This window comes from Dipodomys spectabilis, unplaced genomic scaffold, assembly GCF_019054845.1.
Source record: "Dipodomys spectabilis isolate Male_0828 unplaced genomic scaffold, ASM1905484v1 ptg000118l, whole genome shotgun sequence".
In the NCBI taxonomy this organism is placed as follows: domain Eukaryota; kingdom Metazoa; phylum Chordata; class Mammalia; order Rodentia; family Heteromyidae; genus Dipodomys; species Dipodomys spectabilis.
In genome coordinates, this window is record NW_024870795.1 from 1849285 (window position 1) to 1990984 (window position 141700).

At 50.7% G+C, this 141700-nt stretch overlaps 1 protein-coding gene, 1 long non-coding RNA gene and 1 other non-coding gene across 4 annotated transcripts; 2 read left to right on the forward strand and 1 right to left on the reverse strand.

The window, feature by feature from the left end:
- Window positions 1–404: 404 nt before the first annotated feature.
- LOC122115359 lies at window positions 405–512 on the forward strand. The gene has a single exon (XR_006148759.1). It is a non-coding gene; the product is annotated as a U6 spliceosomal RNA (small nuclear RNA).
- A 16174-nt stretch (window positions 513–16686) lies between these two features.
- Window positions 16687–20674, forward strand: LOC122115177. The gene is made up of 3 exons (XR_006148730.1): window positions 16687–16698; window positions 16916–16918; window positions 19770–20674. It is a non-coding gene; the product is annotated as an uncharacterized LOC122115177 (long non-coding RNA).
- On the reverse strand, window positions 20666–114340 carry Ece1 (endothelin converting enzyme 1). 2 transcript variants are annotated; one of them, XM_042688463.1, is made up of 19 exons: window positions 114198–114340; window positions 70615–70701; window positions 63200–63341; window positions 56766–56978; window positions 45194–45315; window positions 43359–43505; window positions 42813–42878; window positions 41715–41906; window positions 35996–36138; window positions 34017–34131; window positions 30781–30891; window positions 29309–29407; window positions 28704–28781; window positions 27005–27108; window positions 24747–24857; window positions 24120–24187; window positions 23478–23668; window positions 22880–22975; window positions 20666–21293 (listed from the first exon to the last, which is right to left on the reverse strand). In XM_042688463.1, exons 1-19 carry the CDS (start codon window positions 114198–114200, stop codon window positions 21117–21119), a joined length of 2265 nt encoding a protein of 754 aa, XP_042544397.1. In that variant the 5' UTR covers window positions 114201–114340; the 3' UTR covers window positions 20666–21116. The 2 variants fall into 2 exon arrangements, with proteins under 2 accessions (XP_042544397.1, XP_042544395.1); XM_042688461.1 differs by lacking the exon at window positions 114198–114340 and having other exon boundaries at window positions 70615–70743.
- Between the last annotated feature and the right edge of the window lie 27360 nt (window positions 114341–141700).

Sequence of the window (141700 nt, forward strand, 5' to 3'; positions counted from 1 at the left end):
GCTCAGTGGTAGAGTGCTTGCCTTGAATGCATGAGGCCCTGGGTTCGACTCCAGCACCACATAAGCAAAAAGAAAAAAGCCGGAAGTGGCGCTGTGGCTCAAGTGGTAGAGTGCTAGCCTTGAGCTGAAGAGCTGAGGGACAGCGCCCAGGCCCAGAGTTCAGGCCCCACAACCAGACCCAAAAAAAAAAAAAAAAAAAAAAAAGAAGGTTGAGATCCCAGGGATTAAGGTTCAGAGCCAACCTGGGCAGGAAAGTTCTCAAGACTCCATGTCCAAAATAACTATCAAAAAGCTGGGTTGGGTGACATTGTCCAAAAAGAAATGTACTCATTACCTGATTTATGTAACTGTAACCCTTCCGTACCTCACCTTTATAATAACAATTGTTTAAAAAGGTGGGCTTAGTCCTTACTTCAGCAGCACAAATACTAAAATTGGAACAATTAGCATGGAGATTAGCATGGTCCCTGGGCAAGGATGACATGTAAATTTGTGAAGTGTTCCACATTTTCAAATGCTGAAACCAGGACACAGGGTGACCCATTGCAACAATGATACCCACAAGACAGTATATTGGAAATTAACTTTATAACTTCGAGTGGGGTGGGGGCGGGGGGAGGAGTGAGGGAGATGGTGGAGGGAAGGGATAGTGGGAGAACAACAAGGGAAGGGGTAATAATGCCGGACAAGAAATGTACTCATAGCCTTACTCTGTCCAGCATCTTTACAATAAAACAAAATCTAAAAACAAAAAAAAAAGTGGGCTTGGGCGGACACTGGCGGTTCACCCCTGTAATCCTAGCTACTCAGGAGGCTGAGATCTGAGGATCGTGGTTCAAAGTCAACCCAGGCAAAAAATATCCATGAGACTCTTATCTCCAATTAATCACTCAAAAACCAGAAGTAGTGCTGTGGCTCAAGTGGTAGAGTTTTAGTCTCAAGCACAAGGAGGCTCAGGGACAGTGCCCAAGCCCTGAATTCAAGCCCCAAAACTGACCAAAAAAAAAAAAAAAAAGGTGGGCTTGAAGTATGGCTCAAGTGTAGAAGGCCAGCTAAGCAAGCAAAGCAAGTGACCTCAAGATCCCTGAATTAAAGCCTTGGTAAAATATATAAAATAAAATAATAAAAACAGCACTGAGTGTGCTGGTGACTCATGCCTGTAATCCTAACTACTCAGGATGTTGAGATCTGTAGATCACCGTTCAATGTTAATGTGGGCAGAAGAGTCTGTGAGACTATTATCTACAATTTAAAAAAGAAAAGAAAAGAAAAGAAAACAGGAAGTGGTACTGTGGCTCAAAGTGGTAGAGCGCTAACCTTCAGTGAAAATGCTCAGGGACAGTAGTACCCAGGCCCTGAGTTCAAGTCCCACAATAAAAAAAAATTCAGGCATCGGTGGCTTATACCTGTAATCCCAGCTACTCAGGAAGCTGAGATCTGTAGATCACCGTTCAATGTTAATGTGGGCAGAAGAGTCTGTGAGACTATTATCTACAATTTAAAAAAGAAAAGAAAAGAAAACAGGAAGTGGTACTGTGGCTCAAAGTGGTAGAGCGCTAACCTTCAGTGAAAATGCTCAGGGACAGTAGTACCCAGGCCCTGAGTTCAAGTCCCACAATAAAAAAAAATTCAGGCATCGGTGGCTTATACCTGTAATCCCAGCTACTCAGGAAGCTGAGATCTGAGGATTACAGTTCAAAGCCAGCGTGGGCAAGAAAGTCTGTGAGACTCTTATCTTCAATCAACCACCAGAAAACCAGAGTGGAAGTGTGGCTTAAGTGGTAGAGTGCACACCTTAAGCTGAAGAGCTGAGGGACAGCATCCAGGCCTAGAGTTCAAGCCCCATGACCAACCAAAATAATAATAAAATAATAATAATAATAATGAAGAATGGCTGCTGGATCTATAGTGTTTCTGTGTTTAACTTTTTTTTTTGTCAGTTGTGGGGCTTAAACTCTGGGCTTGGGCGCTGTCCCTCAGCTCTTCAGCTCAAGGCTAGTGCTCTACCACTTGAGCCACAACACCACTTCCAGTTTTCTAGTGGTTTATTGGAGATAAGAGTCTCACGGACTTTCCTGTCTGGGCTGGCTTTGAACTGAGAACCTTAGATCTCGGCCTCTTTTTTTTTTATATTGTGAAAATATACAGAGGAGTTACAATTACATGGGCAAGATAATGAGTACATTTCTTATCAAGCATTGTTGCCTCCTCCTTTGTTTCCTCTTCCTATCCCTTCTCATCTCCCAAATCTCAGCCTCATGAGTAGCTAGGATTACAGGCGTGAGCCACCAGTGCCCGGCTGGCTTCTTTTTTTTTTGTTTGTTTTGTTTTTTGTTTTTGGGTCCAGTCATGGGTCCTGAACTCTGGGCCTGGGCGCTGTCCCTCAGCTCTTCAGCTCAAGGCTAGCGCTCTACCACTTGAGCCACAGCACCACTTCTGGCTTTTTTCTTTTTGCTTATGTGGTGCTAAGGAATCGAACCCAGTGCCCATGCATGCAAGGCAAGCGCTCTACCACTGAGCCACCTTCCCAGCCCTGCCCGGCTTCTTGAACTCTTTTGTTCAAGTCTAGTACTCTACCCATTTGAGCCACAGTGCCATTTCTGGTTTTCTGGTGTTTAATTGGAGATAAGAGTCTCACATTCTTTCTTGCCCAGACTGACTTTGAACTGCAATCCTCAGCTCTCAGCCTTCTGATTAGCTAGGATTAGAGGCATGAGCCACTGGCATCTGGCATTTTGCCTTTTTTTTTTTTTTGGGGGGGTCCGGTCGTGGGGCCTGAACTCTGGGCCTGGCACTGTCCCTCAGCTCTTCAGCTCAAGGCTAGCACTCTACCACCGAGCCACCTTCCTAGCCCATTGCCTATTTTTTAATTGTGTTGTTGACTGTTTTGTTGGCCTGTAGAAGTTCTTTTCAGCTCTGTCACTTTCAACTGTCCTTGTGCCACTGTGACTTAACTTCCCCAACTGTTAAAAAAAAGTTATTAATTTCTACTTCCTAGATTAAATAAACTAATATGTGGGTACTAGATACACTAATATGCAGAAAGCAGACATTAGGCTGTCTGGCTGATAAAGGCAGCTAGCATTGAATGTTTTTGTTTGTTTGGGTTTTATTTATTTATTTATTTATTTATTTATTTTTTGGGTCCGGTCATGGGGCCTGAACTCTGGGCCTGGGCGCTGTCCCTCAGCTCTTCAGCTCTAGGCTAGCGCTCTACCACTTGAGCCACAGCGCCACTTCCGGCTTTTTTCTTTTTGCTTATGTGGTGCTGAGGAATTGAACCCAGGGTCTCAGGCATGCAAGGCAAGCGCTCTACCACTGAGCCACCTTCCCAGCCCCTGTTTGGGTTTTAATTTTAGTTTTCTGAGATTGGGTCTCAGATTGGCCTGGACTTGCTTAGCACTAATAATAATCCTACCTCAGCCACCAGCTCAGCAGGTTCTGACTCTAAATTGTGTCCTGTAGGAGACAAACTGTAGCACAGAGAGCTCCTTCCCTGTCTAGCAGGCACACTCAACATGTTTGGGAAGTCCCCTGGCCCTGGGGAGGAGGCAACCTTTGACCTCACTATATTAGCAGAAGCCTCAGTTGCTCCAGTCAGCCTGTACTTCCATGGGGCCAAACACAGCAAAAGTTTCTCATACCCACTATCAGGCCTCTAGCCCCCTCTAAGCTGAGGAACTTCACACTATCACCTACCCATCCCATCCAGAATCTAAAACCCACATCCCTCTACCCCAGGTGGCCCTTGTGGAGCCTGAGGCCATTTAAATATCCTGCCAAGCATTGCTGTCCTGGAAAAATCCTGGACTCTAATTCACCCCACACAGAGTGACTGGAGGAGGAGGAGACTGGGTTTCCAGGTACCAGGAGCTGGCGCCAAGAGCCAGGCTGGTTCCAGTGATGTCTGTAGGAGCTGGCCTGCCAGCCTGGCTTGGCCTAAGAGGCCCTTCCGGACACCTGGAGAGACACTGGAGCATTGCTGTGTTCTGGTTTTTCCCACCAGCATGAGAATGAAAATAGCAGCAAGTTAGAAATAATTCAGCAGATGAATGCTTTTTTTCTGGTTCCCAATTTGGCCATCATCTTTTTGTTTTTGTGGAGGTTTTTGTTTGTTTGTTTGTTCTGCCTTCATCGCATGTCTTTCCCACCCTCCCCCCCCCCCACTGGAATAGAGAAGTTGAAGAAGATGCTTGGTTCTCATTTATGTGGGCTAAGTGGGTACTGGAGAGAGTCCAGGTTCTTCAGTTGGGCACCTGCACCCCCTGCCTCATCTGACTCTTGTCCACCTCAGCCTTTTGTTCTGGCCACTTCCCCACCAACACAGGCCCTGGACAGCCTCCACTGTCTCCAAGGCTTTTCCATGCACTGCATGGCCTCCTCCCTACCCCTGTTCCTGACTGAGGCTCCTATTTGCCCTACAAAGCCCAGCTCATGTCATTTTCTGGACAGACTTCTCTTGGTTCCCTTAACCCCTCCTCTTGGCAGATTTCATTATTCCCTCCTATTTGGGATGTTATTTATTTTTGTCGGTCATGGGGCCTGAACTCTGGGTCTGGGTGCTGTCCCTCAGCTCTTTAGTTCAAGGCTAGTGTCCTACCACTTGAGCCACAGTGCCACTTCTGTTTTCTAGTGTTTTATTGGAGATAAGAGTTTCACGGACTTTCCTGCCTGGGCTGGCTTTGAACTGTGATCCTCAGATCTCAGCCTCCTGAGTAGCTAGGATTACAGGTGTAAGCCACTGGCACCCAGCTCTTATTTATCTATTCTACACAGCCGAAAGGACCAGAGCATAAGCTAGCAACTTGCATTTGAACCTGAAAAATCTTTCTTTCATCTTCTGTGGTGACATGGCTGGTTTTTGTATCTTTCTCCTGAGGTCGGGACTGTGGCTTCGATATTCATTGTCAAACACTCAGTATGGAACCTGACCAACAGGAGGCGCTCTGTGAACAGTTGAGAGATGGAGGTTGATGGAGTCAGAGTTGGGGGACACCCTCTATTTGGGGAAGTTGGAATTTCTGGGTGGGCCTCTCGGGGCTCCTTGCCTTCACCACTGGGAGCTGGAGAGAAGCTGGGCCCATTGCTAACCTGTTTTCTGCAGCCTTGGGCCTCTGCTCAGATCCCAGTCCTAACTGGTCTGTGGCATCTAATTGTTGCAACAAAGACAGACTAGGATACTGGGCGAAGCTTGGGCCAGTGTGCAAAGCTTGGGCCAGGCACCGGTGGCTCACGTCTGTAATCCAAGCTACTCGGATGGCTAAGATCTGAGGATGGCAGTTCAAAGCTAGCCTGGGCAGGAAAGTCTGTGAGACTCTTCTTCCAATTAACCACCAGAAAACCAGAAGTGGCGCTGTGGCTCAAAGTGGTAGAGCGCTGGCCTTGAGCTAAAATTCTCAGGGACAGTGCTCAGGCCCAGATTTTAAGCCCCATCACCAAAAATAAAAGCTTGGGCTGTGTGTCAGACTCAACCCAGGTGTGAGGCCTAGCTTTGCCACGTCCTAGTTGGCTCCTTTCTGTCTTCAGAACCCAGTTTCACACTAAGAGCAGTCATATCATCTCAGAGTCAGTCTGAGGGATTACAGGACACAGAGCACGCCTCCATGGAGCCAGCCCCAGGGCCAATGCTCAGGGAACAGTGATTTCCTTCCTCTTCCTCTAGCTGGCATTCTGCCCCTTCCTCGTGCTGGCACTACCCACTGGGTTCAAAAGTGACTGCTGCATCTGTCGTTTCTGAAAATACATTCCCTGGCTGCTTTGTGTCTCTTCATGCAAGTCTTCCCCCCCCGAAGCTGACTTATCCGTGCCACTAGGTTGGCAAATGGCCCAGAGGATCTGACTGCCTGTCACCGAGCTTGACATTCAGTTCTCTCCATCAGATTCACTCAGAGCTGACAAGATCAATGAGAAAACCGGGCAGCAGCCATCAAAAGGGCTGACAAAGGCTCTTGGGGCAGCTCTCCCGGCAGGACTTCATGCCACACAAAAGTGCATGCAGGGGGCGTTCCATAAAAGCTCCTCTACTCATAGGCATCCCTCATGCCCAGAGACACCAAAAAAATGGTTTCCATGACAACGCCACTGCAAATGTTATATATAAATGTGTGTGCGTGTGTGTGTGCGGGTGTGCTCTCCTGTGTGTGTACATAGCCACACAGAGATGCACGGAAATAAACTCTTGGCACATTTTGTCCCCTATTCCAAATGCATAATAACCTGCAAGGATTGATTGCTGGAGGGTAGGACAAAGAAGGTTTTTTTTTTTTTTGAACAAACACATCCCAATGGGCTGTCTCCCAGTGATTATGGACAGTTTTTTCATATCCAGTGGGGTTACCTTTACATATGTCAGGTAACAAGTACATTTCCCTTCCCATAGTATCATCTGCTCCCTCATTCTCTCCCATTCCTTCCCTTCCACCACACTTGCATAGTTCACTTTCATCAATGTCCAGTGCGCTCCTTGCCGACTTTTTCACTCTTTTTCTTCAGATTCTGTGTCCTCCCCCCACCATCCCACAGACGTGCATGTCAATATACTATATATAAGATGAAGAATACAGAGTCAGGCTGGGATGTAGCTCAGTGGCAAAGCGCTTGCCTAGCAAGTGCAACGTCCTGGGTTCGAGCCCCAGTACCAAAAAAAAAAAAAAAAAAAAGAATACAGAGTCATCAGAAAAAGAAAAAAAACAAACTAAGAACAAAGTCCTTTGTTTTCATATCTTTGGACTTCATTTCAGTATATTATTTTATATACATATGAAGAGGTGCTTGGGTATTGCACCTTTGTGTTTCTCTCCTAAGACTATTCGCTTTTGGTGTCACTGTATGTGACTATTTAGAATCCTGTGTAATTTATCATATCCCAGTGCATTTTATTTTTTTTATTTTTTGTTGGTCCTGGGGCTTAAACTCTGGGCCTGGGCACTGTCCCTCAGTGATTCAGCTCAAGACAAGCTCTTTACCACGTGAGCCAGAGTGCCACATCTGGTTTTCTGGTGGTTAATTAGAAATAAGATTCTTATGGACTTTTCTGCCCAGGTTGGCTTTGAACTGCAATCCTCAGATCTCAGCCTCCTGAGTAGCCAGGATTACAGGCGTGAGCCACTGGTGCCTGGCTCCCAGTGCATTTTAGATCTAACTTCCTCATGTAAGGTGAACATGCAGTGTTTTTCTCTCTGGTCTTGGCTTATCTCACTTAATATTATTTGTTTTAGTTCCATCCATTTCACTACAAATGACACTATTTCATTCTAATGGCTGTGTAAAATTCCATTGTATATTGGAACCACAGTTTTTTGGATCCATTTATCTATTGTAAGGCATCTGGGCTGTTTCCATATCTTGGCTATTGTAAATTATGCAGCAATGAGCATGGATGTGCAGGTGTCCTTATCATATCCTGGCTCCTGATGCTCAGGGTGGATGCCCAGGAGTGGTATGGCTGGGTGGTAGGGAAGGTCTATGCTTAGTTTATTGAGGAACCTTCAGATTGCTGTCCAGAGTAGTTGTACCAGTCTACATTCCCACCAGCAGTGCAGTAGGGTTCCTTTTTTCCAACATCCCCACCAGCATTTGTTGTTGTTAGAACTCAAAATATTGGCCAATCTAACTGGGGTGAGATGGAATCTCAGGGTTGTTTTGATTTGCATTTCCTTTATGGCCAGAGATGATGAGTATTTCTGTGTGTGTGTGTGTGTGTGTGTGTATGTGTGTGTGTGTTGCCATTTTTACCTCTTCTTGCCCATTCAGTAATCAGTATATTAAGTTTGGTAGGGATGCCGGGTGCTGGTGGCTTACACCTGTAATCCTAGTTACTCAGGAGGCTGAGATCTGAGGATCGTGGTTCAAAGCCATCCCTGGCAGGAAAATCTATGAGACTTTTATCTCCAATAAACCACCAGAAAACTGGAAGTGGCGCTGTAGCTTTGGGGAACTTAGAAACGGCTCTGCTGTAGGACTTTTCAAGCCTTTAATATGGAAAAGTGCCTTGAGACTTTGAGAGGATGCTAGAGCCTTTCCCAGACTGACTGGACCCCAGAGATGCTGTGTTCATGGAGGAGATGAGTAGCAGCTATCTGTTGTGCCCCTGAGACTCTGTTCAGGAAATTCCTTACTGTACCTGTAAGTTCTTTTTTTTTTTTTTTTGTCAGTCATGGGGCTTAAACTCTGGGCCTCGGCACTGTCCCTCAGCTCTTCAGCTCAAGGCAAGCGCTGTATCACTTGAGCCACAGCGCTACTTCCAGTTTTCTAGTGGTTTATTGGATATGAGTCTCACAGACTTTCCTGCCTGGGCTGGCTTTGAACTGTGATCCTCAGATCTCAGCTTCCTGAGTAGCTGGGATTACGGGCATGAGCCAACAGCGCCAGGCATCTATAAATTCTAATCTCTCCTACTCTCTCACAGTAGTCTCAGAGTTTGGGGTCTGATGTTGAGGTCTTTGATCCATTTTGAATTGATATTAGTGCATAGTGACAAACATCTAGTTTTAGTTTTCTGCATATGGCTGCTCAGTTTACCCAACAGCAATTGTTAACAGGTTATGTTTTTTCCATTGTATGTCTTTGGCTTCTTCATTGAATATCAGATGATTGTAAGCATGTGGTTTTATTTCTGGGTCTTCTAATCTGTTCCATTGATCTTTTTTTTTTTTTTTTTTTTTTATTTTTTTATTGTAAAGCTACTATACAGAGGGTCACAGTTACATGAGTGAGGTTATGAGTACACTTCCTCTTGAACATTGTTACCCCCTCCATTGTTTTCCCCCTACCATCCCCTCCCTCCCTCCCTTTGTTCCATTGATCTTTGGGATTGTTTTTGTGCCAATACCAAGCTGTTTATGTTATTATGGCACCTTAGTAGAATTTGAAATCTGGTATTGTGATACCACCTGCATTGCCCTTTTGGCCTAGAATTGCTTCGGCTATTCTAGGTCTTTTGTTGTTCTATGTCAATTTTTGGATTTTTTTCTTTCTCAGTAAAAATATCATTGGCATTTTGATGGGGATTACATTGAATTTGTATATAATTTTTGGCAGTATGTCCATTTTCATAATATTGGTTCTACCTATCCATGAACTTGAAAGGTTTTTCCATTTCCTGGTATATTCTTTGATTTCTTTCTTTAGATTTTTAGAGTTTTTGCTATAAAGCTCTTTTACATCTTTGGTTAGGTTAATTCCAATTTTTTTTTGGGGGGGTCGGTTGTGGGGCTTGAACTCTGGGCCTGGGCACTGTCCCTCAGCTCTTAAGCTCAAGGCTAGCACTCTGCCACTTGAGCCACAGTACCACTTCTGGTTTTCTGGTGGTTTATTGGAGATAAAAATTTCATGGACTCCATCAGAAAGAATGACATTGCCCCATTTGTTAGGAAATGGAAAAACTTGGAAAAAATTATATTAAGTGAAGTAAGCCAGGCCCAAAGAAACATAGGTCCCATGGTTTCCCTTATTTGCAATATCTAGTATATGTATGAGTCAAGCGGAAAAGGTCAGATAATGTGATGTCAGGAAAATGAACCCTTAGATATGTATTTTAATGTTTTTTTCTTTCATGCATGTGTTTCTAACGCATTTATAAGATTATCTCTTTGTTGCTTTGTATGTCCCTCCCCCACAGTATAACCCCTGCTTTCACTATATTTGATGTCAGTATAACTTGTGGAGGAGATGGGGAAAAACCAGTTGTTTAAGGATACAGGTGGACCTGTTGCAACAATGAGAAGTACAAGTTGTCATGTCCAAAACGAGCTTTACAACGTCGGTGCGGGGGGGGGGGGGGAGGGAAGGGGGGGGAAGGAGAAGGATTGGGATTGGGGGGGAGGGGGGAGGCTGGGAAGGGATGTGAAGGGTAAACCAAAGGAGGAGGCTGCAATGCTTCGTAAGAAATGTACGCATTATCCTGCCCATGTAATTGTAACCCCTCTGTACAGTATGTTCACAAATAAAATAAAATTAAATTAAAAAAAATTTCATGGACTTTCTGCTGGGGCTGGCTTTGATCCTCAGATCTCAGCCTCCTGAGTAGCTAGGATTACAGGCGTGAGCCACTGGTGCCTGACAATCCCAAGTATTTTATTTTATTTTATTTGAGGCTATTGCAAATAGGGTTGTTTTCATGATTTCTGTTCCTGCTTGTATGTGTTGACATACAAAAAAGCTACTGTTTTTTTGTGGGTTATTTTTGTATCCGGCTACTTTGCCACCGAGTTTGGTGATAGAGTTTTTGGGGTCCTTTAGGTATAAGATCATGTTATCTGCCAATAGGGCTGGTTTAATTCCTTCTTTCCCTATGTGAATCCCTTTAATTTCCTTTTCTTGCTCTGGCTAAGAATTCCAGAACTATATTGAAAAGGAGTGGAGAGAGTAGGCATCCTTGCCTTGTTCCTGAGTTTAATTAGGGGCAATGATTTTAGTTTTTCCCCATTTAGTATAATGTTGGCTGTTGGTCTGTTATATATGTAGCCTTTATTGTTTTAAAGAATGTTCCTTCTATTCCTAGTTTATTATGGACAGGTTTTTTTTTGTTGTTGTTGTTGTTGGTGGTGGTGGTGGTGGTGGTGGTGCTCGTGGGGCCTGAACTCTGAGCCTGGACGATATTCCTGAGCTCTTCAGCTCAAGGCTAGTGCTGTACCACTTGAGCCATAGTACCACTTCTGGTGCTGAGGAGTCGAACCCAGGCCCTCATGCATGCATGCAAGGCGAGCACTCTACCACTGAGCCACCTTACCAGCTCAGTATGGACAGTTCTGATATGAGCCTGTATTGTTTTCTGCACTTGGGATGGTCAATGAATAATTGTTGAAGGAATGAATAAATGATGAGTAAGTGGAAAAAAGGAGATGGAGAGCAGCAGAGCAGCAGCCTGGAATATAGGTGCTGGAAGGGCTCCAACAGAGAATTCTGTCTGACCTCCTATTTTTCTATTAGAGTAACTGAGTCTCAGAACAGGGAAGAAAAGCTGGTTGTGGTAGTGCATGTCAGCTAATTGGGAAGTAGAGGTAGGAGGATCTTGACTTAGAAGTCTACCAAGACCTATCTCAAAACCAAAATACAGGGTTGGGAGAACAGTTCAGTGGTAGAGCTTCTGTTTGGCAGCATGAGATTCTGTATTCAATTCCCAGTACCAACACAAAACCAAACCCAACATCAAAATCAACACACCAAAACCACCAAAAGATTTCGAGTTAATTCCAATAATAGTGGTGCTTTGCTTAATATGTTTTAGTTCTGGGTTCAATCCCTGGTACTACAAAAAAAAAAAAGGTGCAGGGATTGGGGCGGTGGTGGAGGGCTCAAAGGTATAGCTTAGCAGTAGTGTGTTCATCCAGTACCACCAATAATAATAATAATAAAGAAAATTTCCTGAAAACTCCAAAAGGAACTCCAGTCCTCAAACTCCAGTGAGGAGTTAATTCAATTAAATGTATATAATAACCTATTATTATAGGTTGGTGCAGTGTGCAGCCTATCAATCTCCTGAATATGTAACCAATATCATGTCAGTATCCTTCAACAATTATTTATTGATGATCTATTATAGACCAAGTACAGAAAAAAACTGGCTCACATTATTTAAAATTTGCAGCCACACAAATGGTCAGTGGTGGGGCTTGGACTCTGGGCTTGGGTGTTGTCCCTGTGCTCTTCAGCTCAAGGCGAGAGCTCTACCACTTGAGCCACAGCGCCACTTCTGGTTTTCAAGTGATTTGTGGGAGATAAGAGTCTCAAGAACTCTCCTGCCTGGGCTGGCTTTGAACTGCGATCCTCAGATCTCAGCCTCCTGAGTAGCTAGGATTACAGGCGTGAGCCACCGGCGCCAGGCTAGAATTCTCATTTTTTTATTTAATGAGTTTTTTTTTTAAATTGAAACAGTAGTGTACAGAGGAGTTACAATTACATGGTAGAATTCTTATTTCTTAGCATAGATGGAAAGTGTAGCTGGGTTGGAATGAGAATTAAACTGAAGCCCCTCTAACATCCAGCTCTGAGTCTCTGAGGGCAAAGAGAGGGGCCTGGGCCAGGAATGCTAGTACCCTCTTACTGATATTGGTGATCTAGAGAAGAGACTTTGCCCAGCCTAGAACTCACATTTTCAGGGTTCCTTCCAGTTTCCTCCCTGCCTTCCAATGAGCACCGAGGGAGTTGAGAGCTGGTTCCCTTCAGCTTCTGTCAGCCTTCTCAGTGAACAAGAGGGGACCCCTTCTGGCCTGGCAGTCTCCACAAGGTGAAACCAGAGCATATTCCAACTTCTTTGTGTCTTGCGCCCCCTTGTGGTGATATTTAAAAACTGTAGCAAGAAACAGCAGGTCGGAGCCAGCACATGCCCCTTAGAACCAGGGATTTTCTCTGGAAGGTCTGGAAATAGTGCACAGGGTCCAAGCCCATGCTGCTTGTCATGTTGGGTGTGTCATGCTTCCTTGTTTTTCCCTATGAGCCTAACTTGGCTCCCTACTTCCATCCAGCCCTCTTCCAATCCATTCTCTGCACAGCCTGCCCAATAGCCTTTAAAAACCCAAGTCTAAACCAGCCATGCCTACAATCTCAGCACTCAGGAAGCTGAGGCAGGGCTGGGAAGGTGGCTCAGTGGTAGAGTGCTTGCCTTGCATGCATGAGGCCCTGGGTTCGATTCCTCAGCACCACATAAGCAAAAAGAAAAAAGCCAGAAGTGGTGCTATGGCTCAAGTGGTAAAGCGTTAGCCTTGAGCTGAAGAGCTGAGGGACAGCGCCCAGCCCAGAGTTCAGGCCCCATGACCAGACCCCCTCCCCCCAAAAAAAGAAGCTGAGGCAGGAGGATCTTGAATTCAAGGCCATCCTGGGCTAGCTAGTAAGCCACTGTCTCAAAAAATCAAGGGAAAAATAAACACCAAAGCTGAGCACATTACTCACCAGCTTAGAGACTCTCCAGTAGCTTCGGTTAATCTGTGAAAAAAGCCCAGTCCTCACTGGGGCCCACTGCTAGCAATGATCACTATCTCTCTCTGAGTCTCCAGCCTCACAGATCTTATAGTTGTTTGCACCTGTCTGAGTTTCTTCTTAAGTCAGCCTTGGCCTGACACACTTAGCAAATTCCCAGCACATGGTAAATTCCTGCTGTCCTCCACATCTAGCTGAAAGGTGCTGTGAGTACTAGAGATGGGCTCTGTTTTGTTTTTCCTGGTGTTAGAGATTGAACTTGGGTCTGGATCAGCCTATGCGAGTACTCTCCCTCTAAGTTGCAGCCTAAAGTGCTTTTTGTTGTTATTCTGGTACTGGGGTTTGGGCTCAGACTCAAGGCCAGACCACTCTTCCTTGGGTTTTTGCTCAAAGCTAGTGCTCTATCATTTGAGCCACACTTCCATTTCCAGCTTTTCCCACGGTTAATTGGAGATACAAGTTTTTCAGATTTATCTTATCGCCTGACTTTAAACTAGGATCTTCAGATCTCAGCCTCCTGAGTAGCTAGGATTACAGGCTTGAGCCACCAGCTCTGGCTGAAGGTGCACTTCTCTATCCCCTGCATTTCCAGTTTTAGAATGCTCTTTGGAGTTGCAATTCCTTGTCCAGAGTCTTCCTTTCTTGGACCAGGGCACTCTCCCTTAATTTTTGTGCTCAATGCTGGTATCTTCCATGTGAGCCAGAGCTCTACTTCTGGCTGTTTGCTGGTTAACGGGAGATAAGAGTCTCATGGATTTCTCTGCTGGGGCTGACTTCAAGCCTCAATCCTCAGATTTCAGCCTCCTGAGCAGGATTACGGGCATGAGCTACCAGTGCCCAGTAGGACTGCTTTTCTTTACTTTTGCCAGTCCTGCCTGGGCATTGTCCCTGAGCTTCATTTACTCAAGGCTAGCACTCTACCACTTGAGCCACTGTGCCACTGTTTGTGTGGTACTGAGGAATTGAACCTAGGGCTTCATGCATGCTAGGCAAGCACTCTACCATTAAGCCACATTCCCAACCAGGACTGCTTTTCTTGATAGTTTATGGGAATCTTATCTCCTTCAGTGCTAGTTTCCTAGCACCTAGTACAGTTCCTAGCACAAAGTATGTCCTCATTATTTGTTGAAAGAAGGAAGAAAAGGGGGCTGGGAAGGTGGCTCAGTGGTAGAGTGCTTGCCTTGCATGCATGAAGCCCTGGGTTCGATTCCTCAGCACCACATAAGCAAAAAGAAAAAAGCCGGAAGTGGCGCTGTGTCTCAAGTGGTAGAGTGCTAGCCTTGAGCTGAAGAGCTGAGGGACAGAGCCCAGGCCCAGAGTTCAGGCCCCACGACTGGACCTAAAAAAAAAATAAAAAAAAAAAAGGAAGAAAATAATTAACGAAAAATAAAATGAAAATCCCCTCTATACTAATCACTGGGTGCCAGGAAGTATTCTTTTTTGGGGGGAGGGGTCCAGTTGTGGGGCCTGAACTCTGGGCCTGGGCGCTGTCCCTCAGCTCTTCAGCTCAAGGCTAGCACTCTACCACTTGAGCCACAGCGCCACTTCCGGCTTTTTTCTTTTTTCTTATGTGGGGCCGAGGAATCGAACCCAGGTCCTCGAGCATGCAAGGCAAGCACTCTACCACTGAGCCACCTTCCCAGCCCTGCCAGGAAGTATTCTATACCTTTATGTGCATTAATCAGTTGAATTTTCACAAATCACAAAACCCCATTCTGTGATGAGGAAACCAAGGCTTCAAGAGTCTGCTCCATGTACCCATGGCAGCAGAGTGAAACAGAGGGACCCAGGACTTAAAGGCAGACTGCCTGAGCTGGGCCCTACCTTCTTGATTTGCAGCCTCTCTTCCCAGGATTATCCCTGCCCAGCCTAGCCTGACAGCATTCCCTGCCTCTGAACTTTTGCACAGCCAAGAAACAGAAATCCAGCGATCAGTCATGCCTTGCTGCTTTCTATAGAGAAACATTTGATCTCATTACCTCATATAAGCTTTCTGGGAGGTGAGCATTACCAGCACCCTTCCACAGGTGCAGAAACAGACTCCAAGCCCAGTGTCAGTGGCTTACGCCTGTAATCCTAGCTACTCAGGAGGCTGAGAGAACTGAGGATCGTGATTCAAAGTCAGCCTGGGCAGGAAAGTCTGTCAGACTTTATTTTATTTTTTTGCCAGTCCTGGGGCTTGAACTCAGGGCCTGGGCACTGTCCCTGAGCTACTTTTTCTCAAGGCTAGCACTCAATCACTTGAGCTACAGCACCACTTTTGGCTTTTTCTATTTATGTGGTACTAAGGAATTGTACCCAGGGCTTCATGCATGCTAGGCAAGCACTCTACCACTGAGCCACATTCCCAGCCCCTGTTAGGTTCTTCTCCAATTAATCATCAGTAAAAAAATAGAAGTGGAGGTATGGCTCAAAGTGGTAGAGTGCTAGCTTTGAGCAAAAGAGCTCAGGGACAGTACCCAGACTCTAAGTTCAAGCACTATGACCAACCTCCCTCATTCCCCCAAAAAAGTTATAAAACAGGTCTGGAGGTTGGGCTCAAGTAGTATCTATTAAGTGGGGGCCCTCAGTTCAAAATCCAGTAGTGCTCACTCTAAAGAATACATAAAACACAAAAAAGTGAGGGAAAACATTTCAACAATCCACTGTCAAGATATAAAGCCATTAACCACTCAAAAACCAGAAGTGGGGGCTGAGAAGGTGGCTCAGTGGTAGAGCGCTTGCCTTGCATGCATGAGGCCCTAGGTTCGATTCCTCAGCACCATATAAGCAGAAAAAGCTGGAAGTGGCACTATGGCTCAAGTGGTAGAGCACTAGCCTTGAGCTGAAGAGCTGAAGGACAGCGCCTAGGCCTAGAGTTCAAGCCCACGACCGACAACACAAAACAAAACAAATGAGAAGTGGTGCAGTGGCTCAAGTGGCAGAGCACTAGCCTTGAGCACAAAGAAGCTCGGGAACAGTGCCCAGACCTTGAGTTCAAGCCATTCTTCTGGAAAAAAAAAAGCAAAGCCATCTTCTACCAAGCCAGTTTCAGAAATGAAGCAATTATTCAAACTATTAGCAGTAGGTTTTTGTGTTTGTTTTAAAACAGACAGAGAAAGCTTATTTGAAAGGGTACAGTGGCTGGGCGCCGGTGGCTCACACCTGTAATCCTGGCTACTCAGGAGGCTGAGATCTGACGATTGCAATTCAAAGCCAGCCTGGGCATAAATGTCTGTGAGACTTATCTCCAACAAACCACCAGAAAACCAAAATGGCGCTGTGGCTCAGGTGGTAGAATGCTTGCCTTGAGCTGAAGAGCTGAGGGACAGCGCCTAGGCCCAGAATTCAAGCCCCAGGACTGATGACAAAACAAGAAAGTGAGCATTAAAAGGAAAGTAGCCAGCCTCTCCATTCAGATAGGGGTCCCAAAGAGGGCCCTGAGCTTTACACTGATTTCTTCATGGTTTAGTTATTGCCCTAGCTCTTTTTATTGGTTGACTGGACACCCAGGGTATAATAGGAAGAAATAGCATCTGAGCAGGAGCCTGAGGCATTATGGGAAGTGCCACAATAGGTCACGTTATCCATCATGTGTTTTCTCTGCCACTTTTTTTGTTGTTGGTTGTGGGGCTTGAACTCTGGGCCTAGGCTGTCTCTCAGCTCTTCAGCTCAAGGCTAGCACTTGAGCCACAGCAGCACTTCAAGTTTTCTGAGTGGCTTATTGGAGATAAGACTCTCATGGACTTTCCTTTGAACCGCAATCCTCAGATCTCAGCCTCCTGAGTAGCCAGGATTACAGGCGTGTGCCACCAGCACCTGGCCTCTCTGCTGCTTTTTAATCCATATCTCCTTAACAGCTCCCTTTTCTTTCCCTCATCTTCCCTCTCAGATGGAAACCCTAAGTGGCAATAGAAAAGAGGCCAAAAAAGAAAAGAGGCCATAGCAGGGGTTTAGATAGTCATTATCATATGTGGAAGGGGCTAATGGAAAAGGTGAGCCAAGAGCGTAAACAGATGAGTAAGTCGGTCGGGGATGGGAACTCTAATTGTCAAATGGAAATTAGAAATTGGAAAACCCAGCATGGGAATGAAAAGAAATGCTTTGTGTAGCTCAAGAGCAGACATCAAAGCAGAGGCATAAGTAAACTTGAAAACAGACTGATAGGACTAGGGCTATAATTCATGATAGAGCATGTACTTAGCATGTGCAAAACCCTAGGTTCCATCCCAGTGCATATACACAAAGGAAAAAAAGAGAGAAAACTAGGTGCCAGTGGCTCAAGCCTACAATCCTAGCTACTAGAATTCCAGACCAGCCTGAACAGAAAAGTTTGGGAAACTCTCATCTTCAAAAGAACCAGCCAAAAAACTGGGCAAGAGGTGTGGTTCAAGTGGTAGAGCACCAGCTGAACAAACAAGTGTGTGCAAGACCCTGAATTCAAACCCCAGTGCCACCGAAATAAATACTAAATAATCATACTTCATGACACATAAAAGCTCTAATAAATTCAAGTTTCAGTATTCATAAGGAATATTTTATTGGCACATACTCTTTCATTTGCCTATGTCTGTGACTGCTTTGATACTCCAAGAGCAAACCTGAGGGATGTGCAAAGATGAAAACCATTTACTTACTGGTCCCTACAGAAAATGTGCACTGGGCTCAGTGGTAGAGCACTTGCCTGGCATATTTACCTGGGTTTAATTCCCGGCACCACAAAAAGAGGAAAACAAATGTTTGCCATTCTCGGCCGAGTAGATGTGAAAGCCTGAACTCAGTTTTAGCTCAAGGGACTGAAAGGTGCATAACTGTTTGATTGATTGCAGGTCCAAAGGTGACACACACTGAATGAAGCTGAAACCCCACAATGCCTTGCTGTACCGCAAAGAAGAGATCCAAAGGCTTAGGGTTGGACTCTCAGAGTGGATCTGCCATGAAAGACCGCCTTACCCACCTGGAAGGGTCAGAGGACACACCTCTCAGGGCCGAGATGAATGCACTTGTGAGCCACCTTAAAGAGCTCTGTGCTCTTTTCCCTTTAGTTCAGTGATGGCTGTGGGAACTGCTGAATTTCCCATTGATCTGGATTCCCTCAGCGTATCAAGGGACAAAAGGATCAAGTAGCAGTACTTAGCCGAGCCCAGGAGAAGGTACCTACTCTGGGGAGTGAACAGCAGACAACAGTACTCAGTGGAAGGGTTTCAGTGAGAGACCCAGCATCGGTTTATAGACCAGGGCATCCTCAGAGATAAGGATGAACAAGCCACTAAATTCTGGCAAGTAGGCTCTAGACATAGTGAATAGATGCTAACTTAACTCACTACAACAGAGAGCTATAGCCTCAGAAACTCCTAGACATTGTCCAGAATTTTCCCCAAGGGAACTGGGGTTATTTGTCAGAGGGACTGTGTTGGGGAACAGGAAGTAATGGGATCAGAGGCTGCAGGACACTGGCTCTGAACTGACACTACTGCTGGAAACTCAAAGGGTCTGGTGGTCCATCAGAGTGAGGGCTTATAGAGGCCAAGTTCCTATGCCTAGTCCAGTGGGGGTTCAAAATCACCCTGCAGCTACTTCCCTACTTCTGGGATGCAGAACTGGATGGATCAGCTGGCATTGGCTGGCACTGATCTCTGCTTTGTGGGCTTTGACAGAGTTAGAAATCAGGCAGAGAAGCCAAGGGGCAAACAGTCCAGGTAGAGGGGGAAATCTAGTCAAAACCCAAGGAGAGGCTCTTCCTTTGAACTTCCCAACTGCGGCCTGCCCTGTCCAAATATTTGAGATCTGTCAAGTCCTTTGCAGAAGGGGGAGACATTTTTACTAGGTGGCCTGTCAGGCCGTGCTATGCTATGTTTTCACCAGCAGGGGCAGCTCACACAAATGTCACACAAGAACAGACATGGGGCCCTTGGTACAAGTACTTTATTTTAATTTCAACAGTGCCACACCAAAGCTACAGTAGCACGAAACATAGTAATACAAAAAAATACATTCCCAGCTCTAAACCCCAAGTCCATGTGCCCTCAGAGAAGCCGGCCTTTTGGCTCCTAGACCCAGAGGGGAGGCACAGCGGAGAGTAGTGCTGCCTCTGCAAACACCCATCCCTGCTGGGCCTAGGCCCTCTCCTCCCCTTCCCCTGCCTTCCCATCGGCCCTGAGCAGCAGGGGGCGGGTCCTCCTGTTTCCTTACAGGACACCTGAGTCTGGACAGTGGCCTGTCCTTTTCCAGGACTGCTTGTCCAAAGGGAGGAGGCAGAGGGCCCACTGTAGTGTGGCAGTGCGTGGCTCCAGCTCCTTTCTGGGTCCTGTCTTAGCTTCTCCTGGAGCAACCTGGCTTGAACTTGCATGCGGGGAACCAGAGCCTCATCCAGAGCCAGCACATCGGGCTGTGCTCTTTGGGGGATGGAGGACTTCGACTTCTTGGGTGAGGGGCATGCGCTGTGGGCACTGGGTGGGCTGTTTTGCTGCAGGGGTGAAGGACTACAGCAAGCACCCCCTGCTGGAGAAGCTCTGGCCTCAGGGAGTGGAAGACATTCCCCACATGCTGAAGCCCAGACTGGGTTGGGGAGCTGTGTGTCCACAGCTTCCTCAGGATAAGAAGACCTCTGGAGAGAGTCTATCTAGCTACCAGTGCTGTCTTTATTATTTTTGGTCAGTCCTGGGGGTTGAACTCGGGGCCTGTGTGCTGTCCCTGAACTCTTTTTGCTCAAGGCTAGCACTCTACTACTTTGAGCCACAGCACCACTTCTGGTTTTCTGGCAGCTAATTGGAGCCAAGAGTCTCATGGATTTTCCTGTCTGGGCTGGCTTTGAACCATGATCCTCTTAGATCTCAGCCTCCTGAGAAGCTAGGATTACAGGTGTGAGTCACCAGTGCCTGGCACAAGTGCTGTCTTGATCCAACCCCAGGAACCAGTGACTGGAGCCCAGGGTGAGGGCAGTGGTTCTTGATTTTTGATATCTGGAGCTATTGCCCTGAAAGCTAGAGCTTTGGGGGTGGTGTAGGGTGGTCCTGGGGGCACCAGGATTGGGAGTATGGCCTTGGGTTCCCATCAGGACATTTAGGGACTCCACTGAGGAGGCCAAGGGCCACCCCACTGGTGGAGCCCAGGGGCCGGAGCCTCAAATAAGGCACTAAAAGAAAACCGGTCCTGGGAGTCAGGCCGGTGATGGGGCCCGGAGCTCGGGGGAGGACACGGGCCTTGGAGGAAATGCGAGCTGTTCGCTCTTCTCTTTACCTTGGGGGAGAGGCCATCCAGGCAGACCACTTCAGGATGGGGGAGTGAGTGCTACTGTGAGGGAAAGTCCCTGGAATGGTCATGGGGTGGCCAAAAGAGGAGGGGCTGGAAGAGGGCATCAGTGGACAGCAGGACAGTGTCTCATGGCAGAGTCTGCTCTGAGAGCTTCTGTGGTCTAGATCGGAGGGACCCAGGGATCCCCAGTTTATGTGGAGGGCCCTGATTTGGCCTCATTCTGCCACCACTGTCAGTGCTGCTGGGCGCTGGACGCTGGGGGCACAGGTAGGTGAGCCCAGATGGGTCACGGCTGTGACTAGGCTCTCTGCCTGCCCTGTCCCCCTCTGTCTGCACGGGTGACTGCTGAGCAATGCCCTGGCTGCAGTACCATGCCACAAGGGCTGGAACAGCTCTCAATATGGGGTCCTGCTCAGTGGCCTAGGGTTCCAGCCTCAGAGCTGGGTCAGTGGGGCTTCCTTTGTCCACAGGTTACTTAGAAAAAAAAAACACAATAAATATACCAATCCTTTCCTTAAAAAAAAAAGTGTTTTAAATGCATTTTTTTCCCTGAAGATTTCCAGTGTATTCCACAATGTTTAAAAAATAGTTTCCCCAAAAATATATCTTTAAAGCATTTGACACAGTGGCATTCTGGTATATGTGGCATTGAATGTAGGCAGGGGGCTATGTCCCATTACCCTTGTTGGTGCGAAGCTCAGGCCTGGTGAGCCTGACACCCGAATGCTGGCCAGAGTTGGTACCAGCCCACTGGGGACCATGGTGTTCTCAGGGGGCCAAATCTTGGGTTAAGAACCTCCATCACAAGCTAGGTGCCGGCTGTAAACCCTCCAGTGCAGGGAAGAGGGCTCTGGTGGCCAAGGGGTGGACGATGCCCTGGGACTAGAAGGGGAGCTGAACTCAACAGCCCTGCCCAGGGGTCCTCAGTTCCTCCTTCTCCTCCATCATGGCTCTCAAAGCTTCGTCCCTTACCAGACTTCACATTTGTGATGAGGGTTCATGGGAGAGCCGGGTGGGCAGCGGAAGTGTTCAGAGAACTCCTTGGAGTTGGAGAGGGAGCCGATGACCCTGAAGCGGGAGGGGCTGTGGGGGTCGGTGATGAGGCCTTCGTGGGAGCTTTCGGGCGTTCGGACAGAGCACCAGACCTTTAAGGGAACAATGGGGAGGGGCTGAGGTCACCAGCAGCCCTGAGGCTGTCGACTGTGTCCATGACAACAGAAGCAGGATGAGCCACCACCTATGGGACCCCAGGGGGTCAGAAAGGAGGAGCTCTGAGCGGGACACCTCTGCACAGGATTCCATCTAGGCAAGGGATTCTACCTAAACACCACTTTGAAATCTGCAGGTTTCATCCAGACTTCTCATTTGCTAGACAGGACACTTATCTAATGACCTGCTGGCTCTGGGCACCCACAGAAAGCTATTGGCTAGATGCCAACTCAGGGGACAACCTGGCATACTTTATATTTATTTATTTATTTATTTGTCAGTTGTGGGTCTTGAACTCTGGGCCTGGGTGCTGACCCTAAGCTCTTCAGCTCAGGCTAGCATTCTACCTCTTGAGCCATGGAGCCACTCCCGGCGTTTGCTGTTTATGCTCAGGAATCGAACCCAGGGCTTCATGCATTCAAGGCAAGCACTCTACCACTGAGCCACCTTCCCAGCCCTATATTTATAAAATTTCTAAACCCTGCTGGGTGCTGGTGGTTGACATCTGAAATCCTAGTTGCTCAGGAGTCTGAGTTCTAGAAGATCTAGGTTTGAGGCCAGCCTGGGCAGAAAAGTGTCAGAAACTCCATCTCTGATTAAGTAGCAGAAAAGCATGACTCAAATAGTTCTAGTATCAAGCCAGAAAACTGAGCAATCATGATGTCATGAATTCAAACTCTAGTACTGCCACACACAAAAACGCAATAACTTAGGAGGCCGAGAATGGAGTACTGTGGTTCAAGACCAGCTTGAGCGATAGTCTGTAAGACTTTGTCTCCATGGAAGGAAGCTAGATATGGTAGCATGTGCGAGTGATCCTAGTCATTATGGAAAGCCTAAAGTAGGCAGATCGTAGCTTAGGTGTGCTCTGTGGTAGGAAGCAACTCATAAAAATAATCCTTGAATAGCTGGGCAATGGTACTCAAGCCTGTAATCCTAGCTACTCAGGAGACTGGGGTTTGAGGATCATGGTTCAAAATCAGCCTGGGCAGGTAAGTCCATGAGACTCTTACCTCCATCTTACCACCAAAAAGCTGGAACCAGGGCTAGGCTCAAGTATTAGAGTGCTAGACTTAAGCAAAAAAGCTAAGGAACAGCACTCAGGCCCTGAGTTCCAGCCCTAGTACCAACTTAAAAGAAAATAAAAACAACAAACCTTGAAAAACAGGGCTGGGGGTGTGTGGCTAAGTGGATCAGGTATAGCAAACGGAAGGCTTTGAGTTCAAACCTCAGTACTCACCCCAAAAGGAAAAAAAAAGTCTAGAACCCTGGAATCAAAGGGGGCCTTAGTGGTCACCTGCTTCTCCAGCTACCAGATGCAGAATCTCTCTATTAGTGTTCCTGGCCTTTCCTTGCATCCCCCCATGACAGGAAGCCTGGTTCCTCACAGGCTGGTGTCCTGTGGACAGTCTGAGCTCAGGAAGCATCCGTGTAAGGCATGCTGCCTTCTGGCTCCAGAGCTCTTGGGCTAGTCTGCTGGCAGAAGGCACCCGTGTTTGGCACTTTCTCCTAGCACACTTACCTGTGCAAACCCCAGAAAGAAGAGCTGGTTGTTGGTGAGCCCCAGGGTGGGTAACGTCTGCTCAGCCCCATTCTTCTTCACCCAGTTCTGGTAGGCCTGAAGCGAGAGAAAGGCAGAGCTTGGTGAAGTTGTCGAGAACGCCAACCCTGCTTACAGGCAGGCCTGCACAATCCTGCCAGATAGCATTTCTGCTCCGATGGCCGGGACACAGCCCTCTCTTCTCTGCTCCCGTCTTCCCTCTTGCCCAGCTCAGCTGACAACTCTAAGGGCTGCTGAGCCATCGGGTCTCATTTTCCTAGCAGTCTAATGGCACAGTCTGAGCCAAACGTGGAGACCCAGGAAGCTGGAACTGACCCTGTATCTGCTGCCTCCTCTCTCCCTCACCCTCTGCTGCCTGACATGGTGGTGGCATTCCCTGCACAGGTAAGAGCAGGCAGGCTCTGCAGGAGACAGCTTGGCCCTTCCCTAGGCCTCAAGCAGGCAGGCTTGGGGCAGGAAGCCCACTTCTTTCTCAGTCAGCTTTCCATCTGTCTTGCCAGCCCATTTCCGGGATGAGGAGGCTGAGGTGTGTGCAGGGCTGACCGTGGGGAGCACGCACCCGGTAGGCGGCCTTGAGGCCCCCGTTGTCGGCGATGTTCTCCCCGAGGGTGTGGCGGCCGTTCACAGGCTCCCCATTCACGCTGTAGTTGCTGTACTGGCCTACCATGCACTCTGTCTGCCGCTTGAAGGCCTCCACCGAGGAGTTCTTCCACCAGGGCCGGAGGTTCCCATCCTTGTCATACTCCCGGCCTGCTGGGCAGGGACCCATGCTCGCATCCCCAGCTCTCCTCCCCCCACCCCTGTCCCAGGCCACATGGGCAGAGACCCCTCATCCCCGTGCTCTCTGCCTCCTCCTCTTGCCTGAGGGATCCCCAAGGCAGGCAGCAAGAAGTGTGGACATTCGCTAGTAAGGAGGGCCTGATTTTGACTCTAACTGTGGACAGACCAGAGAGGTCTCTGGAATGGGGGGAGAAAGGCATACTGGCACCTGGGGGCTCTCATGCAGTCCCCGAATACCCTGTGGCACAGCCACACCCCTTTTACAGACAAGGCTTGGAGAAGGACTTGCTGATGGCAGACCCAGGACTTGAACTCTGATCCTTCTGTCTCCAAAGCTAAGACCCTTAGAAGCAAAGGGACCAGGGAATAGGGGCAGGGGCCAGGAGCTGGTGGGCTTTAAGGGGACCCTATGCACCTGTACCTTGATCATCGAACGCATGAGTCAGTTCATGGCCCACGACGACACCGATGCCACCGAAGTTTAAGGCCCTGGAGGTTGGGGGGGGGGGGTTAGTGCACAAAGGTGAGGATGATACCCCCCCAACCCCCCCCCCCCCCCCCCCGCGGGCTGGGTCTCTTATCCAGTGGTATGAGCCTCGCCTCCAGGGCCTGAAGCTGCACCAGGATCTGCAGGGCTGTGGCCCCTAAGTCAGCTAACGTGAGCTGTGCCCACTGGGCACCAAGCAGGGGACTGGCAGCTCTGCAGACCCCACACACCCCAGTGGCAGTCACCCCACATCCAGCCGGGGACCCAACCCAGGGCTGTGTGGCTTTCACTGGTAGGACAGCATCCCTTCCGCTCCCCAACTCCCCCAATGTCTTTAAATAAGGTCAGGAGCAGCATTTTCCCCAATGGGATTCTCAACTCCACCCAGTGCCCTGCAGTGAGGGGCTGCTAGAGCCAAGAGGCCCCTGTGGGAAGGGCAAGGGACGAGGAAGCTTTCTTCTGCGCCTTTTCACACAATCCCAGGTTGCCTGGTCACCAGATGGCTCAGGGAATGGCGAGCTGTGGGCCTAGGGCTGGGCTGGGGCAGGGGTGGCAGCGTACTTGGGTGAGGAGCGGGTGTAGAAGGGCGCCTGCAGGATCCCAGCTGGAAACACAATCTCGTTCTTGGTGGGTGAATAGTAGGCATTCACCATGGGCGGGGTCATGCTCCACCTGCAGCCAGGCACATGACGGGGGAAGGGGGAGACACATGAGGGCGGCAGGCTCAGCACGCTGGGCGGCAAAGATGGCCATACCCCAGGGACCTGAATCAAGAAGCTGAAAAATGTAGATTTCGCTTGGTGCCAGTGGCTCATGCCTGTTAATGCTAGCTACTCAGGAGGCTGAGATCTGAGGATTGCAGTTCAAAGCCAGCCCAGACAGGAAAGTTCCTGAGACTCTTATCTCCAATTAACTACCAAGAAAACTGGAAGTGAAGTGGTGGCTCAAAGTGGTAGAGTGCTAGCCTTGAGGAAAAAAACAGTTCAGGGACAGGGCCCAGGCCCTGAGTTCAAGCCTCAGGACCAACAAAAAATAAAACAAAATCTCACTGGGTGCCAGTGGCTCATGCCTGTTAATTCTAGCTACTCAGGAGGCTGAGATCTGAGGATTGCAGTTCAAAGCCAGCCTGAACAGGAAAGACCGTGAGATTCCTCTCTACTAAACTACCAAACAAATTGGAATTGGACCTGTGGCTCAGTAGTAAGGTCCTAGCCTTAAGCAAAATGAAAGTCAGGGACAGTGCCCAGGCTCTGAGTTCAAGCACCAGGACCAGCAGAAAAAAAAAAAAAAAGAATAAAATCTCAAGCTTTGTGTGGTGGCTCACACTTGTGATCATAGCTCCCGAGGACGCTGAGGTGAGGAGGGGGAGAGGAATATCTGTAAGACCCTACCTCAACAGAAAAAGCTAGACTATGGCATGCCTATCATCCCAGCACATACATAGGAAGACTGTAGTCTAGTCTGGCTTGTAACAAATAAACAAACAAAAGGCCTAAAACAAGCAGAGCAAAAAGGCCTGGAGCCATGGCTCAAGTGCTACATTGCCTTTTTAGCAAGCACAAGACCTGAGTTCAAAACTTAGTACTGCAAACATTTTTCTTTTTTGTCGGTTGTGGGGCAACTCTGGGCTTGGGCACTGTCCCTGTGCTCTTCAGCTCAAGGCAAGCGCTCTACCACTTGAGCCACAGTGCCACTTCTGGTTTTCTGAGTGGTTTACTCTCACGGACTTTCCTTTGAACTGCGATCCTCAGATCTCAGCCTCCTGAGTAGCTTGGATTACCTGTGTGAGTCTCCGGCACCCGGCTGCAAACATTAAAAAACAAACAAATGAAAAAAACCTGGCAGCACGCCTGTACCATGTTGTGAAGATAAAACACCACCTGTCTGTACACTGGGTGAAAATGGCAAACTTGGACCTGTTGTCCACCAGGGGGCGCCAAAGACAGTGAAAAGTTTCTTTTACCTCCAATTCTGTAGGAAGTTTTAGGAATTGAGTTTAGTCTGAGCTGTATTCATTTCTGGGCTCACTACAGCTGGGTTTTTTGTTTTGTTTTTTGTTTATTTTTCTCCCTGAGGGAACTGGTTTTCCTTCCTGTCCTTAAGACAAGGTCTCATACAATCTATATAGTCCAGGTGGTCTACAACGTACTATGCAGTCCAGGCTAGCCACAATTTCTCTCCTCCTGTTTCAGTTTCCAGAGTGCTAGGATTAAAGGCATATGCTACCAATCCTGGCCATTTTTTGTTTGTTTGTTTGTTTTAGAGTCTGCGCCCAGGACCTTGCAGATACTAAGTAAGCACTTTACCACTGATACATGACACTGGGGAGGCTAAGCAGTACGGTCATTTTAGCCCAGGAGCTGGAGGGAAAGTCTGGGTAAAAGAGTGAGACCACATCTTAAAAAATAACAAAGAGAGAGACTAGAGCTGGTGGGGCCCCTGCCTAGGGCCTCCTCTCAGGGGGCCTGGCCTGCCTCAGTTCTCAGGTCTGATCTGCATGGTGGCCCTGGAGCCAGCTCCTTCCATTCTATTTTTCAGTAATGAAGGTGCTGACTGCTGACTCAGTGGAGATGGGACCACTGCCAGGCTTCCTGTGCCAACGGGCTTGGGCATGGAGGGGCACAGACTTGGGTTCAGCCCAGCCCCTGGCTGGGCCCTACTTTGACCTTTCACCTCTGAGGGCACTCAGGACAGTTCCTGTCAGCCCAGGGCATGGCAGCGTGTGGCTGTGGGGAGCCTTGTGGCAGGAGGGGGGGAGGGGGGAGAGACAGGGGGTGGAGAGAGGGGGGGAGGGCACTTCTGGCAGGGCTGGTACTCACTGGTCTCTGTTGGGCGCTTTCCTCAGCTGGTCAGCAGTCACCCTCCAGGAGAAGTTGAAAAAGCGCATGGCGTTCTCAAAGTAGAGGTCTGGAATGGCAGTGTACTGGAATGGGAAAAGTGGAGTCAGCCAGGCCGTGAACAGATCTGGACTGAGAGCACCTTCTAGAACCAAGGACACTGAGATCCCACAAGGTTAATAAGAGCAGAGAACGAACTGCGGCAGGGGCTCTGGGAGGCGAGGGCTGTGGGCTCCAGTTCCATCCTGTCCTCACTGGGCTGGGGCCTGGTGCCCCCTCTCTCCCTGCCAGGCCCCCACTGAGAGCTTCACCCAGGGCTTCCACCTGCTGCAGGGTGCCCTGGACCTGAGCCTTAGACAAGGAGAAAGGGCTCCACACTGGTTGGGCAGAACTTTCTGGAATGATGGACATATTCTCTGCCTGCCCTAGCTTTTATGGTAGATGTCAGCAACATCTGGCATCTGGAACGTGCACGCGTGGCTTTTCACACTTAATTTAGATTCATTAAATAATGCTAGTAGCTACCAACTGGACAGCGCAGAGCTACTAAATGGAGTGGAAGTTGGCTCTGCAGGCCAGACATTCACACCACATGCCTTCACCACGCAGCCGGCCCTCCATGCTTCTCCCCCCATGGCTCCCCCGAGCCCCTGAATCTTGCATCATGATTTCCTAGAACACCCTAAATGGTTCTCAAGAAATTGGATGAGCCTCAGATTATGGAACACTAACTTTTTTGCTGGCACTGCAGTCTGAACTTAGGGCCTTGTGCTTTCTCAGCTTGCTTACTTGGCTGGTGCTTTTACCATTTAAGCCATGCCTCCAGTCCAGCTTTTTTTTCTGGTTATTTTGAAAACAGAGCATTGTGGACTTTTCTGCTCAGACTAGTCTGAAACCAGGATCCTTTGGATCTCAACCTCCTAAGGAACTACAATTATGGGCGTAAGCTACTGATGCTCAGCTCAAAAGTAATTTTGATAGTCTCAGGTTGTAAATATAACCATAAGAAGTTGTTATAATTTCAAACATTTCAAATCATGGGAATGTACAAAACTTTGTCATTTGGGTCAAAACCACAATCCACTTAAAAGAGTGGTTTGCTACAAGCTGTAACTAGTAGGTATCCTGCAGTTACCCTGGCTGCCTAAATTAAACTTAAAAAATGTACTGGGGATTTATGCTGCTTCTCATGAGCATTTCAAGGTCAAAATCAGAGGCCCCTGTTTTCTTGGAGGGGGGGTAACTCAGGCAGTGGCTCTGGGGGCAGGAGCAACTGGCTTGAGGGGCTCCACCTTCCACTCTACCCAGGATGCTTTAGGACACTGGTTCTCTCTGTACCTTTGAAAGGTGTTCACTCACTCTTTGTGCTGGGGATGGAACCAAGGGTCGCAGGCCAGCTAAGCACAAGACTCTCCCATGGAGCCACACCCCAGCCAGTCCCCCATTATTTCCAACTCACTGACTGGAGTCCATGCTTCCAGAGGGGCGCCCAAGCAGGTGTTCAGGGAATGACTGCGGGGCACGGACGTGAAGTGGCAGGGTCCATCCCCAGACGCCATCCCACCTCATCCTGCGATGCCTCAAGAGCCTGCAGCCACCACCAGCATCCCAAACCGGACCCAGCTCCTCCTTCCCCTGTCCCACAGGGGCGGGAGGGAGGGGACGGGAGGAGGCCACTCACGTCATTGAACACTTTGTCCAGCTCCTTGGGGTCCATGATGAAGTTGGGGTAGCCTATCATGTTGTAGATGGCGTCCGCCTGGACAGGAGGGACATAGAGGAAGTGAGCGCCCGGTGCGACCCGCATCAGGGGCTGCGCTGAGGGAGACAGCGCCCACTTCTTCCCTCCTGAGGCCTTTCACTTCTTTTTCTGGAAGGATCCCCACTTGCTTGTCTAACTTCTGCTTATCTTTGAGGTCTTCGCTTCAATGTCACTCCCCCAAGGGAAGGTTATGATTTGAAGGTGTTCCCCAAAGTTATGTGTGGGAAACTTTCGTGTGTGTGTGTGTGTGTGTGTGTGTGCACGCGTGCACACGCATGCGCGTATGCTAGTATCAGGCCTTGAACTCAGGGCCCTCCCTCCTCACGCCCTCCCCTGTGCGTGTGCACTGGGGGTCTTCTGCCATGGATCACGAGACAATGGCTTCAGGATCTCCCCATCCTGCCCTTGTCTCTCAAGCCAGGATGGCATCTGCGCATGCCCACAGGCAGAGCTAGTGCCTCCTCCTACCTCTTGCCTCACTGTGCCCTCTGCCTCAGTGACCTCCAACTCCTACACAGCCGCACCTTCTCCTTGGCTGATTTCCGGGTCTCTTCGTCCATCCACTTGAGGGTACTCAGGCTCTCTTCAAACGCCTTCTTGATCTCCAGGATTATCTCACTGGCCTGAGGAGACAGATGCTGTGCTTACTGGGAAGGCCCGGGCCCTGCCCCTCCTAAATGGAACAGGTGCCTACCAGCCAGAGGCTAAGCTCAGGCTCCATGCCAGGCTCAGAAGGGGACCACACTCGTGTTTGCAGGCCACATTGCTACCACCAGCACCTTACAGGACAGGACTTCCAGGATCAAGTAAACCAAGACAAGCTTTGGGGAACTTAGAAATGGCTCTGCTGCAGGACTTTTCAAGCCTTTAATAGGGAAAAGTACCTTGAGACTTTGAGAGGATGCTAGAACCCACAGAACCCAGAGCCTTTCCCAGACTGACTGGACCCCAGAGATGCTGTGTTCATGGAGGAGATGACCCAGAGACCAAAGACAGAGGTGGAAGGTTCTAGAAAAGGGGAAGGCAAAGTCATGCAGCAGGGAGATTGGTGGGATTGAGAGACCTCAACTCAGATTTGAGTCCCCATTTGCTAACCTCAGATGGCAGATGAGAGCTACACAATCAGTACTTTTAGTGACAAAAACTGTAGCCAGGCATGGAGATGTCTGCCTGTAATCCTAGCACTCAGGAGGCTAAGAATCCAGAGTTCAAGGCCAGCCTGGACTACACAGGTAAGGCCCCATCTTAAAAAAATTAAAAATTCAGCTGGGTGCCCGTAGCTCACACCTGTAATACTAGCTACTCAGAAGGTTGAGATCTGAGGATCACAGTTCAAAGCCAGCCTGGGCAGGAAAGTCCATGAGACTCTTATCTCTAATTAATCACCAAAAAAGCCAGAAATGGAGCTGTGGCTCAAGTAGTAGAGGACCAGCCTTGAGAATAAAAGCTCAGGGACAGCAACCAGGTCCTGAGTTCAAGCCCTAATACCACCACCAGCAGCAGCAAGGTCATCAGAAGGTGATAAAAACTATAACAATAATATAATTGCCACCACTAGTTGGGCCTTATTTTGTGGCAGTGCTACCCCCTGATCACATGGTGAATTGTTTGCGCTACCTGTCTAGGCAGCGACAGAGCCAGGGTATGAACTGGGGCCTGGTAGTCTCCATGACAGTCTTCAATAATTCCTAGAACAATGCTGTCACCACAGAGTAAGAAATGTCACCCTCTGGGCTACAACAGCTCTGCTCACCTTATTTTGCTGGACCTTTCAGAGCCCTGGGAGCTAAAGATGGCTGCTGTAACCTCAGGGGGTCACTGGGAGGGTCAAGGTGGAGAAGACAGACAGGCAGACATGATAGCAGCTCCTGGCCTGGAAGCCTTGAGAATGGGGACCTCTCGTTGAAGGCTGGACTCTGGGCTACCTCCCTGGAGCTGGAAAGTTCCAGAGTGTGAGAGGGGCGGGCAGACAGGCAGGCATGCCTGAAGCACTTACCACGTTCTTGCTGTCCTCCGCAAAGGTGGCTTTGACAAACATGGGGCCGAGGGCAAAGCCCAGGTTGTTCTCTGTGTCACTCACACAGAACTTCCAGCGAGGAAGGCATGTCTGCAAAGCACAAGGCGGGGCGGGGGAGGGGCTCGGGCCCAGTCCTGGAAGGGGCCCTGCTTCCTTCCAGAACATCCACCTTCCCTGGCCCAGTGGACCAAGAGGCCACAGGTGCCGGCCTCTGTGCTTGGCTTTCCGGAACAGAGTGCCTGGGCCACGGCCACGCCCAGGGCCACTGCACAGATGGGAAAAAGAAAACCAGTGAGGGGCAGCCACTGGCCCGGGGAGCTCAGCAGAGAAGGCAGATGAGGGTTGATCTTGAGGTGGGAAGTCGGACACACCTTCCCCGTGTTCCCCCTTCCACCTCCCTGACCTTCTTCTAGGACACAGGAATCCTGGGGGCAAAGGAACTCAGGAAGCTTCTGGTCCCCTGCCCCCCCCCTTCACAGCACCCTCCACCCTCTGTATGGCACCTCTGGGGGTCCAGGTTCACCTGCTGTGACCTCCCCTAATGTGCAGGTGTCTCTGTATGAACCCAAAATAGGGCTCACAGGCTGCAGCCGCCCAGACATCCGTCCCCCACGTGATCCCTAAGAGTCAGCCTTGCTCACCCCGACCTGCGGGATGGCCCACTCCTGCTGGCCCCAAACCACCCACAGCCCATCAGCAGACAGGTGCTAAACAAAGCATGGTGCGTTCATACCTGGCACCGGAAAGGAAGCAGTGACAATACAATATGGCCAATTCCCCACACTCATGCTGAACACAAGCAGCCGGTGTAGGAGCCCCTGGACACCCAGCTACACTTCCCAAGGGGGGCTGGAACTTTCTACTCCCAGGATGGCAGGAGAAATGGGCTGTGGGAAGATCCTCCACTGTCCCTGGGACAGTGGTTCCATGGTGACTTTCATTTGTCAAAATTAATTGAATTGTATGTTTGATGGATACTGAGTATTTCTTTGTTTGTAAATGATAGCTTAGGGTTTTTTTGTTTTGTTTTGTTTTTTTTGTTGGTTGTGGGGCTTGACCTTTGGGTCTGGGCACTGTCCTTCAGCTCTTCAGCTCAGGCTAATGCTCTACAACTTGAGCCACAGCGCCACTTCTAGTTTTCTGGTAGTTAATTGGAGATCAGAGTCTCAGGGACTTTCCTGCGTGGGCTGGCTTTGACCCACGATCCTTAGATCTCAGCCACTTGAGTAGCTAGGATTACAGGCAGAAGCCACCAGCGCCCAGCCTGATATCTGAGTGTTTAAATTTTCACCTGGGTGGAGGTGCATACCAGTCATCCCAGCTCTTGGGAGGTAGAGGTAGGAGGATCATGAGTTTGAGGCCAGCTTGAGCTACAAAGTGAAATTTGTCTAAAAAAAGAACAGGTAACGATGGCTTACACCCATATGCCTACTATGTAGGGGGCTAAGATCTAAGGATGGAGGTTAGGAACCAGCTTGGGCAGACAGTCCAAGAGACTCTGATCTCCAAATAACCAGTGAAATTTGGTATTGGAGGTGTGGGTGAAGTATAGCTCTTTAGCTGAGAGAAAAAGAAAAGAAAAAGCTGAGTGAGGGCATAGGGCCCCTCGTTCAAGCCCCAGTACCAGAAAAAAAAATTCTTCTAGACAAGAAAGGGAGGCATGGGCATTCTAGTCTCCTCTAAGTGTAGTACCCTAGATTTCTTCTTTTTTATTTTTTAGTGGTACCCAGGGCTTTGTGCTTGCTAGTCAGGTGCTCTACCATTTGAGCCACACCCTAGTCCTTTTTGCTTTAGTTTGTTTTTAGATAAAGTCTTACTCTCCCTTCCCCTGGTCATGAGGCTTGAACTCAGGGCCTTGGCACTATCCCTGAGCTTTTCTGCTTAAGGCTAGTGTTGTGCCATTTTGAGCCACAGACCCATTTCTCATTTTCTGGTGGTTAATCAGAGTTAAGCATCTTACAGACTTTCCTGCCTGGCTGGCTTTGAACCAAGATCCTCAGATTTCAGCTTCCTGAGTAGCTAGGCTGATAGGCATGAGCCAGGGACCAGCGGTCAGCTGAGTGTCACACTTTTGCCCAGGCTACCCTTTTACCAGAATCCCTCTACTTTGACCTCCTGAATATCTGGAATTACAGGCATGTATCAACCTCCACCCTGGCTTATTGGTTGAGATGGGGTCTTGTTAACCTTTATTTTTTCCGGTCAGTTGTGGGGCTTGAACTCTGGGCCTGGGCACTGTCCCTTAGCTCTTCAGCTCAAGGCAAGTATTCTACCACTTGAACCACAGAACCACTTCAGGTTTTCTGATGGTTTATTGAAGATAAGAGGCTCCCAGACTTTCCTGCTTAGGCTGGCTTTGAACAGTGATCTTTAGATCTCAGCCTTCTGAGGAGCTAGGATTACAGGTGTGAACCACCAGTGCCCCGCTAACTTTTATCTAGGCTAATCTCAGACCTTAATTTCTGCCTCCCCAGTAATTAGGATCAAGTTTTTTTTCCCCCCCAACTTTGTGTCCATTTGGATGTCTGCCTCAGCCTTCCTCTCTCCTCCTGCCTTCCCCAGCAAAGAAGCCAGAGCTAGATGGACACATGGACTGAACCTGATCTGGCCAAGGCCTATCTATCATACAGGAGAGGACCAGTGGAAGCCTAACTTTGAGGCTCTGTGGAAGATCCAGGCTATGATGGCCGAACCATGGACACATCCTTCTTCCCTACCCACTACTACTGATGTTTGAACTCACACTACTCAAGCTTGCTTTCTTGGCTGGCACTCTACCACTTAAGTCATACCTCTAGTCTAGCTTTTTGCTGGTTATTCTGATAGACTTTCAAGGACTTGTCTGCCTGGGATGGCCTGAAACCTCAATCCTTTGGATCTTAGCCTCCTGAATAGCTAAGATTACAGCCGTGAGCCACTGATGCCCAGCTTTTGGACAGATTCTTACCCACTGTTGCTATGCATCCTGGAATTCTTCCTGCCTCAGCCTCTGCATGCTGGGACTTCAGAAGTACACCACCACAGCTGGCTCAAGAGAGTGTTTGCATAAACTCATTTCCTCCAGCATGCACGTTCCCATTCAAACACCCATGTCTACCTCCTTCCTGAGTGTCACGGCCCTACAAGGGGACTGCGGTCTCACCAGCCCTGGGCCCAGGGTCTAGCACACAGGAGGTATTAAACACACACTTGAGAACACACAGGCACAGCCTCACCTTCTTGGTCCCGTACATGACTTCCATGAACTTTTCATCGGCATCCTGGAAGCGCTGATCGAGGAAGGAACTTGTTTTACGAACCAGGTTCCAGATCATATAGTTGTTGAGCAGGCTAAGAGAAGGGACGGGGATCAGAAACGCCCTGGCAGCACTTCCCCTCCTGGCCCTTAGGTGGCGCTCAAACCCCAGCCTCAGAGTCCAAGCTCTTTCCCAGACTGTCCAAGAGGATGGTTGCTACTTTCCAAGCACAGGGAATTGTGTTTTGCTTTTTTTTGTTTTGTTTTGTTTTTCATTGTTGTTGTTGTTGTGGGCTTGAACTCAGGGCATAGGATTTTTTGCTCAAGGCAAGCACTCTACCACTTTGAGCCACAGCTCCACTTCCAGTTTTCTGGTGGTTAGCTGGAGATAAGAGTCCCACAGACCCTCCTGCCCAGGCTGGCTTTGAACCATGATCCTCAGATCTCAGCCTCCTGAGTAGCTAGGATTATAGGCACGAGTCATTGGCGCCTGGCTAGCAGAGGAAAAGTTTCTAACTCTTTAAGGGCAATGCCTGAATCTTTTACCATAAAAAACCCGATGGTGCCACCAGTGGCTCAGTAAATACTATAGCTTGGCTACTCTGTGTTTGGAGGCTGCTGGGATAGGGAGGAAGCTGCTATTCCATACCTGAAGGCCAAAGAGGGGAGGCTGTATGTGTCCGGGCCGAGGGTCCTATGAATGATGATCCCCACTGCCTTCATGCAGGAAGGACCTAGCTGTGACTGCTGTGACCCTAGCACAGAGGTCCCTTGAGCACAAAGCTGCTCACCACAGTGGACACAGCCTCCCAAGAAATCAAGCTTAATGTCTCTCTGTTGTTGGGGGAAAGAGTAAGTAAATAACCATATTTAAACTTGAGGGAATATTATGTAATCATGAAACAATGATATTTCCAGAGAGCTTAGGGTGACATGAGGGAAATGTCAAAGGTCACAAGAAAAGCAGTCTTTCCCAGTGCTGGGGACAAATGCCATGTGTTAAAATTAATCTCTCCTCTCTTCTTTTTCTCCATCTCCTTCCTCCTTTCTATCCCCAGAGATACAAACAAACAAACACATACACATATATTCCACAAGATCAAGACTAGTGTTTTGGGTAATTTAAATTTTTCTCTATTTTTCAATAGTTTTCAACATGTCTACAGATCTTCAAAACCTAAAAGAATGTTGGGTGCCGGTAGTTTATGCCTATAAACCTAGCTACTTAGAAGGTTGAGATCTGAAGAGTGTGGTTTGAAGACAGCCTAGGAAGGAAAGTCCATTAGGCTCTTATCTCCAACCAACCAGTAAAAAAAAATCCAGAAATGGAGCTGTGGCTCAAGTGGTAGAGGCCAGCTTTGAGTGAAAAAGATAAGGGAAGCACCCAGGCCCTGAGTTCAAGCCCCAGCACTGGCACGCACGCACGCACACACACATGCACACACACACACACACACACACACACACACACACACACACACACACAATATCTCAAACACTAACCGAAAATAGTAGCTGATATCCCCTGGGGTCTATTATGGGTCTGGCACTGTTAAATTATGTAATCCTCACAAATTCTACACTTTTTTTTCTTGGCTAGTCCTGAGACTTGAACTCAGGGCCTAGGCACTGTCCCTGAGCTTCTTTTGCACAAGGCTAGCACTCTACCACTCGAGCACCACTTCCGGCTTTTTCTTTTTACGTGGTACTTAGGAATGGAACCCAGGGCTTCAAGTACTCTAGCACTAAGCCACATTTCCATCCCAAATCCTACATCTTCATCATGAGTCAGACAAAAAACACTGAGAAGGAAGCCTGCCTGAGGCTCCAGTGCTAGCAGGAGACCAGCCGGGATTTGAACCTGTCCTGTGGCCAGGATGCTTTGTGGCCTCTTATCAAGGCTGCCCAGGGCTTTTCTCCTGACTGTGTCCCCCTGGTCCCACCGGCCCCGAACCTCACCATTTGTCAGTGTTGTTGATGAGGGTGGACACCTGCTCGAGATATTCTTTGTCGTAGACCACAATGGGCTCCGATTCATTGATCTCCACGGGGTAGAAGATGGCATTGAGGAAGGGCAACCAGTTGATGGCGGGCGCCAGGGACTGCAAGAGAAGAGGAGGGCGTGATGTGGCTGGGCCGCTTCTCCTCCTGGGTCAGCGGTCCACAGTACATTCCCCTGAAGACGGTGGTACTGTGTCCTCTGCTTCTGCCCACGGTCAGTATGCGGTGCTGTCTGATAGTACATGGAGGGGGAGGCAGACAGCGGCAGGCTGGCTTCTGCCAGAGCGGCTGCAGAAGCCAGGTGTCAAAACCTCACACGTGAGCCAGGCATGGTGGTCCATCCCGTAATCCCTACTACTCAGGAGGCTGAGGCCAGAAGGACTGTGAGCTCAAGGCCAGTCTGGGCTCTACAGTGAGATGCTGCTCCAATAATCACCATCTTATTGAACTGGAAGTAGGATGGAATAAGAGAGAATGCTGGAGCCGCCGCCGCCGCCGCCACCATGTGGCACGCTGCATCTCAGGGGAATCACGCACACCATCCCCATCATCTCTCACAAGAACCAAGCGCTAGGTACGATGACAGCCACCTCTCAGAGGAAGACACGGAGACCCTATCAGGGAAGAATCTGAGGCCAAGCCACCAGAGCCCACTCCTTGCTTAAAAACTGTGCAACTCTGAGTAAGTTAATGAGCCCCTCTGTGCCTTGACACTGCACTTGACAAATGAGGATCACCATAACAGAACTGTCTGTTCTGCTCAACCTAGGCTTCAACAGCACCAGTCTGCGGTCAGCTTCTAGAGGCCTGGTCCATTGTGAAGGAGAGCAGCAGTGGGGCTCAACTATGAGGTTCCACTGGGATGTTTCCCAGGCATGGGAACGGGAAAGCCAAGAGGTAACCCGCAGCAGGAGGGGAGGTGCCTGTCATGTTCCCTGTGTACCCAGGAGGGTATAAATGAGGCTACAAATGATTCCCCCACATCCCAGGCTTCTGCTTCATATACACGTCTCCTACTTCACCCACCCTGAGCACCTCTGGGGCATCCCATGGCTCAGAGTCCACCTGCAATACGCCAGTGTCTGCGGCCAGCATCCTTGCGCCTTGCCAGCCTTGCCTGAGGCTTGTTTTGTTAGTGTTTTGACTACAAAGTTGCACCATTTTAAACAACAAAATACACCATCTCAGCTATGTTGATGAGTCCAATTCCATAGCATCAGGCAATCATCTGCGCCATCACTACCATCAGATCCAGGCACAGAGCTCTTGCCAAACTCCTCTGTGCGTGTGTGTGTGTGTGTGTGTGTGTGTGTGTGTGCGTGCGTGCGTGTGTGCATGCGCGCACAGGGAACTCAGGGCCTGGGTTCTATCCCTGTCTTTTTTTTTTTTTGTTGGTTGTGGGGCTTGAACTCTGGGCCTGGGCGCTGTCCCTCAGCTCTTCAGCTCAAGGCTAGTACTCTACCACTTATGCCATAGCACCACTTCCGGCTTTTTCTGCTTATGTGGTGCTGAGGAATGGAACCCAGGGCCTCAGGCATGCAAGGCAAGCGCTCTACCACTGAGCCACCTTCCCAGCCCCTACCCCTGTCTTTTCACTCAAGGCTAGTGCTCTACCACTTGAGCCAGAGCTCCACTCCTGGCTTTTTTGCTGGTTCATTCAGAACAAGTCTAGACTTTCCTGCCTGAGCTGACTTTGAATTGTGATCCTCAGATCTCAGCTTCCTGAGTGGCTAGGGAGGTGTGAGTCACTGGCACCCAGCCAAACCCAAACTTTTACCTCAACCTCTCATCTCCCTATCTGTCCCTTCTCCCCTCCCCGCTGCCCCCTCTTCCCCCCCCCCCCCCCCGCAAAAGCCACCATCCCACCTTTTGCCTCTAGGAATTGGAAGACAAGGAAAATCACACAGCATTTGTTCTCTTGTGGCAGGCTGGTTTCACTTGAAAATGTCACCACAGAGGTAGGCAGTGTAGGAGCACTCTCCAGAGGCCGTGACCCTCTTGAGGTCACATGGCTAACTGGAGACCCGGGTTCACTCATTTCTGGACTTAATTAACTTCTGTTGGTGTTGGGGATTGAATTCAGGGCTTTACGTTCTCTGTGGACATGCACACCTCCCAGCACCCCCGCCCCGTCCCCGGCTGCCCTGCAGGTCACCATCTCTGGGTTGAAAAGCAATCTTGGCTATTGGGAAACAAAGACCTCAAGGACCAGGTGAGGGTCTGAGGAGGAAGCCTCCAAATGTGGTGGTATAAAGGCTGCTAGAGATAACAGAGTGAGGGACTGATTGGTGCTTTATAGGCAAACATCCCTACCAAGACTGACTGGCAACGGCCTGCTGGGAAGAGAAGACCACCAGCGTCAGGGAGCCAGTGCGCCAGCCAGGTACCAGCCACCTGCCCTACCTGCCAGCAGCAACATGAACTGGGAAGGTGCAGACACAGGTCAGAGGCCAGCTCTGGAGAGTCCTTTCTCCAAATGGGGGACAGTGACCCCCATCCCAGGTCTGATTGCTCTGTCCCCCTGAGACTACTCCCCAAGCTTCCTTCTGCATAGCTTGTCCCACCCAGGGCTTCCTTCCCCCCGGCTTGTCGAGTCCCAGGCAGGAGACCCGTGAGGTTCCTCTTTCACATCTCTGTGGCTGCAAAATTTAGGGGTATGGCCGGGTGCTGGTGGCTCACGCCTGTAATCCTAGCTACTCAGGAGGCTGAGATCTGAGGATCGCGGTTCAAAGCCAGCCCGGGCAGGAGAGACCGTGAGACTCCTATCTCCAATAAACCACCAGAAAACCAGAAGTGGCACTGTAGCTCAAGTGGTAGAGCGCTCGCCTTGAGCTGCAGAGCTGAGGGACAGCGCCCGGGCCCAGAGTTCAAGCCCCACGGCCGACCAAAAAAAAAAAAAAAAAAAAAATTTAGGGGTATGCTCATGAGATCAGCAAGGAGAGCTTGATCCACTGGCCCAGACCCCAGGAAACAGATGTGCTCACACAACGTCCCTGCTCACACATCCCACAATGCATGCGCTTTGGGAACCGCACGTGATTGAGACTCTGACTAAGGCACAGAATTGATGGAGAAAATGCCACGCACTCAACCCAAACCCTTTCCGGAGCAGGTACTCCGTGCAGGCAAAGTCCCACAGCTCTAAGCTAAGGAACTGTGTGCCAACCACCAGGATTTCACGTGTCCCATCTCTACTGCTCCTATTAAACACATGAACCCAGCTCCATTTCTGTGGAGACAGCTGTTTTAGTCGCCTGGGACATTCCACTGGGGACTCAAACCCTCTGGGGACAGTGCTGAGCCCTGTTTTCCAACTCACAGCAAAGGAGCACTGCTGGGCACCAACCAACCAATGCCAAGAGGTTTGTGAAGGAGGAGGGGAGAGTCGATGCTTTTCAGTGCTATCTCAGCTGGAGAAATGGGGTGGGCAAGGGGCTCCCGCATGCCAACTGCAAGAGATGGAGATGTCTGATTTGAGGCTCTGAGTTCAGGCTCTTACTCTTCCTGGGGGCTAGCCTGGAGCCAGGGCTAGCCTAGAACCTCACTGTGAAGCCTACAGTGCCATTCCTTAATTTACCTAGAACCTAGGAAGAACATCAAATGCCCAGATCCCAGAGAACAAGATGTTCTTTATCCCAAGATGGAATGATTCCAGTAAATTAGTGCTGGGGACCTGGACAGTATCACCAGATATGAAGGCAATGAGGCTTCCACTGTGCTTGTCAGTTTACAAAATGAAATCTCAGGCTAGCCACCATGTCCCTCCTCTCAACCTTGTGGGCAGGTCCACCAGCGAGTCCACCAGGCTCCTTTAAATGTTATAATATCATCATTAGTTTTTTTTTGTCAGTCATGGGGCTTGAACTCTGGGCCTGGGTTCTGTCTCTCAGCTCTTCAGCTCAAGACTAGTGCCCTACCACTTGAACCACAGTGCCACTTCTGGTTTCCTGGTGGTTAATTGAAGATAAGAGTCTTATGGGCTTTCCTTCCCAGGCTGTCTTTGAATCATGATCCTCAGATCTCAGCCTCCTGAGCAGCTAGGATTACAGGCATGAGCCACCAGTGGCTGGCTTATTATTATTATTTGCTGCCAATACTAGGGTTTGAAGATAGGGCCCTGTGCTCTTGGTTGGCATGGCTGGTGATAGACCACTTGAACCATACCTCCACTTAATGGCTTTTTGCTGATTAACTGGTGATAAGAGTTTTGTGGATTTGTCTGCCCATGCTGGTTTGGAATCATGGTCCTTAGATCTCAGCCTCTTGAGAAGCAAGGATTGTGTGAACCACTGGAACCCAGATAGACTTTTTTACTTTTTTTTTTTAATAACCACATCTGCCCATTTCTTCTAGGTGACATTACATAGTACTGAGCTGTTCTTCAAAGGCCTTGTGACTTAGATGTCCTCCTGGGTGCTAGTGCCTTTCCTTAGAAGAAGAGAGGATGCCAGGGTGAGAGTCTAGTGTCTTCACTGGGCTGAGGCTCAGGGCTGCCCCACCCCTCCACTGGACATCACAGTGTCATGGCACCAACACAGAGCCACAAGACCACTCAGGCTGAGTGCTGCAGGGCCGGAGTAAACCAAATTATGTTGCACAAACATCTCCCTCCATCTCTTGGCCCCAGAACAGAAAAAAGCCAGATGGTGCCCGCTGCAGGCTGCTGACCTCCCTAACAACCCACTGGCTGGGTACCACTTCCCCAGGGACCTGTGGGCAGCTGGCACCAGCAGGAGGCGGGACGCCCATCAGCCTGGCTATTGTGCAGCCGTCTTAGATTCACAGTCCCCAGCCTCTCCCCTCCTGAGTCACTTAGTAAGGAGAGAGGGACTGTTCTCTGCCCAGAAAAGTACAAAAGCCAAGGCCTGAGGGGGCTCCAGGCACAAAGGGAGGGCTCAGTGTCCCTCCTGAGAATGGGAAGAGCAGACAGGCAGAATCTGGCTGGAGGAAGGGAGAGAAGCACACGGAGATGTGTCACTGGGGCGCTGGCCCTGGCATTCTCTTAGTGCAAGGGCAAGGCCCCACTTTGCTAGCTGAGGTGAGACACAGGGAGCTCAGCAGAGGCCCCTCTGCTGAGTGCTCTGGGGCCCTGGAGTCCAACAAAGCTAGGTGGAAAGAAGGAAGTAGAAAGAAAGCCTGAGCAATCCCTGGAGGGCTGGCCTATGGTGACAGCAGGCCTCTCTCGGATGGACTCCACCAGTCAGAGAGCTCAGGTCTGACTCCCAGTTACACTTCCAGGATGTCGGCAGGGGATGTGAGCCCGAGTCCAGTGGCCGGCTCCTCTGCCACCAAAGAGCCCCCGACCCTGATGCATCATTTATCCTCCTGGCTCAGAAAAGGGGTAAGTAATGGCAGAAGCCACTGATTTAGTGTTTACAGTCACTAGGCTGGATGTTCTTCATGCTAGAGAGACTGAAATGTCCTGTCTACTCTACGGATGTTAAACATGGAAATGCCATCCTACAGGGCAGCCTGGCGTGGGGCAAGAACCCAGCTGTGGAGTCACTTACTACCATGTGGTCTTCGGCAGGTAGCATGACCTCTTAGAGAATCACCACAACCATCTCTCCTTCACCAAAGGGTTTCAGAGATCTGAAGAAGTGGGTGTAAAACACCTCCCTCCCTCCCAGCACCCTGCCTGGAGTCCCGCGCAGGCACACGGCTGGTGCTCAGTCACCTGCAGCTGGGCCGCTGTGACTTTGTGGTAGATGAGCTCCTCATCCCGGCGCTTCTCCTGGGGGATGGTGATGTTGGCCAGTGCCGTCTCAAAGTCCAGGATCTGCTGCATCTGGGGCCGGATGGCATCCTCGTCGCCCCCGCCCAGCAGCTTCCCTAGCTGGACCATGTAGTTCAGGTAACCAGTCAGCACCTGTGGGGAACAAAGTGCTGGTAGCCACCACCTTCTGCCAGTGGACAGCATCCTTGACCCCGGAAACCTGCAGGAAACAGCTTCAAGAATGATTCTGGTGCTGGGCTTGGTTATTGGCTCCCTGTGGTCCTCAGGGTAAAGCCCAAAAGCTTTTGAAGGCCCACAGTTCCCCCCGCCTGCTGGCCCCGTGTCTCAGTGCGTGGCCTGGGCTGTCCTGCTGTTCTCTTCCAAGCCACCCTCCACTGCTGACTCCCTGGATCTGAATTAGGTTCCTGTGTTCAAGTCTTCCCTTCTCAGCGGCCACAGTATGTGAACATGCATCTACTGTGGGGTCAATGAAGTAATGACTGCCAGCCCCACCGGGCCTGGAGCCCTGAGACTTAGAGGGGCCCACAGCCATCTTTTCTGCCTCCCTACCACCTGCATCAGATGCACAGCAGGCATTTGCTCAGGGCAGCAGGTGCAATCCAGCCTACCTGGGCCCCAAGGGGGAGAAAAGCCTGCTCTTTGGAGGAGATGGCTTTTACCCTCACCACTTACGGGCTGTGGGACCTTGAGTAGGCCACTTAGTGTCTCTGAGCCTTACTCCATCCTATGAAAGGCAAGGCAAAACTGATACTTGACAGAAGCAGCAAATGAGGATCCATATCTGCTGTATCTGTCTGTATCTGCTGGACTACTGGGAGGCTGAGAGGGGATGCATACAAAGATCTAGTACCCACACATGGTGGGGCTACTAACCAATGATACCTAGATGCTCTCCCTTGTGCCCATAATGCTGGGGGCATGCCTCCCTGTTACCCCATGGTACCTTCTTCTCCCCCAGCTTCTGAGACCTGTCCAGGTGTCTGGGGGGTTTGCATGCTGAGGGGAAGAAACACGGAGGGCTGGGCTGGGCACACTCACCTTTTCATTTTCGGTTTTGTTCAGGTAATAGTCTCTGGAGGGTAAGCCCAGGCCAGACTGGTCCACCTGGAGAGGGTAGCAGGAATGAGAGGGAGTCCCCTGCTGCCCACACCTGTGTCCCCCGTCCTGGAGACTGCTGGCACATGGCACTGAGGGGCCAGCTCAGGTGTCAGCAGTAACCCAAGCTGGTAGCTAATGTTGCTGATGGGTGATGGGGCAGGTCCACCCCTGCCCAGGCATAGGGTCACCCCAGGGACTCTGGACCCTTCTGAAGGGCTGTACTTCCTGGTCTTGGGAAAGAGCCCTTATTTCACCCAACAGTGCCATAGGATTCAGAGCCACGAGCCTGTGGTTACTTAACTTCTTTGATTCTTGTGATCCTCATGTTTGGAAATACAAGAAACAACAGCCAACCTTCAGAGCTAGAATGAGCGTGCAAGCAGCTAATGCTAGGAAAGGGGGAGGCAGCGAGAAACAACCCAGGCTCAGAGAGCAGAGCTAGTGCCCATCCAGGGTGAGTTTCCTCTCCCGGTGTGGCCTCCTCACCTGGATCACATTGCTGTTGGAGTTCTTGGAGTCGGCACTGACATAGACAGAGAAGAAGGGTGAGGTGCGGTAGTGGGCCGTGACCACCTGCAGGGTGTCCTGGAAGTTGTCCTTGGCCCAGGGGCCTGTGATGTTCCAGCCTCCCAGCTGTGGGAGGAAGCAGACAATGGGGAGAGGGGGGGATAGTTGAGGACACCTGTATGGGAATGCAGGCTCTGTGACCCTGGTCTCTGGGCACCACCAGGGCAAATCTTCACTGGAGTCCCTGGTGAGCTCGACATGTTTGCATGGAGCAAATACCTATCTTCACCAAGTCCACCAAGAATCCATGTGGCCATAGAGGGGCCGGGGAAGGGTAGAAACGGGGAGAGACTTTGCCACATATGCCATTTACTTCCTGGATACCGAATCATGTGACTATAATTGCTATTAAAGCATAAATCCAGTCAGGCACCAGTGGCTCACACCTGTCATTATCTGAGCTATGTGGGAGGCAGAAGGTTCTAGGCCAACCCAGACAGAAAAGTCTTTGAGATCCCATCCAACAGTAGTAGCTGTGTGTTGTAGTATACATCTGTTATGTTAGCTTCTGTGGGAGTGAAAAATAGGAGGATTGTGGTCTAGGTGCATGCCTGGGCAGGAAGTGAGACTCTTAACTCACAAATGACCCTGACTCAAAAAAGTATAAAAATGGACTGAAAGTGTGACATCCTTCTAGGCAAGTAAGAGACCCTAAGTCCAAATCCTTGTAACATACATACACACACCACACACACTACCACCACTATGTAATGTCTCTGGATATGGTGGCACATGCTTGAAATCCTAGCACTACAGAGGCAGAGAGGCCAGGAGGGTTGCGAGTTTGAGTCCAAGCCTGGGTTACAAAGCAAAACTATCTAAAAAAAAAAATCAAAGGCTGGGAACGCGGCTTAGTGGTAGGGTGCTTGCCAAGCATGCATGAAACCCAGGGTTTGATTCCTCAGTACTACGTCATACACAGAAAAATCTTGAAGTGGCACCGTGGCTCAAGTGGTAGAGTGCTAGCCTTGAACAAAAGAAGCTCCGAGACAGTGCCCAGCCCTGAGTTCAAGCCCCAGGACTGGCAAAAAAAAAAAAAATTAAATTAAAAGACCAAACCCAAACTCTAAGTTCAATTGTGCCTAGGGAAAAAAGGCCCCATATTTCTTAAAAAGATAGGTAAATCATGACCTTCAGTTTCTCAAAATTGAAATTAAAATAAAAAACAATCTTAGTCCTCCCTTGCTTAACATATACCAGTACATGGCCAGAGAAGAGGACCAGGGCCAGCCTCAGTGCCACTAACTTCAAGGCTTCAAGGCCTTCCTCTTGATGAGGAAGCTAGGAGGCAGGACGGAACCTCCATGTCACCTGCTTATGCCAGGCAGCTCGGCCAGCCTTGCGCTGCCCTCCTGGAGTCTGCCCATGAGTGCCAGGGATGTGTCCAGGAGGACAGTAGGGTCCTCCTTACCTGGATGGATCTATATCTGAAATGGTACACACACACACACACACACACACACACACACACACTCACACGAAAAGGAATAGCAAAAAGGAAGATTTGCCATGAATTTGGCCTCTGTCCTCCACACAGATGCACAGAGAGGCACACACAGACACAGACATCCACACCAGATGCTGCTACACAACCCCACACAATACAGGCAGACAGTCTCGCCCACATGGACAGACATATTCCCCTCAGCCGCCAAACCTAGCCACAGACAGACAGACAGGTTCAGCTGGGAGTGGGGGCTGAGAGCTGGGTGGGGTGGAAGCCGAGGGCACTGAGATCTGCCCCAGGGACTGACCTTCTCGATCAGCTCCATCAGGGGCTTGGCCCTCAGCTCCTCTATCCTGGTCTCATTCATACACGCATGGTAGTATACTTGGGCCTTCCTCTCTGCCTCGCTCACGCTGGCTGTGGAGTTTTCTAGAATGACAAGAGATGGTAGAGTTTGTGATATGCCACTATTCACCCCCTGGCTCTGGGTTAAGTCCTTCCTGAGCCTTGGCTACTCCCAGTTGTACAGCAGAGCCCCCTCTTCTTTCCCAAGCTGGGGGTGAGGACGAAGCTCAGTCTTTGGGTACTAGTGCTTCTAGGCAGAGCTGGCAGACTGGAGGTACCCCCCAAATTCTAGCTGACTGCAGAACAGAAGGGTGTACCATATTCCCCCTCCCCAACCAATGGGCTTGCAGGCAGGTCCCTGGGACGGCTGCCTGGGTCTGCCCAGCAGACAGCTGGTCTTCCTGCCAGCCTAACATAGTACCCTCAACCCTGCCCAGTACATGGGACAGAGCCCTGTTGTGGTTTCCAGGTATCAGATGACCTTTCTTAGGAGAAAGACTGGAATTAGACAGAGCTTGAAAGGCCTCATTCATTATGAATTGATTTTCCGCTTCCTCCTCAGAGCCTGACTTAGTGAGGATGCAAAGGGCTGATTTCCACTTGCTCCCCACTGGGACAGGCAGCTTTGCCTCCTAAGGTTCTGACCTTCCCCTGGAAACCCAGGAGGCTCCCTCTACTTTCTTCTCTTCCTCCCCGCTTAGCACCTGGTCCTCATTCCACCTGCTGGAGCCCACACAACCATGCACAGAGCCTGGGATGTTCCTGCTACATCCGGGAAAGGCGGTCACTTCCTGCTGCTCAAATCCTCAAAGGCCCTACTATGTGTTGAGGCTCCTGTGTCCCAAGCCCCTGTATCTGAGCCCCACTCCAGGCCACCCTGGATCCTCAGCCCATCTGTCTGACTCCTCCAAGATCCTCATTGTCATTCTACATTCATTTCTTTCTGATTTGACACCCCTCCTTCTGCTTCCTTCCAAGACCTTCCTTTCCATCTCCTGCAGAGACACTCTTCTGGTAGAATTCTACCCATTCAGCCATTGGACAGACACCAAATGTATATTCTGTACCAGGCACTGTGTAATTCTGGGGACATAAAATACATATGAGGCTTCTGCACAGGAAACCTCAGCACTCTGAACATCTACCTTGTGTCAGGCACTGGCCTGGCATAGAAGAGACCAGTACCTGGTGGAGCTCATGGCCTAAGAGGGATATAAATGTGCAAAAGGACTTCCCTGCCCCGCAAGGCCCAGGAACAGAGTGAACCATGGCTTCAGAAGGCAGAGGAGTCATTCCGTTTGGGAGATGGGAAGAGGCAGGGCACTATCCAAAGACATCCTATTTGAGCTGGACCTCTAAGATGAAAAGGTGTTTGTCAGGTAGAGACCAGGGGAAAGGGCACTGGATGGTAGAGCAGGACAGTCTGGGGCAAAGGAAGGAGGCATAAAAGGCACACTGTTTGAATAAAAAAAAAATCATTTGCCATAGCCACTTGGTGCCAGGGGCACAACTCATTTCCTGACCAGTCTTTAATCAGCTTCCCCAGCCCTCAATTTAAAGAGCTCCCAGTCCCTGAATCTAACTATGATTGTCATTGGTCCAAGAACACAAGCCCAATTCCCATTGGAGCCTATCTTTTTGTTGTTGTTGGTGGTGGTCGTGGGGCTTGAACTCTGGGCCTGGGTGCTGTCCCTCAGCTCTTCAGCTCAAGGTAAGCGCTCTACCACTTGAGCTACAGTGCCACTTCCGGTTTTCTGGTGGTTTATTGGAGATAAGAGTTTCACAGACTTTCCTACACGGGCTGGCTTTGGACCGAGATCCTCAGGTCTCAGCCTCCTGAGTAGCTAGGATTATAGGCGTGAGCCACCGGCGCCTATCCCCATTGGAACCTAGAAAAAAGCAGTGGGCACAGCCTGGGGCTAGAGTGATGGGAAAGGGAGGTCTAGAGCCCCTGGGGGAGGAGGGGCTCTAAGGGGTACACACAGCTTTAGAGACCACCAAACTTGGGGTTGCCAAGCTCTGAAAACACCTGTGTGTCCCGGGCCCCTAGGGAGCCACAAGACAAGGCCTCCTAGAGACAGAAAACAGAAACAGGGAGAGCTGGGGCCTCAGACTCAGGAATCAGAGGAGGGGATGCAAAGGGGAAGCTCCCAGCCCCAGGGGCCTCATCTCTATGGCAACACTTCCCGGCTGCCAGTCTCTTAGAAGACAAAGCAGCAGAGCCTTTAGGTTCTCAGGCCCTGGGAACCATACGTCATACCCACCTCTAGCCTTGACCCTGAAATACCAAGGTGGGAGGAGGTGCTCTGCGCTGGCTCAAGAGAGAGCCTGGCATCTCCCTCCTTCCAGGGTCCCAAGGCCACTGAGATAGAGAACCAGAGAGGAACTGCTAGGCTGTGCTAATCTAAGATTCTGGGTTCTACCTCTGGGTCTCTTGACCCTGTGTCCCAGGTACCCGGAGGGAGAGGGAAGGCCTGGTTCTAGCACAGCCTCCCTCTCTGCTTTCCTGACAAGGCTCCAAGTATTTCCTGCATTGAAAATTCAAGATCAGCTCAGGTAAAGAGACCCTCAAAACAAAATCGAACAAAAGGGTTTGAGGCCTAGCTGCAGTGGTAGATCGCTTGCTTCCCATGCATGAGGCCCCTGGATCCCCTCTCTAATGTTACAGAGAGAGAGAAACAAGTTCCTCCATAGCCTAGGATCCTGCTGCCTAGTTCGCACAGTGATTATGAAATCCCAGTGCTGGCAGCTGCGAGGCTGGTTGTGCGGACACGGGCCTGAGCGCACGAGGCTGGCAGCCCAGCAGGGAGACAGCAAGCAAACAGTCACAAGAGCATCTAATTACACACTGGGGCGATCATGAAGAGAAAGTGCAGGAAGGCAGGAGAGGCCGGCAGGAGGCCAGGAAAGGCACCCGAGGAAGCCACACGTGAGCCAAAGACGGAAGGACAAGGTCACTGCGGATCACCCTGCACTCCGTGGCCCTGTCACCCCTGGGTTCCCAGAACCAGCCCTGAACAGGCACATAGGACAAACAGTTCAGTGTTCACACTGAGGGAGGCAAGATGTGTGAACCCCTCGCAGGCCTGTGGTAGCCTCTCCTCCTGGTGCAGCTCACCAGCACCCCCCTGTGGACATGGGCCAGTCTCTTGCTGCCTCCTGAGGTCCCCCCTCAGCCCACAGAGACCCACAGGGACAGTGCACAGCTCTCTCTCCTCCTTGCCTTTCTCACTTGTTCTAGCTACTCTTGTGTGTAGGCTCCCAGGGCCAGGAGCTGAAGCAAGACAGTCAGGTCGATGGGAGGCTTGTGCGCTAGACCTGGTGATTCAAGATGGGGGCTTGGGTTTGGTGGTGGCAGAATGATGGGAGGCACTCAACAAAGGAGCTGGAGGAACAGAGAAGCGCACCACACTTCCTTAGGCTAGGTGAGGTGCTGCTTGCTGGGACTGGAAGCCTGGGGCACGATGGAGGGGTTTAGGGCGTAGGGTGAGGATAGTTCCATCTGTAGTCCCTCCTGCTGGCCTTAGCCAGGGAGACATCTTGAGGACCCCAATGGAACTGAAGTTGTTTGGCAGCCTGGGGTCAGACAACAAGCTTCCCAACTTTCTGGCAACTTTCAAGTACTAGAAATCTCTATAGTCACTTTATCAAGGTCTCCTGTTGCTTCCGAGGAGGAAGCAGATGCCCCCAAGAACAGGCAGCACTGAGATTGAGGTAGGCTGCAGGGACTGGGCGCCTGTGAATTCCACAGTCTCCTCCAGCCAGCCAGGAGCACCGGGGCCCTGAATTCACATCAGGGCTGGACTGGTATTTGTTTTAGATAAAAACCACAGGTTCAGCTCAGAGAGTCACAGGAGTGGGGAGCTGCAGCCTTCGGGCGGGAAGGGAGGAGCTGATAGAGGAGGCGCCTGTTGTGCAGAAGAAGAGAAGGAAGAAAAACACCAAGGCCACTTCCTGGTACCCTGTAGGCCAGGCCTGTGTTAGGTTTCATCATCATACAACACGGGACTTGCAGGAGTGTCACACCAGTGTTATCGGCCCATTATGGAGAGAAGGAAAACAAGGTTCAGGATAGCAAAGGCATTACTTAGAAAAGCAGAGTGAAGAAGTGGTACACTAGAATCAGAACTCAGGCCTTCTAATGCTTCCCTGAGGAAGTCACTGCCTAGTGTGTGTGTGAGCGTATGGAGGGAGGGGTGGGAGCCACATGTTGACATAATATCACCATATTGGCTTTTAACTATAAGGCAAGCCGTGGTTTCATGAGTGAGTGGCTAAGGCCAGATCTGGAGCCCAAGTCTTTCCCCTTTCCTAGTCCTTTCTTGTAAGTGTGCTTGGACCCTAGTAGGGGGCCTGGTCCTGGATGTTGTGGACACCCTTTTCTAATCTTGAATCAATGAATCCATCTAACCAGTCCCCTAACGAGACTGGTCCTGCTGCTGCAGATGCAAGCCCACAGAGAAGCTTCTATGGGGCAGAGCCTCCACGGATGCAGGAAGAGGAAACGAGGCTGGCCAGCAAATCGGGAAAAACATCAAAACCAAAATACAAGAGCAGACACAGGGTGACACGATTCATGCCAAGTCACTGACGTGGACACTAGTCATGCGAGTGGAACATTCTGTTATTACTTCTCAGGGAGACTGGTGTCCTGGAGAGAAAGCAAGCAGACAGCCAGCTTTTAGTTTGTGATACTGGGGACTAAACCGCGGGCCTCATGCATGTCAGGCAGGCAGTGCTGCCCCTGGGCTACCTCCTCAGCCCTCAGCTAACTTTTCCTTTAGGGAAACCTGAATTGCTTCAATAATAAGCATGCATTATATTTTTTTCCTTTACATATTATTAGTACTGTATTTTTGTCGGTCATGGGGCTTGAACTCAGGGCCTGGGTGTCATCCCTGAACTTTTTTTTTCACACAAGTATGGCACTCTACTTCTAGCCTTTTGGTGGTTAACTGGAGATAAGTGTCTCATGGACTTTCCTGCTCAGGCTGGTTTAAACCGTGATCCTCAGATCTCAGCCTCATAGGTAGCTAGGATTACAGATGTGAGCCATGGGAACTGGGCTTTTTTTAAAAAATACATTTATCTTATACTATGATGTCACAAACATGATAGGCACACATATATGAAGGCTCAAGTCCCACGGAGGCTAGCAAGCAAAGGAAGTTGCTTTAAGAAGAGTCTCAAAGGGGGCTGGGAAGGTGGCTCAGTGGTAGAGCACTTGCCTTGCATGCCTGAGGCCCTGGGTTCGATTCCTCAGCACCACATAAGCAAAAAGAAAAAAGCCGGAAGTGGTGCTATGGCTCAAGTGGTAGAGTGCTAGCCTTGAGCTGAGGGACAGTGCCCAGGCCCAGAGTTCAGGCCCCATGACCAGACCCCCCAAAAAAAAAAAAGAGAAGAGTCTCAAGGGGTCTGGGGATCGCTTGGCTCTCCAAAGCTAAGTACAACTGGAAAGCTGATGGCAAAGCCAAGTTTAAGGGGTATTGCCCGGCTGGCTGCTTCCCCTGAGGATATGCCACCACTACTGTGTCCCCAGAGCCTACACAGACCACCCACACAAGCTTAGATCACCTTTCCAACAGACCACAAGGACACGTACAGTGGTGCCTGGCCTGGGCCAGCCCACCTGCGCCAGATCCGCCTGGACCTCCTCTCCAGGAGCCATGATTCACTCATCAAAGAAAATACCAGGCCCAAGGCCACCCAGCAAGCGCAGGGGAACATCTGTGCTCCCTGGCCGCGACCTCATCCTCACTGGCACTCTGAGTGTCCTCCCTCTTCCCTCTGCTGAGACAGGGCCAACCCCAGCCACCTTGGAGGGCCTCAGCACCCAGCTTGTCCCAGTGTCTCCCAGCTGGAGCCTTCTGCAGCTGCTGTCTGGCTGACCCCCCTCTTTGCGCTGGGAAAAGCTGAAGCCTGTCTGGCTTTAACCCCAAGAACACAGTGACCACATTCTTGCATTTTTTTTCCTATCTGCTTCAGGGGGCTTCAGGTACCAACAGCCCAAGAATGAAGGCCATTAGTGACAGGCCATCTGTAGACTAGTTCTCAGGAGTGAGGCTGGAAGAGGGAACCTGGGATGTGACTTTAGGAGGAGCTGGCCTGGAGCTAAGGCCAGCTCTGCAGGGTCTGCAGAACTCAGCCAGGCAGCTACTAAGGAAGGAGGCTGTGACTCACATTCCACTGCTCTCCAAAGCAGGGCTGTGTGGGGCCTCTCTATGAGTTTTGGGCTGAATCTCAGCTCCACCACTTCTGGGAAACATGCTTCTTCCACCTCTGTAGGTCCTGTCTATAAAATGGGTATATCTGATGTCCTTGTGGCACACCTTGAGAGTTAAATAGAACAGCATGAATAAGAAACTGTATGTATTGTTGGCTCACATCTGTAATCCTATCTACTAAGGAGGCTAAGATCTGAGGATCACAGTTCAAAGCCAGCCCAGGTAGGAAAGTTCATGAGACTCATCACTGATAAACCACCAGAGAACTGGAAGTGGTGCTGTGGCTCAAATGGTGGAGCATTAGCCTTGAGCTGAAGGACAGAGCATAGGCCCAGAGTTCAAGCCCCATGACCAACCAGAAAAAAAAAAGAAACTGTGTGTTACTCTGCACCACTTTCCCTGATAATGAAAAACAGAATAAGCAATGGTGTATTCTTAGAGTATGCTTCCTAATGATCTGAATTTGATTCCTTCTTATAGAGGGCTCTGAGAGGCTGGTGGTCTTCCTGTAGTAGCTTAGTAGGTCATTAGGTAAAACAGCATAGAACTCACTCAATACCACCAAGCTAAGTACTTTGAATATCACATGCAGATCAATACTTATCACAACCTTAGGTGTTAGGGGGTCATCAAGGTCCCTATTTCACAGAGATTAGAACTAGGTACAAGAAAGCCAGGTCTCTGGTCAACAGCTGAGCTAGCATTTGGGCTAGTTGGCTTCACAGCCCTGCAGGATGGCCTTCTGAGGCTGTTAGACCCTGGCCTTGTTGTCAGGGCTTTGATCGTCTGATTCTGGCTGTTCTATGCCCAGCTTGGAACAGCCACAACTTGACCCTGAGGGACTGGGTGGATGTAAGGATACAGCCCAAGACTGGAGACCACTTTTCACGAGTTCTGACAAGTTAAGGCCAAGCAGGGTAGGATGGGCTCAGATCCAAGGTTTTCTCTGATTAAGAACCAGCTCAGGAAGTAGTAGGGTCAGGATTGTGGCCACAAGGCACAGAGCCAACTTGAGGACAAACCAGGAAGTCAGACAACTTGTCTACCTTTCTTCCCTAGCTCTTATCAGTGCTAATGGCTCACCAGAGATGAGCCCCCTCCATTCTGCACTAGAGGTGTGCTCTTGGGGCAAAATCCCTTAACATCTCTGAGCCTTAGTGTCACCATTTGGAAAATGGGAATAAAAATCCCTAAATTGCCAGGTGCTGGTAGCTCATACCTGTAATCCTAGCTACTCAGGAGGCTGAGATCTAAGCAGCCTAAGTAGCAAAGTCCAGAAACTCTTATCTCTCATTAATCATCAAAAAGGTTGTAAGGTTACTGTGGCTCAGGTGGTAGAGCACTAGCCTTGAGCTGAAGAGCTGAGGGACAGAGCCCAGGCCCTGAGTATAAGCCTCAGAATTGACACAGTAAGGAAGCAAGTGAACAAACAAACAAGAGAATTCCTAAATTTCAGGGTTGCAGTGAGGCTTAAACAGGGAACAATTACAAAGAGCCCAGCACTGCGTCCAGCATGCAGAGGACAAGCAACATCAGCCTCTTTCCTGCTCTCCTTCAGGTCCTCCTGTCCTGCTGTGTAGCAAGATGGGCAGGGAGCTGCATGTGACCCTTATCCCTAAGGATGGTGAGGGGCAGGGAAAGGGCACACAACTGGAAACCAGGCCTGTCCTGCTCTGCCATCTACCAGCCTGCCCTGAGAATCTCAGTTTGTTTATCTATTGAACAATGTTCTGCAGGACCAAATGGGATGAAGTTACAAAACAGCTATGTGGACTGTGCTGTGCAAGGTCAAAGGTTACAATGTACAACCTTAATATACTGGCAACCACCTCTCCCCCATCAACATGCCAGACTGAGGACTTCCAACACAAAGTAGATTTTGGCTTCTGTGGACTGAGACCACCACCAAGGAAGAACCACGCATGCTCGGATCGCATAGGGTTCAACACTGTAAAGTTACTCAAATTCACCCGTAGGGTATGTACAGTAGGTCTGAGCATGAACACTTGACATTTGACATAAAGTTGCTACCTTACTGCCACAGAAATGACTGTGGTAGGCATGAATGCTACTTACCCAAACCTAGATTTCATGTTCTTTATCTTGAATACTATGGGTAGTGATTTATTTCCCTCATAACTTCACCCAACTGCCACTAAAGACACACTGCCCCTTTCAACAACCCTCAGGTTTTTCGCTTCATTTGAAACATAGCACGTGGATTCTTAATGTGCTTTTGGGAAGACAGATTTTCACAAAATCAGGGCAGAGAAGCGCTTGAGCAGGTCTTGCAATGATTTCAACTCAGGACTAACTTGAGAGTTCCTCAGCCTCCACTGAGCTGCGGAATGCAGGCGTAGTAATTTAAAGTTCCTGATTTGAAATTTCTTTTGATTTAAAGAAAAAAACCTTATTATTTACTATTATCTTGCTAGACTTGATCAAAACTACAGGTAAGCTGAGGACAGTGGCTCATGTCTATAATCCTACCTATTCAGAAGGCTTAGATGAAGAGCAACTCAGCCCCAGGAGAAAAAGTTTACGACTCCCTCCCTCCATGCTCTCCCCCTATGCCCCATTAATAAAAAGCTGTGAGATGGAATGTGCAGGAAGCAAAAATAGGTGGTTCAGGTCAGCCCAGGCTCAAATTGAGACCCTATGTTAAAAACAATGGGTGTGGTTCAAGTGGCAGAGCACGTGCCTAGCACGTGCCCGAGTTCCAATGACAGTACTGCTAAATAACAAAATAGAACTGCCAAATAACAAAACAAAAAGACCATGTGTAGCCATGCACCAGTGGCTCACGCCTGTAATCCTGGCTACTCAAGAAGCTGAGATTGGGGCTGGGAAGATGGCTCAGTGGTAGAGTGCTTGCCTTGCATGCATGAGGCCCTGGGTTCAATTCCTCAACACCACATAAGCAAAAAGAAAAAAGCCGGACGTGGCGCTGTGGTTCAAGTGGTAGAGCGCTAGTCTTGAGCTGAAGAGCTGAGGGACAGCGCCCAGGCCCAGAGTTCAGGTCCACGACTGGATCCCCCCCCCCCCCCCAAAAAAAAGGAGCTGAGATCTGAGAATCAAGCTTCAAAGCTAATCTCAGCGGAAAAGTTTGTAAGACTATCTCTTAACTACCAAAAAACCTGAAGTGGAGTCTTGTTCAAGCAGTAGAACATTAGCCTTGAGCCGGGAATAAAACAAAAAACAAAAAACTTCAGGGACAGCACCCAGGCCCTGAGTTTAAGCCCAGGACCAGGATAACAACAATAAAAAAGTGTAATAAATTTTTGAATGAGCTAACTATTGAATTTTCATAAACTTGGAGGAGGCTTGTGTTCCAGTGTTCTGATAAGAAAACAAGCCGCCTAGTAAAGTGACGGACCCCAGACCTCCAGATAAGGGGCAGAGCCAGCCCTGACCCCAGGGGCTGACATTAGCTCATCTGACCAGGTTACCAGGATAAGCCCTTGACTGTGCTGGGCAGGTGCTGGGCAAAGGGACACAGCACTGAGTTTCCGCCTTAATCACAGATATGGCTGTCTTTCAAGTCATTTATTCTAAGAGGAACAGTTTCGCTCTCTTTCAAAGGCACCTGTGGTGGCATGAGGTAGGCAAGGGCCATCTTGGGCTGGGACTTGCTGCTTCAGCAGGGTCCCTTCAACCCCACCTCAATACACCTGCTCCCATCTCCAGGGAGATGAGCAGGAGGCTGTCTCCCATGCTGCTGAGGAGCATGTCTTGTACTAGTCTGGTAGGTGCTCTGCAGCCTGACCCATAATTCCAGTCCTTTTTGCTTTGGTTAATTTTGAAATAGAGTCTTGCTTTTGGCCCAGGCTAGCCCTAGACTGCCATTCTTATACTACAACTGAATTGTAAGTAGAAGCTTTTTATTGGTTGAAACAGGGTCTCTTAGAACTTTCTGCTCGGGTTGACCTTGAACTACAGTCTTCCAGATGTCTGGTTTTAGTAGACAGAATTACAGGTATGAGCCACTGCATCCAGCTGAATTTACCCTCTTTTAGTTACCTTCTCCTATTTACCTACTGGTATGCTGAAGGATTTTTTTTAAAAAAATAATATTTATTTGTTTTTATTAAATAGCTGTACACAGAGATTTCAATTCCAGAAATCAGGCTATGAGGACAATGCATCTTGATTGATGTCACCCTTTTCACAGTTCTGTTTTTTCTTTTTTGTTGCAAGACTGGTACTAGAACTTTTGCTCATTGGCTAGTACTCTACCAACTAAGCTATGCCTACAACCCCTCATCATTTTCTTTTTTTTTTTTGCCAGTTGTGGGGCTTGAACTCTGGGTCTGGGCGCTGTCCCTCAGCTCTTCAGCTCAAGGCTAGTGCTCTACCAATGGAGCCACAGCGCCACTTCCGGCTTTTTCTGTTTATGTGGTGCTGAGGAATTGAACCCAGGGCCTCATGCTTGCAAGGCATGCACTCTACCACTGAGCTACCTTCCCACCCCCCTCATCATTTTCTTAAGGAGTTATTTTTTATTTTATTTTATTTTTTTCAGTCGTGCAGCCTGGGCCTGGGCTCTGTCCCTCAGCTCTTCAGCTCAAGGCTCACCACTAGAGTCACAGCACCGCTTCTGGCTTTTTTCTGCTTACATGTGTTGAGGAATTGAACCCAGGGCCTCATGCAAGCAAGACAAGCACTCTACCACTGAGCCACCTTCCCAGCCCTTAAGGAGTTTTTAAAAGTAGTATTTGTTGAGTTTAAGTTCTTACTGGTGGACACATGAATTGGATTTTAATAATCTGGCTCCTCCCAGCATTGAGGGTCCCAGAATAAAGCAAAGGTCGACAGGAAAAGCAGACAGCCAAGGTCACAGATGCCAGGGGATTCGAGTCAGGAGGTCTGGGTCCAGTTTGGCACTGGGGCTCCCTTCTTGATTCCCATTGGGGATTCAACAAACATTAACCAGGAATACTGTTGTAAACAAGACACACGTGGGGTTCTAACCTGAGCATAAAACCACCAACTTCAAGGTCGGAAGGACTTTGGTCAGACAGCAAGGCTGGTTACCAGGAGGCCAGAGAGACTAACTCTGATGAGCTGTTGTTACAACTTCCACTGATTCACAGCCTTCAAACCTGAGCTGGTGTGTCCAGCCTTCCCCTTCAAAACTGTCAAGACCTACAGTGTAACTAGAAGCCACAGAATAGCAACCAGGGCTACCAACCCCCTTACTACAAAGTCCACGGCCTTCTTAGCCTGCCCTGCCTCTCCTCTGAGCAGACTGGGCTGGCTGGCAGGTGCAGTGGACCTGGCATATTTGTCTGTCCCCCTGCCGGTGCTTACCCAGCAGGTGTTTGATGATGGCTTGATTGTGTTCCCAAAGGTTGCTGAAGGTCCCCCAGCGGGAGTGGCCATCAGGCACAGGGTTGGCCTTGATCCAGCCCCCGCAGGCATAGCTGAAGAAGTCCTGGCAGGGGTCCACCGAGGGGTCCATGGAGCTCAAGATGGAGCTGGTCACTGAGACACAGGCCTCGCTCAGACATACTGGGGGTGTTCCTGGAAGGGGACAAGGACAAGAGGCCAGTGAAGAGGGGCAGGGAGAAGGGTCCAGGAGGGCAGCACAAGTGGCCTCGGGCCTTGGAAACACAAACCCACACTCAACCCTAAGAGCTTGGAACTGGATGGTTATTAGACTCCTTATGATCAGGAAATTTCAGATCTCCCAGCTTGTAAAAGAAGACCTTGGTTTAGTGGCTAAAACTCTTTTGTGCCATCAAAGTCCCTAGAACAAAGAGGTGTTTCTCATAATCCTCCCATAGAGACTCCCCCCCACACACACTTTTTTAAGTGCTGGGGATGTAAGTACTGTGCCACTTGAGCCAAACCCTATCCAGTCCTTTTGCATTTAGTTTGATTTCAGAGAGGGTCTCTTAATTTTGCCCAGGCTGACCTTGGATCCTCTTACCTATGCTTCCTTAGTAGCTAGAATCATGAGTATGTGCTACCATGCCCACGCTGTTGTTGTTGCTGTTTGTTTTAGCGGTATGGGGTTTGAATGCAGGGTTTCATGCTTGCTTGGCAGGCACTCCAGCTCTTGAACCACACGCCCAGTCCTTTTGCTTTTCAGTGATTTTTCAGGCAGAGTACCAAACTTGTGCTCAGCTAGACTCAGGTGGAGACTCGCTTCTACCTAGGGTCTCCATTGTAGCTGAGATCACAGGCAGGCATCACCATGCCCAGCTTATTAACTAAGAGAGTGTCTTACAAACTTTGACTGGGCTAGCCTCGATCTGTGGTCCTTCTCATCTCTACCTCCTAAGTAGATGGAGTACGGATATGAGGTACCATACCTGGCCCAGCTTTTTTGTTTGTTTTGATTTGTGAAATAGAGGTCTGGCTTTTTCCTGCTAGCCTCCAACTTTGATCCTCTTATCTGCACCTCCCAAACAGTTGGGATTATAGGTGTATACCACCATGTCCAAGCCCTCACCAACTTTTTGTTATTTTCTGATACAAAATAAATTCCTTTACTCTTTTATGCATTCATGTATTCAACAAAATAAGGGTCTTCTGGATTCTTTGCTGAGTAGTCGTGTGTGTGTGTGTGTGTGTGTGTGTGTGTGTGTGTGTGTGTGTGTGTGTGTGTGTAAGACAGAGAGGGTGGAGGAAGTTGAGGACTATAAAAGGCAAAGTCTTTTCCTTCAGGAGCTAATAATTCATTCAGGGACACACATACACATGTAAGAGTCAGAAGAGAAGAGTAGGAGAAACTGCCATTCATTCTACATGAAACAGAGTGAACACTGACTCTGTACCAAGTGGGTGAGGTAACCGGGAAGAAGGGAGACGAGGTGGACAGGGGAGGAGCCAGGAAACAGCACCTCTCCTGAGCACATGGCAGGAATCCTCTATCTCAATAAATCTTCAAACAAAGCAAGAGCAAAGACCCTGTGTTCAAATCCTAGTACCATTTGATAAGACAAACTGGAAACAAGTGACCAGTTTGCCAGAGACATGAGGAACGGTTCAGGGCCCCAGCCTCAAGGTTGGTCAGGGGACCAGAATCACAGATGGCTCTCCAGAGGCTTGGCTGAGCCAGGAGGCCAAGCCTGACTCTGCAGGACTGAGAAACCAGGAACCAGGCCTGGTCTCATGGTCTACAGACCCAAGCCAGGCAAGTGACAACAGAGGCTGCTCCCTGCACACCTGCTATTCTCACATGCTCACCATCCTCAACCCCCACCCCGGCATCAGATGCAGCTATAATATTCATGTACAAAGACCAGGGAGCTGCCAGGGGCTGGTGGTTCATGCCTGTAATCCTAGCTACTCAGGAGGAAGAGATCTGAAGATTGTGGTTTATAGCCAGCCCAGGCAAGAAAGTCTGAGAGACTTATCTCCAATTAAGCACCAAAAAGTGGCAGAGCACTTGCCTTGATCAAAAAGAAAAATCTCAAGGACATGGCCCAGGCCCTGAGCTCAAGCCACAAGTCTGGCTCAAACCAACCAAACAACCAACCCCAAGAAACTAAGGCATTGAGGAAGTGACTGGAACAAGGTCACCCAGCTGTGTGAGAGCTGGGAGCTTAGTACCATCTCTTTGTTGGCCATGCCAGGAGCGGGGTAGCTGGACTGGAAGATCAGTTTCCTTACCACACAGGGAAGTAGCAAGGTAGGATGGTTTTAGAAACCTTTTGACATGGGTTCAAACCTCAGCTTTCTGTCTCTGCCTTGCAGGGCCTCTTACAAGTAACCTCTTGTCTCTCCAAGGCTCAGTTTCTCTGTCCAGAAGTAAGTGGAAATGTACTGGGAAATTTCTGGCTGGACACAGGGCTCTCTGCTTCCTCAGGGCCCAGGTCTGAAGATCTCAGGCTGTTGTTTAGAAAACAGGAAGAAGGCAGGGCTGGCAGAGGGGTCCTGGCCTCCCTTGGCAGCACACCATCAGCCACGAGGGTGGTCAGGACAGGATCTCTTGTCTGTTCTGATAAGTACAAAGTTCCCCACAGAGGGATCAGAGGGGCAATAGCACAGGAGGGAACTCAGGGCAACTATATTTGAGATAATTTGCAATCATTAAAATGTATTGAGCATACCAGGTGCTGGTGGCTCACCTGAAATTCCAGCTACTCAGGAGTCTGAGTTCTGAGGATCATACTTGGAAGCCAGCCTGTGCAGCCAAGTACATAAGACTTTTATCTTCAATTAATCACCAAAAAGCTAGAAGTATAGCTGTGGCTCAAGTGGCAAAGCACTAGCCTTGAGCAAAAGGCTCAGGGACAGCACCCAGGCCCTGAGTTCAAGCCCTAGGAACGTGCACGCACACACGTGCACACACACACGCACACACACACATGCACACACGCACACGCACATGCACACATACATAAACACAAACAAACTTACTGAGCTATTATATGTAAACAGAGAATTTGTGTGTGTGTGTGTGCGCGCGCGCGCGTGTGTGTGTTGTGCATGTGCATGAAGTGCTATAGTGCTAGGATTGACCCCAGGAATTCAATGCTAGACAAGTGCTACTCCACTGAACTCCACTCCCAACCTATACACAATCCTTTTGATGGAGAGAATGAGGCTGTCATTAGTAGTAGGTATGTATACCTATCTATCTATCTATCTATCTATCTATCTATCTATCTATCTATCTATCTACTCATACAATGAAGCTCACCTGGCTTCATTTTCAATATTTTGAGATCACACCATCTTAATCATAGTAGCACATACCAGTCCCAACCATGGGGAAGGCCAGAACTGCCATGGGGGGAGGGGAAGAGAACTTGTGTGTGATTTGAAAAGGCCTATTCACTATTAGGGTATAAGGGAAAAGAATACCTATTGTTACACCCTGAGCCACAGGAAGTCAGGGCTGGGCAAAATCTTGGCTGAAGGAAATACCTAGGAGATAGACTGTAAGAGGACTTGGATTTAAAAACAAAATGAACTCAGTATCAGGAGCCAGTGTCAGAGATGTGGGTCCTCCCTAAGACCCCAACTCTGCTGGATGCTGTGCCAGCTCCTAGATGATGCTCATACAATGACTGCTTGGTTATTTAACTATGTAATGGCTCACAGATCCTTACATTGTCCTGGCTCAGCAGGTGCTTAATATATATTTGATTAACAAATTAACGGCTCCAAGTCTCATACTTAGGATTTCCTCCTCTTCCCCCAGGGGAAACCCTCCCCCCCCAGTCCCTGTTCCCTGTATGGGGAGCCGTATGGCGGGCCTCGGTCTTCTCCCTGGCTACCTCCTGGACTAGAACATGAACTTGAGTGTAAGACTGGCATCTTGCTTGCTTGCCCACCACTGTGCCTGGCATCTAGCAGCTGTTTAACACATGTTGTAGAAGGAATAAATGGCCAACTGAGTGGCCATGTTTTGACCACCTCCTGGAGGGGACAACCATCTCAACCCATCAGGATGGGCATGAGTCAGTTGAGAAGGCAAGAATCAACCCTAGATTAATTCCCCTCACTTGGTTGGTGGCTGGCCCTACCACCCTCTAAGGTGCTGCCAGTGCTTCCTGAGGGAGTTTCATGTTTGGATGGCTGTTGTTTGCAAAGTTACTTGCAAGTTTCTGGAAAGGAGGGTATAGCAGGAAGACAGATCAAAAGATCCTTAGGTGCCCAGATAGGACATAGCTGTGGGTCTTCCAGGTACACCCGAGGACTTGCTTTCCTGGCCTGGCGTTGGCTCAGACGAGGCCAATGTCACAAGGTTACTGTCCACATTCTAGGTGGCCACTGCTTTTTCAGGTGGCTCAGGAGTTACCTGATCCCTAATCCACTCCACCCTAGGACAAGAAGGCAGGCCCAGGTGGAGAAACCCCTTTCCAGATGCTGAGAGGGTCAGGTTCCCCCTTAGGACCTACTTGGCAACAACAGCAGAATTGCTTTGAGTATGACCCCTAAGGAAGCTGTTCCTAAGAGCTGTCCCTTGGGAGCTCTCTTTGGATCCTGGAGAAGAAACCCCTTGGGGGCTCCTAAGGGCAGCCCCAGGGCCAAACCGGCTGCTGGAATCCTGCCTGCTTCCCAGGTCCAGGACAAAGAGCTGGCCATGGGCTGCACAGACCGGTGGGCTGCTCAGAACTGAAGCTGATTGATCAGGATGTGAGGCCAGGTGGCAACTGCAGGGTGGTGCCAGCAGCTAGTGACCCGCTGGTAGAGGACACACAACACACGCACAAACACACATCTGTAGTGTCACACACACACACACTCTCTCTCTCTCTTCTTCCTTTGTCCATTCTGTCATTCATTCAGTTATTATTTGTACACCATGGCACCAGGCGCTACGTAAGTATGTGTGGTGAAAGGCCTGGAAGCTAGTAAATTACTTACTCAAATATACATCAAGCACCTGCTGGGACTATAGCCCATTTAGTCAGTTAAGAGCCGGATGCTTGTGGCTTACTCATGTCATCCTAGCTGCTCAGAAGGCTGAGATCTGAGGATTACAGTTCCAAGCCAGACTGGGCAGGGAAGTCTCTGAGACTCTTATCTCCAATTAACCACCAAAAAAGCCAGAAGTAGAGCTGAGGTTCAAATGGTAGAGCTTTAGTCTTGAGGGGGGAAAAAAAAAGCTTAGAGACAGAGCTCAGAACCTACACAATACACACAATTTAAACGTCAGTTAAACACTTATTTCTAGAGTATGCCCTCTCTTCTCTCCAGGCCCTGAGGGCCCTTCCTTTCTAGTCTACCATGACCAACCTCAGGCCAGCAGCTTCACAGCGGGGAGGGCCCAGCACAGCCATGGTTTCACGGTGCATGGCCAAGTCGGTGGGCAGGACCCTGACCAAAGCCCCTCTCTGGCTGCTCAGCCAGGTGCACCATCAGGAAGCTAGATACTGGGGGCAGGAGCAGGAGAGGGAGACAGCCTGGAATTGGCTGGCCTCCCTGTCCTTGGTTTTAACTCGAATCCTCCCAGTTGCATAAGTGCTAGCTGAGTAAAATGCAGTGCTGGCAGGATCCATTTGGCGGGCTCCGAGAAGCAGCCTCCAGCTCTGAGGGTGGGATAACAGGGGCCACATTCACCCTACGCTCATGTAATGGGAATGGACAGGTGGATGGAGGGACAGACACAGGCACAAAGACTCTGGGCAAGGAAGGACATCCCTCATGATCAGGAATGACAGTGATTACAAAAGAAGGCAGGACCTGAGCTCTTGAGGCTTCTGAAGCCTAGGAGGGAGCCAGTGGGAAAATTCCAGCTGCCCCACTCAAATCCTCAGGGCCTCAGTTTCTTCATCTAGAAAAGAACTGAAAGCAATCACAGCCTGTAGGGACATGAAGGGAAGACACGAGGCCATGTCTGTAAAGGGGTATTTGGCCCACAGAGAGGTCAGCATGCAGAAGCCACCACTGGCTTCCTCTTGGGCAGGCTGCACCAGCCTGGTCCAGCAGCCACACCCTAGCAACCATGTCAGAGCCCAGGCTGAATAAGTCCTTAAGGCACTGCATAGGACCTCAGGGCCAAACCCTATTAGGCACTGCTTTCCCCCCTTAAAGGGAGATGACACAGAGTCTGGGGAAGTAAATGACTTGCTCAAGATCATACTGCTTGCTGTTGGATTGCTGGGCTCGGATGTGAACTCAGGTTGTTCTAATTTACCTTTGTACCAACCACCACCCTGAGCCCTGCAGACCTGGCTTCTTCCTTGTGCTTAGAAGCCTTCTTGGCTTGAGCAGGGAAGTCCTCTGTACAGAAACAGAGGGACAGGGGGAGACAAGCCCTCCACAAACACAGAAGCACCTACTTGTCCGGTACTGGATGCCCAGTGCTGCCAGGCAGGCCACCAATCCTGCTGCCAAAAGTGCCACCAACACCACCAGCCGCCTCTCCACCGGGGTCCGTGCTGCCCAGCACCTCTGGCCGCTCCGAGGGCTGCGGAAGTTCACCTGCAGGGGAGGAGGCAGGAGGAGTGGGGAGGACGTGAGTTCAGGGCTCCCCAATCTCAAGAGGAAGGGGCTCCGAGGCAGGCCTAGGCCCTGGGGAGCCATCGGGCTGTCCTCCGTCTCAGGGGTGGTCTGGTTCCCACAGAATCAGCCCTAAGCCAAGAACGGAACCTCCACCCTAGCCAGTAGCTGAGACTCGGCAGCTCAAGCCGGGAGGGCTTGTGTGTTCTGTGTCACCCGATATGGGCAGACGGGGAAAAAAGACCAACAGCATTTCCTTGCCTCTCCAGTAAGGAGCTGGAAAGGAACAGGATGTTTGGACTGCAGATATGCAGAGGGTGGCCAGCTAGGCCTGCCTCAGAGGCCCCACACCCACGGGCCCGGGGCCCGGCGCCCAGCGCCCAGCAATAGCACGGCCACAGCTCAGGTGTTCTTCAAGCAGGGACATGCTGAGCTCGGTAAACCCTCATGATCCCGCCAGGGCTGGCTTCTTGGTCATCTGTTTACAAATGGAGAAACTGAGGCCCAGAGGGGTTAGTCCACCCCACAGAGCTGAGTGGGCAGAGCAGGGACTTGAATCTGAGCCTGTGGATGCTTGAGCCCACTTATGGATCAGAGATGTGGTCTGGGATACTGGAGGAGACAAGAAAAGAAGCAGCTCCATCAAGGCAGGAGAAATGTCCCCAGCCTCACAGTCTAGCTAAACAGGAAAGGAGGCACAATGAGGGGAAGCCTGTGTGTGTGTGTGTGTGTGTGTGTGTGTGTGTGTGTGAGCTCTTGGGCTCATTAGGGACACACCCACTAACAGCACTCAGAGCCCTGAGCCCTGGCCCATCACACCCAAAACCAGCTCAGGGGCTCTGTTCTAAGAGGTGCTTCCTGAAAAAGCCAGGGCCACAGCGCAAGAAGGCACTCCTGAAGGTGGGGCTGGTTCATGAGTTGCCCCACAACAAACAGCTGAGCACCAACTCATGCACGGAGGGGAAGAGGTTCCTTTACTATCAGCTGCTCCCAGCCTAATGGGATGCTGATAAAGGCTGGAATAATGAACAGGGGTTCAATCAGGGAAGGCTTCCTGGAGGGGGTGATAATCTGGGCTGGGTCTTGAAGAATAAACAGAAGCTGACAGGGTATTTATTTAAGGAGCTCTGTAAGATAGATTAAGGAACATGAATGTCCTCTTCAGGACTAGAGAGACAGATTTGTCCTTTGGGAAGAGCAACTAAGAGGGAGCAAGGCAGGAGTTGAGCAGGGAGACTCCTAAGGTGGTTGTCATAGCATGCTGGAGGACTGGGACTCTGGCCTGCCAATGCCCCCACATAGCTGAGGAAGGGCAGCCCCCAGAGCTGCCAGAACCCACAGGAGTCTCACAGTGGCACATGGGGATCTGTGACAGGTCATCTTAGAGTAAGAGCCCTGTGGTCATGGCCGGGTACCCTGTGGACAGAAAGTGACTGGGAATTAGGGCACTAGGGAAAGGGGAAATGAGAATTTTCGGTGAAGAAAAATCAGCCTGAAAGTGAGTCAAGGCTCTGTGTTGAAAATGAACTATATAATTTGTAGGTAGAGACAGGAGGGAAAAACTGGGAGAAAGCGCCGGAAGGGGTGTGACATTGTCCAAAAAGAAATGCACTCATTTGTCTTGCATGCATGAGGCCCTGGGTTCGATTCCTTAGCACCACATAAGCAGAAAAAGCCAGAAGTGGCGCTGTGGCTCAAGTGGTAGAGCCCTAGTCCTGAGCTAAAGAGCTGAGGGACAGCGCCCAGGCCCAGAGTTTAAGCTCCACGACTGACACACAAAAAAAAAAAAAAAGAAAAGAAAAAAGAAAAAAATGCACTCATTACCTGACTTATGTAACTGTAACCTCTCTATATATCACCTTTATAGTAACAATAAAAAAATAAAAATTAAAAAAAGACAAGGTGATCATTTCATAGAAGGTCAGCTGGCCCTTGCCACAGCAGCAGGCAAGTGGAGGGAGAGAGAGAGGGAAGGAGGGAAGGAGGGAAGCCCCCCTGCTAAAACCCCTTTTCTAAAACTAGGAGAAGCAAAGCTTCTCAGCGCTATTCTCATTAGCTAAAACTTTCACAGACGGCCTGGTGCAGAGAGACTGGGGTGATGCTCAAGTGCATGTACAATACCCCGAAGGTTCACCAAGGATATCAATGTCTCCCTCAACTTGTCCTGGGCACTGGTATTCGGAAGGGTCCTGAGGACTTGGGGCAGGTGCTGCCATGTAAGAGGATACTGATAATAGTGTCCCTTTGCCTGTCCGTCCTTCTGCTCCAGAACTGTCTCAGCCTTCCTCCTCCTCCACATCCTCCTCTTCCTCATGACCTCTTGTGCTCCCCTGGCCAGGAAAAGTCATCTAGGCTGAGCTCACAGGGAACAGGAAGCAGTGTGACCTTGGATGAGGGGCACCCTCTGCCTGGCACTCATTCCAGAGAGCTGAAGGACACACTGGGAAGGGGAGGGAGGGAAGGGACTCACTTCATTGGTCTGGTGAGAGGGACAAGGTGACAGCCAGGAGTAAAGGTGTCTGAAAAGGTGAAGGAGAGAGAAAAGACACAGAAGGCAGAAGTTGGAAGGGACAGGGAAGCAGGGGAGGAGAAAGGCCCTAAAAGCAGCTAATAATTGTGTGTATATGTATGTGTGTGTGCATACATATGCACGTGCGTGCACATGTGTGCACATGTGTGCATGCATGCTGGTACTGGGGCTTAGACTCAGAGTCTAGTCATTTAGTTTTTTTTCACTCTGCCATTTGAGCCACAGCTCCACCTCTGGGTTTTTGGTAGTTAACGAAAGTTAAGAGTCTCATAGGCTTTCTTGTCTAGGCTGGCTTTGAATTGAGATTCTCAAATCTCAGCCTCTTCAATAGCTAGAATTATAGGCCTGAGCCACAGACATCTGGCTAGGCGAGTATTTGTGAATGGGCCTGAGATTTCATTGCTAGGTGGTATAATTCTCTTCTCACATTGTCCCTGGGACTAAGGAGTACTCTAGCTCCAGGAGAGACCCAGAGAGCTGAGGCTGGAAGGGAGCAGAAGAGATAGGCCCATGACACATCATCTCTCCAGAAAGGGCAGGGAGGCCTGGTCCCCAGGAGGGGTACCACTAGAGCAGCAGACTTGGGCTGAGCCTCATTGTTCCAGGTCAAACAAAGTGCTGAATCTAAATGGATGGTGCTCACTGTTAATTAAATTAGAATGAAGCCCAGATTGGATTTAAAAGGTCATCCTTCTAAGCCAGAATGGCAAGTGGCATTTGGAAACAGGCTCTTTAACCTCATCGTGTTCTTTGCTCAACTTGGGACTGTTTTAAGAACAAATGCAAGGTGTTGTCTCTAGGGGGCAGAACAAATCCAGAGCAAACACAGCTCCTGGGGCAGAAGTCAGTCTCCTGGAGCACTGGGCTTGGACCAGGAGACACTGGCCAGTTCCTGGGTACGTCTCTGCTGTTTACAGTTGCCTGACCTCAGTCAAGGCCCCCTCCCCCCCCCCTTTTTTTTTGCCAGTCCTGGAGCTTGAACTCAGAGCCAGGGTACTGTCCCTGAGCTTCTTTTGCTCAGGGCTAGCACTCTATCACTTGAGCCACAGCACCACTTCTGGCCTTTTCAGTTTATGTGGTACTGAGAAATCTAACCCAGGGCTTCATGCATGCTAGACAAGCACTCTACCAGTAAGCCACCTTCCCAGCCCAGTCAAGGGCTTTTTTGAGCCCTCCGTGTACCTGCCCGTGAGACAAGGTCACGGTCATGAGCAAGGACCTGAATGCTTTCTTGAATTCCTTTTGGAAATGAGGCCATGTCAATCAGGGCAGAATGGGGGGGGTGGGGGGGGCAGTAGCTACGTAGAGGATTAGGTGGCAAGCCGCCAGATCCATCTGGGGAGATGTAAGTGGAAACTGAACCAATGCCAGGGACCATAGATGCCCAACTTGCTGCGAGCTTAATTTTCTGCTTCTTGCTATCTAAGGTGGGAGAGCAAACCAGAACAAGAGGGAAAGGGGTGCTCTCCAAAGACAGGTGGGGAGAAAAAAACAACAAAAACCGAACAGGATGGCGGTAGAGTGAGAGACACTCAGAGACAATAGGAGGGAAAGAACGCACCCGGGGTTCCCACAGACAAGGAATGAAAGCACTAATCGGGGATAAATATTCGGTTACAGAAGTGAGAGCCTGGCTCACCTAGGCCCGCAGCAAGAACGAGTTTTGCAGGTGAGGATGGGCACCTACCTGGGGCCCCCAGAGGCAAGCAGGAGAGCAGGGGTGGGAGGCAGGCTCAGCCAAGTTTGTGAGTCAGGTTGGGTCTGGAGGAAAAGTAAGTTCTCTCTGAGTCATTGCCAGGGCCCCCAGCAACCTGGGCTGCAGGGAGCAGGAGTCGCCTGCCAAAGGTTTGGCGAGGAGCCCACCCCCTACAGCCCAGAAGCCCAGCAGCGTGAGGGTTGGCAGGGGGACTGGGCTGCCTGTCCGGGAGCCAGCCTTTCAAAGCAGGCAGACCGTGACAGCTTGGCCTCCCCACTTGTGAGGGTGTCGGTTTGGGGAAGTGTCTTCCAGTAAAGTTTCCATGAGGTGGACTTTGGGCTGAGGTCATGGGGACTAGCATGGAGCAAAGCTCTGATGTCCTCTCATTCTTCACATCTCTGCCTGGGCCCAACCTGCACCTGCACCATGCCTCACCTCCCAATGACTGGTGATAGCTGAGCGCATTTCCTGTCATGGGGAGCTCACAGTCTGTGATAGAGGTGCTGCCTACCTTCCTTTATACTTTCCAGAAAAACACCCAGCTCCCTGTGGCACATAGGAGAAAGATGGAGAACGTGGGAAGTCAGAGGTCAGCTAAGATTCTGCTGAATGATCCAAGGCAGCCTCTGGGCCTTAACCTCCTATCCCTAAAATTAGGGAGATGAAATAAGACCCCAAATGTGACCCTTTCAGGGTCTAAGAGCAGCAAGCCAGAGTGTAATGGATGGCTGGTGGACAGAGTTGGAAGTACCTCCTGGGAAGGTAGGGAGGTCTTGCCTGTCTCCAACATTGACCTCCAAAGATAGTCCCCATGCACGGTGCCAAAACACAAGAAAATCACTGTTAGGAATTTAAATATCTAGCTTGCCTGACTTCTTTCCTTCCTTCCTTCCTTCCTTCCTTCCTTCCTTCCTTCCTTCCTTCCTTCCTTCCTTCCTTCCTTCTGCTGTCTGTCTCTCTCTCTATTTCAGGGGAAGACAATATAGAATATATAGAGAAAAAGAAAAAAGGTAGTAAGACCTATTCTCCACAAACAAGCCAGGTTTAGTGGGTAGAGCACAGCCGTGGCATAGGTAGGATTGTGCAGGCTGACTCAAGCAAAAGGTATGAGACCCTATCTGAAAAATGACTAAAACAAAAAGGGCTAAAAGCTTGGTTCAAGTAGTAGAGTACTTACCAAGCAAGTTCAAAGCCCTAAGTTCAAATCCCATTATCACCAAAAAGGGAGAGGAAAAGAAGGAAAGGAAAAGAAGAAAAAGAAAACAGCCTTGTAAGTAGAGCTGATTTTGAGTCTCAGCAAAGCAAGCATTGACTCGTTGGCATTTGCTCTGGGGAATCCAGGAGGCTCTGAACAAGCCAAGCAGGCACCCACAAAAATGCCCCCAAATCCTCGAGTAACCTTTTTGCTTCTTCTGCATGGAAAATGGAAAATAAATCCAGTTGGTCAGTTTGGCGTGGGGATACCAATACTGAATTTTTCAACCCACACAACAGTAATGTGACCACAGGAATGTCCCTAACCATTCTCTGTCCCTCAGCTTTGTCATCAGTAACACATGCTATGCCAGCCCTTACTTCACAGGTCATAAAACAACAATATCCTCTCAATCCCCAAGGTATACACTACCCCCCACCTTCTCTCATCTTATAGATGAAGAAATTAGGACAGAGACTCAGCTCACCCAGGACAGAGTGGAGTCGGAATTCACACTCAGTCCCAGGTTTGGAAAGTGGGCTCCTTGCACTCTGCCAGGGTCTCCCAGGAGGCGCTCAAGTTTATCTAATAGGTCCGTGAACCCAAGTGGGCGACTGTGACAACAATAACAAGGCGTGTTAATTTTTTGTTGTGAATTCTGAGATGCTTTTGAGATGATATATTTAGAAGCTGCTGTGGAAGATGAGACTGGAGAAGATTGCTGATTAGATGCTGTTGTGATTTGTGAAAGGAAAGTGCTTACCACAGAGAAACCATTTCCTGCCGGATTTGCCTCTTGAGAAGGAAGGGTCCACAAAAAGAGGCTTTGCACAGCCTGGGTGTAAACTGTCACTCACAGCCCTGAGACTGAACTAAGGTGGGGTGTCTTCCTTCTCTGAGCCTCAGTTTCCTCATCTGTACATGGAGAATCAGCCTGCAGCTCTTGGTGATGGTGCTGACAGTTGATTTGGGATGATTTAGGTGGGGCTGCCATATTTCAGGGAAGAAGAGGAGGAAGGGGAGAAGGGAGAACTGGATGGTGAGTTCGGATCTCCCTGGCCTATTTAGCCTGGGAGGAGGTACATCCAATGGTGCTGCTTCTTTGTTAGCATTTCAACTCCAGCTCTAAGCTTACCTGGGTTGTGATTGTCAGCTGTCTCCTCAGTCCTTCCCTGGACAGAGGTGTCCTGGGGCCTTGATCTGGGCTCCTCTTTTAAGGCTGGTTTCTCAGGAGGTGCCACACTGCCTTGGGGGTTCTCAAAAATTCCAACTCCTTGCCACCCACCTGTCTGAGGCTCAATCCCACCCAGGGCTCGGAGCCTGGCCAGAACTGTCCTGGTGCAGCTGCTCTGCGTCCAGGTCCCACCCAGACCTGGGCTTCCCGAGTGGACTGCAAAGGGGCAGAGAGAGGAGACTGAGCTGGGATTGCTCCCCATAGGAAATTCAGGCAGTGAGGAGGGGGTGAGAAGGGAGGGCAATGCCTCCTCCCTAGGGGGCGCAACTCTCCAGATCCCCAGGACTGCAGGCGGGCCCCAGGATGCAGCCCGAGTGACCCTGGGCAAGTCCACGCAAGACAATGACTGAGAGTGTGGGAAGGCCACGGGGCTGGTCAGGGCAGGGGGCCTCCCCCACCGCCCCCCCAGACCCCGCCCACACCGGGGCTGCAGCCCCTCAGGCAGGTGGCCAGGAAGATCTGAGGACAGGAGGGCATGACCCTCAGGGGCACCACTGCCCCCTGGCTCAAAGCCTGGGGTGCTCAGCGCCGCAGGGTGGGTGGGGGCGGGGCGGCGCCAGTGCGCATGCCCGGCGGCGGCGGGGACAGTGGGGCTCCTACCTGCAGGCCGTTGGGGTACACGTCGCCCTCGGACAGTGAGTCCACCAGGTCCTCTTCGTCCAGCGTGGCCCGCTTGTAGGTCGACATCTGCAAAGCCAAGTGCAACACGGACTCCCTCAGCGACTCCATGGTGCGCGCGGCCGAATGGGAAGCGGCCCCGGCGCCCCGCCCCGGCCAGGCCACCAGAGACGAAGATCGGCCCCTGAACTGGGTCCCCTCCCCGGCCCGGCCCCTCCCCGCCCCGCCCGCCTCACCGCAGCCCCCCGGGGCAGCGGCCCCGCTCCCCGCCAGCGGCGTCCGTCCCATTCCGGGGGTCCCCGCGCTGCGCCGCCAGGCGCACGGCCCGCGGCGGGCGGGGCCTGGTGGGCGTGGCCCGGCTCCCCCCAGATCCCCGAAGATCCACAACCCGGAGCCCGACCCTGGCGGGCAGAAAGTGCTGCCCTCCCCATCCCGTGGCCGCCTCCAGAGAAGGTGCCAGAAGTCAAGCACAGCCAAGTCCCCCCACCCCTGCCCGTGTCGGACATCAGCAGGGTCACAGGGCCTCCTCCATCAAGCCAGGAAAACGAGAGAGGCAAAGACTGGACTAGGAATGACAGCTCCCACCCGCTTCTGCTCTCCCCTTCCCCCAGGTCAGGAGGTGGTTTTGTTTTTGTTTTTTGGGGGGTTTTGTTTTGTTTTTGCCAGTCCTGGGGCTTGAACTCTGGGCCTGGGCTTGGTCCTTGAGCTTCTGTGCTCAAGGCTATAGCTCTACCACTTGAGCCACAGCACCACTTCCAGTTTTCTGTTGGAGTCTCGCAGACTTTTCTGCCCCAGCTGGCTTTGAACTGTGATCCTCAGATCTCAGCCTCCTTAGTAGCTAGGATTACAGGCATGAGCACAGGCAGCCGGCTCTGGGTGCTTTAAGGTAGACCAAAAGCCAGTATGATATGGCAGCCAGCATGTTAAGGGAAACCTAAAAACCACCCTGGGATGTGACCTTGGTCTCCACCTCTGCCCAGGCCTCTCCTGTGATCCTGCATAGGAAGACCTGTTGTAAGGTGTCTGTCAGGGACTCTGGGCCCTAGGACCCCCAAGAGGCCAAATCCAGAAGCTAGAGCTCCACTTCTAGTAAGACTTGAATCTCTGCTATATACCCTATATAGCAATCCAAAGTGACTTCTATCTCATCTCACACAGCCACACACACAGTGAGCACAGACAGTGTGGGATAGTGAAGTCTTAGGATCAGTGAGAATGGTGGCTCCAGAGGGGCTTCTGGCTGCTACCTGTCATGCGCCCACTGCACCCAGCGCCACCCTCTGCAAACATGATCCTTCTTTCACTATTCCATGTTTAAAAGCCCTTGGCGTTCACCCCCCCCCCCCCAACACACACCTTTACCGGATCCCCAAGGCCCTGTTCATTCCTGGCCCTGCTCATTCCTGACCCTCCTCATCTTTGCTTCCTACTCACTTGCCCAGACCTTAGACACCCGCTTTGGCTGTGTGTGTGTGTGTGTGCGTGTGTGTGTGTATGTGCCAGTCTTGGGGCTTGAACTCAGGGCCTGGGCACTGTCCCTGAGCTTCCTTTGCTCAAAGCTATCACACACTCTATCGCAGTGCCACTTCAGCTTTTTTCTGTGTATGTGGTACTGAGGAATTGAACCCAGGGCTTCATGTATGCTAGGCAAGCACTCTACCACTAAGCCACATCCCCAGCCCCCCTTTGGCTTGTTTTTTTTGGGGGGGTCGGTTGTGGGGCTGGGCACTGTCTCTCAGCTCTTCAGCTCAAGGCTAGTGCTCTACCACTTGAGCCAAAGTGCTACTTCCAGCTTTTTCTGTTTATGTGGTGCTGAAGAATCGAACCTGGGGCCTCATGCATGCAAGGCAAGCACTCTACCACTGAGCCACCTTCTCAGCCCCCCCATTTGCCTTTGACACAGTTCCTCAGATACCCCAAGACCTTTGTAACTTCTGCTCCCTCCATCTGGGACATTCTTTTCTCATCTCTGCTCCCTCCACAAGCTAGCCCCTACCTTAGATCTCAGCTTAAATGACACCTCCTGAAGTGTCTGTCCACCCTAAGTAGAGGCCCACATCCTCCCCGAGGGCCGCTGGCCTGGTTTCCTTTAAAGTATCCACTGCAGTCTTTGAAATCATTTGTTTTGTTGAGCCTCCACATGCAGCCCAGACTGGCCTCAAATTCACCAGCCTCCTGCCTCCACTTCCCCAGTGCTGAGATTGCAGGCATGCACCACCACACCCTTCTGTTAATTTTTCTGTTGATATGTTTATGTCTTTATTGCCTACCTTTCTCCCTGTCCCCAGAACCATGGAGCTTTATGAGCAGCAGCTGGGGCCTTGTCTGGCTTATTCCCACCCAAGCAGAGGCTCAACAAGTGGTGCTGGTGGGAGGGGGAGAATCTCTTTAATATTGATGAGCTCTCCAGTGGCTAACGTATACTTCTGAGAACAGAGGTCTGAGGGAGGCAGTGGGCAAGGGATCCTGATCCTCAAAACTTCTGCCTCCCTCCCCGTCCTCCCTCCTCAAGGGGAGGAAGGACACTAGTTGTTTCACTAATCTCTGGGTTAGAGTTTGTTTTTGCTTTCCTAAAACAGGACCCTTGGTTGAATTAGGTGACACATGAATGAGACAAATCCAGGGCACCTAGGTGACAGGCATTTGAAGTTCCTTACTCACATCTCCTCTCCTCAAACCGTACCCTTCCCCGGTGGCAGGAACCATTGACCCCTTTTCTAGAGGGTAAAACTGAGGCACAGGCCAGGAGGTGGAGCAATGAATGGCTTCTTCTATTTATAAAGCAATCCTGATCACCCTCCCCTCCCTCAGGAGCTCTACTTTCCTGAGTGTCCCCACGGTCTTCCCCCATACTGTCCTAGGGAACATTCAGTACTCTAGACTGGGGAGACCCAAAGGCAGAGGCTGTGTCCCCCTGAAAAGTCTAGACTGAGGCTGGAGCAAAGGATCGGGGCTGGAAGCCCCATGGGGCCATGCTAGGTCCCTCATAGCCTTGTTGACCCCACTGTGGGCCTGTGGCTAGATGATGAGATACAGAATTGTGAGTCTGTCACAGAAGCAGGGCCCCTGCCTGCAATGCTGGCTGCGATTCTCAAGTGACCTGGAAGCTGTGTCCCAGCCATCTCAGGACCCCCAGGACTCCGCTGCCATTCTACTGGGTGCCCACAGCTACCTGGGCAGGACTCGCAGGCGACTCCTCCATCTATAGGTGGGGCATAGCTGCTCTGAGCCCCTCCTGCCTCCAGGACCCGGTCCCTCTCAGGCCACAGACCTAGGAAAGGTCAACTCACCCCTCCCTGTCTCTACACTGGAGACCAGGAAGCCTGCATGGGCCCATGCAATCTGGCTTCATTATGCAGACTTCCAAGCCAGGCCAACACAGCTTGCAAGAGCCAGAGGTGAGCCTCGCAACTGGAGTTGGGGTAGGCAGGGCTGCTTCTTCAATGGGTGCCCTGAAAGACTAGGCACTAGGGCTGGCAGGACAGGATGGGCGGGCACTTGTTTTCCTTAATGGCCTCATTTGTGGTTGTGGGTGCCACACCCTGCCCGCAAGCCAGCACACAAGCTTTAGGAAAGGCAAACTGCAAGCTTTGAGGGGAGCAACGTGGCCTGGTGTTCTTGAGCAGGACTTGGCTCAGAGGAACCACAGGTCTCTGCAGAATGGCTGTGCTGTCCCCAGATCCCTGCCGCACAGGGAAAGTGAGGCAATGCAGAGGAGGGTACATGGTGCCGGCTCTGGAAACCCTGCCGTGGGGAAAGAAAAGAGCGGTCATAAAGGAGCGGTCATAAACACTTGTGTGCCTCTGCCAACGAAGGCCTTGCGGCCTGGGGTTCCCCGTGGCCTGTCTCGGTTGCCAGACAGCTTTGGTCACTTTAAGGCTCTTGTAGTTGGTTTGCTGAAAGCAGAGGTGCCAGCGGCGTTGCCCCGCCTCTGCGAGAAAAGCTCTGAGCCTGGACCTCAGCAGACATCCCTTTCCAGCTGTGTCCACATTGTGTCCCAGCCTCAGCTCCTTGGGGCTGATCAGCCTGTTTCCTTCCTTTCTCCTCCATTTTCTTAACAGGGGTGGCCAAGTACGCATCATTTCTGGCATCTTGTGCCTGTGATTGGCTGGGACCCCAGGTGATAATGTCTTGTCCAAGCAGTTAAGTCAAATATGAGCTGTGGACAGAGCACTGTACCTCTGTGGCTCTCTTCCCCAAGGCCCGTGTATGTGACCCAAGTTCTAATCATGACAGAAGTATCGGACAAACCCTCATGAAGGGGCACCCTACAAAACATTTGTCTGGAAGGTCATCAAAGCTAGGGGGGGTTAAGAAACAGTCAAGGAGCCTAAGGAGACAAAATGACCAACTGTCACATGTGGATCCCAGGTGGGGCAGACAGAGCATGAGGTGCCAGCTAAAGAAAGCTGCATGAAGGAGCCGAGTGTAGTAGCATACTCAGGTAATCACAGCACTTGGGAAGAAGCTGAGGCAAAAGATGGTGAATTAGCAAAACACTGTCAATTAGTTCACTAGTTGTGGCAAATGAGTCACCTGTTAATAGGACAGGAAATTAGGAGTGGGGTGCAAGAATATACCACACTATTGTCCCAATCATCTGCCCTGAAATAAAACAGTTCATTTAAATATATATATATATATATATATATATATATATATATATATAGGGCTGGGAAGGTGGCTCAGTGGTAAAGTGCTTGCATGCCTGAGGCCCTGGGTTCGATTCCTCAGCACCACATAAGCAAAAAGAAAAAAGCCGGAAGTGGTGCTGTGGCCCAAGTAGTAGAGCACTAGCCTTGAGCTGAAGAGCTGAGGGACAGCGCCCAGGCCCAGAGTACAAGCCCCACGACTGGACCTATATATATATATATATGTATGTATGTATGTATATTTAGCTGGTCGCTGGTGGCTCCTGCCTGTAACCTAGCTACTCAGGACGTTCAAAGCTAGCCTGGGCTGGAGAGCCCGTGAGACTCATCTCCAATAAACTACTCAGAAAAGGACAGAAGTGGCCCTATGGCTCTGTTGAACTCAAGATTAGCCTTGAACAAAAGATGCTCAGGGACAGTACCCAGCCTTGAGCTCAAGCCTCAGGATCAGCAATACACACACACACACACACACACCTGGCTACACACACACACACACACACACACACACACACACACACACACACACACACACACACACACACCTGGCTATCCGTTCTGCCAAACAATAAACAGCTAGCTCTTATATTTCTCCCCATTTTTTTAGGTCAAGACCAAGATTCAAACTCGGTATCTGATGCCTTGGCTCACTGGCTAGCACTCTTCCCACCGAGCCACACATCTAGCCCCTCCCTTACCTTATTTGTGTCTGTGACCTCACCCCCCTGCTGGATGCTCTAGGACCTCTTTTCATAGATGTGGGGCCTGAGGCTCTGGGGAAAGGCAGAGTGTGTGGTTGGCAGACCCAGCCTTGGGTCTTCTTGGTCTTTTCTTTTCCCCTTTCCCTCTTCTCTCTCTTTTTTTTTTTTGGGGGGGGGGGCGTTCCTCTTCAGGCTACAGCCCCTTCCCCCATCTGCGCTGTTGGGAATAGGGAGGGGGTAGGAAAGGAGACGTCACCAAGGGCTCAGCTGGAGTTGGAGGCCTGAGCAAGAAAGGGGGAGGTGGGTAGGAGCTGGGGGCAGGGGAGGCCTGAAGAGGAGGTTCAGGGAGGCCCACGGAGGCCAGGGATGCAGGGCATGTGTGGGAGGTCAAGGCTGTTACTTTGAGAAGCAGTGGCCATGCCCACCAGTGAGCCAACCTCTCTGGTCAGGACTTGAGTGCACGGGGACTCACATGCACATGCAGGAAGTCGGTGGTGTTGAGACCTGCCCTGACCCTGGGAGGTGCTCTGCCCACGGCTGTCCATGGTAGAGCCCAACCCATGCCCAGGCTCCAATCTGGCCAGCAACCACTCAGTCCACCTATGAACAGGCCACTCGCCACCCCGCTGACTGCCTTCCCTCCTTTCTAGTCAGCTCTGGCCTCTGTCCAGGCCCCCTGGGCTCTGCCCGTTGGGAAGCCACCTGTGGGTCCTCCCTTCCCAGGCCTCCTGGATCTCCAACTGCAGATTCCCCTGCCCTTCCATCTCCTGGAGAGCTCAAGACAGAACTTTCTAGATGAGCTGATAAGATCTAGGCACTCTCTAGCTCCAAGATCAACTCCCCGAAGCTGGCAGAATGAAGACCATGAGCCTGGCACAGTTTTCAATTTCTTCTTCCTCACCCTCTCTCCCCCTATCCTGGGATCTGGCTTCTGACCCCTCTCCAGACTCATCTCTCATCTCCTTACATGCACACTGGAGCCACAGCACTGTCCATGGTTAGCTTCCTAACCTACTTCCAGCGGTGGCCCTCTGCACACCCACCACCCTCTACTGTCTTCCCCGGGCTCACTCCTCAGCTTGGATGCCTCTTCCTTCAGGCAGCCTTCTTGGGTTTCTCTATGACTCATTCCCTGTGCTCCCCAGAAGCATAGGATCTCATTCTAAGACCTTCACAGTCATCTCTCCTCTTTCCCGCGCTCTGGTCTGCCTCATGGAGATTCCTGGGGCCTTCACAAGATATTCTAAGTGGACCGTGTAGGTAGATCCTCAGCCTAGTGGTGAGCAGAGAGGCCGCAGTGGAGTGGAGTGGAGCTCAGGGAAAGGGCGAGCTCTTGGGGAGTGGAGGGAGGACAGGAGGAGCCCTTTGCTTCTCCCCACCAGACATCAGGAGGGTGTGTCATGAGCCCAAAGCCACGCATCTGGTAAGTAACAACTCTTGGGGCTGACCCCAACTATGTGTGGCATTGCCACAACAACATATAAAAAACCAGTGGTCCCCACCTCCTTCCTTCAGTCCTGGTCTGCAAGCCTCAGCTCTCCTGGGGTTATGGGGGATGAGCAGAAAGCTGCTGCTGGCCCTGGCTCCTGGGACCACCTGCAGACACCCCTACACCTCCATGCCTCAGCACCCACATGCGCAGAGCGGCCAGGCTGTGGGAGCCCCTGGCTGTGAAGGCCAAATACGCCTGAACAATCTGCTGATCTTAATCACATAAAAGCTGAGGACCAAGTTCATCTTCTAATTTAATGGTGCTTGCAATGGTAGTGTTGGCCTGCCCAGTAATTAGACCCAAGAGGAAGCAGGTCATGGAAATGGCTAATTAGTATTTGTGCTAGCCAGGTGGGCAGGTGACAACCACCAGGGAAGATGGAGGGAGAAGATTATGGACAGGAAGCTCTAGATCCATGAACTGGAAGCCAAACTACTCAGGCGAGGGATGCTGACAGCTAGTGACTTTCCTCTTAGGAACACAGAGAAGTGTGGACACAGCCTGAGGGTGGGGTGGGTCATGGGCTGGGAAGCCAGGCTCCCTCTGATTCTAATCTTTGCACGTCTGAGCCTCAGCATCCTTGCCTGTAAAATGTAGCAAAAAATTGCATACCCTCCACAGGCTTGTAAAGAGGAAAAAGAATGAGCTTTGCCATCTGTTTGTCTATCTGTAAGATAGGGAGGTAATTAGTGGATCAAAGCAGTAGTTTGCAAATACACAGATTCCTTTTCTTCTTTTTGCAGGGTTGGTGACTGAATCAGGGACTTGTGCAAGTGCTCTTTGATAAACTGCAGCCCCAGCTAAATATAGAGATCATTATTAAAACCCCATATTCACTTATTTTGAAACATTCAATACCAACTCAAGACACAAAGGTGAAAGCGAGGTGAGGGTGGCCCACGCCTGTAATCCTAGCTACTCAAGAGGCTGAGAGCCAAAGGATTGACATTTGAAGTGAGCCAGACAGATGCGAGACTCCATCTCCAATTAACCAGGGAAAAGCTGGAAGTGGAGGTATGGCTCAAGTAGTAGGGCGCCAGCCATGAGCAAGCCGAGTAAGCACCAAACCTTGAGTTTAAGTACCAGCAAAAAATAAATGAATTTAAAACACAGGAGCAAAGGTAACATAGGGCAACACAGGGGCAGAGCAGCTTGTGTCCTCAGTGACCTCGAGTCCTACCCCTGAACCTGTTTCTCTCAAGGGAACCAAGAAATACAGTTTGAAAGCCACCTGGCTTTCGTTCCTGCTAGAGAGGAAAGGGGTAAGGGGCCAGGGACTAGCCAGGATGGGGCTGACCCACTACGGTGGGCATAGGAGTTCAACTTCGCTGTCTATGACCATTCAAGCTGGACAGTGGATTCCCCAAGAGAAAGAGAGAAACGGGGGTGGAGGAGAGCTTTAGATTTGGAGCAGGCAGAGAGCACCACATCCCGGCCCAGACACCCCGCCCAGCAGGTTGTGTCTCTTCTCAGGGCTTCCATTTCCTCAGCCGTGAGTTGGCACACAAATCGACACTTCGCTGTTAGGAGGGCAGGTTGGGGAGCCAGGCATCACAGGTTCAAGCCTCAACTCTACCCCATCCTGCCCTGCTCAATGTCTAGGCTCCAGTTCCTGGCCCTGTCCTTCTGTGTAAAGTGACCACAGCAAGTGCTCAGTGAGTGCTGTGCTCGGCTGGACAATTAGTAGTAAACTTGTTCGCAGTGTCTTTGTCCAGGGAGACAGAGAAGCAGCCAGGTGTCTCTCCCCAGCCCCGGAAAAGTGGGGAGTTGGGGAGTTCTGAGCTAATGGGCATGGTGCTCCTAAGAGTCTGTGATGCCTTTTACTGAGCCCCTACCATACACCAGGCCCTTACCCTGGACAGCAGGTAGCACTGCCCCCATTGGACCAATGAAAAAACCAAGGCTGAGAAGGTTGATGTGCCCACCCCAGGGCCAGCCTGCCCCTCCACAATACACATAATCCATGATCCAACCAGGAGGGCTTTACTAGAGTGAAGGCTTTTGGAAGATGTGCAAAGGCCCTGAGTATCTGCCCCTGGAGGCATCTTGACAGTGAGAGACCCAAGTAGTATTAGGTCTTCCCCAGGATACAACCTTGGTTCCAGAGGAAGTAGCAGCCCAAGAGGCTAACGTGTAAGCTAGCCTTGCATGGCCTCCTCCAGGCAGCCCCCTGCCCAGCCCTTCCACCTTGTCCCTCCTCCCATTCTTGAGCCCCATGTTGTGACCCAGGCTGGTGCTAAGCAAGCTACACAGCTTCTACCTTTAATCCCTCATACACTTCTTTGGCTGCAGAACAACTTTTACTTCTCGACGTGCTGGCTTTCTCAGGGGTGGTCCTAACAACACAGGGGTGGAGAGGAAAAAAATCACAACAACTCATAATTGAGGGTGAATGCTTTTTGCACTTGCTGGCAGACAAGGTAAGGGCAGAAGGGCAGGTCTGCTTTGTCAATCCTCCTGGAATTCCCTTCAGGCTCCAGAGAAACCCCAACCCCTTTCTCCACAGTCTGATGGTGTCTAACGGACCTAAGAATGGGAGCCAGGATCTAGGACCTCCTCTGCATTCCCCTAGTGATCCTATCTCCACCTTCTCCAGAGAGCAGGCTTGTCTGAACCTGGCAGGAACCCTCAGGGAGTGGTGATGTCCTGCCCCCTGTGCCCAGGAGTAGTACCTTGTCTCAGTGTCCTGGACTGGCAGTCCTTCTGTCCTCATCTCCTGCTCCTGTTGGAGCTGGCCCTACCCTTCTGCTCCTTGGCCCGAATTCTCTCTCCTGGCTTCCATCCCCGCCCACCACTGGCTGTCTTCTTGCTAAAGTTGAGGTTCCTCTGCCAGCCAAGGTGTCTGGACAGGAAAACTACCTGCTCATGCCAGGGCAGTCCCAGTGGGCAGGACTGGAAGGGCCAGGCATCCTCGGGCTTGTTCAGGGAGGCAGAGCCTTCAGTGGCTGGCAAAGCTGCACCTAGGTGACACAGCCACCCCTGGCAGCCTTGCCCTCCATCCCCACTGGCAGAGGAGAATGGGCAATGGCCAGGAACACAGTGCCAATCAGGGATCAGACTTGGCTCTGCCAGGGCCTTTGATCCGTAACCTCCAGCCAGTCACTAGATTCCAAATCCAAGTCCTAACCAGGCTGAGCTGGCTCTTCTGTGAGACGGATTTATGAGTAAATCGTTAGGAGGATTGGATGGCTTTGTAAGGGAGCCTTGAGAACAGGCCTGAGGCGAAGGAAGCCAGGGCAAAGCAGCTTTTCCTGCCACTGGCATTCCTCCGGCCCCCAGCGGAGTTCACGCTCATGTACCAGCCATTCTCTGGTCAAATCTGGCCCACAGATGTGGACACGTTTTTGAAATGCCAACAAGTGGAAGTTTTACACAAAAATATATACTTCCAAGCTGCAGCTGCAGCCTTGGACAGGCCCTGGGTCTCTATGGGGCTGCAGCCCAGTCCGTGCTTCTCCTACTGCAGCCCAGGCTCTGTGCCTGCTTTCTACCACGTTGCACTGTCCTGGGTAAGGAAGAGGAAAGAGGCCTACATCATGTTGCCTCATCTCAGTCCAAGATGAGAAAATGATCCATGCAAAGGTTCCCAACAGGCAAAAAGCATTTACTACGACAGATAGAATAGCAGTTGCCTCTGAGGAAAGAACTTACTAGAAAGGAACAGGAGAGGATTTTTCTTCTGGGGGATGGGAATGTTCCAGAAACATCCTTTACCTTGAGTCTACTGTGGCTAGACAGGTGTCTAGGCTTGTCAAAACCCATCCAATCACAGGGTACCTATGGCTCATACCTGTAAACGTAGATACTCATGAGACTGAGATCTGAGGCTCACAATTCAAAGCCAGCCTGGGCTGACAAATCTTTGAGACTCTCATCTTCTATTAACCATCAAAAAATTGGAAGCAGAGGTGTGGCTCAAGTGGCACAGCACCAACTTTGAAAGGAAAAAAAGCCAAGCAAGAACCGGAGGCGGGGGCTAGGTGTTGGTGGTTCATGCCTGTCATCCTAGCCACTCAGGAGGCTGAGATTTAAGGATCACGCAGTTCAAAGCCAGCCCAGGCAGCAAAAGCCCATGAGACTCTCTCTTATCTCCCCAATTAACTTCTAAAAAGTCAGAAATGGCACTATGTCTCAAGTTGTAGAACACCAGCCTTAAGCACAAAAGCTCAGGGACAGTAGTACACAGACCCTGAGTGCAAGCCCAAGGATCAGCCCCAAAATACAACACATTCAACCATTTATTTCTGGCCTGTGCATTTTAATCTATGTATATAACACCTGCATAAGAAGGAAAGAGTGGGTCAAGGAATGTGGCTTAGTGGCAGGGTGCTTGCCTGGCATGCATGAGGCCCTAGGCTCGATTCCTTGATACCACCTAAATACAAAAAATAATTTTTTTTTAATTAAAGAAGGAGAATAGTGATGTGAAGATGGTTGAAAACAGGGACTGAGTCCTTCGGGTGTGAAGATGACATTAGTGAATTAGGGACACTGCTGTAACTCAAGATGCCTCTAGCCAAGCAGCCCTGCTAGCCTGCAGGCCCCTGGCCACACCAGAGTCAGAGACCTACGGTTTAATTCTGTGACTGGCTGATCTTCAAAGTACCACATACACTTAGAGTATCTAACCCAGAAGCTACCAGCTGCACGTGGCTCTTTAAATTCACTAAAATAAATGGAATAAAATGAAGTTTTCAGTTCCTCATTGGCACTTGCCATGCATGGTTACTGGCCAGTACCGAGAGGATATTTAGATCGTCATGCAAAGTTCTACTGGCCAATGCCAGTGTACACATTGTCATAAAAGCTGGGCTCCCTTTGGTTTGGATGGAAGTCTGGGTCCTTGCCAGGGTGGGCACCAGGATCTCAGCCACCCAGGGCCTGACACAGTAAACAATAAGCAGCTGCTCAGTAAACATGAGTTGAGTGGATGACTGAGGGTATGAGAAGCAGGCAGCAAGTCCTGGGTTCGAATCCCTTGCCAGCAGTGGCAGGGGCTCCTACACCCTGTGTACCCCAGATTCCTCTGTACAGGTTGGCATTACAACCACACCCTCCCAGGGACACATCAACCACCACGTTTTTGAGGTTGCAGGAGACATGGGGACCAGGAAACATCCCCACAGAGAACTGAGAGGTCAGTAGTCAACACTGAAATTCTAGAACAGGGAGGGGGGGAGCAGCAGGGGGTGGTGAGGGTGTTACTGCTTGTGAGAATGTCTTTTGAAAAGTTGGTAGGGGTAAAGACAGAGCAGCCTGCGGGCTTGGGGGTTGGAGCAGCAGCTGGGGGGTGGGGGTGGGGGAGCGGAATCTATGCCACCACGCCCAGCGGCTAGAACCTGAACTGAGAAACAGCATCAGATGCCCACAAACACTGCTGTGGTCACGGTGGTGGGACAGAAGTCACCTCATTCCCCAGGGATGCCCCCTCTGTTCCAAGGGGTCTGGGCCCCCTCTGCACAGGGAGAGAAATAGGAGCCCACCCTGGGAGCTGCTGGGAACAGGGCTGGGCTGAGCAGGAGCTACATCTGCCTCCTGTGCATGCACTCTTCCCTAGCCAGCTCCTCAGAGTCTCTGAAAAGCCAGGATGTCAGTGCCTGTCTGCTCACTGGGCCCCTCACTCATTCAGATGCTCCTACGAGCCTGCTCCACAGCAGGTGTGCACGATGCACGAGCCTATGTATACACTCCGTATGTATGTACCTGTTACATAGCCGCTACACGTGCCAGGAAGTGAGCTCCTGGCTAAGATCACCCAGCAACACAAAGTCCTGCCAGGCATCAGTGGCTCACACCTCTAATCCTAGCCACTCAGGAGGCTGAGATCAAGGTGGCTCAAAGTCAGCACCAGCAGACAATTATGAGACTCTCTTAACTTCAGTTTGTTAGCAAAAAAGCCAGAAATGGAGCTATGGCTCAAGTGGTAGAATGCCAGCTTTAAGTGGGAAAAAAAAAAAACAACAAAACTCCAAAAAACAAAGGGAGGGTAGCACTGGGTGGGACCCAAATACCACATACAAAGTACTTCGAAACTGAGGTAACCGAGTACTTACACATTTTACCAGCCCTAGGTGGAGGAGTTTGGGGATCTGACCCCAGGTAACAGGACAGCACTGTCCCTGACTTAACAGCAGATGGTCCCTGGGCAGTGGGGGGGAGGGGGGAAGAGGGGGAGGAACAGTGCCATGGAGAAAGGGCTGCAGGAAGGGAGGGGTCTCAGAGGAGTCAGGATAGTCTCGGAGAACTGGTGACCTGTTAACTGGAAGCAGAGCAAAGTCCTGGAGATGGGACCCAGAATATGTTCAAGGACAGGAAGGACAGTATGGTGGGCACCCTGGCTCCACTCCCCACCTCACCCCTCCTACAGAAGAGACAGACAAGGTGCTGAGCAAGAGGAGGAGGCACGTAGGCCTGAGGAAGCTTACACAGGGCCAAAGCCAGGCCTCCTCTCTCAGCCCCATGCTCCTCCCAAAGCCCTGAATGCCCAGGGCTGGGCACTGCACCAGATCTTGGACTCAGGGTGACAGGCCTGTGGAGGGGTCCCTTGTCTCCCCAGCCTGTACTCTGCTCATGCTCCGCCCTTCTTAGGCCAACATGAGTCTTGGCAGCTTGTCACCATGGCTCTACCTAAGGTCTTGGCATCCAAAACAGCGCTCTCTAGACTTGGGCAGGAAAGCTAGACATTTGTGGCTTAGCTATCTAGTAGCTGTAAGCCTGAGCAAGCTCTGTCTCTTCTTAAAGCCTCAGTGCCCCTCCTGCTCTGCACAAGAAAGGGGGTTGGGCTGGGAAGGTGGCTCAGTAGTAGAGTGCTTGTCTTGCATGCCTGAGGCCCTGGGTTCGGTTCCTCAGCACCACATAAGCAAAAAGAAAAAAGCCGGAAGTGGCGCTGTGGCTCAAGTGGTAGAGCGCTAGCCTTGAGCTGAAGAGCTGAGGGACAGCGCCCAGGCCCCGAGTTCAGGCCCCATGACAATGACAACAACAACAAACAAGAACAGTGTGTGTGAAGTGCCAAGCACTTTGCACTGGCAGAGGCAGGTTTCAGACGTCACTGGACACTTGTTGTGATGAGGGGCTGCTCGCCGTACAGGGACAGCAGGACCCCAGATGCCATTCTGGTCCTTTGCCTCCATCAGGCCTGGGGGTTCCTCATGCCTCAGGGATAGCCAACAGTAGGAAGTATAGGCTGTGCCTCACAAGCCGGGGGCTGACCAGCAACCAGGCTGTGCCCACGAGAGCCCACCACACCTACGCCCATGAGAGCCAACCATCAGACTAGCCTCATGAGAGCTGTCCACCAGGATATGCCCACAGCAGCCTCTGCTTCTGGCAGCAGACTGCAGACAGCAATGGGAAGGGGCAGACAAACCTATGAGGGAGGCAGCCAGGTCCAGGAGGAGGTCCTACTCCTTTGTGAGCCTCTTTGTGGAGCAGGACAGAAGGGGGGGGGACACGGGGGGAGGGGGAAGGAGGCTGGCTCCCTATGTTCCTAGCATCCCAGTGGATTCCCCTGAAGATCTGGGGCAGGATCACTTCTAGAAACCGGGCCAGCTTGCTGTTGGCATGGGGCCAGCAGCAAGCCCCTCCCACTCATGGGAGGGAGCTGCCCACCCTCCCCGGGAGACATCTCCCACAGCTCCTCCAGACCTGGAGGGGGCTGTTTCTGTCCTCTAGAAAACCTCATGCCAGCCCGGCTCTCAGTGCAACGCTCCGCTTACACAGCATCTCTTTTGCCCCAGCTGAAGTGGCTCCTGTCTCAGGGCTTCAGTTTAACAAGTGTTTATTGAGGCTCTTGAGACAGGCTGGCCTCCTGTCTCAAACCCTGCGGGGGACAATGCTCTCTAGGGGGCATGTGTCACGGGATCCATCCCCCCAAGTCCCCAGGGATGGGTGACAGTCACCCTGTCATGTGGGTTTTCTGGGATGAATGTGATGGTTATGGGTAGAAGTGGAAAAGCCTAAAGTAAGATTCTACCGTTGGGTGGGAGACAGCTAAGGTGATTTAAACATTGTAGCTTTGATCCAGGTACTTGAGTCAGATCTCTGGCAGCACTGTAAGATGTGGGGAGAGGCTGTCCATTACAGGCTGGCCATCAGCAGAGCTGGAGTGGACACAGGTTGATTCTGTCCACTGATAACAGCAGGAGCTGTTCCTTCCCCACTCCACTGGGTAGTAGTTCAGCTGCCAATCATTTATCTGGCCCCGCCACCACTTTATCACAGGGGAGGGCACATGAACCTAGCCAACCAGAGTTCTTCCCTGGGACTTTGAATAATTCAACCCCAGAAGGAGAGAGGTTTCTCTAGTGCTCTAGGCTGCCACAAGTGGAGCCTGGACTGTCATATGAAGGATGTCTGATACTAGGAAAGAAAAGTAAACAACACAGAGAGAGAGAAGGCAGCACCTTGGATGAGCAGGAGGGAAAAAAAACCAACAGCATCATCCAAACTCCTGTGTCACATCCTACCTAACATCTGACCCACCCACCCTTTCAGGTAATTTGAACCAAGAGCCTTGCTTTATTACAAACTGCAGCTGGACGTTGAGTTTGTCACTTCTTTTTTTGCCAGTCGTGGGGCACTCAGGGCCTGGGTACTGACCTCGAGCTGCTCAAGGCTAGCGCTCTACCACGTGAGCCACAGCACCACTTTGGGCCTTTTCTGTTTATGTGATGCTGAGGAATTGAACCCAGGGCCTCATGCATGCAAGGCAAGCGCTCTACCACTGAGCCACCTTCCCAGCCCCTCTGTCATTTCTTACAATCCTGAGGAGGCTTTCTAGAAGGAAAAGCTATCAGACCATGTGAGAGAGGATTTCTTAGGACTGAGAGCTGTGGCAAGTCTATGCCAGTAAAGGGCAGCAGGCCAGATGGCACAATCCTGACCAACAAGAGGGGATGGTGGGGTGGAGGGAGGAACGCTGCCTGGGCAGATCTGGAAGGGCCTTGTGTACCTTGAGCAGAGTTGGACAGATGACTCATTCATTCACTCACCTGTTTGTTCAGCCAACCACCGACCCTTGCTTGCTGCGCACACGGGACACCATGCCAAGCCCTTCACAAAGAACCCAGCAAGGTGAATACTCTCATTTTGCCACTTGACAGATGAGGAAACAGAGGCACACAAGGCTTAAGTAACTTATGGGAGGTAACGCAGCTAAACTTGAACTCAAGCAGTCTGTCTGGAGACTGTGTTCTTAAAAGAGAGGGGAAATGAGTATTCTGCCACTGGCGAATTCTTTCCAGGTCTCCGGGCCAGTGCAAACCACGCCGCAGTGTCTAGGCCTGGCCTGGGTGATGGGGAAAGGGGAGCAGAGCACGTGAGGTGCTGTCCCGGCTCTGGCACAGGAGCAGTGCCAGGCTCTCGCAGGCTTCCCACTGGCACAGGAGCAGTGCCAGGCTCTCGCAGGCTTCCCCACAGTGCTGTAAGCTGCGGTAATCTCAGCTGCGGTGGTGAGCAAAGGAAGGGCTCTGGCTGGGGCCTGCTGAGCCCTGGGCAGGAGGCCGGTAAGAAGCTCTGGCTTGGAGCCCAGGGACTGGAGGTTTTCAGCTGCTGCCTTCTGGGGAAGCCCTGGGCTAGGCAGGAGCAGGGCACGGGTGGTAACTGCCTGTGTCAATGGAACCTAGGCCAGTCCCAGCTCCTGCCACACACCAAGGCCATTCAGCTCCTCATTCAAAGGCGGGAGGGGAGTCAACGTCAGGCAGAGCCCTGGACAGTCTTCACAGACAGACCTGACTCTTTGGCTCTGTCTGATCAGAAGGTTTTCTGGAACATGTGTCAAGAACTCCCTGAGCCCCCCCCATCTCTGGCCCTATACCCACACCAAACACTTCCTTTTCCTATCCCCAACCCCAGAGAAGGGATTCTTTTCCCCAGTGACCTAGTGTTTATGGAAGTCTCTGAAAGTCCGTGCAGGTGGCGTCTAGGGCTGGGGCTGAGGCCGAGGCCTGCAGTGTCCCTCAGGAGGAGGCAGGTGAGGTGAGACAGGAGATAGGAGACAGGAGCGAGCACGCATGTGCAGCTGGGAACAGGGTCTGCACGTCGGTGTGGCTCTGCAGGACCTGGAGGCTAAGCACTGTCCCTCTCCACGTACCGCCTGCCCCAGGAGTCCCACGTGGGTGCCGAAATCCAGACCCAGCCTCAAACAATTACTGCCCACCTGCCCCAGTGCCAAGGCCTCGTGGCAGGCAAACACCCTAAGTCCAGCCCCAGCCAATCGCCGTAGCCCCTCAGCCAGACCAGTTGCTACTTACATAGCCACCACTGCCCTGCTGACCAAGAATGCCTGCCTCACGAAGCCCACCGAGGCTGCTCCTCACTGGGTCTCCATCAGCCTCGCCCCACTACCCACCACACGGGGGGGTGGGGGGGGGGACCCAGGGCTGTAACTCACTGGACCGGAGCAGCCTAGCTCCAGTCTTGGCTCAGAACTGTTCCCAGGTGCAGAGCAGACCCAGAGGTAGAAGGAAACCAAGGGCAGGAAGACATGATGGAGAGCGCATGGAGGAGCTGAGCGCCAGGCTCAGATTCCTAGGGAGCCAGCTGGAGAGGAAAGTAGAGGTTCCGCAGCAGAGTAACCTGGGCTTAGTCCCTTTCCTGTCCTGCTGTGTGACCCTGTGCAAGCTGCCTCACTACTCTGAGCATGTGTCCTCATCTGGAAAGCGTGATAATCCGGGGGATCATCCAGGAAGAGGCCCATGGGGATTCAACTTCTGCCTCCCAAGAGAGACCAGACTGCCAGGTGCCAGCTGTGTCACGAGACAACACAGGAATGTCCCTGGGCCTGGGGAGAGGGCCTGGGCAGCTGGAGTCAGCCTGAGGGGACAGTGGGGCCTCGGCTGCAAATGTGGTGGCAGTCAGCACTGCCCTGATGACAGAGTAAGGCCAGCAATGGCCCCAACAAAAAGCACATCTTGAGCGGTGACTCCATCCAGGGCCTGGGCTAAGCACTTCACAAGTGGTTTCTTGTAGTTTATTTTTACTGTTCAGGGAACCTCCCTGGAAGACAGATGGAACTAGAGGCACAGAGAGGTTAAGTAACTAGTCTGAGGTCACACAGCTGTGGAGAAAATGAGACTTTTATCTTCTCAGGAATCCAGGTCTGCCCAACTCTTGAGTCCTGCAGAATAGAGTGGGTTCTGGCAGAGAGGTGCAGGCATCCCTGCCTGGGGCACTCAGACAGCAACCTTTCCAAACCCCTTCTCAGCCTCAAAAAGCCTGGCTCTGGAGCCAGTTTCCGCTCCTCCCGCTCTGGGCTGGGCTCTGCTCAGTTTTAGCTCAGAAGCCAATCTGCAATTGCACAATAAACAATTAGCAGCAAGTCTTCTTCCCTTCCAAGAGAGGGACGAACCCACACCCTGGTGACAGATTGCCATCCCCAGGCCCTGCCAGAGTGGGCAGCCCCTCTCTTGCCCTGCGCAGCCAGGAAGACTGCCTGACTGTCCTGACCCACCACCTCCTTGAGGATCTGGGCAATACCATGGGATCTCTGACTAGCGGTCTGCACCTTGTTCTTGGGACTGACTCTATTGTAAGCAGTATGTGTCTGCTTCTCTCCGTGTGTAAGCAACACTGTACAGGTCCCTCCTTATTCCTTTCCATGCCCTACTACAGGACAGGGCTTGGACAACTCCTATTCATCCTTCAAAACCCCGAAGGAATGTCATCTCCTCCATGACTCCCCCTGTGCATCCTAGGCTGCCCCGTCAGTGTGCATCGAGTGATTTGTCTGTCTCTAGTAGAACACCCTCCTCCTGTACTGCAATCACCAACTACTGTCCAGGCACTGAGCAAAATTTGTCATACTCATTAACTAATTGACCAATAACTCTGAGAGAGAGTCAATGTCAACACTCTTAACGGACAGAAATGCCTGGGCTGGGCATTGTGGCTCATGCTTCTAATCTCTGTAACTTGGAAGCACAAACTGGGAGGATCAGGATTTGAGGTCAGCTGGATCAGAAAAGTCAGGGAAAGCTGGACGTGGTGGTGCGTGTGGAGGATCCCAGCGATTGCGGCTCAGGCACACACCTTCTCCTGAAAACAACCAGTGAAAAAGAGGGCTGCAGCGGTGGCTCAGGGGCACTGCGCTCGCCTTGCAAGCAGGAGTTCAGACCCCAGTGCCATCAGAGCAAAGAAAAACAAAGAGTGTTTTTGTTTGTTTTTGCCTCAGGCACACAGCGAGGAAGTAGCGAGGAAGATTTGAACCCGGGTCTTCTCAGCCTCATGTGATGGCCCCGTCTTCAGCCTGAGTTCTTTTGCTCAAAACTAGCCCTCTACCACTTGAGGCACAGCGCCACTTCTGGTTTTCTGGTGGGTAATTGGAGATAAGAGTCTCATGGACTTTCCTGCCCGGGCTGGCTTTGAAATGGAATGCTCAGTTCTCAGTCTCCTGAGTAGCTAGGATTAAAGGCGTGAGCCATTGGTGCCCACACTGCTATTGTTCTTGTTGCTGTCAGGGTCTCCCCCAAACGGCAGAAAGAGGGAAAGGCTGCAGACAAAGTGGGAGAGGATTCGCTTGCCACCAGGCCAGGCCAGCAGCGGAGGCTCTTATTTGGTGACACAACAATGGGACTCTGGGGAATAGGCAGTCTCATCCCCCACAGCATGGAAGACATCACAGCCGGTGCTGGCCTGGCAGCCACCATCCACGGCTACCACAGGTCAGTCCACTGGACCCTTCCACTGGAGACACCCCCTCCCCCGGCCCCTCTCAGTTCTCCCCGCCTCTCTCCACCTTTCTCTACTTCTCTCCAGATACCTGGCTCCCATCTCCATGAGGGGTCTCGAGCACCTGGGCCCCACTCCGTCCTGGGGTGATCTCTGCAGGTCTCTGTCATAACCGAGCGTGGTATCCAGGAATCTGGCTCAACTGCAGGCTCAGGGGGGACCCGTGCAATCCCCAGACTCAACCTGGAACCAGTGTCTCCCCATTTGGGGTTGGTCCCCACACCTCCGGCTGTGCCCACTTCTGCACTAGTGGCTTTAGGAGAAGAGGAAGGAACATGAATGAAGAAGAGGTGTCTCCCCTCTTGGATGTCCCAGGTTAGATGGAAGCCAGAAGGTCCCCATCAGGCCCTGGTGCCGTGCACTTTGGTTCTCAAGTCTCCAGAGCTAGGAGACAAACCAACCCCCATTCTTTCCTGCGACCTATTCTCAGGTGTCCTGTCAGGGTAAGAGAAAACACCAGCTCTTTCCCAGGAAACCAAACTGTGTGGGTTTCAACAGAGCTGTGCCTAGACAATGTACAGGGTTCCATTTCCTCAGCCACAGAGTACAAGTAATAAACTTAAGACCACACAGGCTGCCGTAGAGACATGCTGAGACATGGTATGCAAATGGCCTGGTAGGAACTAGGTGCTCAATAAAAGATGGCTCCGTGATATCTCTCCCAAGTGTCCTGGCTCCAAGGGAGGCACCAGGAGGTCCTGGCTGCCGGTTCCCTGGCTCGCTTCATCCCCCACTGAGCTGACAAGCTGCCCGGATGTTTATCCTGGCTGGTCAGGGCTCCCTGCCTGCCTGGGACAGGCTGAATAAACACACGCGGTCCCACAGCTCCTGTGACCAGCTTCCCACGCACACACACAGCTCACCTCCCAGGCTGGCTCCTCCCAGCCAGGCCGTCTGTTTACCATGCTTTTCTGTGCCCTGCTCACAGCTACCGAGACGCCCTAACAGGGCGCAGGCCTGGGTCAGGATGAGGGGTGAAGTGAGCGCACCAGGCTCCAGCAGTCACAGCCGCCCAGTCGGGGACAGCCCCACTGCTGGGAGTGCTTCCTCATGCATAGAGTGGGGATGATGACACAGTCGATCCCCAGGGCACGGTGGCCACAACCTGGGGCGATGAAGAACAGGCTCTTGCACCATGTCTGGGTGCCCTGCTCGTGGAAAGTGCTGGGGACACAAGCTCTTAACAAAACATTGCTATTGTTTTATGGGCAACAAAGGTATATGGCCAAGAAGTCTCTGGGCCCTGGAGAACACGGTTCCCCTCAAACTCCCGCCCCTACCCAAAGAAAACCCCAAAACCAAAAACATGGGTTGGGAATGTGGCTTAGCGGGCTCCCTTTCTGGGCCAGGCTCCTGGATGGATGGCTCTGAGAATCTCCTGGAGCAGTCATGCAGACAGCCCAGCGAGGTCAACCTGCTTTATGTCTGTCTCAGCCCCCAAGCCGCCTTTTCCTGAAGGCCTGGTCACTGTCTGGGGTGTGTCCTGCCTTCCCTCTCCCGGTGGCCTAGACCTAGCCAATGACCTACCTTTTGAGTCCCCAGCCGTGCTGCTCATTGGCTGTGGCCCTGGACGGGAGACCTTACTTCCCGGAGCCCGCTTCCCCCATTGCGAATGGGGGAATGATGCCCACAGCCCTGTTTGGTGAATGGATGTTGGGCCCCCCAGTGTGGGCATGCTTGGTGGGGCCCGTGGTCAGTCAGAGACTGCTCTGCCCCCTTTGTCAAACCAGGAGGCTCAGCAGCATTGCTCCTAGGCTCAGGAAGCCTCAGGAAGCCTCCAGAATGGGGGGCTGGGGGGGGGGGGTGATAAGCAGGGAGAGAAGCCACAGAGATACCGCCCCTACAGGAGCATGGTGAGTGCGGAGACCAAGAGGCCAGGCTCTAGACCAGACCCTTGTTCTTTCTCCTTTGGGGGCTGTGTGACTATGGACACTGGGACAATGAGGTTCCCTATGTGCGGGGTGGCGGCCAGGCGCTGCTGGGATAATGGCTAGGCATTTTCTATTTGTTTAGTTTTTGCCAGTACCAGGGCTTGAACTCAGGGCTTTAGGATCTCTTTTGGCTTGCTTGCTCAAGGCTGGTGCTCTCCCACTTGAGCCATGGCTCTAGCCCAGCTTTTTGCTGGTTCATTGGAGATGGAGTCTCACAGACTTTCCTGCCCCAGCTGGTTTTGAACTGTGATCCTCAGATCTCAGCCCCTTGAGTAGCTAGGATTACAGGCGTGAGCCATCCGTGCCTGGCTTTTTTTTTTTTTTTTTTTTTGAAGTCCTGGGACTTGAACTCAGCACCTGGGCCTGTCCCTGAGTTTCTTTTGCTCAAGGCTAGCACTCTACCACTTGAGCCACAGTGTCCCTTCTGGCCTTTTCTGTCTGTGTGGTACTGAGGAATCAAACCCAGGGCTCCATGCATGCTAGGCAAGTGGGCTATGAGCAATCCACAGTATGCTAAGGCCAGGCATGGAAGACTGTGCCACGCGGGAGCTGCCCATCCTTTCCCACAGTCTTGGTCCTTCCAGAGAAGGGAAACTGAGGCTGCATGGGAAAGGCAGTTTCTTGAGGTCATCCTTCTCAGAAGCAGCAGGTCAGTCTGCCCTCAGGGTCCAGATGAAAGAGTTGTGCCCCTCCCCCTCGCTTCCTGAGGCCCTCTGACTTCGAGACACCTCCCTCCCAAACTGGGTGGGGTGGAGTCCAGACCACCAGGGTAAGGAGGTGCTTCTTCAGGCTCAGGCCAGTGGCTGCTCTTGCTAGCTGCCAGCCAATCAATGGTCCTATCCTTGGTCCTAGCCTTCCAAGCATTATGAAGAGTGTGCTCACTTGCTGTGTGACCTTGAACAAGTCACCAGCCTTCTCTGGGCTTTTCCATTAAAACAGAAGCACAAGTTGAAATTCAGATCCAACTATTAACTAGCTTTGTGATCCTGGGATGACTGCTTAACCTCTCTGACCCTCAGACTTGTCGTGATGACTAGATCACATCTGATGAACCGGAAAGTATGTAGGTCAAGGCTTTAGCTAGCTCACTGGAGGCCTGCTGCAAGATAAGCTGGTTGTAAAAACTAACCCTGTTGTTACAGCTTATCAGTGAGTCTGTGTGTGTGTGTGTGTGTGTGTGTGTGTGTGTGCGCGCGCGCGCGCGCGCGCGCGCACATACACGCTAGTACTAGGGCTTGAACTCAGGGCCTGGTTGCTCTCCCTAAGCTTCTTCAATCACCCAAGGCTAGTACTCTACCAACACTGGTGCTACATTTCCACCTCTGGCTTTTTGGTGGCTAATTGCGATAAGAGTCTCATTCATCGACTTTTCTGGCTTTGCCCTTTGATCCTCAGATCTCAACCTTCGGAGCAGCGAGATTACAGGTGTGAGCCGCTGTCACCTGGCTGTCAGGGGGTCTTGATCAGGGGCAGTCTGGCCCTCTGAGGACTTTTTGTCTATGTGGAGGCAGTTTTGGTTGTCAGCTGGCTAGGAAAATACTAGCACTCCATGCCAGGGCCAGTGGATGTTAACTCTGTGCAATGTGTGTGAGGTAAACATGCAAAACTTAAAAAAAAAAAAAAAAAGCCTGGCTGGAAATGTAGCACATGGCAGGGCACTTGCCCTGCACAAGCAAAGCCCTGGGTTCAAGGTCCACCACCAATAAACAAATATTTATTGCATTTGCCCAGTAAGAAACACAGATGTATCCTCAAAGGACCTTCTGGATGCCCCTGACCTTCATGCCCAAGAGGAGGCCCTTTCCTGGGCCTCAGTCGTAGAAAGCAAAGGCCAATTTCTGAGGGCATCCATGCAGGTGATTGGGAACTGGGGGGTCCCTGAGGAGCCAGGGTGCTCCCAGGCCGGTGGTTAGGGGTAGGTGGTTCACTCCTGTGTCATGAGAGCAGCTTCGGGGGCCCCGCAGAGCCAGCCAGACCCAGCAGCCTGCTTTCCTGTCTGTCCTGGCTGGTCCCTGCAAGGCTCTGGTGAGCACGGGGTGGGGGTAGGGCAGGCCTGCACTGGGCGGGCCAGCTGGATGGTCACTGCCCTTCCTCTCAGGGCAGAGGTCATTGGTGGGAAGCAGGGACAAAGCCCAGCTCCTGAGATGGGAAGGAGGAAGGGCAGGGCCTGGGGCTCAGCCAGCCTGGAAAGAGTTTGTGAATGGCCCTGGGGCTCTGGGAGAGGATGTGGCACAGGGAGAAATAGCACCCAAACAACTGTGCACGCCACAGGGCACAGCACACCCTGCATTTCATTCTCTCCACACTACAACCCTGCAAAAACTAGGTATTTCTTTTTTTTTTTTTGGTGGGGGGGTCTGGTCGTGGGGCCTGAACTCTGGGCCTGGGCACTGTCCCTCAGCTCTTCAGCTCAAGGCTAGCGCTCTACCACTTGAGCCACAGCACCACTTCCAGCTTTTTTTTCTCCTGCTTATGTTGTGCTGAGGAATCGAACCCAGGGCCTCAGACATGCAAGGCAAGAGCTCTATCACTGAGCCACCTTCCCAGCCCCCAAACTAGGTATTTCTGTCCCCATTTTATGGAGGGGCAGACCAAGTCCAAGGTGGCACAGCTGGAAAAGGATCCTGATTCTTTCTCCCCACGGCTCTCCTTCCCCACCCCACCTCTCTGGTCAACCTCATTTACTGAATGGCCTCCAGATGCTCAGGGGATAAAGATAAAACTCCCAGCTGTGGTTCAGAAGACCTCAGGCTCTGGCCTGTCACTCTACATAGCCTCATTTCACAATACAACCCCACCTTCCTGGTCCTGGGTCTTAGAGACTGTGTTTTCTAAAGTCTTTCATGTCCTCTTAAACACAGGGCCTTTACACATAATTCCTTATACCTAGAATGGCATGGAGGGTTTTTTTTTTTTTTTTTGGTAGGCTGTGGGTCTTGAACTCTGGGCCTGGGCGCTGTCCTTCAGCTCTTCAGCTCAAGGCGAGCGCTCTACCACTTGAGCTACAGCGCTACTTCCGGTTTTCTGGTGGTTTATTGGAGATAGCAGTCTCACGGTCTCTCCTGCCCGGGCTGGCTTTGAACTGCGATCCTCAGATCTCAGCCTCCTGAGTAGCTAGGATTACAGGCGTGAGCCACCAGCGCCCGGCAAGCACGGAGGGTTTTAAGCAAGGCTGTGACATTCCCTGACAATGAGCTGTAGTACAGAGGAAAGCTGGAAGGGGCAAGGTGGAGGCTTTGCCTTGATCCAGATGAGCAGGTAGCCTGACCAAGGCCAGCTAGAGGGAAGCATACAAAGAAGTGGAAGAGAAGGCAGAGTGGATGGAAGGGGAAGGGGGGGGGGGGGGAGTGTGTAAGAATGGGGGAGGGGCTGAACGGGACGGCACAGCCATACCATCAATGGAGGTCAGCAGAGAAGCCTTGGGCAAGAGGGGCGGCCTCCACAGCAAAGCACAGCATCAGTGACAGGAAAGGGGATAAACAGTCCATGCAGTGGCCTTGGACGCCACTGGGTGCCACTGGTACCACCGGGCAGCCGAGAGAGGATGTCACAGGCAGAATTTAGGACAGACCCAACTCTAAAGTAGGCATGACACCAGTGGCTCACACCTGTAATTCTAGCTACTCAGGAAGCTGAGATCTGAGGATGGTAGTTTGAAGCCAGCCCAGGCTAGAAAATCCCTATAAGACTCTTATCTCCAATAAACTACTCAAAAGGCTACAAGTGGTGCTGTGGCTCAAGTGGTAGAGCACGAGCCTTGAGCACAAAGAGGCTCAGGGACAGCACTCAGGCCCTGAATTCAAGCCCCAGGAATGGGCAAAAAAGTAAAATAAAGTAGGTGTAAGAGACTGTCACAGACAGAGGAGATTAAGGAGACATGCCATACATTGCCCTGGGTTGTGTTTTGGACCAGGTTTTAAAAAATGAGGAAATTAAATAAGAGCATGGGGTGTTTGCCAGCACTGGGGCTTGAACTCAAGGTTTCATGCTCTCATTTGGCTTTTTTTGGGTTCCTGGTTGGCACTCTACCACTTGAAGCCACATTTCTATTTCTAGCCATGTGCTGGTAAACTGCAGATCAGAGTCTCTCGGGTTTGTCTGTCCTCAGAATCTAGCCTCCCAAGCAGCTAGGATTAGATGGGAGCTGCCGACACCCAGCATGGTACATGGTGCTTAATCCACAATTCTGACCTCTTAGTTTTACCCACTGTGCCAAGCTAGAGGATGCTAGGAATTAATTAAGGGAAGCTGGGAAGGGACTCGGTAATGTAGCATTTCCAAAGCTTTTCTGGAAAGCCTAAATGATTCCAAAACAAAACGCTGACTTTCTAAGAAATGGCTGCGGGCTTCCAGGTTGGGGGGGGGGGGGAGCTGATGGGGGGGGCAAAGGGGGATGAGCAGGAGGGAGGTGGTGGTCAGGAGCTCTCGGATCTGCATATTTTGGGGAGGGCTTGTCTATTGTAAACCCCTGGGGCTTTAGAGGGCCACATGTCCTGACACCCTGGGGATGGAGTCCCTTACAGAAGCAAAGCTTCTGACACTTCTCCAAAGCAGCCTGAGAGCAGAAGCAGGACCCTCACACCTGGCGGGCTGGAGGACTGGCTGAAGAGACTTCGCTGGGATCTCATTTCCACTTCTTTTAGACAGTCATACAATTCTGCCAATCGACTTCACAACAGTGCCTTTTGGTTTTACCCTAAAAGGGCAACCTTGTGCCCTGCTCTGAAAAGCCCCAATACATACATGAAAGAAGAGCCCAAATTTTAAAAAAAAATCCAGAATGAAACCTCGGAGAAGCGAACTGAGCCTGGGCAGCTGGTTGGAGGAAGGCCTGAGCTGTCCAGAATAACACAGCTGGAGAGGAAGAGGGAGGAGAGAAGACATAAAAGGACAGCGCGCTGCAGCGCTGGACACTGCCCATTGCACACATGCATGCACATGGGCATGCAGACACTTTTCCCGTCAATCCTTACTGCAAACATCTGTGTACCTCCTGTGCTGGATGGCAGAGCAAGACAGAAGAAGTAAGATAAAGAAGCCAAATACAGCAAATGCCAGGCAACTGTGAAATGCCTGTGCTTGGGAAACTGAGGCAAGAGGATTATGAGTTTGAGGCCAACTTGGGCTACACAGCAAATTACGGGTCCCCTGGGACTAAAGAGTAGTAAAGTCTTATCTCAAGAAGAGAGAGAAAGTCAGGCACCAGTGGCTCACACCTGTAATCCTAGCTACTCAGAGGCTGAGATATGAGGACCGTGGTTCAAATCCAGCCCAGGCAGGAAAGTCTATGAAACTCTTATCTCCAATTAACTACCAAAACAGTCAGAGTGCTACCCTTGAGCCCAAAAGCTCAGGAATAGTGCCCAGGCCGTGACTTCAAGCCCCAGGATTGTTATCAAGAACAGAAAACAAAAAGGGAGAGAGAGAGACAGAGAGGAGAGAGAAGAGCAGATCAGAGCAGAGCAGAGAAGATGTTTAGTTGTGTTAAGTGCCAAGAAGGATGATTAGATAGGGCAATGGAGATGAGAACAATTCTCTCTTCCTTCCTTTCTTTTTTCTTTTCTTTTCTTTTTGTCCTTCGTAGGGCTTGAACTCAGAACCCAGTCATTGTCCCTGAGTTCTTTTTGCTTAAGGCTAGCACTCTTACACTTTGAGCCACAGAGCCACTTCTGGTTTTCTGGTGGTTAATTGGAGATAAGAGTCTCTCAGACTTTCTTGTCCAGACTGGCTTTGAACCTCGATCCTCTGCCTGTGAGCCACAAGTACCCAGCTGGGGAGCAATTTTCAATAGCCAGGGAAGGCCTCTCTGTGAGGTAGCATCTGAGTAGAGTCTCAAATGAGGATTTCTTTCTCCCATCTCAAAGATGAGAAAAGTGAGTCTCAAAAGTAAGATGACTTACTTAGAGTTGTCTGGAAAGGATCTGGCTTAGGTTAGCCTGAGATGGGTCCTGAGGGAAGGCAGTAAGGAGCATCCTGCCCGCTGTCCTGGGGCCCTAGCAGACATCACTAGTTGGTATCACCTCTTTCTCTAGTTGGAATCCAGGTTTCCAATCTTCAGGCTTCCAGATCATCAGAATCATGCAAATTGGGACTGGCACAGCAGGTTCCTGATCGAGCTGAAAAGACCAGGAGGATGAAGTAGGGGAAGAGGAGGGAGGGTGAGCCACCAAGCACCTCAGGTTTAATATGGAAGGGGGTGGGAGGGTGGAGGAAGGGAGGGATGAGATCTATACTACTTGAGAGCATCAGTGGGGGACTAAGCGGGATCCCTCCCTTGGATCAGCCCACAGAGCTGTGCCCACGGAGACCAGGAAGGCCACCAGAGCTGAGGCCATCAGCACTGACCTAGCTTGCCAGGTCTGGCTGCCCCATCCAGAGTTGAGGCCTCCCTACTTAACTAGATCTAGACTGACCCTGGGGTTCATTCCACCAGTGGTGGGGGTGCTCCTCGGAGCTGAGAACAAGCTTGGAGAAGCTCAGGAGGGGCTGTTCCAGCCCCAGTGCCTTTGCCTGCCTCTTTTCTACATAAAGGGAAACGTGTCAGGGTTTCGCAGATGACTCACTTTCCCTGGAGAGGCCTAGCGGGGCTGACTCAGGCTGCAGGAGCCTGGGGTCACTAACTCCACGCCCTGCTGTGGCTGCGATGCCCTGGGCCCCAGGAAGGCAGGGGACAAACGGAGGCGTAGATGAAGAGGCCAAGAGGCTAGGGAAGGGGCGGCCTCTCCTTACCCAACCTGCTTTGTGTCACTGGGTGTCACCCAGCGCTGCCCAAATAGAACCCGATGGAGGAGAAAAATTCCTGTGGATTTTCCTGAATGAGCTTGAGGCTGAGTCACAGCCACCTGGGGACAGCATGCACACAAGCTCCCAACCACCAAAGAAGGAAAAGCGGTCCTCGGTAAGCAAGGGAGGAGGAGGATCAGAGCTCTGAGGCTGAATTCTGGGGTTTATTTTCTAGAAAAACACATTACACAATAGATGGGGGTCGGGACTGATTGCAAGCAAAGTGCAAGTCTGTGAGTGCTGGATTCCGTGTCTTCTTAACCCTCGCGGGGGCCCCTAGAAGAGTGTCCCCGGTGAGCAAGGAATGGGCCTGCTTCACTGGTTCCTTCCCCACTTTGGCCCTGCAGGGTGAAGGGTGGGTGGCTCCCTCCCCTGGCCTTCTCCTGAACATGAGCTTGAGGCTGGTGGAAGGTGCAGGAGGGAAGGGGGTCTGCCCTCCCAGCCCCTATATGTCCCCATGGGAAAACAGTCCCTAGGGAATGGTGTGAGTGTCACCTCCTTATTCTTTTCAGAACTAGCACCCCAAAGGCACCCCCTACCCCCTTCCAGAGCGACCTGGAGGTGGATGGTTCCCACTGCAACCCACCCTCCCTGGCAGGCCTCCTCCCTTAGCTCACAGGGCCTCCCTGAACCCCAGCAAAACCCCCTCAGCCTTGAAGGCAGATGCCCCCCAAGGCCCACAACAGACAGAGGAACAGTTTCTGAGTTCAGAGCAATCCTGGCTCTACCATGTCACGGCTGCAGGGACTTGGTGGGGCCTCTAGCTTTAACCAAGCTTCAGCTTTCATATCTATTAAGGGAAGGAACAAAAGCCAGTGTGGTGGCAATGTGCCTGTATAGTCCCAGCTACTCAGGAGGCTGAGGCAGGAGAACCACAGGAGTCCAGGAGTTTAAAACCAGCCTGGGCAACATAGATCTTATATATATATATATATATATATATATATATATATATATATATATATATTCAAATGCCAGGCAACAGTGGTTCACGCCTGACATCCTATCTACACAGCAGACTAAGATCTGAGGATTGCCATTCAAATCCAGCCCAGGCAGGAAAGTCTGTGAGACTCTTATTTCCAATTAACCACCAGAAAGGCCAGAAGTAAAGCTGTGGCTCAAGTGGTAGAGTGCTAGCCTTGAGAAAAAAAAGCTCAGGGACAGTGCCCAGGCCCTGAGTTTGAGCCTCAGGACAAGCAGGAAAAACAACAAAAAAAAAATAGATGGGGGTAAAGAACCAGTGATTCCTGCCAGTTAATCCTAGCTACTCAAGGGGCTGAGATCTGAGGATCACAGTTCAAAGACAGCCCACGTAGTAAAGTCTATCTTATTTCCAATTAGCCACCAAAAAAGTCAGAAGTGGAGCTGTGCTTCAAGTGATAGAGAGCTAGCTTTGAGCAAAAAAATCTCAGTGATAGTGCCCAGGCTCTGAGTTAAAATCCCAGGAGCAGTTCCAGGATTGGCACCAAAACAAACAAACAAAAAAGCAAAAAGCTGCAAGTGGAGCTGGTACTCAAGTGGTAGAGTGCCAGCCTTGGGTTAAAAAGCTAAATTCAGGGGCTGGGAAGGTGGCTCAGTGGTAGAGCGCTTGCCTTACATGCATGAGGCCCTGGGTTCGATTCCTCAGCACCACATAAGCAGAATAAAAAAGCCAGATGTGGCGCTGTGGCTCAAGTGGTAGAGCGCTAGCCTTGAGCTGAAGAGCTGAGGGACAGCACCCAGGCCCAGAGTTCAGGCCCCACGACCGGACCAAAAAAATAAATAAAAAAGCTAAATTCAGGCCTGAGCCCTGAGTTCAAGAACCACTACTAGCACAAAAAGCAGGGGGAGGGGACCCAGGAAGACCTACGTCAGCTCAGTATGGATGAGTCAATGTGTTTACTGTAATGGGTCAGAGAGGCCATGGGCAGTGTAGTGGGAGTTATGTAGAGCCACAGGTGTCAGGTAAGGCTCAAGGATGCTCTGGCATCTTCCCAGGGCCCCCAGGACTTCCATCATGGCTCACTAAATCTACTGAGTTCCCATGGTATGATGATCCTCATACCTTTTTCTTTTGATAGTGGGTAACTCAGAGCCTGATGCTTGCTAGGCAGGTGTTCCACCTCTGGATCCATGACTCCAGCTCCCTTTTGTATTGGTTACCTGTATATATATATTTTTGCCAGTCATGGGGCTTGAACTCAGAGCCTGGGAATTGTCCCTGAGCTTCTTTTGCTCAAGGCTAGCACTCTACCACTTGAGCCACAGCAACACTCCCAGACTTTTATGTGGTACTGAGGAATCGAACCCAAGGCTTCATGCATGGTAGGCAAGCATTCTACCACTGAGCCACATTCCCAGCCCTGCATTGGTTACTTTCAAGGTAGGAACTGGAAGGAGAGGGGGACCTGGACGCCTGGACTGTTATCCTCCTATTTGTGTTCCCTATATCACCAGTGATTGACAGGCCTGTGCCAACATGCCCAGCCATTGTGCTTCTCTGGAAGCTGGGATGACAGGCTGGAGCAACCCATCCAGGCATAGAGTAAAACAGAGTCTCATGAACTTTTATGCTTGGACTGGCCTCAAACTTTCATGACCCACATCTGCTCCCCATGTAGCTAGGATCATGGGCTTGAACCACCATGATGGCTGGGAAGGGCTTTTTCTTTCTCTCTTTCCTTCTTGTACTTCATACATTTTTACAATATTTTTCCATTGATCTCACCCCCTATCTCGCTCTCTCTGTCCCCTTTCTAGGAAGGGCAATTTCTCTGGCTTGTCCTAAACTTGCCTTATGATGGGATGTGGGGACCAGGGGGCTGAGCCTGAGGCCTAGGGTGCTCTCCCCGCCTTCAGTCTCATTTCCGCCACCCCAAATCCTCAGCCAACAATAGCCGCTCCCAGGCAGCTTGCCACACAGCTGAAGCTTCCTGAGCAAAAATACTCTGGGTGCGGGGGAGGCTGGGGAGGTTCTGGCAGGAGGTGGGCAGGAGCAAGCACATTTCTTGAGTCTATCAGCAAGCAGGGGACCCTGTCCCCAGAGAGGAATTAGGCCTAGATCCAGAGTTTGGGGTGATTCTCAGAGAAGGGGCCTGGACCCCAGAGAGATCATCTGGATCTTGGAAAATGGATGCTCAGGTGCAGTTCCCAGGGGCTGAGCTCCTTGCAGGAGGGACGGTGGAGCGTAAGGCCAGGAGGAGGTGGGGCAGGCTGCAGAGCAGCACAGGGTCAGAGCAGAGACCCAGAGACCCAGGTGGCCACACAGAGCTAACCAGGGGAGAAAAAGGACATCAGCAGGGGCTGGCCATCAAGATCTCTGGACGAGGGGCCTCCTTGCTTCTGAAAACCCCATTGTTCAGGAAGCGGGCCAGGCAGGGCCCAGACTCTCTGCCCCTACAGATCATGGACAGCCCATCCTTGCACTCCAGGGAGGGGCTCTTTGTACACAGTGCCCCAGTCTAGAGCCCCACTCCAGTGGATCTCCATCAAAGCCCACTGAGGGGAGGGGGGAGGGACAGGTCTCTCTAGGGTCACAAAGGTCATAAGGAAGGAATTTGGAGGTCAGAGCGCTGTCCCTCCCCCATCAGCTGCTTCAAAGACAGAATCTCTGTCTTTCCCAATCCCCCATTCCCTGGAAGTCCCAGACTCTGCAGGGGGCTGGGGTGGGGAGGGGGGTGTCTGTGGCAAAAGCAGCTGCCAGCAATCTGGATCAGAGTCAGGGTTTTGCTGGAAGATTCTGGGCAAGAGCTTCTGCTCTGCATCTGGGCTTTGCTGGACTAGCTGCATAGCACTGGACACACAGTCCCCCCTGGGCTCTGCTGTCACCTGTCAAGGCAATGCACTGGACCTCAGCCCACCTCCATCCATCACCAGGCCCTGTCACTTGTCACCTCCCTACCATCTTGTGGCTTGGCCACCATCAGCCTCTGACTCCATGCCTGTCCCTGCCCCAAACCCATCTCCACCCAGGAGCGGAATGAACCTCACAGAAGGCAAGTTAGATCCTGCAACTCCCCGCTCTCAGCCCTTCCGCCCTGGCTCATTTCTGCTTTCTTTCTTTGAGGACTGAAACAGGGCCCTTTGGTATGGAAGAACATAAAGAATGGCTCTGGTATAAGGCAATAAAGAAAATAGAATAAGATTTAGAAAAACACAAACACACACACCATGGCTCCCCACTGCTCTGGGGACAGAAAATCTCTTACCTGACTGGTATGGTCCTGCAGGGCCCAAGCCTTGACTACCTTTCAGGGTCACCTTGGGTCACTCTCACTATTTTTGTTGTTGGTGTTGGTGGTGGTGGTCGTGGGGCCTGAACTCTGGGCCTGGGAGCTGTTCCTCAGCAATTCAACTCAAGGTTAGTGCTCTACCACTTGAGCCACAGCACCACTTCCAGCTTTTTCTGCTTATGTGGTGCTGAGGAATTGAACCTAGGGCCTCATGCATGCAAGGCAAGCACTCTACCACTGAGCCACCTTCCCAGCCCTCACTCTTACTCTTAAACTCCACTCTTGCTACGTGAAACATATTATATAAGTCCCCTACCCCAGGGTCTTTGCTCATGCTTTCTGGCTTAGAGTCCTCTTTTTTTTTCCACTTCCCCATCTCTTCCTTATGTTGTCCTTCTGAACTTTTTTTTTTTTTTGGTCAATCGTGGATCTTGAACTCTGGGCCTGGGCGCTGTCCCTCAGCTCTTCAACTCAAGGCTAGTGCTCTACCACTTGAGCCACAGCACCACTTCTGGCCTTTTCTGTGGTGCTGAGGAATCGAACCCAGGGCCTTAAAAATGTGAGGCACTCTACCACTGAGCCACCTTCCCAGCTCTGAATTCTTTCTTCTTTTTTTTTTTTTGCCGGTGGTGGGGCCTGAACTCTGTGCCTAGGCACTGTCCTTCAGCTCTTCAGCTCAAGGCTAGCGCTCTACCACTTGAGCCACAGCACCACTTCTGGGTTTTTCTGCTTATGTGGTGCTGAGGAATCAAACCCAGGGCCTCATGCAAGGCAAGCGCTCTACCACTGAGCCACCTTCCCAGCCCTGAACTCTTTCCTTAAATGCTTCTTCCTCAGCACCTTCTCCCCCAGCCAGGCTCTCTGCTGGGAGTGGCTCCTGATGGACCTTCACATAGCACCCTGTTCATGTTTATAGATCTGTGCAATTACCTCAGGCCATGTCTATTTGGTCACCACTCTAACTTGTATCTGGCACACCAGGTGCTCAATAAATAGCAGTCATTGTCACCATCGCAGCCCTGGTGACAGAGGCCCTGTGTGGGAGGTGTGCAAGAGGCAATGGGGTGTCAGCCAGAACATGGCCTTGGCAGCTTGAGGATCTGGGTTCTAATCTCAGCTCTGGCACCATAGCTGTTTAGCTTCTGGCAAATTGCCTAGCCTCTCTGAGCCTGTTTAATCTGAGGATTACATTAATGCTTTAGACACACCGGTTCTGAATGTCTTCACTATGACTGGTAGAAATCTCTTCCAAGACTCCCTGACTCCTCTGCATCAGTTTTCCCCCACCAGGTGAGGCTCTGGTGTCTGAAATGACAATCAGGACCATCCATGCACTCTGTGGCCCAGGAGGGTCAGCATCAGGGACTCTGTTAAGGAGGGCTAGATCCTGGACTTGGCTCCAAACTTACTGGATCAGGATGTGTGGGACGAGAGCAGAGAAACCCACCTCTGTGGCTGGCACCCCCTAGTTCCCCTGCGCATCTACGCACCTGGACATATCACGTGGTCCTGCAGTTCCCAGGGGGCCCTGGTGCAAGCAAAGCTGTCAGCACCAAGGCCAGGCATATCATAACCCAGGGCTCTGCCTAAGGGTGGACAGACCTAAACAGACTGAGGCTCCAATCTCCCTGGCCCAGTGGGACTTTGGACTTGTGGCTCCTCCTCTTGGGGCTGCCTCATTCCTGTTTAAAAGGGCAATCCACTCTCCCCACCGCCGCGGTGGTGGGAACTTGTCACTGTCCCTGTCACTGTCCGCCTGTGCCTCCTACCTATGTCTCCTGGTAGCTCAAATGACAGGTGCCAAAACACACAGCTGGAACTCCAGCTCTTCTTGATCTGTTTGTGGGTGGGAAGGTAAGAAAAGGGGGGGAATTTCAGTCTGAGAAAGCATCTGGGGACACTGAGCAAAGGGGCTTCAGAAATGTACAAGGGGACACAGAATGATCAAGAAAGCTTTGAGGAATAGCCATGGAAACCAGCTTGAAGCCTACCTTTTCCTGTCCTATTTGCCATCACCAGGAAAGCTGTCACTTCTTCTTCTTCGCCTCCTCAAGAGGAAGATGGTGTAGAAGACACTCAAATCTCACTTCTACTCTGACCTCCCCTCCTTCTTCCACTTCACTCACAGTTCCAGGAAACCCAGTGGGAGGCCCGGTGGCCACTCTGGGGCAAGAAATGACTGGCCTAAGACATCCAGAAACCACAAAGCCACAGGACTGCCTAGAGGCCAGCCCTGAGAGCTGTGGTCCCAGGACCCAGGCCTGGGGGTGGGGTGGGGGTGGTTGTCCTTTATGGCCAGGTCACTGCTACTGTAGAAGGAAGAGGAGGAGGGAGGAGGCTCCGTCTGGGGTGGGGAAGGGTGGGGGCCCTGTGGGTGAGGGTGGGAATGTGGTTACTTAGGCAGAATCCCCAGGCTGAGTCTGAGGCCCATCTGTGTGGTCTCAGAGGAAACTTTTCTGTGCCCATAACCTGCAGCCAGGAATATCTACAAGCTTCTGTGAAGGGAGTGGCCTGCTTCCCTTGGATCCCCTATATAGCTAAAACCCCAGAGCCCTGATACCCAGAACTTCCTCTCCCTTGGGACACAAGGCGTGGCTCACCAATCACTGGCCTCCCTGCTTGCCTCCTGCCCCCTACAGGCTATCCTCCCCACAGCAGCCAGCGACCATCTCCAGCAAACCAAAAGTGCCGCCCCCCCCCCCCACCTCCTCCCTGACTACACACACACACACACACACACACACACACACACACACACACACACACACACACACACACACAGCTCCTGCCAGAGCGCTCCAGTGCCTCCCCTTCACTCTCGCTATGAAATGTCAACTTCCCTCACCACCACGTGACAAGGCCCCATATGACCTGGTCCCTCTACCCTCACCTTTCCCTGCTTCCCCTGCGTGTCAACCCATCAACACACCAAGTTCCCTGTTCCTGTCTCAGGCCCTTTGCACTTGCTGATCTCTTTCCTGAGAACGCTTCTCTCCCTCATCTTTGCCCAGCTGCGTCCTCCCCCACCTTCAGCTCCCAACCTTTGAGGCAACCTCCTATCTTGGCCTCCATCCAGGGCCTCTCCCTGACATAGCCACTTTCCCCCTTGTTGCTCAGTTTTCATTTCCATTCCTTCTCTCTGTGATGATGTTTCTGACCAGTTGGTCTCCAGTTTCCTCCCCTAAAACAGAGCTTTTTAAGGCAGGAATTAGGTAGGCTGTTCCATCTTTTTGGCTCGTGTGTGTGTGTGTGTGTGTGTGTGTGTGAATTCCAGTATTGGGGCTTGAACTCAGGGCCTTGCACTCTTACTTGGCCTTTTCACTCCAAGTTGGTGCTCTACCACTTAAACCATGCCTTCACTTCTTATCTTTCTGGCTTGTGAAATGGATGAGGCCGTAGGTCCTTACCACCCTGTAGGTAAGGATGCTGGAGCTGAGGCAGGTAGTGAGTGTAACTGCCCCAAATCACAGAGCCAGGGAATGGCAGGAGTCAGGCCTAGGGTGACCTGACACCAGCATGGTCTCTGCCAAGCCTCTGAGGTGGGGCTCCCATGGGGGAGGACTGACCGACCTTTAGGGAGGTATTGATTGGTCCACCCATGTTCCAGGGGTCCTCCTATGAGGTAGGGGATAGCGGGGGCTCATGAAAAGCCAGGCTCAGTAAAGGAGACAGAGAAGCCCAGATCAACAGGAACTGATGGTGCCCAAATGACAGAGACCACCAGAAACCAGTGGGGAGGGGCAGCATAATCAACCTGATGTTTTATAGAAGAAATTGAGGGTCTTTGAAGAGAAGGGACCAGCCTAGGTCATACAGCCAATCAGAGGTAGATTCTGTGCCCTGTGAGAGGGGGCAGGAGTGTGGTCACTTGGGGGAGAATCTCCAGGCACAGCCTGATGTAGGGTTTTTTTTTTTTGTTGTTTTTTTTTTTTCTTTTTGTCAGTCACGGAGCTTGAACTCTGGGCCTGGGCATGGTCCCTTGCTCTTCAGCCCTAGGCAAGCACTCTACCATTTGGGCCATGATGTCATTTCTGGTTTTCTGGTGGTTTATTGGAGATAAGAGTCTCACAGACTTTCCTTGCCTAGGCTGGTTTTGAACCGCAATCCTCAGATCTCAGCCTCCTGAGTAGCTAGGATGACAGGTGTGAGCCTCACAGGCCGGCCTGAATGCAGATTTGGCCCATCAAGCCCTGCTGCTTCCCAGGTACAGCAGAGGCCCAGGGCCTGGAATGTAGCAGAGGGCTGCCAGGCCCTGAGGGCAGGGGCAGGGCTAGAATAGAGCTGAGACAAAAGACAGAGAGCTGCCTGGGATGCCCAGAGTCTGCTGTAGGCAAGGCCTTGGGCAGGAAGGAGAGCAGTGAGCTCTGAAATGGAATGCCTGCTTGAAGGACCTGGTGGCGCGCGCGCACACACACAAGAAAGACACCCACTGTGACACAAGCAGCCTCCAAAGGAACACACTATGGCACAGGTGGACTCTGGGACACTCAGACCCCAAAGGGAGTTCAAATCCAGGTTGGTGGGTGTGACAGGAAGCCCACAGCAGCTGCCCACAGGCAGGGATGGATGGAAGGGCGCGTGGGAACTGAGGAGGTGGCTGGTGTTTTCATACAGGGTGGGCATGTGTGCAAAATGAGGCTGCAGAAGATGCTGGCCCCTTAACTCTACATACCTACACCCCACCGCGTACATCCCTCCAGGAATGTACAAGTGTCACCCCAGTCAGGATGAGTTCCTCCCCCACCCCAGGTCAGCTGACCTCCCCCAACCCCCAAACTTGCAGCACAGAGCCCAGACCTTCTGAATAGAATGTGAGGAAACAATTCTAACTGCTCCATGTCAGAGGCAAGAGGGGACATCATGGTCCCCGGAACACAGCATAAAGTGACAGCAGCCAGGCTTGAACCCCGGGCCCACTTGTCTCCAGTCCTTCCTACCCTGCTCTGCCCTGCCCATCCTGCTTGCCGGGCCTTGGCCCCTGCCCCTCCCCTCCAGACTTGGGACAGCTCACGGGTGCTTTTGAGAAAGAGCTGCTTAGGGAATGAACCTTTTCCACCCCCGTGGGCCGCCTCCACCCCCATCCACCCTTCTCTGCACACCTCTGAGGTCATTTCTGCCCTGGACCTCCGCCCAATAACCAGCAACTCAAAAGGCTGGGAAGCTGGGTGGGGGTGGCATTAGCCTTGGGTTCTTTTCAAGCTCTGGGCTCCCCTCAGAGTCCCTGGCCAGTGCCCCAGAGTACCCGGAGGGCTGGAGGTTAGAGTCCCCACCCTTGGCTCCAGTTCCCAGTGACGCAACCAGTGTCTGGATTCGGAGAATCATAAAATGTTTATTTGGAATAACAGCTACCTCCGTGCTCGGCTTCCATCCTCACCCAGTGCCAGATTTTTTGCAGAACGGGTCCGGGGCTGTGACCTCCTGGCAGAGAGCCTTCAAATCAGGGAGGGGAGCACCCCCAGAGGGGGGACTTCTAGGGGGCTACGGGGCGGGGGGGGGGGGGGGGGAAGCAGGTGCCAAGGCTGCTGCAAACTGAAAACGGATCCTGATCTGTTCTGTTTCACTCATGTCATTTTTCTGGGTGGGAAGGAAGGGCAGCTTGTTCAGGGACTTGAGAAAGGCTCTTAGAGGGCTCAAGTTGGAAGCCAGGCCTCTTTACACCCTTGGCTTTGCTTTCAAAGAGCAGCCCTAGAGCACAGCTGGGCCACCGGCAGGCCTTAGTGAGGCAGGCCTCCATCTGGGAGAGCAGGCAGGGAGGGGGCGGGGGGGGGGCGGGGTGGCGCTGGTTCCCACAGAGGTAAATATTGACATGACTGTGTTTACACTGTAACCTGAGTCCTGGCAGTGGGCCCCACCGCTCTCCAGCTCCCCTGCCAAAGAGGCAAAGGACCGTGCCAGCCAGGAGGTCCATAGATGAGGTGGACCAAGAAGAGGCCAGGTGGCTTCTGGGCCAGGGGCATGTGGTCAGAAAGCTGGGGTATCCCCAGTGTGGGAGATGGGGGGCTGTACAAGGGCAGGCAGCGAGGGATCTGTTATCTGAACCAAGGAGCTGGGGGTCTGGGAATCTTCAGGCCTGGATTCGAGTCCTACCTCTGCTACTAATGAGTCGTGGGATCCAAGATCAGTCAGTGATAAAAGGGGAGGGGCAGGGAATGCAAAGGTGACAGGCAAATAATCAGCTTTTCAGCCTGGCTGGCAGTCAGCCCCAAGATACCCACACCACTAGCTGTGACCCATCTCTGTCCCCAAGGGCTTTTCCCAGGAAGGTGGAGTTTCTGCTGAATTCAGTAGCATCTCAGGGCTCAAGCCAGCATCTTGAGGAAGGAAGAGATGGCAGTCCCAAATCCCAAAGGGGCTTTTACGCCTAAGTTGGGGGAATGCGAAGACAGAAGACTGCGGGCAAGAAGAAGGACCAAGGGCTCCCCGTCTGGACACCATGCCTGGCCAGTCCCCTGCGCCTGATGGGAGACCCTCCCTCAGCGAATGAAATGTTCTTCAGAATAACTCCTCTGCCTATCCACCCCTGTGGGGAAAGGGAGCCATCTTCAGTCTTCCCATCTGGCCTCATTTTAATCTGAACAAATGAATGAGTGAATGATGCACTTGAATGATGGCATCCAAGGAAGCAGTCCATGGAGTGCAGCTGCGGCCTCTCCCAGGAATTTCCGCTGGCACATGCCTGTGGCTGGGGTGACTGGAGACACGCTCCCCCCCCCACCCTCACCCTGCCCTAGGTTGGCAGGAGTCATTTGCTACCTTGTTTCAAGCCATTCAGGGGCTCTGTCCTCTCTCTGGTCCTCTAGATCACAGATCCTTGAGGCCAGGAGACTGATTACTTGTCTAGAAGGCCTCAGGGAGATAGAGAACTGCCTGCTCTGGGACCTCTCTCTGGCCACAGCCTCCCTTCCTGTCTTCACATCCCACTTGGGGCAGTTTGGTGGTGGGAGGGGTGGGACACAGTGCCCAGACCACTTGCATCTCTCCCAAGGCCAGCTGCGGCAGCCACCAGTCTCCTCACCCTTCTCCACCATGGGGAGCCTGTGTGGTCTTCTCCCAATGCAGATATGGCATGGCCATGTGACTGCCCTCTCTCTAAACCCCTCAGTGGCATCTCAGTGCTCTTAGGATGGACCCCCAAGTCCCGCCCAAATGCACCTGGCTCTGGTCACCTTGCAGACAGTGCGCTTCCTCCTGCCCAGATGTCCCTCTGGCCATATCTCGGGGCGGGGGGGGGGCACTTCTGATCCAAGACCAGGGAGCCTGAGAGGCTGGGCACCCTTCACATTTCCACGGTAACAGGAACTGCACTTATCATTTCCTGCCCTCATCTGTGGTGGCAGAGAGACACTGATCCTAGTCTCTGGCTTTGAGCTATCCCAGGCAGACTGGTTGGGTGAAAAGGCAATAAATGGCCTGGTTGCTGAGCAGGGCAAGTGACATAACAACAGAACACAGACAGTTGTATGCTATTGCTGATATCTCCCCTTCTCTAACCACCAAAGGGTGGCCTTCACCATGCTTGGCATGTCCCAGCAATGGCCCCCTTGAACTTCTGCTGCAGAGGTACCAATCTGTCTCCTCCCAGGGCCTCTCTCTGCCATTCTGTGTTGAGAAACATTGTACTTATTCATTCACAAAAGGTAACAACATCCTCTTTCACCAAGAACTGTAGCAATGCAAGGAAACATGAATAAGCAGTTACCAGGGAAGGAACCCCATTCTTAGTAGCTGGGGGTGGGGGTGGGGGTGGGCAGTAGAACATGGCTGGGTGTGGCCAGTCCTTATCTTCACAGGCAACACTGACATGTTCTAAACATTTGGTCCTTTTTGTATCCTCACATTTTCCCTAGAAGCAGAGGAGGGGATGTCTGAGACCAGCGTACCCAGCAAGTCTGTGGTCCATCAGCATTCAAGCTCAGACCCTGGATCCCATCCTCACCACTCTCTAACCAAGAAAAGCCCCATCTCCCAGCTGCACATTTAACTCAGCCCCTGCCCCCCCCCAAGCTTGGAATGTGAAGGAACATTCTCAAGACATGGCAGGGCAGAGGGGGAAGCTGGGCTGTGTCTCCCCTTCACCCCAGCCAGTATGCCTGGTTAACCCTACAAAGACCAAGAAGGCCAGCCTGCTATGGAGCTGTCTTGCTCTGGGACCCTGGACAACTCCTCCCGTGCCTGCCTCCTGGGTGGTTTGAAGACAGAGAAGCATCCAGGGAATCCTCATCCCACAGGCTGGGTTGGGGTCTTTGAGAAGCCTTTAAGAATAGCATCAACTTCCCACAAAGGGGTTAGAGACCTAGGTAGAAACATCTCATACATCTGAAAAAAAAAAAGGAGCCTCCAATAAGATTGGGGGGGGGGGGTGTTGCAAGGGGGAACTTGGCTCACTAAGGGACAGGAGATGCTAGATTTGTTTAAAGCCCAGCAGAGCAAGAATAAACATTTCAGCAGTCTTAAATCACCCCACCCCAGGAATGCCGGCACAAAGACCATGTTGAGAGGAAACCAAAATGACAAGGGCCAAGGCAGCTGGGCCAGCCCCTGGTCTCTACCCCACCCACACGAAACCAAGTCAACAAGCCACAGTGGCTTGCTACTGCCGTTTGCCCCCTGGCCCTGGCAATTTCCCAGCACCTGGGCTCTCTACCCTCCTGTTTCCTCATACCCCGTGCCAAGCCAACCCCATTCTGCCTGTCAAAGAATTTTCTCCTGTGTACTCCCATTCGTAGTCTTATGTCACACAAGGACTTTTTATTTTTCCCAATGCAGATGCAACGTGCTCTATGATGCTTTCTTCACCAGCCCACACCCGGCATAGTGTCTCCAGCTCTCCTAAGGACAGGTCAATGGGACCAGCTAACATTTATGACTTCCAACAATGGAGTTTATGTTTATGTTTTCCTTCCTTGCATAGGGATCATTCAATAAATCTCTGTTAAATGAAATGCTGCCTAAATACCCTGGCTTTCTTCTCCCCACCACTTAAATATATACAAACCCTTCCTCCAGACCAGAACTTCCCAACCTGGGGCTTAGGTTGTCAAAGAAAGGAAACTAAACAGTAATCAAATAAAAGACTCTCACTAGGTTTATGTCAACCAATCCTCACCCAGTCCCAGGAGATAAGACTTAATGTCGCATCTGATTGATAAGGAAGTGCCACTCAGGGGTGCTGGTGCAATTGAGCAAGGGGGGGAGTGGAGAAGCTGAGATGGCATCTGCAGCTAGAGGACAAAGTCTGAGGTCTTCCTGCTACATTATGGGGGGGGGGGGGAGACTTCTCAGGAATAAGGCCCTGTAAAGTATCACCAAGGTAGGATGGAATCTCTCAAATAGTGATATGCCCCTATCATATTCTCTCTCTCTCTCTCTCTCTCTCTCTCTGAGACAGTTTGTCCTTAAACTCTTATGCCTCTACTTCCTAAGTACTGGAATTACAGGCATATATACCACCATGCTCAGCCCTATGGTGGTTTTTGTTTTTGCATAGCTGAGGGCTGAACTCAAGTTCTCTTCCCCAACTTCTCTATGATGACTTTTTGTTGTTGTTGTTTGTGGGGCTTGATCTCTGGGCCTGGACAGTATCCCTCAGCTCTTCAGCTCAAGGCTAGCCCTCTACCACTTGAGCCACAGCGCCACTTCCAGTTTTTTGGTGGTTTATTGGAGATAAGAGTCTCATGGACTTTCCTGCCAGGGCTGGCTTTGAACTATGATCCTCAGATCTCAGCCTCCTGAGTAGCTAGGATTACAGGTATGAGCCACCGATGACAGACTGATTTTTTTTTTAAGGAGAAAAAAAAGTCTCTTTTCTAAGTAACTTGGGTCAGGATAAGCTTCCAGAGAGGATGATATGGTCTCAAAGTCTTCCTATCTGAATTATTCACATCTGAAAAGTAACCAAGCGCTAGACAACAGGTTTAAGTGAACCTCTCTAAGCAGAGCAGTCTGGGGGGGGGGGAGGATGAGGGGGCTCTCACCCAGGAGGTACATGGGGTCTAAAATAGCCTCTAGTGTCTTGGGTGTAGAATTAAGCCTGGACACTCTACAGGCAGGTAGTGTGTGGGGAGGGGGATGTTAAAGGAGACTCGGAGCGGAGGAAGGAGGATGTAAGGCGCATCTGACTCTGGGTCCTAAGGAGGCGCTGGTACTCTCTTCTTGGAGGGTCCCATCCTGCCCCGGTGGAGGCAGAGCTTTGCAGTTTGGCAGTAGCATCACAGAGACGTGGGGTTGGCCGCATCCCTGGACTGGCAGCGTCCATCCCTGTCACATGCTCTCCGCAGGCCCTGAGTGGTGTTCTGTACCCAGCTCACTGGGCACAAGAACCTGACTAGGGGAGAGAATCTTGTCTGGGAGGAAAGAAGCCAAAGAAAAGCAGGTGGCCCAGACCGTGTGATGGAAAGGCTATCACCAGGCAAAGGTGACCCAAGGCCTCAGCCCCGCCTGATGGCACATGCCTGTGATCCCCCCCGCTTGTAAAGTGGAGGCAGGAAGATGACCAGTTCGAGGCTGGCCTGAGTGTTCCTTCCTGGAGCTTTAGAGACCCCCCCCACACACACACACGAGGGTGAGCTGTCCCCTTGCCGAGCCCCCCCTTTCCGGGGACGAGTGCTAGAAGATGCGGAGGGGGGGGGGTTGGACGGGAGCTCCACGCGAGCCCAGGTCTCCGGCCGCCACCCCCACCCCCCGGGCCGCGGCGCGATCAGCCCTCAGGAGTCGCCCGGGGCAGCCGCCCACCACGCCGCGAACCGAACCCCAGCCCGACCCCAGCTTCCCGGGACGCTCGGGTCCAGCTGGTCCCCGACGCCTCAGAAGCAGCCGCCGCGCAGACCCAGCCGGGCTGAGCCGCCAGGCTTGGGGGCTCCCGACACCCCGACCCGGGCCGCGCCAACTGCCCCCCCCCCCAAGCCGAACGGGCCACCCGGGCCGGCAGTCCGCGCGGCGGGCGCGGACGGAGCCGAGCGCAGCGCCCGGGACCCGCCGAGCTCTGCCGCGGCGCCCGCATCCACGCCTTCCGCGAGCCGGGCCCGCCCCGGGCCGCCCGGGCCCGCCGGCGCTGCAGCGCCACTCACCATAGCTCTCGCTCCCGGCTCCCGCTCGGGCTCCGGCTCTGGGCTCGCGGCTCTCCGGCCCGGCCCCGGCTCCGGGCTGTCCTTCCCCTCGCGGCCGCGCGGCGCGGGCTCAGCGCCGATGCCGCTCCTGGCTGTCCCAGCGGCGCGCTCTGCGCTCGGGTCCCCGCGGGCGAGCGCGCGACTGGGGCGAGGAGTCTCAAGGGGGCGGGGCCCACAGCCGACCAATGGCGCAGCGCGGAGTCCGGGGCCCTGCCGGCACAGCCAATCACACGCGGCGGCAGGATCACCCCGCCCCCGCGGGCTCCTTAACCCTTGGTATGCCGGCGCTCCGGGCGGGGGCTGCCTGGGGGGCCCGGGAGGGCCGGCGTGGGCCCAGCTTCGGGTTTCCGGGTGCAGGGTCCACACCTCGTGGACACTGGGTCTGGGGACAGGCGGAGCCAACCGGGGAGAGGCTCAGCTGTGTCTCGAGCGGGACGCCCGGTGTCTGGGCGACCTTTGTCTTCTGCCTGGCGCCAGCTCTGAAGCATGACCCGGGGCGATGCAGCTGCGTGTGTGTGTGTGTGTGTGTGTGTGTGTGTGTGTGTGTGTGAGTGTGTGTGTGAGTGAGTGTGTGTGTGTGAGGGAGGAGACAGAAGAGGGGGAAGGGATAGATTCCTCATGCCTGCATGTTTATGTGTGGAGGGAAACAGGCTGACTATATTCGTGTGTGAGTGTCAGAGAAACAAGGAGAGAAAGTGGGAGGGAAGCAAAGAGAAGTCCAGGCACGCACTAGTATGTCCAGGAGAGAACCTGTCGCTACACGTGTGTTGAGTAGGTGCAGTTCTGAAGAAATATGTCTGTGTGTTTGTTTGGAGTGTGATGTGTACAATTGCATCCTGTTGTGCATGCAGGTAGGTGTGGTAGACAGAGATTTTCTGTAGTCAGGCATAGTGGTGCAGGCCTGTAATCCTAGCCATCAGGAGGCAGAGACAAGAGGATTGACATCCTGGGCTACACAGCAAGACTGTTTCACACAGGGAAGAAGAAGAAGAAGAAGAAGAAGAAGAAGAAGAAGAAGAAGAAGAAGAAGAAGAAGAGGAGGAGGAGGAGGAGGAGGAGGAGGAGGAGGAGGAGGAGGAGGAGGAGGAGGAGGAGGAGGAGGAGGAGGAGGAGGAGGAGGAGGAGGAGGAGGAAAGGTAGAGGAAGAGAGGGAGGGGGAGAAAAAGAGAGCGGGAGGTAAAGGAAGGAAGGTGGAAGGGAGGGAGGAAGAGACTGCCTTTGTTGTAAACAAGAGAGCAAATCCCTGAGGGTTTGTGGTGGGGGGGAGGTGTTTTGCTTTCCTGTGACTTTGTTGTGTGACTATTGTGATCACTTTGTTGGGCTGAGGAAAAGAAACTAGTGTGTAGGGGGTGTGACATACAGGTTCAGGAGAGACAAAGGTTCCTAGAGGAATTGGGATTGAAGGATATCTAGGAGTTGCTGTAGCCAGAAAGAAAGACCTGGGAAGTCTTGTGTACTACTTTTGGAAGGGAAGGAAGGTTGAACTGGCTGAAGATGGCAGTGGATCTGAGGAGGGAGAAGACCGATCGCTGGAAGAGAAGAGGAAAAACTGCAGCTTGTGACTGGGAACTGGCCGAGATCGCCCACCTACAGTTGGGATGCAGAGCACCTGGATGGGGATCCTTCCGTATAGCAGCATTGTAGAGGGAAAGGCCACGGGGTGGGGAGGGTCACAGACCTGTTGAGCGGCCTTAGTCTAAAATTCCTGGTGTCCCAAGAAGTTCCTGAAAGTCACAGACCTGATACCTGAAGGCTCATTTGTGAGACGTGAGAAGGGAACCAGTTATGGTAGCTCTCCATTTGCCAACTGTGTGGTTGTGGGAGATTAATGCTCTCTGAGCCTCAGTTTCCTCCTCTAAAATAGGATTCATACTTCCTGCCCACCTCACTCTGCCAATGTGAAGATTGAAGCAGTTGAGGTGTGGACCCTTCGTAGCCCACAGACCTCTAGCCAATGGGCTCTGTTGATAAAAGTTGAGAAAGAGGCAGAGTGCATCTGTGCTCTCTGGTCAGGCTCAGGGTGACTGGTTGGGGAGGGGGCTGGGGAAGCTTCTGGTGCTAGTAAGGCTTTTTGTGACGTCAGGGCTGGGGACACAAGGAGGTAGGTTCAATTCGTGGAAAAACTCAAGACTGCATCTCTTCATACAAGCCTGTTTTTGTTTCTTTCTTCTCAAAAAGTGAGGCCAGGCTTACATACCACTCTCAGCAACCCCACCACAAACACAGGTCTTGCTTTTCCTGTCAATTCCAACTATGGTCCCCAGATGGAGTCTCATTGGCTCTCATTGAGACATATGTTAGTTTCTCAGCCAATCAACTTGGTCAAGAGTTCTGATTGGCCAGAGCTCCTCCCTCTAAGCTGAGCTGGCCGACATTCTAATTTAGTTGTAGTTTGTAGCCTGTCCTACATTTAGGACTCAACAGGAGGTAAAAGGAAGAGCCCCGAATTTGTGAAGAGGCTGACAGTTCACAGGCTTTCGTTATATAGCCACAGCCTTTCTTGGTATTTTTCTCCCTCTACTTTGCCTCCATGGTCATCATACACAGAACAGAGGCTTAGTAATGTCTAGTACATAGTTGATGCCTAAAGAGTCTTTTTAATTTTTTTGGTGGTTGTGGGGCTTGAACTCAGGGCCTAGGTGCTGTCCCTGAGCTCTTCAGTTCAAAGCTAGTACTCTACCACTTTGACCCATGGCACCACTTCTGGTTTTCGGGTAGTTGATTGGAGATAAGAGTCTCACAGACTTTCCTGCCCTGGCTTTGAACCATGATCCTCAGATCTCAGCCTCCTGAGTAGCTAGGATTACAGGTGTGAGCCACCAGTGCCCAGCAGCCAAAGAGACTTTTTAAAATTATTTCTTGGCAATACAGGATTGGAACTCAGAGCCTTGTGCTTGTTAGGTAGGTGTTCTAATACTTGAGGCACACCCTCCCCAGTCATTTTTGCTTGCTTGCTTGCTTTTCTTTCTTTCTTTTTTTCTTTTGATAGTGTCTCATACGTTTACCAGAGACAGACTTGGATCTCACTTTTCTTCACTTTGTCTCCTGTATAGTTGGGATTACAGGTCTGCCCCACTCCACTGGGCCTGAGGTTACTGTGTTAATTTTCCTGTTTTGGTGTTTCCTATAGTTTCGGATTTCCCTACAGTGAATATGAATACTTTGGACAATCTTTTAATACCTAAGAAACATCTTCAAATACGTAGGGAGGGCCCTCTGGCACGAGCAAAGGCCTGGTGGTGGGGAAGCTGTCAGCACTCCAAGTACCAGTAAGGAAGTGAGGCGAAGGGGAGCTAGTGGTATCCCGTGCACAGTCCCTGTACCAGGCCAAGGAGCCTGGGTCCTACAGGAAGGCCCAGGCACTTTCCCAGGAATCTGTGTCCAGCATCATTTTCATAATTTGGGTCTTTAATGTGAATGTTAGCTATAAACAATGAGTATCAACACATTCTGTCTCCCCAGATGGTATGGCCTGGTAACCAGAGCTGCCCACCCCCCCCCTGCAGCACCCGGGCTGGGCTATGCCTGGGGCTTAGGTTGGGGCTGGCTACGCTCCTGTAATTGCCTGGAGCTGGTGAGGAAAGATAGCAGCAGGTCTCAGCTTGGTTGGTTTATTTTCCAGGGCCATGAGCTCAGCCCTTGTCTCTGCGAGAATTCCAAGAGCCTAGAAGATGTTCCAGACATTGACGAAGAATTTTAATGACTCTAACCACCACCGCCACCAAAATGACACACAAACACACCTTGTGGATTAAGATAATTTCAGTGGCAAACTTACAAAAAGAAGTCCCCTTTTATAGCAAAATTATACACACAGACACACACACATGATATTGAATGGGGGCACATTTTAAACATACTTCCCAGGAGAAGGTAGATAGGAAAGACAGAAAAATTGAGGGCCTACAATGGGCCAAGAAACAGTTGTGGACTTAAGGCAGAGGCTTGGGCTCTACCCCTAAGGGTATGGCTCAATGGTAGAGCACTGGCCTAGCATAGAAGAAAAATAAAGTAAAAAGTAAACAGAGGAGCAGCAATAGACACTCATACATCCATGAGCATATATGACAAAGTCACCATGTGACAAGGCTGTGTGCCCACCTCAGGACAAACCCTAAATGGAGCAAGGGGTGAGAGGAAGGAAGGGAGGAAGGGTGGGGCTTGAACCCAGGGCCAGGTGCTGTCCCTGAGCTCTTTTGCTCAAGGCTAGCACTCCACCACTTGCTCCACAGAACCACTTCCTGCTTTCTGGTGGTTAGTTGGAATGAAGAGTCTCATATCATAGACTTTCCTGCCCAGGCTGGCTTTAAACTGTGATCCTCAGATCTCAACCTCCTGAGTAGCTAGGATTACAGGTGAAAGCCACCAGTGCAGCCTTCACCTTTATAATAACAATAAAAAATTAAAAACAAAGACTGGCTGTTCTTTGAGTCTTTAAAATATTCACAACAGGCAACTCTTGAGAGACAGAAAGTGGCTTAGGGGCTGCTGAGGCTGAAGAGGAAGGAGAAAGAGCAGTTGGAGGCCCTGGGGTGGGGGTGGGGGGATAGAGTGGCCACTAATAGGACTTGGTTTCTTTTGAGAATGGTAATAAGTTTCACTTTTTCTTTATCTCCTCCTCCTTCTCTTCCTCCTCCTTCTTGTGGTGTGGGGTTTGAACTCAGGGCTTCTTGCTTGCTAGACATGTGTTCTACATCTTGAGCCACAAACATACCCAGCCCTCTTCCTCACTGGTTATTTTTGAGACAGGCCCTCACTTCCTGCCTAGGAACACCCCTGATCCATGATCCACCTTTTAGGATTCCTACCCTAGTTGGGACGACAGGCATCCCCCATTGTATTCAGCTATAGAGATGAGGTCTCAAGTGGTTTTTCTGCACAGCTGACTTGGATCAATGATCCTCCAAATGTCAGCCTCCCGTGATGCTTGTGGGGACAGGTGTGTGCCACTGTACCCAGCTAGGTGTTAAAAAAATGTCTCACAAACTTTGCTGCCTGAGGTTGGCTCTGGACTCTAATTTTCCTCTTTCCTAGAATTACAAATGTGAGATGCTAATGCCTGGTTCACAATTCTTAATATATTAGATAATATTGCATTGTCTGCTTTAAATGAGAGAATTTTATGGTATATAAATTATAGCTGGATGAAGCTGTTTTAAAAGTTTATAATGAAAGCATGTATAAGGAGATGATAAACAAAGACAGGGAGGTAAACAAAAATACTATTGCCTAGGTCTGCATGGAGCTAATTCTCTACAACACACAAATGCACACCTTGGCCTGCTAGGGAACCAGCTTTAACTCTGTGTGTGTGTGTGTGTGTGTGTGTGTGTGTGTGTGTGTGTGTGCCAGTCCTAGGGCTTGAACTCTGGGCCTGGGCGCTGTCTTTGAGCTTCTTTTGCTCAAGGTGAGTGTTCTACCACTTGAATCTCAGTGCCACTTCTGGCCTTTTTGATTGGTTTATTGGAGATAAGAATCTCATGGAGTTTCCGGTGTGGGCTGGCTTGGAACCATAACCCTCAGATCTCAGCCTCCTGTGCAGCTAGGATTATCTTTTGGTCTCCTTCTTTCCTCCTCTCTGCTCTGCTTCTCCTCTCCCCTTCTCTGCTTCTCTGAGATTCTCCCACAAACACCCAGTGAAGCTGGACTGGTAAGAGAAGCTAGCTCGCCTGACATGGAGCATTGCTGCCCCCTGGTGGTGATTTGAGGAGTTCACCTAGGATTAGGCCCTTAAATAGCTGGAGCAGATGAGAAGGGCAGTAGGCAGAAGCTTGCCGATGCCTGGAGACACTGAACAGTGCCTGAGGCTGATACCTGAACTCTAATTCTTACCGTGCCAGTGTCTAAATTTGTTCCTTGCTGGCCCCTGCAATAACATGGGTATCATGAGGGCAAGCTCTGTCTGCTGATATCCTCTGTCTGTGCAGCAATGGAACCCACCTCCCACACCTGCTCCGTGCACCTCCCAGTGCTTGCTCGAGCTGGTGGTGCTTATAACAAGTTGGCCAGCAGGGGGCAGAAGGTGTCCACGCAGGAGGGACTTGGACCAGCCTAGGGGTTGTATACCCAAAGGAGTAATGATGGGGCTGGAAGGGAGCCTGGCGATCTTGGAGCCCCAACTGGGGTAGGGCTGGGGCATGGTACCCAAGTTGAGGTAAGGCCAGTGGAGAGGCAAATAGGTGAAGACTGGCCATTTCCCCAAGTCCAGAGCAGAGTCTCTCAGATATTAGGGAAGTTCTGGGTAGAAGAGGATGAAGGTCCTGTTAAGAATGACTTTGTGAGAGAGGAGGGGCGTGTGAAATGGAACCATGAGACTTGAGGGTATGAGTGCAGCTTCAAAAGATGAGGAGAGCGATGGAGGGATGCACTGATCCAGATGCATTGTGTTTATATGCTGATTTGTAGAATGGAAAGCCCTTTGTACAACTACTTAAAGATATTTAAAAAAAAAAAAAAAAAGGAAAGAGTAGAGCCTTGTTTCTGTAATTCTAGCTACTCAGGCACTGAGGATCTCAGTTAAAAGCCAGTCCGGGCAGGAAAGTCCAAGAGACTCATCTCAGAGACTCATCTCTGATTAACCATGAAAGAGCTGTGGCTCAAGTAGTGGAATGCTAGCCTTAAACAAAAACACTCAGGGACAGTGCTCAGGCCCTGAGTTCAAGCCTCAGGAAGAGGAAAGGGGGAGGAGGAGAAGAGATAGGGAGGGAGGGAAAGAAAAGAGAGTGAGAGAGAGGGGGAGAGGGAGGGAGGGAAATGGGAAGGAAGGAAGGAAGGAGGGAGGGAAGGAGGGAGGGAAGGAAGGAAAGAAGGAAGGAAGGAAGGAGGGAATGAGGGAAGGAAGGAAGGAAGGAAGGAGGGAAGGAAGGAAGGAAGCCAGTATAAGATCTCTGGAGGGCCAAGGAGGTCCTGGGGTGGGGACAGTAACCCTTCAGACTTGACACATTTGCCAGTAGGTAGAAAGGTAGCCTCCCCTTCATTCTCTCCTTCCCCTAGGTCCCTGGGACCCTGCCTGTTGTCTTGGAGGACTGAGCACTCCCTCTCAGACTCTTCACCCACAGCAGGCTGTGGCTCGGTCAGGCTGGATGCAGCTTTCCTGAGTGACCCCTGCTCATCTTGGAAGCTAGGCCCAACCCCTGGCACATCTGAGAATCACAAGGGAACCCACTGCCAGGGTTGGAGCGTTCATCTTACAGAAGAGGACACCAGCACACACATCCCTTGTGGCAGAGCAGGGACTCGAACCTGAGACCCAATGTTCTTTCCTGATTTGCAGTCTGAGGCCCAATAGCTTGGCTATGGCTGAAGTCCTGACAAATACTCAGGCACGTGACATCTCTCCAGAAGTTTTTTTCAGGACAGAAAACGTCTTGGAGTCTTTGTGTGATCTTTGTGAAATCAAGTCTCAACTCTAAAGTAGGGGAATCAGAAAAAAAGACCGGGGTGGGGGGCGTTATTGTGGGGGGAAGATTGTTTAGCTCATTTAATGAAGCAGTGTAATCTTACGTTCAAAATTGAAAACAAAACAAGAGAAGAAAATTATAGGTTCATTTTACTTATGAATACAGAGATGAAACTCTTAACTAAAATATTGGTTAACTGAGGCCTATGTTTATTTTATTTTATTTTTTTTTTAAAGCATGACCAAATGAGGTTGAGCCCAGATAAGAAAGAAGAATTAACCGTCAGAAAACGCACCGCTCAATCTTCACCTTAATCTTTTGTGGACCTGGGGAGCACAGTCATGTAATTATCTCATTTGTGGGCATACACATACTCCAGAGATTTTGGGTAAACTCAGCAGTAATGTTGATTAAAAAAAAATATCTCAGCAAAGTAGAAATAGAAAAAAGAACTTGTAAGATGTCCTGAAAACTATAAGCCCAACTTGAGGGCAGCTGATTTTTCTTTTTCCTTTTTAGTAATAACCTTTGCAGAACTCATAAGGGGAAGATGATCCCCGGGCTTCGGGGTAGGGAGGGGATTTTTCTGTTTCTTCATTTTCCCTTCCCTTCCAGAATAGTCCAGTCCTTGAGATACTGAATGTACAACATACAGCAAGACAGGAGTCTTTGAAGAGGAACAGCCCCCTGAGGTGGGGGAGGGGACAGGAAGGGAGCCAAAGGGACCTGGCAGAGGAGTCTAGACGGACGACGGAGCCCAAGCTGGTAGAGTTGGTCCCGCTCATGGCCTGACTGTCCCCTGAGGACATGCAGCCGTACTACTTTGATGCTAAGGGTACTCCTAGCACTTAGATCTTAGATACTCCTCCTCCTCTTCCTCTTCCTCCTTTCCTACTCTTCCCCTCTTCCTCTTCCCTTCCTTCTCCTTCTCCTCCTCCTCTCTTCTTTTTGGAGTTACTGGGCCTTGAATTCAGGGCTTCATGCTTGCCAGGAAGGCACAGCTACTCCCAGAGCCTTTCCCCAACTTGACCCTGCTACCCCTTCCCCCCCGTCACCCCCCCCCCCCCCCGCAGCCCAGATCTTTTTGTTTATTTGTTTGTTTGGACTTATTTTCATATTCCCATTCCTTATTCCCATAGTTCATTATCTCTACTTTTTTTGTTGTTTTTTTTTCTGTCGTTCATGGGGCCTGAACTCTGGGCCTGGGCGCTGTCCCTCAGCTCTTCAGCTCAAGGCTAGCACTCTACCACTTGAGCCACAGTTCCACTTCTGGCTTTTTTCTGCTTATGTGGTGCTGAGGAATTGAACCTGGGGCTTCATGCATGCAAGGCAAGCAGCACTCTACCACTGAGCCACCTTCCCAGCCCCCTGCTATTTTTTAGTTGCTTTTTTTTTTTCTTTTTACTGTCTCATCTTTTTTTTTTTTTTTTTTTTTGGTTGGTCATGGGGCTTGAATGCAGGATCTGGGTGCTGTCCCTGAGCTGTTTTGCTCAAGGATAGTGCTCTACCACTTTGAGCCACAGCTCCACTTCCTGCATTTTTTTTCTTTTTAGAACAATATTTAAAAAATTATCTTTAGGGAGCTGCACAAAGGAGTGGCTGTCCAACAAAGCTATTCGTGAATACGATGCCCCTTGAGCCACGTCACTCCTTTCAACATTCTCACCCTCCCCTCCACTGTTCACCCCTTCCTTCCACTGTTCACCCCTTCCTTCCCTCGTTTGTGTGAACTTTTGTAGGACCTACATTGGATTCTTGACTTCATTCTCACACCTTCTTCTCTTCACTTCTAGATACCGTTGACCATGAATGGACAGGTATCAGACTCTGGGATTGGGCAGAAAGTGACCCAGGGTCCACCTGTGTGACAAAGGCCATGCTCTGAGAATAAAGAGGCCTTTGGCACAGGGACACAGCCAACTTGAGAGACTCCCCACTGTGCAGACGTGAGAGAATTCTCAAACAAACTGAATAATGACAGGAAAAGCCCGAAGAAAGAGAAAACCTTCAGTCCAGGTGGCAGTCTGATAAGAAAAGAATACGTAGCCATCTCACAGAACCACTCCACAAATTCTATTTGATTACCAAGGGGAGAGGCGTAACTGCACGGGCCCAACCTGGCAGCTGCCACGTTAGGTAAATGATCCAGGCACGCTCCGTGGGACAGAAGGAAATGGTGAGCGGTATGGTTGGAGCTGACAGGAACATCCCAGATGCTTCTGAAGGCACGAGGAAATAGCTGACGACTTAAATTGAGGGACAGCCTGCTTGCCTGAGAGCCCCCAAAAGGTCACACAAGTCAAGGAAAGAGCGGGAGACTTTACCAAGGCAAAAGAGATTGTTCCTAGGTGCATGAACCAGCAAGGTGGGGAACGAGGGACACGGGGGGGGAATCAGACGCAAGTGGCTCAGGGAGATAAGTGCTTGGCATTGCTCCTGCAGCTCTTCTGTTGCCTGAAACAGCTTCACTTTTTTTGGGGGGGAGGGGGGAGTATTAGGGGCCAGTGGCTCATGCCTGTCATCCTAGTTATTCAGGTGGCTGAGAACTGAGGATCTTGGTTCAAAGCTAGCTCAGGTAGGAAAGTCCATGAGACTTATTTTCAATTAATTAGCAAAGAAAGAAAGACAGAAGGACAGAAAGAAAGAAAAAGGAGAAAAAAAAGAAAAAAGCTGGAAGTGGAGCTGTGGCTTAAGTGGCACAGCACTAGCCTTGAGCTAATAAGTTAAGGGACAGTGCCCAGGACTTGAGTTTAAGCCCTGGGACTAACATACACACAAAAGAAATAATAATGGTGGGGGGTGAGCAGAGGATCCTAAAATTTACATGAAAGTTATCTAGAGGGGAGGAGGACAGAGTTCAATGGTAGAATGCTAGCTTAGCTTTATGAGTCTATGGGTTCAATCTCCAACACCACACACACACACACACACACACACACACACACACACACACACACACACACACACACACATGTGTATCCAGAAATTAAAGGGATGCAAAAGATTCCTGAGATGGAAATTTTCAACTTGTACTAAAGGTCATATAGGAAGTCATAAAAAGACACCTGTGCCAGGCACTGATGGCTTATGCCTAGAATCCTAGCTACTCAGGAGGCTGAGATCTGAAGATTGTGGTTCAAAGCCAGCAGGGGCAAGAAAGTCCATGAGATTTTTATCTTCAATTAACCAACAGAAAACCAGAAGTGGCACTGTGGCTCAAAGCAATTGAGCACTAGCCTGGAGCTAAAGAGCTGAGGGATAGAGCCCAGGCCCAGAGTTCAAGCCCCACAACCACCACCACCAACAAAAAAGACACCTGTTATGTATGTGCTGTTAAGGCAACATAACTTAAATTAATCTACAAAGAAAAAGAATTTCAAGCAAAATTAATTTCAGATACAGTTTGTTCTGGAAAACCTCCACAGCTTATTCAAACTGTCTATGGAAGAAGAATGGTCTGCAGAGAATGAAATCAACATTTCTATTTTGAAAGCACTGGGGTTTGAATTCAGGGCCTGGTACTTGCTTGGAAGATGCTCTACCACTTTAGCCACTTGAGGCATATCTCCAGACCTTTTTTTTCCACTTTAGTTATTTTTCAGGTACTGTCTTGTGCTTTTTCCTGGGACTGGCCTCAGTCTGAGATCCTCCTATTATGATCTGAGGTGTAGCTGATATCAAAGGCAGGTGCCACTATGCCTAGTTTCTTGAGTTAGACAAGGGCCTTGCTAACTTTGCCCAGGCCAGCTTCCAACTGCAATCATCCTGATCTCCACCTTCCAAGTAGCTAGGCTTATAGGCATGAGCCACTACATCCTGCTGCAAGATCTATTTTGTAAAGGAAGAACTAAGTTTGAGGCTTATAAGAATATAGAGACAGATTAAATAGATATAGAACGTTTTTTGCTCAAGGCTAGTGTTCTACCACTTTAAGCCACAAAGCTACTTTGGGTTTTCTGGTGGTTAACCTGGAGATAAGAGTCTCATGGACTTTCCTGCTCGGGCTGGCTTTGAACCACAATCCTCAGATCTCAGCATCCTGAGTAGCTAGGATTACAGGCATGAGCCACTGGTGTCTGATTACATAAAGGATTTGTCAGCAGTGGAACCTATAGACAGTACTAGATGGAAGATCAATTTATAAGAGAATTTTCCAATGTCCAAGGCAGGCAAGTGAAGACTATGAGACTAGACAGTAGATCTCATCTTACAAAAAAAAAAAAAGTCAAGGAAAGCCACAGGATAAATGAGCGAAGGCATGAACAGGTAAGTCCACCAGAAACACCCGGCTCAGTTCTGTTCTTTTTTCAACATGGCTTCAACTGTCTCTTTCCCTTGAGTGTCAGGATGAGCTCACCCATTTCTGAGAAGATGGCGGCAGGGATTTGGTTAGGGAATGCATTGAATCTGAACGTCCATTTGCAGAGCATGGTCATCTTATAAATGCTGTCTTCCTTTCCCTGGTGGAGACATTTGTTCTTCAGAGTGGAGTGGGCGGAAGTGGAGACAGCTTCTGGGAAGACCAGGGAGAGGGGTGATGGGCTCAGGCTCTCAGAGGAGAAGGGGAAACTGAGGCCACAAAGACCGAGATGTCAACGGAAGCCAGTGCTGACTGTCTAGTAAGTAGCGTGGCCTGTCTACCCTCTACCCAGCATGCACCACTCCTGCACTCAGTATTTTGAGTTGAGCTCTGTAGACACCGACAGTCTCATTCATCATCACCGGCCTGACTGTCATCACCGACCGCCTGGCCTCACTCTCCCGTGGTGGAGGAGGGCATCATGATGCTGTCCCAGTCATTCAAAGGCTGAGCTTAGGAGTCTGCAAAGTCAGGGAAAAGCACCTCCACTCAAGCATGCAACAGAAGAGGCCAGGGGTATGCCCCTAGCATTTCATTTTGTCTTTTTTTCTTTTTTAATGCTGCTGGGGTTTGAACCCAGGGCTTCACACGTGTTAGCAGGCACTTTTTTGTTGTTGTTGTTGTTGTTCATGGGGCTTGAACTCTGGGACTGGGTGCTGTCCCTCAGCTCTTCAGCTCAAGGCTAGCGCTCTACCACTCGAGCCACAGCGCCACTTCCAGCTTTTTCTGCTCTATGTGGTGCTGAGGAACCGAACCCAGGGCCTCAGGCATGCAAGGCAAGCACTCTACCACTGAGCCACCTTCCCAGCCTGGCAGGCACTTCTTTCATTTGAGCCAAACCCATAGCAATTTTTGGTTTTGTTATTTTGTCATTATTATTCTTTTTAACAGGATTTTACTTTTGTGCTTGACTTGATCTAGACTTCCTGCATAGCTGGGATGACAGGTGTACACTACCATACCCGGGGTGATTTTGTTTTATTTCTGTTGAAATGGGATCTTACAAATATTTTTTTCTGGGCTGACCTGGCTACCGTCTTCCTGCTCTCTCCTCATGAGTAACTTGGATTACAGGAGTGAACCACTGGGCTCAGCTTTGCCTTAAGCAATTTTTGGTGGTGGTGGTGGTGGTTGTGGGGCTTGAACTCAGGGCCTGGGCACTGTCTATGAACTCTTTCTTACAAGGCTAGTGCTCTACCATTTTGAGCCACAGTGTCACTTCCAGTTCTCGAGTTAATTGGAGATAAGAGTCTCATGGGCAGAGTTCAAGCCCCAGGACCAACCAAAAAAAAAAAAAAAAAGAGTTTCATGGGGACTTTTCTGCCTGGGCTAGCTTTGAACCAGGATCCTCAGATCTCAGCCTCCTAAGTAGCTAAGATTACAGGCGTGAATCACCAGCACCTGGTCCCTAAGCAGTTTTAAAAAACACAACTTGAACAACTCAGGGCTTGAGTGGGAAACTCTGGGTAGAGTGCTAGACTAGACAGGCCTGATACTCTTTTTTTTTTTTTTGTCGGTCGTGGGGCTTGAACTCTGGGCCTGGGCGCTGTCCTTCAGCTCTTCAGCTCAAGGCGAGCACTCTACCACTTGAGCTACAGCGCCACTTCCGGTTTTCTGGTGGTTTATTGGAGATAGGAGTCTCACAGTCTTTCCTGCTCGGGCTGGCTTTGAACCGTGATCCTCAGATCTCAGCCTCCTGAGTAGCTAGGATTACAGGCGTGAGCCACCAGCGCCCGGCTCCAGGCCTGATACTCATCCATTCATCCATTTCACCTTCCCCCACCCCTGCCCACGGAGAAGCAGCCCATCCGCCACCCTCACCATTCACTCACTAGCTTAACCAGCTTAGAGATTCAAGGCCTTGGATACAGCGGTAGATTGTTCGATATGACACTAAAAGCATAACCTAGAGGAAAACAAATAGACCAGTTGGACATGAAAGATTTCGTGCATCAAAGAACACAATCAGGAAAGTAAAAAGACACTGAATGGAAGACAATAGTCCAGATAATGACACATGGGCTAGGGAATGCGGCTCTGTGGTAGAAAGCTTGACACCCTGGCTTCTATCCACAGCACTGCCAAAAAGAAAATCAAGAAAAAGAAAGGAAAGCACAAAGGTGGAGTATATCCAAAATACATTTAAAAAGTCTCACAACAACAAAAAGACCACTAATTTTAAAACTAAGCAAAGGATATTTCTCCGAAGCTCCATGAATGAGCAGTAAACACAGAAACAAGTGTTTCACTTCATTAGCTATTAAGGAAATGCAAATCAAAACCACAATGGGAGCCACGCACTAGGTGGTGCCCAGCTGTAATCCTAGCTACTCAGGAGGCTAAGATCTGGAGGATCTGGGTTTGAAGCTAGCCTAGGCAGAAAAGTTCATGAGATGAGGTCCAAATAACTGGCAAAAAGCAGAGCTAGAGGCATGGCTCAAGTGATAGAGCACCAGCAGTGAACAAGAAAGCTGAGTAACAGCTCCAGGCCCTGAATTCAAGCCAGGAAATCAGCAAAGCACAAAACAAGAACCACAATGAGATCACTCTTCACTCCCACTTGGGTGGCTATAATCTAGAAATATACACCATACAATGTAAGGATGTGGAGAAATTAGCCTTTCGTGGGAGTATGTGGAATGGAGCCACCCTATGGAACAGTCTGGAAGTCTGTAGTTTCTCAAGAAGTTAAGCAGATGAAGATGATACATTTCAACATATAGAAGTAGATGTTTGATATTTTACAATTATTCTTCAGTAATTTATTCTTTTTTGTTTTTTCTGGTTGTGGGGCTTGAACCCAGTGCCTAAGCACTGTCCCTGAACTCTTTTTGGTCAAGGCTAGAGCTCTACCACTTTGAGCCCCAGCGCCACTTCCAGTTTTCTGATGGTTAAATGGAGATAAGAGTCTCACAGACTTTTCTGCTTGGGCTGGCTTTGAACAGCAGTCTTCAGATATCAGCCTCCTGAACAGCTAAGACTACAGGCATGAGCCGTCAGTGCCCGGCTCTTGAGACTCTCCAATAAACTACTCAGAAAAAGCCAGAAGTGGTGCTGTGGCTCAAGTAGTAGAGCACTAACCTTGAGCCAAAGAAGTTTAGGGACAGAGCCCAGGCCCTGAGTTCAAGCCCCAGGACTGGAACACACACACACACACACACACACACACACACACACACACACACACACATCCATAAAATAAAAATATAATTTTGTTCACATTTATTTTGTATCCTGTAACTTTGCTGATAATACTATTCTGAGAGTTGTTTTGGATTCCTTATGACTTTCTATACACAAGCTCATGTCATCATCTGAAGACAGATAATGGCTTTTTTGTGTGAGTGTGGAGGTGCTGGTGGTGCTGGTACCATGGCTTGAACTCAGGGCCTTCCACTCTCATTCAACTTGCTTACTCACAGCTGATGCTCTACCTCTTAAGCCATGCCTCCAGTCTGGCATTTTGTTGATTAATTGGAGCTGGAGTCTTGTGACCTTTTCTGCCTGATTGTAAACTTCAGTCATAAAGATCTCAGCCTTCTGGGTAGTTAGGATCACAGGCATGAGTCACCAGTCTTTAGCTGAGATATAGTTTTATTTCTTCCTTTCCAAGATTGATGTCTTATTTCTTTTCTTTTTCTTTTCTTTTTCTTTTTGTCAGTCATGGGGCCTGAACTCTGGACCTGGGCGCTGTCCGGCTAGCACTCTACTACTTGAGCCACAGCACCACTTCAGGCTTTTTCTGCTTATGTGGCGCTGAGGAATCGAACCCAGGGCCTCCTGCATGCAAGGCAAGCACTCTACCACTGAGCTACTTTCCCAGCCCCTTATTTCTTTTTCTTGCCTGATTGCTGTGGCTGCAGCTTCCAGTAGTATGTTGAAAGAAAGCAGCCATTCTGATCTTCGGAGTAGAAATCTTCAGGAAGTATGATGTTAGCTAAGTTGTTGTTGTTGTTTTAAATACATTCCTGTTAGCAGATAGAGCATTTATGGAATGTTTTTGTTGACCTTGCTGGGGATGAAACCCAGGCCTCCTGGATTCTGGGCAAGCACTCTACTACCTCACTACATCCCCAATCCTATGCTGAGCATTTGTAATCATGATAGGATGTTGTACCTTCAATTTTTTTTTTTTCTGAAGTAAACAGGTGTGGTTTTGCTCCTTCGTTCTCTAGCTATAGTATATTGCATTGATAGATGTTTTATGATAAACCAACCTTTCATCCTTGGGATAAATCCTAATTGGTGATACAGTACAATCCTTCAAAATGTTGCTGGCTTCTAGGTGTGTGTGTGTGTGTGTGTGTGTGTGTGTGTGTGTGTGTGTACGCACGTGTGCATGCGTGCACCCACATGCACACATGGCACATGCATACACTAGTACTGAAGCTTGAACTCAGGGTCTGGGTACTGATCTTTAACTTTTTTACTCAAGGCTGGTGCTTTACCTCTTGAGCCACACCTCTACTTTTAACATTTTTTTGCTGGTAAATTGAAGATAAGAATCTCATAGACATTCTTTCCCAGGCTGGCTTTGAACTATTATCCTCAGCACTCAGCCTCCTGACTAGCTAGGATTTACAGGTGTGAGTCACTAATGCTTGACTCTTTTTTTATTTTCCGTTCTGGTCAGTTGTGGGGCTTGAACTCAGGGCCTGGGTGCTGTCCCTGACCTTCTTTTGCGTGCTCTACCACTTGAGCCACAGAGCCACTTCTAGCTTTTTCTGAGTAGTTTATTGGAGATAAGAGTCTCATGGACTTCCCTACCCAGGCTGTCTTTGAGTCACAATCCTCAGATATCAGTCTGTTGAGTAGGGAGGATTACAGACGTGAGCCACCAGTGCCCATCTGACCCTGATTATTTTATTTTATTTTTTTTGTCGGTCGTGGGGCTTGAACTCTGGGCCTGGGCGCTGTCCCTCAGCACTTCAGCTCAAGGCTAGCGCTCTACCACTTGAGCTACAGCGCCACTTCCGGTTTTCTGGTGGTTTATTGGAGATAGGAGTCTCACAGTCTCTCTTGCCCGGGCTGGCTTTGAACCGCGATCCTCAGATCTCAGCCTCCTGAGTAGCTAGGATTACAGGCGTGAGCCACCAGTGCCCGGCCCTGATTATTTTAAAGTGACATATTTCCACTAAAGAAAACACAAACACAAGTCTTAACTTAAATTCTCTTATCTAAATAGAATAAAAGTTTATGAGAGTCAGTCACTGCAAACCTTCCCCTCCCTACTTAGTCACTGCTACAAATCAATCTTCTCCCCTCTCCGTACTGCCCTCCCCCTCCCCCTCCCCCTCCCCCTCCCCAGGCAGCCAGGCTCTGACCTTAGACACCAAGACAGTCCTCAACAATTGTGTTAAACAAGGCTCATTAGAGTCTTCCATCTACTGAAGCTGGCTCCCTGGCTCATTTTTAAAAATCGATTTCTTTTTCTTGTGTGTGTGTGTGTGTGTGTGTGTGTGTGTGTGTGTGTGTGTGTGTGCCAGTTTTGGGGATTGAACTCAGGGCCTAGGCACTGTCCCTGAGTTTCTTTTGCTCAAAGGCTAGCACTCTATCTCTGGAGCCACAGTGTCACCTCCAGCTTTTCCTGTTTATGTAGTACTGAGGAATGGAACTTAGGGCTTCATGCATGCTAGGCAAGTAAAAAGTCATTAACTTTTGATTTTTTGTGTGTGCCAGCACCAGGACTTGCACTCAGGGCTGTATACTTTGGCGAGCTTTTTCTGCTCAAGGCTGGTGCTTTTCTACTTGAGCCACGCCTCCATTTCCTTTTTCTTGTTCTTAATGTATGGCTCACTATTATTATTTATTTATTTATTTTGTCATGGGTCTTGAACTCTGGGCCTGGGTGCTGTCTCTCAGCTCTTCAGTTCAAGGCTAGCACTCTACCACTTGAGCCACAGTGCCACTTCTGGTTTTCTGGTGGTTAATTGGAGATAAGAGTCTCATGGACTTCCTTGCCCGGGCTGGCTTTGAACCGTGATCCTCAGATCTCAGCCTCCTGAGTAGCTAGGATTACAGGCGTGAGCCACCAGTGCCTGGCATGGCTCACTATTATATTACGACCTTGGGAGGAGGATAAAAAAAATCTATTCTCTTTTTTATTTTTTCTGGTTCTGGGGCTTAAACTCAGGGCCTGGGCTCTGTCCCTGAGCCTCTCTGTGCTCAAGGCTCTACCATTTGAACCACAGTGCCACTTCGAGCTTTTTCTGTTTACAAGATACTGAGGAATCGAACCCAGGGCTTCATACATGCTAGGCAATCACTCTACCACAAAGCCACATTAGCAGCCCAATCAATTTTTCTCATATGGTTGAATTGTAAAAGTTCTTTGAAGTTGGCTTCTGATGGCTCACATCTGTGATCCTAGCTCCTCAGGAGGCTGAGATCTGAGATTCATGGATGACACTGGGCCTTGCTCTCCAGGGAGAAGCCCAGCCTCCTCCTCCCTCTCCCCACCCTCCAAAGCAAGTGAGATCTTCCCCCTTGCTCCATGTGTGCCTATGAGATCCCAGGATGCAGCAACTGCTCAACAGCGAAGCTCCGGCCTCCACACTCAGATTCACTGGATCCCCTGTGGCACCCGCAGAGGTGCCAGGGAGGCCGCTGGCCCCAGGGTTGTTCTGTTCCAGCCCTGGCAGGCAGCCCTGGTGCTGCGCAGGACCTGCAAGAAAGTATTTTTGCACATCTCTCCAGATGTGCAAAGCATATGTCCTCTGTGAGGTGTTCTGTGGCCAGGGCAGAGGGCAGAGGCTCATCTCTGTTCCCAGAGGGCTCAGCCTCCCAGAACAGCCTCCTTACACAGGGTGGCCACGAGGTGCGACCTGACATAACCTGGACACCCGGGCTCAGGAAGGATCTCAGTTTCAACTTTATTTCAATCTATCAGCCAATATATCACGGGTACTCCTCCATACTAGCCAGAAGTCTGTGGCAGGAAAGATTTTCAAGTAAAATGTATTTAGTGACACATTGTGTATGCATTGAAATCTATATTCATGATTGCTTTCTATGTATAGCAGATGAGACTGGCTTTCTATTTATGCAAGTCATTTAATTCTAAAATAAATCTATCGGTGATATATATAAGCATATGTATATATGTATATATGTATTACAAGCATATATATTACAGCTGCTGGCTGGTGGCTCATGCCTGTATTCCCAGCTACTCAGTAGGCTGAGATCTAAGGATCATGGTTCCAAGCCAGCCCAAGCAGTAAAGTCCATGAGACTGATCGCTGATTAACTACCAAAAGGCTGGAAATGAAGCTGTGGCTCAAATGGCAGAGCGCTAGCCTTGAGCACAAAAGCTCAGGGACATTGTCCTGAGTTCAAGCCCCAAGACTGGCAAAAAAAAAAAAAAAAAGAAAGAAAGAAAGACAGAAAGAAAGAAAGAAAGAAAAAAGAAAAAAAATGCATCTACTAGAAACAGCTCAGCCACTAAGCTTCCATACAGGTGGTGACATGTCAGACATCTAGACAGAAGTAAGCACCTGTGTAGAATTTGAGAGAAGTTTCTAGAAGAAACTTCCCACCCTATGCTACAGACTTTGAATTTGCCCTGTGGAATCCCTGTTTCCAAAATACCCTAAAGATAAAAGGACTTTCCCTTTTGGCCCAGTATCATCTGGCAAAGGCCCTGCTTCAGAGAAGGGAGCAATTAAAGAGTCGGGTATTGTGTTCAGGGGGTGGGTCCTCTCCTTCCCAGCTCCTGGGAAAAAAATAATATAAACAAAACCATTTGGACTCAGTAACACTGGGTGAGGTGAACATTGTTTCACAATGAAGGTCTATAAGATTTTTCAAGGGTCAGTGATAAAAGACAAGGTCTTCTACTGACACACACACAGAAAGGGAGAAAGGTGTGTGTGTGTGTGTGCGCGCGCGCGCGCGCGCGCGCGCGCGTGTGTGTGTGTGTGTGTGTGTGTACGTGCATGTGTGTGTGTGGCATCCTGGGGCCACCAGTTCCAATGTTGGGTAACTGACAGGCAGCCCCAGTGCCAGAGCCTGCTTTGAACCACAGATACCCTGAACATAGTGTTCCCTGAACACAGTGGTCCTTCTAACCAATCCTTTTCTATATAAAAGCATTAAGCTACACATAGGTATCAAACACACATACCAAAATGAAAACTCGTTTATACTCCTGATAAACACACGGATGGCAAACTTCTAGATGAGATTGTCAGAATGAACTCTAGTTTTTGTACTTTGTCATTGGCGGTGGTGGTGGTGGGGTCTTTGCACTTTGCTGGCACTCTGGGTGCATTTTCAACCATGATCACTGGTTATTAAGGGGGGGGGGGGAGTGCAGGCCGGGTCGGGCCCAGGCTCAGACTGTGGACTTGTTACCTGGCAGGGCCACTGGGCCAACTTCCCCTCCCTGTCCCAGAAGCCAGGAACTTGTTCTGCCTCCCCAGTAACAGCCAAGTAAGGGTGAAAATCTATTCCACACAGACCTGCTGCACGGGGACAGAGCGTGTGCCCTCCCTCACAGGTGGAGGAAATAGCCAGAGAGCAAAGAACAAGACCGGCTGCCATCCTCTGTCCACACCGGCGGCAGGAACAGACATTCCTAGGCTAGCAGGGGGAGGGCAGGCCCCAGACCAGGCCTGGTCCAACCTTGTCATTTCTACAAATAAGGAACTAAGGGTTCAGTGTTGCCCGTGGTTGCTGGAAAGAAGAGACAGGGTGTGTGATTTAATTATGGAGAGGTCAGAGCTCAAAACAATCGTCACTGAATCTGAAGAAACCTTTGTTGATTTGGGAGAGGAGAGACAAGGCTGGAACCTGGTCTTTTGGAGGGGAGACAGGAGGCGGAAGACAGCTTGGCAGGGGATGTTTAATCTTAGGAAATGGCTTCCTTGATCTGGAAGTAGCTTCTGTGTCTAACCAGGTAGAGAAGCACCAAGACGGAGGGTCTGGGGAAAACGTTTTCCAGAAAGTTCTACTTGGGCTGTATGTTGACATGTCATGGCCAGCCCAGCTTTGAGACCTACAGACTCCTCCCCTCTCCCTGCCCAGTTGGGGACCTTCCACTCCTGCCCTGAGGGACACAGTGTCCACACTCCAGAATAGTTGTTTCTACTAGCCTTTTGGGGCAGATTGCTTTCTGTCCCCTCTTTCCGGGGGGACGGATGTCAGGTGATATTGGGACAAGGAGAATATTCTGGTGTGGGCCAGCATCCAGTGTCCTTAAATGGATGTGTTTCTTTGTGAGCTTTGAGCACACACCTGGGCACCTGCCTGCATCCTGCCCACGGGGTCTTTGGGAAAGAAACAAGGAGGTAGGCAGGCTGCCTCTTCTCTCCCTGAAAGAAATGAAGAAGTTGGATTGCTTGTGGCCTCTGTTTAGGGAGAAATAAAGAAGTGAATTTAAGTAACATGGGTGGGGGACTTTGTGAGGCCGGCTGTAAGGGATGATTCCAAGAAAGTTAAACTCAGGCTGGCTTCTCCCGTAGTCCAAAAGGGAGCTGGGAAGTCAGACATTGATGCTTCTGTCCACCCAGTTTCTCTCTAGATCCTTCCTTTAGATTCCCCCTGGGAACCTGATTGGTGCATTTCTTCTTCTTCAATCAGAGGACATGTCCTGGGATTGGCTGAAGCCAATACAATCATCTGGAGGAGAATGACAAGGAGCACAGGGTCCTTTATGTTCTTTGGGTTGGAGTACAAAAGTAGTTTGTGACAGAAAGTAGGAAGGTCCAATATGGTCTTAGCCCATTTACAGACCAGTTCCCTCTTCTCTGCCAGCTGCCATGTTGGACTTATATAGTCCCACCCTAACACATAATTGGACCAGAAGTGAACATGTGACCCACCTGAGCCTGTACAATTCTCTCCTGGACCCTGGAATTGCAATACCTTAATGTACTTGTTTGGGGTTCTCTGAGGAGGTCCAGTCCTGCCCAAAGTCTGTGAGGAGAAAGAGGAAGTAGGCCCAGAAGGAACTCAAGACAGAGAACAGCCTGAACTGCTTATTGATCAAATTCTGCTTCCAATCTTTTCTGGAGTCCTGGCTGCAAAGATCAAAACTCCTTTTAAATAAATTATTTCCTTTCCTTAGTTCAGCAGGAGAGATTTTTTTTCCCTCCTCGTTCCTGTAACTAAAACTTATTAATATAGATATCTAAGCAGGCCTGGTGGTGCATACCTGAAATCCCAGCACTCAGGAAATGGAGGCAGGAAGGCTGTGAACTCCAGGCCAGAATGGGCTACATAATGAGACTCTGTCTCAATAGTAATAAGAATAAGAATAAATGGCTCAAGTGGTAGATCATTTGCCTAGCAAACTCGAGGCCCTGAGTTCAAACCCCAGTACTACACCAATAATAGATACTTACTGAATTTTTAACCTGTGGCATATATTCTTCCAAGTGGCATTTTTTTATTACACCTCAGTTCTCAGGGGGTGTTAGGATTCCCACATCACAGGTGAGGAAACAGACTCACAGAGTGGCTGGCACGCTCCAGATCATATATCCAGTAGAGTCAGGTCTGAACCTGGGTGGTCTGACTTTAGACCTGGAGCTGTGGTTTGTCACTAGTGTCCTGGTAGAGATGCTAGAGCCAAGGCTCAGGCCTCCCAGTGCATCACAACACAGGGTGTTAGGGAAAACATCAGAGCTGGCAACTGAGGAGTGTGGTAGCTTTCTGTCCCATCTGCCCTGACCACTCCCACACTGTGGAGGTGAGGGGAAAGCCCAAAGTCCCCGAGTTTCTGAGACCCTGCATTTGTAACCATAAACATTAAACCCACTGGTCTTAGTCATTCTGAGGCTGAGAGGCTTCTGGGCCTGTCTAGAGGAGGCTGTGGAAGGGACTGGAAGTGTACACGCAGATCTATCACCTTGCAGGGGCCTCCTAGCCACCTCCTGAGTGAGCAGCGGCAGGTCCTCTCTCTATCCGGAGAGCTGGGTGTGTGTGGGGGTGGCACTACAGTTAGAGGCCTGTGCTGGGACTCACAGGCTAGGTGACACTGGGCTTTCCCTTTCATTATCTGTAAAATGGGGACTGAGAAAACAGCATACTCCCCTTCCCCAGAGCAGCAAATGAAAGATGCCCCCAAAGTTCAGTCATGGGGACGGGTTTGGAACTGGTGTCTTACCTGAGAAAAACAGGCACTGTCAATATGAACGCCATGATCCTTATTCTTCTCCAGTTCTTGTTTATTTTTTTCAAATTAAATCTGGGAAGATAAATATCAAGGTCTTAAATGGAGTGTCTCTGTGGGATAAGGTGACGGAGGGATTTTAATTTCCTTTCTCTTTCCAGTTTTCAACTTCCCTGCCCGAACGGCGATGCTTTGTATGTTTAAAAACAGATCAGACTTTACACATATGAAATATTTTTGTTATTTACTTTGAAGCGAGTTGGCAAATAGAATAGCCAGCCTCAGGAGAATGAGAATGATGTGAAAAACCAGAGAATAAGAATGATGAGAAAAGCCAGAGCATGAGGGAATGCCTCTAAATCCTCAGGCTGTTATGGGTTGGGGGTGGGTGGAATGGGGGGGTGGCATATGAGCTGTCTCCCAATATCTGTTTTCTTTTATATTTATTTATTGTTTATTATTTAATTTATGGCACTCCTGAGATTTGAACTCAGCTTTGTGCTTGCTAAGCAAGCATTCTACCTCTGAGCCATTCATCTGGTCCTTTCTTTTCTTGCTGGTTAGTTTTGCAGTCACAAGGGAAGACTAAGAGGCCCTTTGTTCTCCAGCTTGATGGCCAGCAGAGGGTCCCAACCCCAAACCTGAATTCTCTACTCCATTCAATGTTTAGTAGCAGCAGAGGCCTGGAGGACTTAGCAGGTCCAACTACAGACTCTTCAGATCCATCCTAAACACATCAGCTGAGAACGGACAAAGAGCCCCAGTGCCTGGATCCTCTGCTGGGATGTGGGCAAGAGCTCAGGTACCTCTCCACTCCTGCCCTGCCATGACTCTTTTGGTCTGCCAAGTTAAAGAACATCCAGTACCACAGAGCCCAAGGCCCTTGTCAGGAGATGGATTGTGTTGTGGACACAGACGTGGCAAAGTCATTGAGTTGGGTTATTGGCCTGTACAAATACATCAGAAATTGGATACCTAATGTCTTTTTCTTTTTTTTTTTTTTTTTTGGTCTGGCCTGGGACTTGAACTCTGGGCCTGGGCACTGTCCTTCAGCTCTTCAGCTCAAGGTGAGTACTCTCCCACTTGAGCCACAATGCCAGTTCTGGTTTTCTGATGGATCATTGGAGATGAGTCTTATGGACTTTCCTGCCTGGTCTGGCTTTGAACTGTGATCCTCAGATCTCAGCCTCCTGAGGAGCTAGGATTACAGGCGCGAGTCACTGGTGCCCAGCTACCTAATGTCTTAAAAAAAAAAATACTGTTGCTGGGGCTGGGGCTCAGTGTCAGAGCATGAGCATATAAGGCCCTGGTTTCAATCCTAGCACCAGATACACACACACACACACACACACACACAAAGGGATCCCCAATCTCACCAATACTGGCCTGCACCTGCACGTGCTTCGGACAGGAAGTAGGATGTACAGTGACAAGGTGCAGCTCCAAAGTCTGTCTCAGACGTACTGTGGAGATGGACAGGGAGATAGACTGATGGAAAGACAGCATAGTGGATGATCTCAAAGAAGGTGGTCAAACCTGGGGTCTCTGCTCCCTCTTGGCCACTGCCTTCAGTCAAGTTCCTCTTACAAGGGACAGCTTCTTTCTTGCCTCCACTCTGGAAAAATGCTTCAGGCCTGCTCAGACCGGGCCTGCCTGAGTCTGCCCTGGCCCCTGGAATCCAGCCCCTAGCAGATGGCCTTGACCTTTCTTCTTGGCCTGCCGCCTTCTCCAGGGCTGAGACTAGGAAGCAACAGGCTCCGTCTCCCAGCGTGGAGCTGCTCACAAGCCCCTTGAGAATTAAGAACAAAATGGGGTCACTGTTTGCTGGACAATGGGTTTTCTTACAGGGAGTGCTACCCAGGCCTTTGTCAGGAGGACTTCCTTATCAGGGTCCCGGGGTTGAGGACGTCCTCTGGGGCAGGGAGTGGATGCAGGGCTGAGGGCTGGGAGGGGCTTCATGGCTGGGGGAGGAGCTGTATGTGTGACGGGACCCTGTGGGTTGATTCTGCCCGGAATAGGTGAGGAAGGTAAGAGAAACTGAGGCTGGAGCAAGGCTGGGTTGGAGCTGGGAATAGGAGGGGGCTGGGACAGGATTAGAGGATGAAGCCTGGGAATGGGTGAGGTCTGGGTGCTGGGTTGGGAGAGTCTTTGCTTCCTGCTCAACAAAGGAGTTCAGGCATCAGACACAGGCAACCCGGATTCAACTTCTCATTCTTCCCTCCCTATCTGAGTGGTCTTAGGCAGGCTCAGCTCAATCTCCCCTGCTCTTCCAGAACAACTTATCTGACGACACTGCCTCACTCCTTTCAGTGTGCCTGTCTCTTGCTCTATCTCTTTGTCTATATCTATATCAGCTTCAAGTTACTGTATAATCCACTCATTTATAATGCTTATTGTTGGTGGCTATACCCCCCCCTCCCCCCCCCTGCCCCGCCCCCTGCACATTCTGGGGCTTGAACTCAGGGTTTGAGTAATGTCCTTTAGCTTTTCTGCTCAAGGCTAGAGCCATAGCTCTACTACCAGTTTTTTGGGTGGTTAATTGGTGGTAAGAATCTCATGGGCTTTTCTTACCTGGGCTGGCTTCAAACCACAATCCTCAGATCTCAGTCCCTGAACAGCTAGGATTACAGGCCTGAACCACTGGAGACTGGCTTATAATGTTCATTTATTTATTATTATTATTTGTCAATGCTGGGACTTGAACTCAGGACCTGGGCATTGTCCCTAAATTTCTTTTGCTCAAGGCTAGCCCTTGACCACTTGAGCCACAGTGCCACTTCCACTTTTTCTGATTATGTAGTACTGAGGAATCAAACCCAGAGCTTCATGCATGCTAGGCAAGCACTCTACCACTAAGTCATATTTCCAGCCTTATAATGTGTATTGTTCATTTCTGCCTTCTCTAACTAGGAATGGCAACTTGTTCTACCCATTTGGGTTTCCACCAGGGCCTGGAACACTGTTGAATGCATGAAGGTGCTTGAGGTATTCAAGGAGTCTGGCCCCAACCCCATTGCCAGTGCCAACTCCTCTCTATATTCTTGGGAACAGGCCTCTCTGGGTCTCGTTGTCTCTCTCTGTCCTCTCTCCCCCATCCCTGTCCTTGGAGGCCCTGACTGTCCCCATCCTGCCCTGGGCTGCTGACCTCTGGCTGTTTTTGTCGTAGGAACCTCAGGTCTGGTTTGAAGCAAAGAGCTCATGGTGTGCACTTACTAAATGAGGAGTTAAGGGAATGAGTAGAAAAAGCCCTGGGCTGCGAATCAGCAGATTTGGCTTCCAGCTCCAGTTCTGACCTTGACCTTTAAGTAACTAGCATTTGGTCTTCAGTCTCCCTGGTTTCCAGCAGAGGTGGTGAACACTCATCTGGCTCAGCCTACCATGCTCAGTGTGGGAATCCTAGGGGACTGTGAGCTCTTGAGGGCTGAGGGGTTCTTCAAGGCCAGGGGAGACACAAAGCCCCAGGGATGTTGCGCACATAGCTAATGAGAACTCTGATGTGGTGAGTGGCTTTCTGCCAGCCGAGTGGGCCTGGAACCCTGGAGTCTGGGCTGCATTTAGAGGCTGTCCAGCTAGCCACAGGGTATCTGTGCCTGCAGGGAGGGTGACTTGATTCACGCACCTACAAGCCAGGGCAGATCTGGATGGCACACTTAAGCCTCCTGGCTTGAAATCCAGGCTGCCTCCTCGCTGTGTGAACAGCGCTAGGAGAAGTGGTACCCCATAAGGAGGGAAGGCCCCATCTCACATGAATTAACACTGAGCCACACAGCCCCCCAGCCCTCAGGTGAAGAATAATTTTTTTTGTGTGTGCTAGTTCTTGAATTCAGGCCTAAGACTCACTCAAGACTCTACCACTGGAGGATTTTTGCTGATTAATTGGAGATAAGAATTGCAGAGAGAGAAAAAAAATTGCAGAGAAGTTTCTTGCCTGGGTTGGCTTCCAACCATGATCCTCAGATTTCAGCCTCCTGAGAAGGTAGGATAACAGGCATGAACTACCAGCACCCATCTTCAAGTGAATTCTTGCTAAAGCGAGGAGCAGAAAGAAAAGGTGTGAGGGAGGATGGTGGCAGGGTTGGCCACCATCTTGCCAGACCCTCTTGCTGGTAACTACTGACTTTCAAGGTAGGGACAAATCATCGAGACACAGGGATCCAGGTTGTCTGTGGGCCCAACTCAGTGGGTCCACCCTCCTATGCAGGGTAGACACTGGGGACTCAGGTAGATGGGGTGCCTTTAACTCTAGGCTGGCTTGTTTTCCAGCCTCTATGCAGACTGGGAAAGCACTTTCCTTGCCTGGGGATATCCCAGCCATTATTGATGGTGTCTCCTCAGTAAGTAATCATGGAGTCTTCCCAATCCCCGTGTTGGGTTCCAGCCCTGTCCTTTCACCCCAGCTTCCTGTAGTTAAGGGAACATTTCCTAAGCTCCATTCACTCATACCCCCATGACTTTTGCCATCATCACTCATCCAACAAAATTCATAGATAAGTAGTACTTACTCAATATTTGGATTTGCACACACACACACACACACACACACATATTTACTTATAAAGGGAAACTCTGTAGCACTTTTGTAAACAAA

Coding starts and splice junctions, on each gene's coding strand:
- Ece1 (XM_042688461.1), bottom strand. CDS start 70,743: ATGGAGTCGCTGAGGGAGTCCGTGTTGCACTTGGCTTTGCAGATGTCG. Junction 56,979..63,199: donor GGGCATCCAGTACCGGACAA/GTAGGTGCTTCT, acceptor GTCCCCTTCCAG/GAACACCCCCAGTATGTCTG. Junction 41,907..42,812: donor ACAAAACCGAAAATGAAAAG/GTGAGTGTGCCC, acceptor TGTTCCCCACAG/GTGCTGACTGGTTACCTGAA.